Source organism: Ammodytes marinus (genome assembly GCF_949987685.1).
Source record: "Ammodytes marinus genome assembly, chromosome: 13".
Classification (NCBI taxonomy): Eukaryota; Metazoa; Chordata; class Actinopteri; order Uranoscopiformes; family Ammodytidae; genus Ammodytes; species Ammodytes marinus.
This window is the reverse complement of record NC_137217.1, coordinates 27,820,370-27,933,206: the sequence shown is the minus strand read 5'-3', so window position 1 is coordinate 27,933,206 and position 112,837 is coordinate 27,820,370. Positions and strand designations below refer to the sequence as shown.

Here is a 112,837-nt window from a genome sequence, read left to right as displayed (position 1 = left end):
TTTCAACACCAGTGCATAAAAGCCATTCATAACTCTGGCTGATAGCCCTGAGCGTTTAACAATTACTGCCTTTACTGCACTGTTAAAACGCAAACGTTGGGAGCATCTGCTAAAGTGAGCTGCCCGAAATAGATTTCAAGTCAGAGGCCTTGGCACCCGATGATAGCAGCGGGACATTTTTATTTAGTGGGAATGCAAGAACCCATTTAGCGTCAGACAGTTTTTTGGCAGGGGGGGGGGGGGGGGAGACAAGTGGTAACTGGGCTCTGAGAAGATGGATGAGGGGGGAAGAAACCATAGAACTGTGCACCGCGACAGTCGCCCTTAAACCACTTTCTGAGAAACATTCTCGCTATAAACCGGCGTTGATGAAGTCCCATCACCCTCACAGCCTCATTTATTTCCTTGACAGCATGAGGTAGACTAGAGAGAGAGAGATACCATCTCTTTTTCCTCTTGCCCTGATCCGTAAATAGGTCCAATCGAAAAAGTCTGCAAGGTGAATCATGACTCAGGCTCCTTAGTATTCCAGAATTTGCCATATAACTCAAAGCAGACGAAAACAGTGCAATCAACCTTGTTACCGGCCGCAACATGCAGCTGGTTTCAGTAAAAAAAAACTCTGATAACCACTCTACCAATCCAGCACCAAAAAACAGATGTTACAAAGTTAGCAACTAGCTTGTGGATATAGCAGAGCTTTTGGCAACTGAAGAAATAGTTACTTTGTCACGGACCAAAACAGAGTTCAAATGAGAGTGAATATTGGGCTTACATTTTAGAAGTGTTGATAGCCAATCGACTGCCAACGCATTATCTTTTTTTTAATTCTTAAGTCACAATATAATATACTATCTTAAATATTCAAGATCCAAAAGACACCAAATATTTCAGCTTTTTTTTTCCTTTTCTTTTTAACCCAGAATGTGTGGTAAATATGTATAAACTAATGCAGAAGACATGTAGAATATGATGGGGCCATAAAAATAACGTTTTGGTCAGTTTGAACATCACATAGCTTTCATGAAGAGTTGGAACAAGCCGGTTGTTGAATTGGTGATATAGAGGCATCTTGACAGTGATCTCATTGGCAAAGACTTATTCAGGATAATTCAGTTAATGACAGAGCTTCTGAGAGCAAAAAATGACATTCCGAAACAACATATGAAATGTTACTACAGCTCTCTGGGCTATGTTGTAGATTTAAGTACTTATATAAGTATTATTTCTACATTGGAATTTCACACTATTGTTCAGAGTTGCATCAAATTAGCGACCCTTCATTTTCCACCAGGATGAGTCATTCCTGTCTCTAAATATAACTTCATCTTTCATCACCCAGCAGATGCAATAACACCTTCACACGCGCCTGCAACTGCATTTTTTTTATCAACGATTAAATCTAGTCTAGGAATATTAATTATTTGTTCTCACACATTCCTGCAGCGCACATACTGTGTCTGTACTGTAGTTGTATGCTATTGTTTCCGTATTTTCTCCATTTCCATTCACAGATTTACACACTGAACTAAATCTTGATGCTCATTTCATGCCACAGATGCTGCAGGTCGGGGGTGTGACAGAGATGGACATGGGTGATGACATTCATTGTGAGTGTTTATGTCCATGTGTCTGTGTCTGTGTCTGTCTCTGTGTGTGTGTGTGTGTGTGTGTGTGTGTGTGCGTGCGTGCGTGTGAGCGTGCGTGTGAGCGTGCGTGCGTGTGTGTGTATGAGAGAGAGAGAGAGAGCTTGTAAGTTATAGGCTTGCATGATAAGGTCAGTTGTGAATCCTCAGAGCTGCAGATGGCAGGTAATGTCGTGCGGCGCTAAATTAATTTCTCTTGACATCTTTAAGTTTCTCGTCGTGAAGCACTCAGTGAATTCTCTCCTGTGATAGATAGTTCCCCAGGCTCGGCACAATCCCCATCAAGAGGACATGCTGATAGGAAAAAGCATGGATTCTGAATGAATTATGATTTGTTCAATCCTGAAATACTACTGTGCCTAATATCCATGATGTAGTCTAAAATACAAATCATCAGCTACAAAACCATAGTTACAGGCTTCGAATGACAAATTACATTCTTCTCAATCTGTGTTTTTTTTTATGGATTCGGTGGGTGTCTCTTTTTTCCAGACTCACGGTTGTGATGTCATTTTCAGAACTCAACCACTTCACTTAGTTTCTTAGCAACACAAAGCGCTGCAATCAATTTGGTGAGGGGATGAGGTCGTAGGGTTTGGGAAGTCAATAAAAGTGATTCACCAGTGCTTTGTCTTAGCCACAGAGCATCAGTGTGACTCATGTATCATAACCGTTTCAGAGCATGTACTGTCTCACAATGGGCTTTAATGCATCTATTTTGCTTTCTTGCTGGTTATTTGGGGGCATTATTCCTCAACAATTGTCACGGAAGAACAGTGCAATGTAAAAAAGTATTCAATACCCTTCACTTTTTTGACACTTTATTGTGTTGTAGTAATTTTGAATTGATCAAAATTGCCATTTTTGACCATCAATCTTAACTCAATAAGCCATAATGACCTTTCTGAAGCTGCTGTTTGTGTGTTCAAATCATTATTCATCACAGCCCCACTAAGATGCACACCACAACATTAAAACCTGAGTTTGTTCAATCAACTACATAACCACTTACTATATCTCAGTCTGGAAATCTTCTCTGCTCTCAAAAGTACATCAGGAGCGTTGCATTCTGGGTCAGGTCAGCTGCAGCCCACGCCCTTTGCTCTGTTTGAAGATTCCCCCCCTCAAGACTCAGTCAACAAACACCTACGCTGATAGGAGAGCACACTAACGGCTGCCATGATGCTTCTGAGACCACAGGAGGAGATTACATTCAGGCCGTATGTTCATTTCAAATCAGCTCGCCAAAGTGGGAAAGAGAGACCAGGCAGCTGCCTTTATAAATATATATATTTATAACATTAAACTGTGGGAGGGTGTACAGGTTGCTGAGTACTAGGAAACAAGCCGGTTAAAATGCTGACAGTGTAGTTGCGATAAACTATTCAACTTATGTGCAGTTCATGGAAGCTTTTGCATGCACCATTTCAAATGCCTTGCAAGTTTAGTCCATATTAAATACTGTCTGTCCAGCTTTCTATCTATCTATCTATCTATCTATCTATCTATCTATCTATCTATCTATCTATCTATCTATCTATCTATCTATCTATCTATCTATCTATCTATCTATCTATCTATCTATCCATCCATCCATCCATCCATCCATCCATCCATCCATCCATCCATCCATCTATCTATCTATCTATCTATCTATCTATCTATCTTCTTCCACCCAGCCATCTTTCAAGCCACTCATTAAAGTTTTGAAAAGAGATTTAATTCCCGAGAAGGTCATTTACACAAAAATGATTTGTATTGGCTCAAGCACCACAGGGGTCTGAGGAGGTTAAATCAATATCATGTACTAATCACAATATTATAAAGTCATTGAAAAGCCCTCTACATTTCCACGGAGGTGAAACATTTTGCAATATGTTAAATATGTTACAAACACACACACACACACACACACACACACACACACACACACACACACACACACACACACACACACACACACACACACACACACACTGGCTTTTACTCATTGTCCTAGTCCAGCCAAAGCCTTGTGGTGGTAGCTCTAAATTTCACTCATCCCCAGGCATTTTTTCATCCTTTCTTCATCCATCATGTTTATATCAGCTACTCTGGTCTGAGCTTGGAGGGGCAGTGGAGACTTGCTGAGGCTGCGTGAGGCGACCATCCATTATTCATGTCTTGTTTTGCTGGGCACAAGGACAGCGGTGCCCGAGTCGACTCGCCCCTCAGCAGTGATGTATTGGCGCGATAATAAAAAAAAACACACACCCTCCTCACTACTGCCTCGGTCCACTTCCTGATCATCTGCATCAACCACATTGTGACATCTACACAGAGTCTACACAGGGACTGACAGCTGTATGCAGCTGCACCATGTTACTGAATGGCTGCTGGCCCATCCAGGCTAACAAACACAACAGCAGCCTGAGAGAGTAAGGGCTGTGGTGATTGGTTGTTATAGGCTCACTGGGTCATAGCTCCTCCCCAGCCCCCAAAGGCCCTTTGGGAGAATCTGCAGCCCCACATTAGTCACGTCATTTGTTCCTCTGCACCGTCACCGTGGTGGCACCGAGGCGGCTAGCAACACCATGTCAAACACAGTGACGTCAGCTCTCTGCATCCATTTTGGCTCTGCTCACTGCAAAATGGACTGAAGAGGAGTCAGACCGAAGGGCAGCTGAGAGGTGCAGTTCAAACTCTGCTGCACGGTTCATAATGTGTGTGTGTGTGTGTGTGTGTGTGTGTGTGTGTGTGTGTGTAATTCAAGACGTGTGCACAAAATGAGGTTTTCACAGAAAGTACAAGCAGCTCAATTTCTAGGCATTTTCCAGTGTTCAGCTCATGTGTAATGTCTCCACAAGTTCATTTTGTTTTGACCTGCAGTGACATCAAAATGTCTTACACTGAAGATGTGTTTCTTAAAAAAAATGGCTGACAAGCTGACAACCGTCAAATTACAAATGTACAACATTTTACATCAATACATCCGGTGGATGATGTGATATTTAACTCCGGACCACAGTGGTGGAATTAATGACGAACACAATTGTGAAGAAAAAGGGCCAGAGATGATGAAATCAGGTCAGGCAGTAGGCCTAGATGCTCTGCTGCTGTGATACTGAACATGTGCTTCATGGCAACATCACTAATTCCAAGGAAAAAAATGAATTTTTCCTAGAAGACGCCAAAGAATATGTAGGCCAGACGCTCTATGCAGATTTTATGACCACCGCACTCTGCAGATCCTCCGCTGTGTCTTGTCTCTCTTGGTGAACAATGAGTGTAATATTTTTTTCATATTTTAATGGCTGAGTGGATCAAATTGTTAGCTCTTTCTTCCCTGTGCATCAAAGCCTTGTTGTGTTTCTGCTGGAGGGGTGGCGTATGTTACCTGGGTGGCGTATGTTACCTAAGTACTGTGTCCAGACCAGATTCACCAAATACTATAGTCTTTAAAGAAGTGGAGCAGACGAGAGGCGATGCTTTATTTAATCAAATCACATTTGCATAGAAGTTCCTTTCTAGGAAATCATTGTTACATTAAGAGGAATATGTGGGGCTTGTTAAGTAGATCTTCAACCCCTGATGATCACCTGACTACAGAAGCAGCCAATGAAGGAACAGATATAATAGCCAATCAATATTATTCATATACATTTCTTTATAAATGCAGAAGATAGAAGTTAGATGCCTCTTCTGGAATATACGATCAAGATGTCATGATGAGTTACGTTCTTGACACAAATTGCTTCTTCAAGCCAGCCATCTGGAGACAGCCATCGATTAGCTCTCAGTCTCACAGTAAATCTTTAACAAGAGAGAGAGAGAGGAACGTTTTCAGGGGGGCCGCAGCATCACTGGCCAAAAACAGATATGTGTCTAGAAAGATTACGCAACACAAATGTACCTCTGTTTCCTTAATGCTATGATCTAACTGTTCAAGGCACAGATATGCGAAAAGACACATTTCATATAGCCTTATGTTAATTGACCAATAAAGCAACTTAACTTATCTTAACAGCTGTGCTAATTGCTGATCCCGACAACATCCGGATGGGCAAGTTGAGGAGGAGAGCTGTGCTCCACTGCACTGGAACAACCTGTGTGTGTGTGTATGTGTGTGTGTGTGTGTGTGTGTGTGTGTGTGTGTGTGTGTGTGTGTGTGTGTGTGTGTTTTTCCCTTTAGATGTTATGCTAATCTAATGTATCGGGCACCATTGCTCCCAGCTGCAGGGCAAGGCGAGTTGTAACTTGTGACAGGGCTAGTCTCCCCGGACCGACGGGAGCATGGCCCAATCAGCAGAGGTAGCAGGCAGAAAATGAGAACTCCAAACAGAGCTGCTCCCTTAGCCCCTCATGGTTTTCATGTGGTGCTCCAGTGTGTTACGCTGTGTGTGTGAAATGGGGACGTCAGCCTCACCTGCTGCAACACAGAGCTGTCGAGTCACTCTGCTATTTGTTGTGATGTGGGACGTTGAGTGAGGCTTTGGGGCATAAATAGATTTCAATAGAATAATTCAATATGTTGTGAATTATTTTCTTTATCCATAAACTGCATTGACATCATTCATCTTAAGGTGTAATAGGCTGCAAGTAATGATTTATTAATATGCTGATTTATTTTCTCCAAATATATAAAATAGTGAAATATCATCATTGTGACTTCCCACAGCCCATACACTGTCACAAATAAGGGTAAAGTAAGAGTCCATTTGTGTCCTCCAAGGTACAATCTACAGTAATGTACCCCATAGGGGCAATTATCGGACCACACAGTATCTTTTTTATTGGCCCAAAAGGGGACATATACGTTTACCAAGCAGTGTTATATTTGAAGTGTTTTTTTAATTTCTTCCTTATTGAAGGTGCATTTCAACCTGTAGGTTATGGTTGAGTAGCCTTGAAATAAAATAAATACAGGTTTTGTGAGTAAATTTGTGGAAATGAAAGACAAGGGTACAAATGATAACCCTAATGTCAGGGGTAGAGACCCAGTGATGCGCCGCTGTACCCCTAAAGGTACAAGAATGGGCTTCATTTTGAGAGTATGCTTAAAAATTTTACCAACAGTCTAAACAACAGAATATTCAGTTGACTATCATATACATATGAGCTAGAAAAGCATCAAGGCTTGACATTTGAGAACTAGTACCGGCTTTGTGAGAAAATGACCTCTGAATAATTCATTTTCTGTCAATTGGCAAATCCTTGCAGCTGGGAAAGCAATGTTTCTCTGCTTTAATTCATGTATCAATTTCCAGAAGCTCAACTTTAAGATTCATATTGAAGACTTCTAAATAAATGATTTGCACCGTTAAAAGGGTCAGGGATTGGAATCCTACTGCTGGTTTGGGCCTTGTTCTATTAGAGTGTGTCCTTCTTTGGAGGAAGCACCAGAACCCTGCATGACCAAAGGCTCCAACGCTCTACTGTACAGGTGTAGAAAATATATTGAATGAGGGAGTGCATTTCAACATAACCAACAAAGATAAACCATAACACAAAACACGGAAGAGCAATCTCTAGGAAGGCTGGATGGGTGCTGGATTATTTATTTTTTTGGTGCCAAACGCATCAGGGTACACTTAATTGCTGTAAACTACAGGGAGCTGTCAAGTTAATGATGGAACCAATGCAGCCTTCCACTCAGTAGTCCTGCAGGTTTGCATACTGCTGCAAACCCACTCCTCACTTGCATCCCATCATGTTGGATGGATGCATATCTCACAAACTGCCAGAGCTGCAATCATGGCTGCCATGGGGAAAAGACATAAAACATGCAAAGTTCACCTCCGAACACAGAAAAGACTGTACATCTATATTCCATCTTCTATAATTTTACCAACATCATGATACCAAGGAGCCAAAGGACACTCGCAATATCCCACAACCCCCCATCTCATGGCAATGTCGTTACAGCACAGATACTGACATAAACCACCGCAAAGCAACACCACAGAGGAAAGCAAGAGCGAGCGAGAGGGGGAAAATTGCTCATCACTCTTTCTCAATCATATTCTCCCCGCTGGGTTTCTACAAGGTCATTTTGGCGCACGACGCACGACGGGGAACCCAAGCAGCTACACTGGCGCTGTTTACGCTTTCTGCGATATTATAGACCTACAATTTAAATGCAAAAAACACATTATATGAAGGATAACTCTTTCTTTTACTATCTGATAAAGGGGAAAAGGCAGAAAATTCAAATGTATGACTGTGTGTACTGTACATAAAAGGCGGAAGAGGCGAAGGAGAGGGACAAGGGCATCTGTGCCAAAATACGATCGCCAAACTCAAAATCGAAAATGTGGATCGATTGAGTAAGTGGGAAGCTTGACATCTGTGGTATTTATAACATTAAAACCTGACACTGTCAACCTCCTGCATGTTGTTCCCTTCCTCCATCCTCCTCAGAGTGAATTCTCAATATGCGCTCAGATGGATGATGATGGACGCTCTTAACGCACGAGACCTTAGCCTCCTCGCAAGAACAAGAACGAGGGGGCGCATTTCGCCAAAAATCCACAATGAGAAATCTTAAAATATTGGCTTAATGGAACATTTTCAACGAGTAGCCGACATTTTCTCATCTGTAGGTCGAAATATTTCATTCATTCTCTTCGGGTACCGGTTTAGGGGTCAACGCGTTGCGCACACCAGGCCTAAAAACTAGATTATACTTGTGAAAACAAATGTCGAGTTGTAGCCTATATCACTAAAACCTATAAAATATTCATGTAATTCTGCACCCGGATGCAAGAAAACGGCAGCTACTTAGGAAATGACACGAATGCAATAAAAAGAAGATTAAGATTAAATTGCGCTTTTCAGGAGGATTATTTATTGGTCTTACCTTGTGTTTGGGAGGGACAGCGCGTTTTTTAGGGTGGCAGGAATCCGGTATTTTTCGAGCCAGGGAGTCACCCCGAGTAAGGTACCTGAAGCGAAAAAGGTCCAGTGTGTCCCTGTGATGTACACTGACGTAGTAAGCGGAGAGCTGCACCCCTCCTCCGCCCCTTTTACTTACTACTCAGCATCCCTCTTGGATGGAGACACCGCCTCCTCGTCCTCCACTCTCATGTAGCACACACCATTCCTCTCTGAAATAATAGGGGGGGTCTGCTAATTTGCATGGAAACAGAAACAGCAAAAAGGTGATTTATTATTATTTTTCTGCTTAGTGATATAATAATTGTTGAGATTAAATATTACAATAAATTCACTCTCTGTATGGGATGCACAGACACAACCAAGCGGAAGAGCTGCTCTCTACATTCACGCTCACTGTATCACGGTTAGAGTGTCATATGTTCCATATGCACCAAATGGTTGGTGCAATCAACTGTGCAAGACGAGCCTCTCCCTGCACGTGCCTGGGCTCGTGCCTGTAATTGGCCATGTTAAAAAGAAAAAGGAAGAAAAAAAAATCGCAAGGATGCCCCTGGTGGAAAACAAATGAAATCCTGTCCTGTATATTTTTGTAAGGATGTGATACAAATATAATTGCAGTGCCCTGCAGCCTGTATAATACACCGTTGTTTTTAAATAACATAATATATATATAACATATTAGATAAGCCAACACACACCAAAAGAGACTATTTATATTCATTTCCTCCCGTCTTTATTTCAATCCAGAATTTCTTATTTTCTTAAATTTATTTGTAAAAATGTGATTCCTAAAACCAAACATTGATATGAATCTAATCTATACATGATGGCGTTTACTTTCATCATCCTGTACGTTTTACTACTAAGACTCAGTTGTTTATTTAAACCTCCATTAACAGATTTGTATAAAACACCACATATTAACACACTATTAAGTTGATAAGGTGAACATGGCAAACAAACAGTTGCAACACTTGCATTCATTTTGAGTTGTGTTTCTGGCCACCTGATGAATTTCAGTCTCATTTCACTTAATTTGGTTGACACAACCTAATAAAGGAAATATCTGTCTCTTGAGCTGTTGAATGGTCCATTACATTCACCTTTCAGTTGCTGATTTAGTCTGTCATTTGGTGCTGGGGAGCTGCAATACAGTGAGTTTATCAGACAGAGCCTTTTGGGGTTTTCAGAGTTGCAAGCATTCAACCAAATGTCATTCATGATAGTAATACTATTTCATCTCCTGTTCAAATATTTGTCCGACAGGAATACAGGAAATGTGCCTGTCGAGTGTTGTAAACTAAAGATAGAATAAAAAATTGCCACGAGACAAACCCAGTGGAAGTAAATAAGCTTATAACACAACAGCACCATAAAAACTCATTAACTGAGAACTCCTCATTCATGCCTCCTGAAAAGAAACATAAGTGCTTCTCCCTGTCCTCCTAGGAAATTAAAATGGCCGCCTCTGATTGGTCTAAACACCACATGACATCCATTCATGGTGAAACACCTCCACTGTGCCTTCAGCGCCTCAGTCTTTTCAGCCAGATTGGTCCAGTTGGTTGTCATCGGGAGCCTCCAGATCAGACAAGGCTTCACATCTGGCCTGAGGCTTTCTCTGCTGCTATTGTCTGTGTGGGTCATCTATTGATCAGCTGGACTAACAGGCTGCTATCTGCTAGCACCAGCGCCTCCCTCCTCTGTCCCACTCTGTCTGATTGTGAGGAGTGCTGAGTGACAAAGTGACATGTTATTGGTTGTAGACAATGAATGTGCTGTGATGTTTTATCATGTGTTTTTTCAATGGAGCACATAGTTGTCCAGCAGCTGCAGAAAGAAAACATAATGTAGATCTCTACACATCTCTCTGTGATGAAGAGGCCTATAGAAATAGTCTGCAGTGATATCAAAAAGCTTTAATATATTAGTTTTAAATTCAATACTAAAAGCTTGCTATGGATTACAGCACTTTAAAGGGTTAAATGGCAGCTATTCATTTGAATTTCCACTATCCACATCCAGATAGTTCCTGCAGTTACAACATGGCGTCATTTTGTAGCAAATTCAACATGAAATGATAACAATACATATTGATAGCCATGAGTATTCGACCCTGTAGCTGCTGGAAATGACTCAGCGTCCACAGCCATTCTAGCAGCTCTGTGAGGCTGTAGGCTATGTTAATGTGCCACACTGCTGCTTGGAGCTACGTAAATGCTTACATGCTCTCCATAACAATGCTGACATTATTCTTGTTAGCATCGTTCATCAATTTATATCATGTTTACCATGCTCACCATCTTGGTTTGATGTGCTAGCGCTTACATTTTGCCAGCAAAAGAAGAAAAAATAAAGAAAAACATTAACACATTATATATATTTTTTAAATGTGTTAAACAGAGAGAGATGGTTCCATGAGCAGAGGTTGCAAGGTCAGAGGCCTTGATAGTTGTCATGTCAGAACTGAGAAAACGTAACACGATTAATCTACAAGCAAGAGTTATCTCAAAGTGACTTAGGAATGTTTTCTTTGTTTATTTGACTTTTTTGATTGATTTGCACCTTCATTGAAAGGTTTGAGATTTGCTGCGGGAGATTGGACTCGGACCGTTCTTGATTGACTGGAGATAGCCTTTGACTTAGACTTCCACCCAAAAACTTAATATAAAAAGCTTTGAAGTTGTTACAGAAATGTGTTCATCCCTTTGCCCTGTGGACTGAATGTTCTTCGCTCATTGTCTTGCCCGCAGTGTGATCGAAACTCCAGTCTGAAGAAAAGCTGACCACACGACGGGCTACAGCTGTGATCTGACATCATTGATTTCTGCTCCATGCGGCTGGATAGTTGTTTCAATGTCCGTCCCCTCCACCAAGAAACATTCTGCTACGACCCGGTTCCTTTGCCTAACTCAGTCTCCTTGTCCTTTCTGAAATCAATAAAACAGTCATTATGTGATGTTTTATATTATGTGAAAGAGAGAGAAAGATGTGAAGAGAAGGGAAAATAATGAACACATCTCCATCTTGAAGAAACTGGCCCACACTACACAGCACACTAGAATATCATCTCAACAGTCCAAATGATACCTCCAGACGCACACTGCAGCTCCACAGTGTGTATGTATGTGTGTGTGTGTGTGTGTGTGTGTGTGTGTGGGGGGGGGGATAAAGTAGAATATCCTCTATTGTCATTGCACAAGTACAACAAGATTCAGTGTGCAATGCTAGTGAAAAACACACATACTATAGAAGATAGCACAATAAAAACAATAACAAGGGACTTCGAACAGTAAAGGCAATAAAAACACACTAAATACTGTACATGTAGTAAAAATTGTTCCGATTGAAATTGTATTGAGTCAGGTGGAGCAATAGACACTGTACGTACTGCAAGTGTGTAAGAGGCAGTTTGCCATGTTATTGTCAGTGCACCTTTATCGGGGACACTTAGCACCTTTATCGGGGACACTTAGCAGACTGATTTAGTGCAATTAAGGCTCTTGGGATGAAACTGTTCTGTGGCGTCTGCCAGATGGAAGGAGTTGAAACAGACTGCGTGTGTGTGTTTATCTGCAGCTGTTGACTCTAATTGTTCTTTTTAATTGCGTCTTTCTTTACCTGCCTCAGTGAAATGCAAGGTCGAGCCGTGCCTGGTTGACACACAATTTCATTTCCAGACACAATCAAATTTTCTGGACTCAGTAACACAGTCAGAGTCAATTTGATGATGTGCGTCTGCCTGGGCCTCGACTGCAGATATATGTGATGTAATCAAACATAACAGTAAACATAAGGCTTAACATTAAACCACACAGGTACATGTGTGGAACAGCAAAATAAATATTGGCTAAATGACTGGCCTTCTGTATATTTTTCATCTCTCAGCATGATTCAGTAACCTCCACTAGGGATTTAATGTGAGTACCTCTGACAAACTAAGATTCTTATTCCCGTGGAAGCTTACTGTAGAATACACTGTGATGGCTAGTGTTTATGATTATTTGTTTATTGCAGAAAAAAATTCTCTCTATCAATCATGATGAATAATCAAATGTTTGTGTTTTGGTGTTAGAGTCAATACATGGCGCCATCTGGTGGTTACTTCAGGTGACGCTCAGAGCCTGTCATTGTCATTGCCCAAATATTCAGTCGGCCAGAATAACTACTTCTTCTTCTCAGTACTAAAGAACAATGAGCTAATTTATTTGTTTTAATTAAAATACACCATATACCAAAATGGAAAATATGAATAACATCATAAAAAATGTTAATGATATACCTAGCCCAATAACAGACAAAAATCTAAATAAATTCACACGTTTAATATGTATTTTAATGGAAAAAGGCTACATTTCATAAGTAGCCAATGCAATGCAATGCATTGCAGAAGTCATAGGGTTGATTTTTAATTTGATAGAAAAAATTGCGTTTATTAAAATAAAGTAGTGACGCACCATGATAAACAAACCTCCAATGCAGGATGCTAATCCATTTTTCTTCATGAGATTATTATCAGGCAGGCTCATTTCTCGGTGGTTGTAAACATTTTTACATGCTAGACTAATTTAAGTCTGGCGAGACGTGAAGCCTTCATTTCTAAAACCCTCATGAGTATGTTTGAGGTGTTTCGAGGCCATTCCAGTCTCCTGCTCCACTTGGCGCTCATTGGCTGTCTCTCTCGCTCTGATTGATGCAAATGAATCACCTCAGCTGCGCCGCTGTGTGTGACGCGCTACTACCATTAGACCACTGGATCCCTACTGAGGAGGGAGAGGCACACGACGGGAGGAAACATCAGAGAAATACGATTCAAACAGGCGCACACAGAGACACACGGTGAAAGTAGCGCTTTGTTTACCTCCATTCACGTGCCTTCCATGTTGATGACGACGATGCTGATGGTGTCAGTGCATCCTTAACATTCGCATATTTAAAAACGTGCTGAGAGTGGAAGGCGGCGGCTGCTGCAGGATTTTAGGGGGGATTTTTCATTCTTTCTTTCTTTGGATGTGTCCTGATTTTAAAGACACCAGACGCGCTGGTGTCGTGTTTTGTAAAATATGACGCTCGCCACAAATGAGTTCGCTGAAGGAGCGTTGATTTTACTATGAGAGGAGACAGCAGCATGGACCTGCTGTGGAGGATCCTCGCAGCTCTCAGCTTCGACTGCTTCAAAGATTCATCGTCTTCAAGGTGCGTGCGTGCGTGTGTGTGTGTGTGTGTGTGTGTGTGTGTGTGTGTGTGTGTGTGTGTGTTTGCGTGTGCGTGTGGCGATCGATCAATACACCTTATATTTCAAATATTCTAGTTATCAGCAATGCATTGTCAGGCTTCCTTTACCTTTTGCCTTGTAAATGTACCTGCGTAGTTCTGTCATATTTGCTTTAAAAAGAGATCCACTCTGATTAATCCTTATTGTGTAACCCTCACTGCAAAGGGCTCAGCTCTTATTATATCAGATTGTTATAAGGGGAGATGTAATGTGTGTCAGTCCAGGCTGTGATACATCAGGCAAAAAAAAGATTGTTTATATCATTTAAATGGAAATAATGCCTTCACCTCACAGTCGTTATGACAACAGGTTTTTTTTTCTGAGTCATTGTTTGCTCTCATATCAAGCTCTGCCTCGTCTGAAATCCTATAAAGTCCCGAGTAAGATAATAGAATTAACGACTTTCCTGCACTCTTCTACTACAAATTCACATAATTAATTTTTTTAAATGTCTAATCTGGCTTCAGTATTACAGCCAGGTATCCACTGCACCCATTAATGAGGAAGCGCACAGTCCCCAGTCAGACACAGAACAGGTTTTTAACCAAAAGGACAGACACATGTCAACACACACCTCCATGGATTAAAGTATGGCCCTGATTGCCCAACTGAGAAACCCTTCAGGTCCTGTTTGACCAGTTTATTATTTTTCTTGGAACAAACAGCACAAAAGCCTGATTCGAGCCCCGTGGGTGTTTGGTTCACCTGTTGTATCAGGTTTTTAAGAAGCTTGGTTTAGGTTTTTTTCAGGAAAAATAACTGGCTTCCTTTTGTTTTTGCAAATTCATTCTTAAATTTAAATTAATTTCTCAATTTTTTTTCAAACAGATGTCAAAAAGGGGAAAGTTTAGTTGTTTTTCTGCTTCTTATCTTTTGAAACTGAATATGTTATGACTCTAGTTCAGACAAAACAAATGCATCTCAGCTTGGACTTTGATGGACATTTGTCACTATTTTCTGGCACATTAAGTATCAAACAATCATAATATCAAATCTCATGATGAGTAGTAGCAGCAATGGTTTGGCTTGTTTGCTGTGTGGATTTCAAGTACATTTGACCGTAAATTTGTGCTGTGACTTTAAAGTGAACATCAATACCACTTGTGTGCTATAGGCCTAATATGAAGCAGTCAGTGGGACACAGGAGGAATAAGCTACTTCTGCACCTCTACAGCTCAGACATTTTTTTTGTCCGTACTGTATGTGCGCTGACAATAGATCTGGTGTTAATACACACAGGCTCTGTAAACAGGCATGTTGCTAGCTATGCTGGGCCCCCTTGGTTTACATACCAGTTTACAGAGCCTAGGCAGATTTTTTTTTTGTGAAGAGATATTCACAAATTTTGACAGTCAATTTAGACATGCATTCTCCAGAATCCCTGGCTATACATTTTGAATAAAAAAATGCTATAATCAGAAAATGCTCACATTTGAGAAGCTGTCTTTTGCATTTTGTGCTTCATTTAATCACCTCAATTGTTCCAGCTCTGCAGTGTGTGTGTGTCTTTTCTCTGACTTCTTACCTTCCTCTCTCGTCCTCCTCAGGTCTCCCACCAAGCAGAGCTCCAGTCATGTGGGCAGCCTGGAGAGCAGCTCCCTGACCGGCTCTCTGTCTCTGGGGCTGGACGTGCCTCACTGCCAGTGCTGCATCACCTACGAGTCCCGGCTGAAGCGCCTCTCCTGCGGGCACCTCTACTGCGACCCCTGCCGCGACCAGATCGTCAACCTGGCCTTCGAAGACATCGAGGGCCTGTCCGACTTCCCCTGCCCCATGTGTAAGTCCATCCGTCAGCTGGGAGGCCTGGGCCCGGCCTCCTCCTCCGGGGATTTCTACGGGCCGTACGGCATCCTGCAGGACCAGGACAAGCAGCAGCTCACAGGCAAGGACAAGGAGGGAGGCAGTCGCTGGTGGTAAAGACAGGATGTATGGACACTTCTGATGGTGGACTTTTTAATTTTCCTCAGCTGTGACCTGGTTGATTTTTAACACACTGCCATGATAGCTATGTGGTGATGGACTATGATGATGATTGACGGCCATTGTACTTTCTTCTGTCCCTGAAACGTGAGAATGTAAGACAAAGGCATCCAGAGGTTTTCTGTGCCAAGATGCATAGTAGATGGTTGAATATGTCTCAAGTGTGGAAGAGACATCTTTTATTTTGGTCAATGTTTGTTCCCCAAAGTGTGACATTTTATGTTTTTATTAGCGTGCATGTTTTCTATTTATTTTCTATATAAAAACATTGATCAGTTAAGAAGCTGACTTTCATTCTGCCGAACATTATGTTTTAAAACTGGAGCGACCAAACCGGAGCTTTACAAAAGTTAACTGTGCAGTTAGATATTTTGTATATTTAACATTTCCTGTCAGGCGATTACATATGTACATTTTACTGTGAAAGTTTTGAGCGTTTTTTTGCACATGATTCTCAAATGATTTTATTCCGAATGAACATATTGTGTAGGACAGCTGGATTTTAATTATATTATACAGTGCCATGCTACTTTTTAAGTGTCTCCAGATCATATGTAAATATTTATTTTGATAAAAAAAAATAAAGTTTGTGAGCTGTGTATGAGAACTGGATTTTGTTTTTAGCTTTTGTAGCACAAGACAGTTTGTGAACTGATAACTTTTTATTTATCAGGATCAAAACATGCGGATACAAAAAAAATTATATTTACATCTGGCAAATTTAAGAGATGTTCGTACCATAAAAAACATTAAATTATACAACGATACCGGCCAACAGGTGAAGAGAAAGATCAAATGAGATTCTCCATTCAAAAGGGACAAAGATGATCTTCCTGTTAAAAGGCAAATGCATTGGCATCCCACCTGGAAAGCTCTGAAATTGTAGCTGATATCAATGTGCCTTGATAGTGATGAATATTTACAACAATTGAATAATTCATATAGTGCTATCAAGTGAGGTACCTTTTGACATGAGAGACGGTCGGCATCAGTCACATCTGACAACTGTTAAAAATTGAAAAAAAAACATTTTTTCCCAGATACATAACGCCGCAATTTCATTTGTCCGTTGGAATGACGCCAGTGCATCTACTTGACACCCACCTCATGCCAACAACAACCTGTTTGGAGCAGATACTTCCCTTTGTGCTTTAAATACAGTCAGCCACTTCCAAGTCCTTGACCTAAATGCTGGCTGCATACTAATACACCAGCAGGCAGGAGAGGGGAAAAAAAGGGACACATACAAGGAAGAAAAAAGCGTTCAACACTGGTACCTTCTCAAGGTACGGCAAGCAAAAAGGCAGAATAATGTATTTTTTTCCCATTCCACCAACACACATCCCAATCCCAAGATAATACTAAATTTGGTCAGAAATGATTCGGAAATCACACTTATGTACATGTATGACATCACTAAATGACCGGGCTGTAACGGTCGAATATACTTGAAATAAAGAAAAAAAGATAGATCTATATTACGAATGCCCTAAAATGATGTATGTCAAGCCAGAGCAGAATTATTATACTGCATTGCTATACAGCGACCTTATAGACAAACATACCACTCTGAACTAGAGTACAGGCCTCTAGCTGCTCTTATGCATGTGAAGAGATATGAAAGCAGTACCAAAATAGCTCTCATGCCCTAAATTCCACATAAAAGCCACCGGTCTTTTAAAAAAAAATGCCAGTTTTAAAAAAACAATCACTTTCAAAACAATATTCTACCTTTCCTATTTGAAGGCAAAATTCAAATACTATGAAAATGAGTGCGTCTTTTTTTGCACATTAACAGGACTACTTGTGGCCTTTCAAAGTGCCCTCAAGAACTATCTTATCAGACCCACTATCTATGTCCAGATAAGAAGCTTTTAATGGAAACTACAAGCTGTCTTTCTTTCCTGAAGGGTGACATGACTTTTACTTGATGTCTCTACTGCATTTCAAGATAGGTCCTAATGCAAGATATGCCTATGAAGCTGCTAGTATTTATTGTTAAGCATATTCAGCCCTTATTCTTTTTTTTATTGTCTAAGGTATATTCATCTGTGAAATACTGAACACTAAGATTTTTTTCTACAAGTATACAAAACAGTTGTCACATTTTATAAAATACAGTACAGACGATAAGTAGGAGAGTCTAGAGCTCTTGCACGGATTTTATTCAGTCTATTGCCGTTCACCGGGATCCACCCAAATGTTTCGATATCACCTTATATTCAATCAAATGTGTATTTGAATGAAAACGCATATCTGGCTCTGCTCAGTACATGATACTAGCGAGAGATTCAGGTGATTTGGTTATGGTACCGTCTGTATCGGAACAGTTCCAGATGTGAACCAGACCTCAGGAGGCTATGGAGGGCCCGTTGCTCTTAGGCAGCTTGGCGTTATTGGATGCTGGGTAATAGCGCTGGTCCGGGCGGGCCTCCGTTACTGAAGAATGCCCGAACAGGAAGGTGTGCTTGTTGCTGCTGCCTCCTCCACCATTGTCTTTGTGTGCGGGCTTGGATGGTGGAGCCTGGGCAGGTGGAGGGCCTCTGGAGCTGTGTTGATGGTGGTGGTGGTGTGTGGATGTAGGCTGTGGAGCCGCTCGGGGCATGCTGGTGCTCTGAGGCCTCTGAGCAGGGAAGAGGAAGGTGCCATTGTTGGTGTTTTGGTTCAGGTTGGTGTCGTGTCGTCGATGGGGCTCGGCTGTCTTGGTCTTGGTGGACGGCGGTGGGTGTTGATCCGTTCCAGTGGACACCTGGTCCAGCTTGTCTTTGAGCTGCTGCACCTCCCGGGCCAGACGCTCCACAGGGTGGGGGTGGTTAGCAGAGACCGGGTGGGAGAACGCCTGAGAGATGGAGGAGAGCATCATGGTCAATTTCATCTTTTACTGGGTGGTGAATAACACCTATACCAGAAGGGTCTTATGTATGATCAGAAGCATCATTATTAAAGGTGAGATACAGTACTGCAGGCAAATACATTGTTCAATACTTTCTCTGTTTACGTCAGTATATTACTCCTATGCAACCATCTTTAACCGTCAGAACTAACTGGACTGACACATTGTTCATGTTGGTCCTTTCATGGGATTCATTCAAAATGATCTTTTAACATTCAAACAATGCTACATCAACATACCCCATCCCATCCAACAACTAACTAGTGTAATGTTCCTACCTGAACATTACACTATTTAGTGTTTGTTGACATTGTTAGAGAGGAGTAAAGGACTTATTGATGCCGTAATAAGTGGTTTTTGTTGTACTAAAGTGCATTATACAAGAGTTCCATTTGTTGTATCTCTTATTTGCTACCTGATGTTTGTTTCACAGAGGTTGTTCAGTTGTTTCCGAATGAAGAGACATCTTGTGTAAATACAGCTTTGAAAATAGGGAAGAAAAGGGATTGTGTAAGCGGCCTGAAATGGCCTTTTATGGTGTGTGAAACTGTAGGGGGAAACACTTCAATTACACAAAAGCACAGAATCCAAATCTCACACACTGTTACCCACGAGTTGGTGTTTTAGCGGTTGAAACATCCTCTACAGCTCCTTGAAAAACAGATGACTGTGTCCACCCACACAACCCATTCTTAACATCACCACGGGGACAGACATCACAAAGGCTGTTCCACATCCATATTGGGAGTTGTCGATCAACAGCTCTGAGTCGTCTGCACTGTTAACAGACGGCGTCATGATGTGCATCACAGAAAACATTATGAGCCTGAGAACAGCACATATGTGGAACCTTCTGGAAATGATGAGGACCAAATTTAATAAAGCATTTGTTAAGGATGCCGCCGCCCACTTGACAAATCCGGTGACACACCCGCACTTAGACGCTACAATATTTAGACAAGACAGCCCATGGTTGCTGTGCTTCGGTAAACTGATGCATCATCCCTCAATAACCTTTCCCCCCCCTACCTCACCGACCTCCTCAAACGTCACTCCCCCACTCGCCAACTCAGATCATCTGACACCAACCTTCTGACCCCCATCACAAGATCAAAGCACCGCACCACAGGAGACAGAGCTTTTGCCATTGCTGCCCCAACCCTCTGGAACTCCCTCCCCATAAACATCCGAAATGCAGACTCAATCAATTCATTTAAAAGCCAACTCAAAACTCACCTCTTCAAGAAAGCATATGACCCCTGACCCACCCACACCACACCTGACTATTCCAAACCCCATCTTAAATTTGTATCTTGCTTTCCGTTGCTTTTGTTTCTTTTTTTTGTTTTATTTTTTGTTTCTTTTCTTATGTAGGCCTATTGTATACTCTATGTCATGTAAAGCGTCTTTGAGTGACCTCCAAAAAAGCGCTATATAAATTTTATCAATTATTATTATTATTATTATCATTGTGTATGTATGTATCAGGCCATGATTGTGCTTTCCCTTAGTGAACCACATACATTATTTTTTCATTATTTTAAATGTAAAATATTTACTTTCATTGGCTTTAAGGTACAAGTGGAAACTTTTCACAGTATCATCAGTACAAGTAGATACTTTAGACAATAATAGATTTCGGTGTAGCACCAAACGACCTGCCAATAGACTTAAACATTGGAATAGCTGACGATGTCTGGGAGGGAGCGCTAAAAAGCATAAAATCCTGCTCTATAAACTCGAGGCTTCAGTTAATTCAATTTAAGGTCACACTTAGATTGCACTATTCTAAGGTTAAACTGCATAACATTTTCCCAGATCTTTCGCCTTTATGTAACAGATGTAAGATTGCCGAGGGTACACTTGCTCACCACTTTTGGGAATGTCCAAATCTTTACAATTTTTGGTGTCTTGTATTTCAATGGTATTCTAATGTTTTAAATGCGTCTTTAACTCCTGATCCGGAAACCGCCCTGTTCGGACATTCCACAGCCCTGGGAAAATTGGACCACAATGCACGCATTATCATGGTGTATGGCATGGTTATTGCCAAAAGATGTATCCTGAGGCTGTGGAAGTCCGACTTGGCCCCCCAGTTTGATACCTGGCTGAGGGAAATGGTGGGCAGTGGAAAGGCTACGACATGAGCTGTCAGGTCACCCCCATAAATTCCCCGCTATATGGGGCCCAGTGCTGCGACACTTAGGGAACCAAAAGGTGTGAGGTTGGCCCAGTTTTGTTTTTGTTTTTGTTTTAGCTTTGTTTTGTTTCTTGTGTATTTATGCTTATTTTCTTAATCATTTTGTCTTATTTATTTCACTTTTTTTCTGTATTCCTTGTCTGTTTATGTGAGGGAGGGGGGAGGGGGAGGGGGAGGGAAGAGGGGGTTGGGTGTTGTGTATGAATTGTATGTGTTTACTTATTCTGTTTTTTTTTGTCCATATGTAAAAGAAACATAAAACCACTAAAATAAAAGTAAACAAAGTAATGACTAGTTTCAGCCACTCGTCACAGTGTGGACGTTAAAACTAATTAGTGCTTTTCCATTTGAAAATATTTAATTTAAAATGTTCCATCAGCAGGGAACCTCTCAAATGCATCTACAGACCCTTCAAGGAACCTCAGGTTGTGAGCAACTGCTTTCAGCTAAATAGGGCATCTTGATAAGTCCTTATGGACCACTAACAAAAACAATATATCAGTAAACAAACTGTAGTATTCATGTGATTCTGACTGACAGCCCAATCGTACTGGCAAAAAGATTTTTTTATTTTACAATTTTTATGTTGAGAACCTAAAACATGATAATGAACTACATTGCCTGCTTCTGATTATGATTATACCATTCTGTCTATGGGACACTTTGAACATACCTGGGCATGTAGCGCCCCCCGGAGGTAGCACTCCCTCCACAGGCCCATGCAGGGCCCCATGAGGAGGGGCAGGAGGGGCTCAAAGGGGTCGAGTGGTCCTTGAGGTCCGGAGGTGGAAGAGAGGCTGTGAGGAAACTCAGCCAGGGCCCAGGCTTTCAGCAGCCTCTCCAGGCCCGGCACGTTCTCAGAGGAGGCCGCCCTCCGGTGGCTCTTCTTGTAAACGCCTGAGCTGCTGCTGCGCCAGGGAAGCAGGTTAGCGGGGCAGGAGAAGGTTCCTCGAGAGAGCAGGAACACTGAGCCGGGGATGGTGTCAGTCAACTGCTGGGAGGAAAGAAAAAGATGCCGTCAGTCCAAGTTTAAGGTTGCAGACATTTGAATTGAAGTATACATTTCATGCACAATAAAAAATATAATGTATTATAGTGTGTGTCTTAACAATTAGACAGAAAGTGTTAAGAGTATGAACTGTAGGTATTTATTACAAAAATGATTTCCCAATTTCACTGAGATCCTGTATGATTTGAATCGCATGCATGTTTTATTGCTACCACAAGAGGGTGCAGTGGCCTGTTGCAAACACTCAGAAATGTCAGACTAGCCAAGAGCAAAGACAATTTTCCATTAACAAAATCTGTAAAAGTCCCTCTAATACTGTAGGTAGTAACTCATTACAATATGGTGATTGTAGTTGTTACGTAATTTATCAATGAAGGTCGTCTGCTGTGTTATAGTAAGCATCCAAACTGACACATGTCTGAGTACAATATGAATAGTATCTATCACTACTGACATTATTAAAGGTAAAGAGTGGCAAACAAACACCCACACATGAGATGATCTGTATGCCACTGTTTAACCTGTATGTCCCAACATGGCCACTAGAGGGAGAGTTGCATCATGAAAGAGTGGGCTGCCCTACCCATAGACTGTATATAAAAGAGACCCTACCCTGTGTGTGTCTGGGTTGGTGTTGAGGTTTCCGTTGAGCATGGGTTGGAGTGGAGCGACAGGGGGGACAGGTTGGGTGAAGCGGTCTCGTCTCTGCTTGCTGTACTGCAGGGCCCAGTCCCACACAGAGGGCAGAGGGGGGTCACACGCGTCTGAGGAAGAGTCTCTCCAGCCATTGACTGGTGTGTAGGACTGTCCCAGGTTCTGGATAGAGTAGGAGATTCATTTGTTTCAAAAGGTTTATGTTGTTATCAATTATCTAGCCAACGCAAATGTGTCCTTCTGTACAGCCAATGCTCTCATATTTTATAAATTTCAGCCTCAGTGATCATTTGGGGATAAGGTCAATTCTTTCCAATAGATACAGAAAACGGACTATCACAACTTTATCATTTACTCTACCAAAGTATCTATAGATCTAATAATATCCCAGTATAGGCCTAAAGCAATTATTTTGTGGTGACTTCACAATGTGATTAAATGTCACTGTCTAAGGCTCTATTATAAAAAATGACATGATGTGTGATAATTATTCGATCAGCCTGAAAATAACTTAAAACTTTCAAACTTAATCAGTCAGTGTATAGCAAAGCCCCTCTCAGGTGTCCAGTACCTGGGAGCGTTTGCATCTCTCTCTCTGGCAGTTGGCCAGGAAGCTGGAGAAGAGTGGCAGGTGGACGCTGTCGTGTAAGGCCAACAGGAAGTCAGCCGTCAGCTGGAAGCGAGAGGGAAACTGGGACAGGAGCTGCCAGACACAGTCTACGAACAGCAGGAAGACTGGAGCCTGCAGGGAAACAGGGAGGGGAGGGGAGGTTACAAGGTGCTTCAAAGGTGTATATATATAAAAAATAATTACAAAATACAACAATATTTTAAGGTAATGGGCCAAAACTGAGAAATATAACAAAATGTTAAAGATAAAAATACTAATAAACTGTCAAATTTTATTCACAATTTACACAACAAAAAAAAGACAAAGAAACCCACAGCCCATTCCCTCCCCCAAACCTCCTCCAACAGCTGGCACCTCAAATTCACGCTTTTTAAAAAGGTAAAATGTGTGAAGGGTGCACACCAACATCACTGTATGATTCTGTATGTTTTGCGACAGTCCATTGTTGGTGTGCAGCTGTCCCTCTCACCTCCTCCTTGTCGTTGTCACGGTGGTAGTTGATGCGGCTGTAGAAGCGGTGTCCGGCCATCACCCACTCCTTCTGCACCAGACTCTGGAAGCCCTCCTGAGTCCTACAGTGAGGGTCACACATCACCTGCACCAGGCTGGACACCACACAGCCCAGGTCCCGGTCGTCCGCTTCTGTATAGCCCAAAAAAGAAAAAGAAAAAAAAAATGTCACCAAACTCCTATTCTATAACCTGAACCTAAGACAATGTGTTGTTAATAATGTCCGCCTGCTCTGGCTTTTTAAGAACTCAGGCTTTTTTGGATGTTTCACTTCATTTACAATGTCTTGACAAAAGCAATATGACAGTATGTTACACATTTTTTGCTGATTTGAAGTCACATGTTGTGCACTATGATGAGTACATTTGTAATGTTTGACATGATCATGTGTTCCTCCTGCATTTCAGTATCTTTACGGTGTTGTAGGATAATGAGTAACTTTGATATCATGCAGAGACATTTGCTTCAACTGTGTAATAAGCTCAAACGTTTTTATTTTATTTTATTTTATTTTAGAGCACTTCTCGGGACTCACAACCCATTTGAGTTCTGCTATTTTCCTCATAAGGCCTTTTTTTGACAATACAGAGATGGAGAGCCAAACATAATATTGATTGGACAAACCTGCCTACACAAATGATTTTGAAAGACCCGGAGCAATGCACAACAAGCGAGGCACACTGAGAGACAAAGTTGTCTTGGGCTAGTGTAGTGAGTCATTACTGCAGTGGGATATTTATTGCTGATCCAGCCAAGGACTGCCGCAACAGAGAGACTTTGGAGCACCACTTATAAAATCAACCTCTCTGCTAAAACAGCAGTTTTACAGGCCGGCCTGATGTTAGTCACTTACAGCTGCAGAGTGGCAGGGAAAGTCAAACACAAGCAGCACAGTAGTAAACATCCTTAGCTGAAAGCAAACATTGTTTGAGTGATGCAGTGTTGGGTCTGTCTCTCTGGGTGTTTGAATGAATGTACCACAGATAGACAGACAAGATGATTAGACATCAACAACAGCCTACTGTTGTACAATGATTCATACAATGGAACATATGGAGTAAATCAAAATATTATCTTATCAAATCAACATTCTTTTGAATTTTAATTTCCCAATTTTTCTAAACTGTCAGATATATTGACAAGTGCAATATGAATGGTAAACACAATTCAATGTTGCTTTTTCTTGTTAGCCTTTTGCAACATCAGGAGTTAGCGACAACAATAACACAGCTAATCAGTTGGCAATGACTGGAGGAGGTGAATGCTGAAGAGTGTGCAGACAGGAGCCTCCCAGCCCGACAGAGGTCATTCCCTGGCTGAACGTTTGGGTTCATCTGCTCTGCTGCAGCATCCCCCCGCCACCTGATCCAACTCCCCGCCATGTGGTGACTAGTGACACCTCCACTCCGCATCTAAACAACAGTCAGCGTCTTCCCTTTTCTCGCGGCACAAAGTCACATAAAGGTGAGCCTTTTGTTTCTCAGGAGGGAAACTCGAACACAGTAACTCCACCCGTGTCTCCTCACACCTGCTTGGTTCCTCTCTTCCCTGGCAACTCCAGAAAAGTAAAAGGTCCAGGAATAAATGCTGTATGAAGTGATGAGCTAAGCTAAAGTATATTAGCACTGCTCTATCTTCAACAGTAGCTACATGCATCCTTCCCCACTAGAGAGGTGACCTCTCACGTCCAAAGAGTCAGTTTTTGAAGCAAATGGTAAGTTCAATAAGGACTCTGCATTCACCTTAGCTACACGTAGCCTTGAGGGTGATGGGTTCACACAGCACTAATGGACCTTCTGTAATACTAAAATTCAAACCAATTCAGAAACATTTACACTATCAATTGCATCACAACACTCCTGGACAGACAGCCACAAAGGTATAAATGTAACTATCTTGGTACCCTTTGACACTAAATTACATGTGTACATTGGATCAGATGGCTAAAACACATCTGAAATAATATAATTTCCATGAGGAATGTTACGGTGTCATATCTCTTATATGGAGTCTATCTCGCCTCTTAGATGCAAACACAACAGTCTCAGCCTGGTGTTACTGTGTCTTTAAAAGCACGCTGCATGGAGGTCTATTGACAGTGTGCATGTAGGCCCAGTGGAGTGTGCTTGTCGCTGATATATCGCTCCTTCAGGGCAAGCCCTAATGTTGGATTAATGAGAGGGAGGCGCCGTGAATAATGAATGGATCGAATAATATGAGCCGGGCTCTGGATCACATGACTCACCTTGCAGTGCCACAGTCAGGTGACCGCCGCGAAGCAGACAAGCTACCTCTGAAGCTTTCTTCAGACACGACCTGCAGACAAATCATAGTATTCTCATCATAGTGATCACATTACAAATATGTTGATTATTATGTCAATTGTATCTATAATGACTGCAATTACTTGGAAATGTAAAAAATATTGAACATCACAATGTTATAATTTTGATTTCTCTGTGGCTATTCTGTACTGTCGTAGGCTTCATGTTTCCTTGACATTTCTCAAAATACAATTTTTTTTCTGTTTTGCAACCATGGCCTGATGTTGAAAGTGCTCTATAAACCAAACTATTTTAAAATCCAGAAATGTATGTACTAATAGAAAGCAGTGGGTAGGGAAAACCTTGTTATATGGATTTTCAGACAATCCACATATAGGCCATTCAGAGCAGTTACCTGGTGTAGTCTAGCCAGCGGGTGCTTTCCAGCGTAGATAACCATTTGTCATCAGGCACTGACACAGATGTGGAGATATCTAGAAGCCCAAACAGGGAAAAAGACAGATCATGTTCAGACAACACTACACTAATGCCTTGGATAACTCTGCACATTAGCGAACTTTAAGATTAGAACCAGCAAAACAACAACAGACACAACTATGAGATGAGATACGGACTGATCAGAAGCACTAGGTTATACATACAGCTTTTAAAAAGGAGAGGGAACTAACATCAGGTCTTTAACACAAGTAGAAAGACTACTGTGAATAAATTGTCTCTTCTTTTTCCATTATCTACTGCACGTTACTAAAAGCTTTACCGCAAATTAAAAATGCATGTCTTATAGTTCAATTTCACGATCAAATTAAGTTATATAGGACATTTAAAAACAACCAAAGTGCTTAACCAGCTTAAAACAAAATGCACATGGCTTTTAAGAGTTCCTTTTGAAAAAGCTGTATGCTCATATAATGTCATCAAGTTGACAATTGAAGGTCTAAATTCCTCTTTTGCATATTTGCTATTGATTATCTGAGAAATCCATCTTGACAAATAGCTTACTAAATGATAAAAGACACTGATTGGGATCAACTCACATTCAAATGAGTCCCTTTAAATACTTAATACTGCAGTATAAACTGACAGAGTAGTATTCATTACTTACAATACCTACATTAGATTGGACAACAATTTCGCACACTCCAGCGCTCCCTCCACAAAATGAACCATCCACATTGTGAATGGGAGCTCAAGTGCAAAATCCACTTAATCTCACGGAGTTAGGCTTTTATACAAACACCCAAGTGTATTTTCATTCTTTATCTAGTTGTTGTGAAGAGCCCACTGCCAGTAAGCCGACCAAACACATTGGAGCGGTTGTTTGTACGTGACAAACCCCCGAGCTGTGAAGCGCTCACTCACAAAAGACAAAACACTGAGCTGACACATGTGGGAACCGTGATAATCTGTGACCTTCACACATTGTTTGCGTGTGAGAGAGAGTGAAAGACTGTGATACTGTGTGTGAGAGACTTTGTGTATGTGTGTGTGTGTGTGTGTGTGTGTGCGTGCGTGCGTGTGTGTGTGTGTGTGTGTGTGTGTGAGAGACTGTGTGTGAGACTGTGTGTGAGACTGTGTGTGAGACTGTATGTGAGACTGTGTGTGAGTGGGAGGACAGGCCAGCATTTCAGTTCCAGAGCCAGTAGTTTTAGACGACCATGAGTTTTGTCATCTCTGTGTTTACTCGTCCCTGGAATGTGCTGTGTTGGCCTAAATGACAAAAACGACAATAAAGACCACCTCACAAAGCCTGTTCAGGGCTGCCGCTGTATGAGGGGAAAGACCCAAAACAACTCTGCGAAACAGCATTGTAACTGTTTGTTTTGAAAGCAGAAGGAAAGAACAAAACAGGAATGTTGTAAAAAAAAAAAAAAAACAGTGGTTTTTATGACAAACAAACTCTTTAAGTGCCATAAAGGCGTAGTCAGCGACTCTGGAGAATGATTGTTTGTCAAAATCAGTGATGACCTCCTCATGATCTGTCTCTTTGCACTCAAAAAATCCAGTGTTGTTACATAGCCTAGGCTAGTGAATCGTGAGGAGATATTCACTTATTTTGACAAAAAGTGATTTTGACAACAAGTATTTTCCATAGTCGCTGACGACACCTTTAAGTACATACTGAAAATTGAGGATTTTTGTCACAAGGGCCCTTCAAACCAAACCTGATAGATATGCATCTAACCAGTGTAGTTATATTGTGTTGTGTGTACAGGTAAATACATATTTGCTCAGGTGTTGTGTGTGGATGTGTCTTGTCCCCACCTCCCAGACAGAGGGCGCGTAGGCGGCTGTGTGCCAGCTGGATATCTGCAGGTGAGGGCAGCTCCTCTCCCAGATCCACCACCACACACAGAGACGACTGGCAACCAAACAGGATCATCTCCAGGTGTCTGCACAACAACACATCCTGATGTTAACGCACTGACACAGCTGCAACTAGCACAGATTACTTTGAATTCATGTGGCCTTTAGGTAGCTCTTTAGTCTTAAAGTGAACGTTTTAAATAAATTGCCTTCAAAAAACAGTTAGTGTGGATTTCTCAGAACAAACTTTTTATATAAAGTAATTTGTTCAAATTGGTTGCTGCAGTTCGTATGGGAAAAACACAGCTGTAAATTGCTCATTGATAAGAACAAATTCTTTCTTCAGTTTCTCATTGAATGTGAAGTGAAAATTAGATCTTCTATTGTGCCTTCACGCTGTCTTAGGCTGATGTAAAAAATAAAAGTCTCAAGCTGCTGTTGCATCTTGCAGCTGCTGTTTTAGTGAAGGCTATTTTGGAAGCTACATTTCTTGTGTTCATATAACTATCATACTCATCACCGCATCTGCTCTAAAGACAGCTAAGTTTAGTGCCAAAGGTGGTAGAGTTGCAGAGAGTGGTGTATGTCTGTCTTTCTCACACAGTATCTGAGAATTCTTTAGAGGAAACAGACTTCATCAAATGGCTGCTGAGGTGAACAAGCTCAAATTGAATCTGCAATAAGACCGAAATCAAACATTGGTGATGACTCAACCATTGCTGTTTGACATTTTCCATGTAATTAGGAGGGATGGGATAATCGTTTTTGTAGCAGCCCTGTATTTTCATGTAGACAGAGCTGATGGCTATATTTTTCCCTTTAAAAGACGTTTCCTACAGCAGCGTAACATCAAACCTATTATTAGCTTACTGTAACCCATGCTTTGCCTTGTTATTGTTATATCATGCAGCCAAGACTACAGCTTACAGTACAGCTACATCTTCCCAAAACACACTGAAATCCATTTGGAAAGTATGAAACACACACACACACACACACACACACACACACACACACACACCTGATGTCGTCTTTCTCATGATAGATGTTGTTCTGAAAGCTGGCCATTCGCAGTAGATCACTGCCTCGGGGGTGTCTCCAACACCAGCGCTGCAACATAGAACACAATTTTACCCTCTTTAATCATACGTTCCTTGTTGTTTAATTTCCCTTGGGACACTCACTGCATCTGTGCTCATCTTGTAATTTGTGTCACAGGAATGTTAAGTATAAGGGAAAACATATCTTATGGATGAATCCACTTGAAATAGCATTCTTTTTTGAAGAATTACAATTTTTCGGTTCCAGCTTTAGTTTTGAAAGTCAGTACCTCTTTGTTAAAGCATGAGAATACACAATCAGACATGTATTGTTTTTTTGTGCAATTAAGGCTCCAGTACCTAAAGTGACTTATATTGGACCCTCAGGATATGTGTTTTAGCATCATACACAAATGCAGTTGGTTCTGGAACTGAAAAATGCTTTTGATCTCCAGTATTAATCCAAGTACTCCCTGAAGCAGATTCAACATGTTTGTGTTTGTGTCTGAGTTCTTTGGAGTCCTGGAGCTTTAGACTAATATACAATCTGCAGAAAATATATACAAATTTAGTCAATTGAATTAAAAAAGGCCCAGGAAGAAAATTGGATTGAGGCTGTAAGAGAATCACTGTTATTGTGTTATAACATGTTTTCAATACTGAGTGCACTCACAGGGATGCGTCCTTCATTGAAGTGGGCGAAGCTTTTCTTCAGCTCAGTGTCGAAAACCTTCTGCGGAACCACGATAAACCTGGGCAGGCTGACAGGAGCACAAGCAATACTGTTACTGACTGAATAGAAATGGTAGAGTGATTGAAGCATTGGAAGATGATGTTCTTTGTATTCAAAATGCTAACAACTTTAACCTTTTAGAACACATCAATCAAGGATACTGCTGGGCCTTCTTTGTGTCTTTTATAGGAGCATAGCCTTGGCTTTACCAGGCATATTTAGAATTTCCTTGATGTTTTGCAAAACATTCTCTTGCAAGCAGCCTTAAACAAATCTTTATGGGAGATATCATTTGGCTTAGGATTTCATATTTTCTACACTATTGAGTAGGTGTAAACATTGAAGGAGAGAACATTTCAGAAAAAGGATGTGCCATTGTATAGCATATAAAAAAAAAAGCCAAGAGATAAAAGAGGTGTGTTGGTTTACTATGGTTCCATCAGGTGTGTATTTACCTGGTGGACATCTCAAAGCGGTCGTTGACAGAGCTGACCCTCCAGCCCGTGGCCCCACACCTCTCCAGCTCCTGCTCCCAGTCTGAGGCAGACTCATACCAGCTCATGTTGGCATCCCGCCGACGGTTGCTTAGAAACTGCTTCATTTCTGGAGGAGGGAAAAGGATTTACAAACACTTCAAACTTTGGGTTGTTTTGTGTCTCAGAAAAAAATATTTTAAGACGCGTATGACAATTTTGTAATGATGACCAAATATGTTTGTATTTGATTATAGTTATTTTCTATTTTCTCAACACTACAAATACCCCATATACCAGTACTATACAGGATCGATCATTGAGAAACGAACTAAGCGCAATAGTTTTTGTATCAAAATATTAGATTTTTTTCGTATCATGGAAGAAGATGTCTTGAAACACAATGAAAAACAATTGATAGCAATTTAAAATGCTGAAAAATGCAAATTGACATTCTGAAAACTGTATAGAAACGTTATATATTGTATGATCAGAAAAATCTGAGGTGTTTGCTAGTCCATTTTTTTGGTAAAATCCTTTGGAAAGTCACTAGGCTTAAGCTATGACGTCGTACATTTGGAAAACAGACATCAAAGCACTGACCACCACACACCGGACACACACCGGACACACACCGGACACACTTGACCCAATGGGGCAGAGTTGAATTGTGGGTCATCAAGTGACTTGTGTCAGAGGGGGGGATTGCATGCATTATTTATCCAAAAGCTGACAGTCTGGTCAGCCACGCGTAGCTTTAACATAGCATAATGTATTGTACAGGCGGGCTCATGTTACTCTATATGGTGGAGGGTGAACAGACACTGGTTTGGTTACAGCTGGGTGTAAGAGTTTCTGTTCTGTTGGTTACATGCAAAAATCACATTATTACATAAGTTACGGCGGAATAATCGTTCATATATTTCGCTTTTCAAATCGCAGTCAAAACTCAACTCTTAAAGCTTTGGCCGGCTTCGTCTTGAGACGACTTAAGAGATTTCCTCACATCTGGCCGTGGTTTTTCAAAGAGAGGCCATTTTCACTGTGTCATCATAGAGGAGAATGTTTCAAATTCTGCCAAGTAAGAGCTTTGCATGCGATTATAATCTGCACAGAAAAGCGTTATATTTCCTGTTTAATATTTCTCTCGAGTCCTAAGAGTTGTAACATTGCGTGCTGACTGTACGGCAGAGAGAAGTAATAGACAGAAACAAAAATAGATGAAAGAGATTTTGAAGTCACGGGTAAACGACAAACAGTGATCACAGTTTTTTTGGAACATTCTCTCCCTGCAGCTAGCGCCGGGTGAGAACCAAAGTGAGAACAGACTTGGAGAAAGGCACACCAGGGGGGGAACATTTTTTAAAAAGGCTTCGGAAAGCAAAGCACAGCACATGACTAACACATTCATGCTGCTTTTTCTAAATCATGTGGGCATTTCGCTTCTCACTTTCACCGAGCTGTTATTCCTATGAATATTCAATCACACTTAAAGGAGAAACTGAATATAGACCTATTCTATCATCTTCATTTAATGATAAATGCCTTAGATCATCGACCCTCATCATTTCCATGTTAATAACATCCATACAGACACACACATGCAAGGCTAAAGTGCATCAAATACTGATTCCTTTTCCACAGTTATCTTGGGAAAATATCAAGATTATTCAGTTTACGTCATAATTATATGACTGTCTACACTTCATATATATTCACACACAAACTGGATTCAATAGAATATTATCATCATTGCAAGTCTAGTACATATCAAAGCAAAATCATTAAAAGGCATTCAAAGTATTGAAGTAATCCTCTATGCTCTTGGGGATACAATACAGCTGTAGAATGATTGACATACTGATAGTAGGTACTACAAAGGTTTTGTACCAGTGCCAGAGACGGGGTACAATGGCTGTATGCATGAGGGTGCATACATTTCTTTACTCACCTACACTCCCCAGGGCAGCGTTCTGGAAAGATAAAACTGATCCGGGTTTGGGAGGCTGGTAGGTCTTGGCGATGGTGTAGGTTATCTGAGGAGGGAAACCACAGTCAGCCCATCAACATGACAAAGGTCGTCAGCTTTCAACAGCAGAGCCAAGTGAAGAGTCACATCATTGGTCTCTATGGCACAGATGAGCTCCTCACAGGAGTTGTTAGCCTCTGAGATGACTGATGGTCAGAAAGACAGTAACCAGAGACTTGAATCTTAGCCAATACACACACAAGCGCACACACACGCGCGCACACACATACAAGGACCGGTAGCAGATTGTGAGGAGAAATTCCTGATTTTGACAAAAAGTGATTTGATAAAAAGCATTCTCCAGAATTGTTGACTCCTCCTTTAAGACAGCATCAAACCTAGTCATGCTAAAATTCCTTCAAATCATGTGATGGACACACACCTCTATGACTTGTGCATCGGGAGTGAGGCGGTCGAACAGGAAGCAGACGACTCTCAGGTCCCTACAGTAAAGCACCAGCTCCTCTGGAGTGAACTTCAGAGAGGAGTTAGGGGTCACCTGCTTGGTCCTGTTTGGGCCCACTGCAACACAGGGAGTAAAAAGGGGAAACATTAAAACATTAACCAGACAAATGGGCCGAGGGTGAAAAATATAGCAAAAAAAATCTGCTTGAAGAGTGTCTACTGTGGAGTAAAATCTCTCTTGCTGTTGCTACGGTAACTATGTGTGTGGCCAAATCTTCCAGTACTGACATCTTAAGGATTACAACTTTAAATCCTTTTTGGATCCAAAACAACTTAGGATAACATGAGTCATCAGTCCGGGGTTATACCAAAGCCATTTCTACAAACTGTGCAACCTGTTTCCTACTCTCTTCATTATAAGTATTATACTTAGATTTTAAGTAGGCCTACTTCTTATACAATGTAATAGTGGCGCAAATGCTAGCTGTAGCAGTAACAGTAGCACAGAAAAGGTATTGATATAAAGTATACTAGTCTGTGATTGGACCCAAACAGGCACTGAGGCAGTGTTGCATAACAGTTATACCAGCCAATAAATTCCAGTGATGACGCTGAATACAATTATGTTTAGTAAAAAAATATGTGGAATGTTTTACTTACCAACCACAACCTTCTCTATGGACGACAAAGCCACGTCGTGATCTCCTAACAGCACCGGGTCTGCATTGTCCTGCAACATGAATACAGTTTGAAGGAAATGTTCACATAAAACAACAAAAAAAAATAATTCAGCTCTCGTCATCACAGTGTTTGGCATTATCTCATTGCATGCTTTTAAACAGACAATAACAACCCATTGTTAAACCGTTTTAGATCATGACTAGGAGTATTTTTGATCAGTGCAGCTGTTGAGAGGAACTCACGTCAGGTTTGGGACTGTCCTGGGGCACGAAGGCCACTCTGAAGTGCGTACAGAAGAGGGTCCCAGACAGCCAACCTCTTCCTTCCCTGGCGGTTAACTTCTTCCTCACCATGACAGCTCTCTGCAGCACACACTCGCCTGATGGAAAACAAACAAACTGATTTAGTACAGACGTATGGGTCAAGTACGTAAGTCAAGTGGGTTTAAGCTTTGTATATGTCTGACAAAAAAATTGCATGAGTGAGTGTGTTTACAGGGGGGGCTTCTGGTGAGGGGATGCATAACAGGATGTGTACAGAAGGAGAAGCAGCAGCATGGAAGTTGACTTGAGAGTGGGCTCCCGGGAGAGGGCGGAACAAACGCCTTCAAACATGTTGTTGCTTATTGTTTCAAGTCCACAGGCCAACAGTGGATAGGACAGGAAGGAGCAGGAAGAACAGCAAAAACTCTCTTACTCCATTCGATCTGGATTACGTTGCACCAATGTGGGGTTGCTCGAGAAATTGTTGAAAATGTACATATGCATGAGTGAATCACTAAATAGTGGAAATTCACACTGTCTTTCTAGTGTAGGTTCAGGATGCTTAAGGTAAGATAAGATGATCCTTTTTTTAGTCCCACAGTGAGGGCATTTTCAGCGTTACAGTAAAACAAAATGCAAATTAAAACTTAAAAACAGGATATAGTAAAACAATATAGGCCTATATAATATGAGTACATAAGCAAATAAGTGAACAGATTGTTCAACAATGTGTGCGTGTCAACACTGTTGATTGTACAGTCTGACTGTTGCAGGTATAAAACAATCTTGTAGGTGGATTGGTTTTGCAGTAAGAGAGGTAGACAAGACAAGCATCCATTTTAACACACGTTTCCAAACAGCGCAGACAGCAAAGTCTTCAATGCTCCAATAATCAGGGCTTCAAAAGAGAGCAATTTTTTTTGTATAACCCTCAAAAAGAAAATAAGGTAAAAAAGCAGCCAAAAAGAAAATCAATTACATTTTGCCTTTCCATCATCTGTGCAATGTTGTAGCTACATCTTGTTGTTCATCTGAGTGATGGCTGCTGCTGGAACAAAGCTATTTTTACACCACTTTGTTTGTCGCCTTGGGACAAGAAACCTCCGTCCAGTGGGAAGAAGCTGGAATTCACTGAGCAGATGGAAGGAGCTGTCATTTAAACTGGAGCTGGTTATCCACTGTCACTGGCTGGTCTATAGGGTCACTGGATTTACATGGGACTCACCAACCAGCCCACTAGACCATTTCATCATTTGATTCAAGGACTTCCTGTTTCTTTAAAGATATGTTTCCAGACCATGGCAACCGAGAAAAGGATACAAATGATTCAATACACTTGTAATCAAATAAAGGATTAATTATGGGAATAGGACAGTATAATCAAATAAGAAATTAAAAGCTGATGTCTGTTTTTGCACAGGGCTTCGCAATTTTCTTTAAAGTTCAGTTTTGAGTTAATAATTGTCCAAAAGGTATTTGTAAAGATTGAACACATATGCGGATGTACAGATGGATATCAAAACTCCAAACTGCAGTAAGTCGTCGTTTCTAGAATTAATATTGATTGGTTTGGCATAAGAAAAAAAAAGACTTAACAAGAGCCCAGTAAATAATGTTAATTGTGTGACTCATAAAGGAGAGCATCGTCTACTGTATCAGCTCTAATCGTTTTAGAAATGTCTATGACTCCCAACACAGTGTGGAGGGCTAGGTTGAAGAAGCATCAGAAATTCCAGGACACATCTCCCCAAAACAAACCATTTCACCCAGACACAGCTATGGGCACATCTGTGTTTGTGTGTGAAAGGCTCTCAAAGTGGGGAGAGAGAGAGAGAAAGAGGAAAACACACAGCCGTGAGACAGCACATTTGAAACAGCCCCCCCTCCGCTGAAGCCTTTGCCAGCCAGACTGTGGGTTTCCATGGCAACAGAGTCCAGGATAGGCTAGAACTGGCAGAAAATGGGCTTTTGGTCTATGACAAGTGAAGGATTCTGACAGACACATAGAAAGGCAAATGTTTTATTCACTCGAAAGACAGCTCCTTTGAAATGAAGAAACAGAAAAACCTCTGCCGCACACGTGGAAGGAACTAGCAGTTCTTACACTTAGCTCAATGTTTTGGGGGACATCCCAGTACAACCGGAAACAGCCATTTCTTTTTTGCACATTAAACACATGCTTATACTGTGTGGAAAGAGGAAGAGGAGTCTGTGCTTCCAACACCATAATTTACCGATTGCACAAGTAGAGTTTAAATTCTTTGGGTGTGCTCTATAAATATGCTCATGCCTCCAAACCCCAAACTCAAGGTTTGGACTTATTAATTAAACCTGACCACACATGAGCTGGCTACTGAGATTCCAAACGCTTAGCACAGTGAACACAAGTGAACCCTTGTTGGGAGAGCTTGTCTTCCCAATAGGACAATGTGTGGCTTTGCATGCCTTGTTGTAATGTCTCCCCAGGGTGCACCGGAGCCCAGAAACATTCCTGACGCCTAAAGACTTGAGAGAGCTGTGGGCTAGAGGAAAAAGGAAGACTGGGTATACAGAAGCCTATGGGTAGATATTTACTCTTTAAGTGAGATTTAACAGGTTTGTGTAAGAAAGCAGGTGCATTAGCCCAGCATGAGTCAGCTTAACCAGTAAAGCTGTTTACGAGACAGTGGTCCTTGGCTTTAATTACATAAAACCCTTTTATGTGTGGCCCACAGTTAGCTGGATTATAGGTATTAAAATCATTAAAATAGTAATAGTAAGCAATAAGACAGCAAAGAAGGGTCCAACATGTTATACGGAAGACAAAACTCACTGAAGACCACATATGTTTGTCCTCTAAGCTCGACGTATAACTGCACTGCTCTCTATAATAGTGAAGGTATGGAATATGTTTTGCTTCGGTATTGCGCTTATTAGACGGTCCCTGCACTCTCGTTCTCTGTAAACATTCGATTGTAGCCCACCGTATGCCTTACAATAACAAAGATGCATCGTTTGTGTTTTAAGAACATTTTACATGAGTTATAAATCCTGGTAGTTCGAATCTGTCACCATCTTTCCAATGTTACCTCTTGAACAGTCGAGTTTATCATCAACATTGTATTTCAACTTTAATCTCGATATTTCTACGTTATTCTCTACATTTTATTCTCAAAGTGCATAATGAGATGTTTTTTCTCTCATGCTCTTCAGAATGTTTGATTTCGGATTCCCTGCTGATTCCTCTGTGTTTTCCACACATGCCAGTTACATCAACCTCAGCCAGCTTGAGAGGATCGACAGCTCGCCAAAATAAAATGTTGGTTTGGAAATCTGACCAACTGAAAGGCAGAAGGGTGTCACTAACAGGAGACTCAACGCCTCTAGGCAACTGCATTACATCGTTTTATTACACTGAAACCCAGCAGTTACTGGCATTCATCCTCTTTATTTGAATAGTAAGGTTTCTCACGCCAACATGGGACCTGGCAGTCCGACCGTACAAAGCCCCAATTCAAATAGTGCAAACACTTCATTAGTGGGAAACGGCTCAATTCAAACACTCCTATGCAGTGTCTGACTTGAAGTTTTCAGGAAGTTGTTTAAGAATGTATGTTCTTGTCAAAACCAAGTTTAGCCTTTGTATTCAATGCACACAATCTGAAGGCTATCGTCGGTGCATGTCTTGTATAGTGTTGGATAAAGTGTCAGCTGCTTGTGTTGATGTCGTGGTCACCGACTTGGATACGAGGAGAGCGCGACATGAAGGATCAGCCTGAGAAAATACAGAGAGAGATTCTGAACCACAGGGCTTTAATTTGTTTCCATCCACATTTTCCTGCTCCTGCTTTTCAGCTAGGACGCAGGTAAAGGAATAGATAACAACGTTGATTAGATCTAAGGATAGAGTTGTATTGACAAACTAGCAGCTGATAATGATTGTTTCTGTATAAATGACAATGATAAAAGTCCTGGATGCCTGTGTAGTCTTCTCTTTAACTTTATACAGCACAAGCTCTGCTGAAGTACAGATAACCCAAAACCTACAACCTTCATGTGCAACATTCACAAACTGTGACAGCAGTTTCAAAACGACAACCGCATTCAGTAAGCCAGTCCGGGTAAAGTTGCTATGTCGTGTGTAGTTCACACTGAAAATAGCGTAACATGCGTAAAATTAGCCAGACAAATTGACATATCAGAAAATAGCCAACATGTTTCGATCTCATATGTCCAGTCACGGACAATAAACTGCGAAACAACCTTTTAAAAGTCTTACAAACAAAGATAATAAAATATATCAAGTTCCAAACCCAAGTGTTCAAATATGGACGCCCTGGCCTCTTGTCCATCCATCAACGCGCTATAAAGGCCGATTGACGGCTTTTTAATCCCACGGTAACATTAGACTGTGGAGGAAAAAAGAGGGATTGTGCAGTTGCTCTGAAGGGGGTCCTGGCCGGTTGGCATTGTGTGTGAATGGACAGTATACCCCCTTCCCTCTCTCCCACTCACACAGCATTGAAAAAGGTACATGATCTCCCCTATGGCTGTCGGAGCTGTCCTGACCCGCTGGCCCTCCCGCGGCCCGGCTCTGTTTCTGCGCTCCTGTGTCCCGGTGTGTCACATGAGAACCATGGTGGACACTGAGCGCTGTCCGTTTACTACTGGGAGAACGGCAACACTTCTTCAAACATATTCCTGATTTTGTGATTTGTGAGTTTGTTCGAACTTGTGAGTGGATGTAGTGTTAAGGCCCCTGCCACGAAATCCGTCTTAACTTTTTAATATGGGGGGGGGGGGTTCTCTGCTAGAACATTCTGCAAATACAATGACAATGGAGACCCTTTGATATGGCCGCACCCACATACTCCTGTCAAGAGGTCAAGACAGTAAAAAAAGCTGTTTTTTTACTTAGTTTTATAATGTTTATTTACATTTATTTTCAAATCAGATTTTTGTAAACGCTTATTGATACACCGGACTTTGATATCATATATTGAGTTTTACTATTTAAAACCAGGTTTCCAGAGGCTTTCATGCAGCACACACACTTCCCTACAACTTGACTATGTTGTTATCAATATGAGAAGTGACAATTTAGTTTTTACGCAGGGTTGACAAATTACCCCTCCTCTTGCAGAGTGTGCGCACGTGATGTGTAAAAGAGAGAGAGAGAGAGAGAGAGAGAGAGAGAGAGAGAAAGGGAGAAAGGGAGAAAGGGAGAAAGGGAGAAAGAGCACGCTCACAGGTGCAATGTGAGCCCTTTCACTCGCTGCGGTAACACTGACTCACGTCTCCTTTGTGTCTGAAAGTGAACTTGTTCTCACAAATTGTCTCAACACTTACTCTGCAGACAGAGCGTGGACTGAGCCAAAGGATTGATTTACCTGCCCTGCTCCAAGAATCAGAATCTGCTTGAAAAACTCAAACGTTACATTTTACAGTAGAGTCTAATAGGAAGTCATTTAAGCTCATAGAGGAGCTAATGTAGGTCTGGGTGGAAAAAGATTCTGAAAGCATAAAAGTGCTGCCAATAAACATCTGTGTTCTTTTATTCTTAATATAAGGCAGGTTCTCGTGGACAGATGTGTTTCTCATTTGCCTGGAATGGAGGTAGGGGACGGAAGAAAGAAAAGAAAGAAAAAACGAGAGATTTAGATACAGTGTTGGAGAAGAAGATGCAGTCTAAAGCCAGCAGCAAGGAAACAAATGAGAAGCAAAGACAGTCCACATTTCACAGTGACATGTTACCAGCTAAGAATAGGATCTGTGTGTGTGTGTGTGTGTGTGTGTGTGTGTGTGTGTGTGTGTGTGTGTGTGTGTGTGTGTGTGTGTGTGTGTGTGTGTGTGTGTGTGTGTGTGTGTGTGTGTGTGTGTATTGTGAAGGACCATCAGAGTCTGGAGAGTATTTAATGAAAACTCACAGCTGGAAAACAAATTAGGCTGACTAAGTGAATAGAAATCAGGAAGGAAGTACGTGTGTCAAGCCCACGCGTGCATGCACATGAGTGTGTGTGTACTGTATGTTAGTGTATGATTAATGCACATGTTTGTGTGCGTGTGTCTGTGTGTGTGTGTGTGTGTGTGTGTGTGTGTGTGTGTGTGTGTGAGAGAGAGAAAGGTCAATGCAAGCCCACAAATGAAAACAAATGAGGCATAAAAAAAATTACTTAATAAATATGAATGTTCGAAATTAATTACAATGAGGTGGAGGCAAGCAGAGACTGAAAGGGGCCAAACAAGCATCTCGTGCTCTCATAAACACACACACACACACACACACACACACACACACACACACACAAATAAATAAAAATAAACACCTAATCTGCTGTGGTAAAGACTGCTGTGGGTAAGTGCTGATAAGCAGCGTTAAAGATTAGCCTGTCTTAGATTCAGGTGAAAAGCTTCTGCAGCAGGGTGCTGCTGACAAAATAATATGAGCTGGGCTGGGCTCGAGAAATAACTCTGACTTCAACAGCAGAGATTTTCTCTGGCCTCTGCATCGTCCAGCAGATTATCACCTGGGTTAGAGGGTTGACCTCTGGTAAACCTAGCTGGGTAAACTCTCTCTACAGCCAGGGATTTGAAGGGGGACCAGGGTCACAAAACAAGGGTGGAGTAGGTCGCGCAACTGAATGCATAGTATTGTGAAAGCAAATGGTTAAATACTGCAGTAACTATAAATCATTCCAAGCATCTACCAAAGTAAGCTCTTCAAATACCTCACCGCTAGTCTGAGAGATTCAGACATTTGCTGCTAATCTTAATACAATTATGTTATAATATAAGTACACTTCATTTTAAGAATGTTGGATCTTAGCTACACAACTGTTCATTGAAGGTCATTGTTTGGTTTATGTTTTTCAACGGAATTTTTTTCCCACCGTCATCTCAAAAGCCAAAGCACCTGCTGTGACATTCCTGGTCCAGGTGTGGCTACAAATGAAATATGGACCTTTCCAACCACAGAGAACAATGAATGTAGCGGCAGTGTTATTGAGCGTTGGCTGATCCTAGAGCAGCATCTTCAATGAGGTGTTCTATTATTTACTACCTAGACATATTTCTTGTGTCTGTCAAGCTGATAAGTTCAGCTGCAACCTGTCTATTGTTACAGTAGCGCATTTATTTAGTCAATGCAAGACGTGTGTATTTGTCAAAGACAGATGTTATGGAAGCACATTAGCAAGCGGTTGTTGAAGTAAAGTAGCTTCAGTTGGAGTTCAGTTCTGATGTATTGAACGTAATAATAACAATGCCCCCCCCCCCCCCCTGATATCCCTACATATTTGAAAACCTTTATACAGATCTCTAAACATTAGCTTATTACAGCACATTCTTACCTGGGAGGCAGCGTAGCCCAAACACATCTCGACTCCTTGCGCTCACCCCAGTCTGACTCAGCATCCTCTCCTGTAAGGGAAACAGATCATAACATGGTTTAATCCTTCAATCACATCAACACAGAAGAACACAGATTTCTTCAACATAAAGGAATAGTTCTACATCTTGGGAGCTCCTTTATCAACAATGAACATTATACCCCAAATGTTTATGAAAGCAATGCAGTGTTCATTTGAAAAGAATACTGCATGACTTAAAGGTAGAGTCAGCAATTCTGGAGAACACACAGCCTAGGCATTGTGAACGGACATGTCGCTAGCTACGGTGGGCCCATTGTTTGTCTAATCAGTGAACAGAGCCAAGGCCGTGTATTTATTTACACTGGATTTTCTTTCAGCACACAGACATTACAGACAGGTAGCGGATCGTGGGGAGATATTCACTGATTGACAAAAAGTCATTTTGTCAACAAACATTTTCCAGAAACGCTGACTCCACCGTTAATTATATAGACTTAGACCAAACAAAGCACAGTAAACACATGGACAGAGGCTTATGAAATCTTTTGTTCTTTTTCGATTATATATGCATTATGGTTCTGCCTCCTCCTCTCATGTGGCTGCTCTCAATGGGATCATGTTCAAAAGGCAAAGCAACAAACCCAAAACCACACAATGCTCCATCATGACTCTTAGTTTCCATTTTGCGGTTTTTGTTCCTGCTTTCTCTGTAACAGTAATGAAGTCTGAGAAACTGTTGTACAAGCAGCAGCACAATCTAACCCCACACAGAGCCACTGAAGCTTCTATTTAACCAGACTGCCGGCAGCTTACTAGCACATATGCTTCCACTTAACTTTGCTACTAACCCCCCTTTGTGAAGGCCATTTACCATTTATCGGCTTGAAATCCCATAATATACACCAAGACCCCTGCAATGTGAGAGGACAATCTGATTATACAGGTGGTGCACACGCTTTATATAGTAGCACAAAAATAGAGTTCAACATCTAAGAAAACTATACAAAGTAGAGCCTCAGTTGCTTTCTCAGCAGTTCTGGCTAAGTTTGGCCCACAATGAAACTATTAATCACGGTTTTATTTAAGGCCCCATCACAAAGCACCGGTATGTTTTAGTGTCAGCAAGGATGTGTGAAGCACAACAATGAATCGACTCAGACGCCGATGTTATGCTAACAATTTCTGCAGTGTGGTGAATTCTGTGTTAGCGGCCAGCTCATGAAAAACGAGACTCTTTAAGCTTGTAGCCGTAGCCCTCTATAAAAAAAGAGGGAAGAGTTTAACAAAGAGGACCTTTGCTCCTGGGAAAGGTAGTAAAATCACATACGACTGGTTGTGCTCTTTGTATGTGAGAGGGCCTGGCTGTTTCTTTAATACCAACCTATAGCTTATGCAGTTTGCTACTGACGGTAGGCCCTACCTCAAAGAAATTTAAAAAAATATATATATTAATAAATAAAATAAACATTACAAAACTTTGTAAACTGTTTAAAATTTTAAAAAGAAAACACTTCTCTAGTTGTCTAGAGAATGAAACTAGGTTTAAGTGAGCCTTGAACACGGTAATAAAAACCAAGAAATATGAGCACTAATTAATGTTTCATGGCCAAGTTTGCTCTGGTGTAATAACTTGCAATAAAAATGGCTCCAACTCCAGCATCTATAATTAAACCATAGGAATAAGCCAATTGCGTTGAGAGCTCTGTTGTTGACCAAAAACCTCTGGAGAAAAAGACAGTACACAAATATTTTACAAGACTTTGTTTCTTCTTGCCAGAGCATTGTTATAGATTTGTTTTCCATCTGGCTTTTAACTGCCTTATACTTTCATTTGTCTCTCCATCAACAACACCCACAATAAAAACCCACAGCTGAATTCCTTACCCCCTTTTAAAAGAACATCAGAGGGCCGGCGGCTATCCACATCTTGTTTTGCTATTCTATCCATAAGTATACTGTCTGAGATCTTTAGGCCTCAGGGTCTTGCAAGGCAAGTGGACTCACTAGATAACAACATAATTTACAAGGTGAAGTACTACCGGTATTCAACTGCAGACTGAGCTATGTACTGTGATATGTGATAAGTGGAGCTGCCCCGGTTACACTGGCAAATACATAATTTGTGGACGCAATAAATGTGTCAGTTAGAATGAGCTACAGCAAATGCACATATTAAAAAAAAAAAAAATCAGCGATTCAATGCTTGTTGTCAAAATCCCTTTTTGTCCAAATCAGTGAATATCTCCTCAAGATCCATCACTTGTATATGTGTGCTGAAAAAAGGACTAGTGTCAATACACAGCCTAGGCTCTGTAAATGGGCATGTTGCTAGCTATGGTGGCCACCATTCGTTTACATACCAGTTTACAGAGCCTCGGCTGTGCATTAACACCAGCTTTTTTTTAGCGCATGCACAGTCCTGCAGATCGTGAGTTACTGATTTTGACGAAAAAAAAGTGATTTGGACAACATCTGTTCTGCAGAATTGCTGACCCTACCTTTAAATCCAGGCATTTCTCCTTCACTTGCGAGTTAAGCCAGGCAGAAGAGATAAGGAAAATGGCAATAAGATGATAAACTTTAAAAAGATGCCATGGCCAAAGTAAGGCCGCCCTAATCTCGAGGTCACATATCGCACAAAAAACACATTTGCAGGGCTGTGTTTGAGATGACATTTCAGGTTTGCTTTCACTTTGTGGCTTCAGGGTCTCCACTCTATCATTTTATTTGCCTCTTTCTTTCTCTGCCCCATTCCTCTCCTCCCTCCCTCCCTCCCTCCCTCCATCCTCAGGGACGGTGGCCAAGGCTTACTGCAGTTTCCATTGCTCATGGCTTCCCCTTTCTACTGCGGCCAGACTTCTGCTGCTGCAGTAAGCGTGCTATAGCTTCTGGTTCTGGGACATATTTCTCTCTCTCTCTCTCCTTTAACCAAACCAGGCCAGACTCACACACAAAGAGAAGGAATGGGAATTTTTTGGAAGTATACTGGAGAGATGGCACGCTCTTGTTGCATCCTTATCTCTAAAATTGTTCCTCCTATCATTCTTAAAATCTCTTTCTACAACAGACTAAGTGACTGAGTTATGGATACTGTTTGCAATGACACACTGTGGACTTTCTGCATCCGTTGTTCAGGGGGAAACAATCCTGCGTGTCTATTAAAAGCTACTCCTATTTTACACATGCTGTGCTTGGGGCTTGTAAGATATTAGCTTTTAGCCACTGTACTGAAAAAGGTCACAGCCTGTTCATTTGCATTGTGCTTTGTATTTCCTCACAGGAATGGGGACAGCAGCCTTATGGCATTGTGAACTAGTTTGGAAGTAGAATGGGAACATGAGGTAGTTTTACCTAAATAGGGCTAGCTTTTTATCTTTTCCCCCATCATTCTTCATATTTTCTTCGGAAGCAGAGACCTATACTAATGGACTGCATTTGCTATTATGGATACCGAAGACAGTATAAATGCACTCAAAACAAAAACAACGCAAAAGTACAAAACGTGCCACAAATATAATCAGCAACTAGAAGTGAAAAAAGGTTCTCCGTGGATACATAATGTGTTACAAAAAATTGATTAAAAAAAAAAGGTACATGGCCTCAATATGACAAAACCTTATTCTTTTCTCGTTCGGAAATTTCTGAAAAGACCGCAATACATTCCGACATATAGGGCAAAATGTGTATAGTAAATCAATATTTCATGAAGTGGGAATACAGATGGTTAACATTTAATGCGACCGTTTCTACATCACAGTATAGTGAATATACCAGCAGCGTTTTAATCTTTGCAAAAGCCTGCAGTAATTAGCAGAGCCCTCCATGCTGTAACGTTTTAATCTGAAACCCTTCCATGAATGTCTGGACTCAAGGGAATATTTACAGCAGTCCTTCATTATAACCCTATCATCATTGTCGATTTCCAGAGGCACAACAAACACATCATTACTGGCTCTTTTGGTATCCCTGGTGAATGACTTGTAATCCATTGTCTCGTTATTGTGTTTCCTTATCCCTTTGTCTTATTGCTAAATCGGCCATTGCTGACACAAGAGTTAAACATATGTTTGTGCAGTTGGTCATGCATTGTATGGTCAGTAAAGGAAGTTTAAGGGTCATCTAAAGCTTAGAGCCATGCTAGTTGCTGAGTGAGACTGTACTTGAACAGTGGTGGGTAAAGCTAACATCAGCAGGCTAACAAACTCACAATAGCAAGAAAACAATGTTTAGCAGAAAAAATTATTAGCATTTTCACCATTATACCATTCAATTTCAGACTGACAGACAATCTATACAAAAGTAATTTCCCTCTTAAACTCAAGTGTCAACCTCATGGTGATGTTAGATTAAAAAAGTCAGGGAATACAAAAGTCAATAGGGTTTATCCTCTGGGGGACATTGATTGCAGTACCAAATGTTATTTGCAATCCATCAATAGTTGATGAGACGTTACTATACCATCCAGCTCAATCACACGCTATTGAATTTGACAGCACGTTTTCCTCTGTCACTATTCTGCCTGTCAGGTGCCACAACATATTAGTGTCAGGCATCCTTCTTTTAAAGGTCACATATTATGGTCATTCAAAATTGTCTAGGACTGTTTTCATGGTGTTGTGTACCTGTATATTTCTCACACTGCCATTCCTAAGTCTTGCCTCTTCAGCCTCTGTCTGAAACGCTCTGTTTTAGAGCCTGTCTCTTTAAGCCCCGCCTTCCAAAAAGCCCAATCTGCTCTGATTGGCCCTGAATCTAACTGCCAGCTTGACGCTAAAGTAGCATTTTGCATAATAGGTGCATGACCTTTAAAAAGGGAAAGGGCAGGGGCGTTGCCTAGTGGCTAGACTTAATGATCCCATGTCTGCCGTCCCACAACAGGCATTGCGTCAACAACAGCATTCCCCTCTATTGGTCTCTGGACCCCTCACACTCTCACCAACAGACAGTACTTCAATGCACATGAGTGTCAGCTTAATGCCCTAAGTGAAAATCTAACACCGAACATTGAACAGTCTCAGAGTCTCATAATGGCCCTCTTGTATGAAACGTTATTTTGAAAGTCCCCCTCTACTCTCTGACAAGCTCAGGTCCCACGGGTGAGATTATCGGAGCCATTCCATAAACTCTACACAGACAAACGACCTGCTAGCATCTGGAGATCCTGTCCTTTCACAAGTGAATCGTGACACTGGTTAATTATCACCCAGCGCCCGATCGATACGCCCTCTAACGCGACCATAAATCTGCTCTGGCGCTGCTACCAAATGCCCTTTGTTGTGCTCTGGCTGGCAGTGATTGGACGTCTAGGTCATATGGGAGCGGGTGTGGGTGACTATACTGCTTTGACCCGCTACAATCGGGCTAGCATCTCCAGCCTCTCTGAATGGGGCTTCAGAAGATCTATCCTCTGGCATTTTTTCTCTTGTGTGTGTGTGTGGAGCTTTGTGCTTGCGTGCCTTTCATGCTGGCTGCTTCAAAGCTGGCTGTGAGATGTGGATCTAGAGAGTCAACTCAGGGGGATAGGCCCAGCCAAAATAAGCCTGCCACCCTGTCAACATGCAGGCCACATAGCATCCTTGTGTAGCATGCTCAGATGTTGTTATCTTGATACTTCTATAGGGTTTGTCTTTATTCAAGCAAAATGTCCAAACATTACCATCTCAAAATGGATTGTAATTTGCTTTTTTTGCTTTTTTATTCCCATGTGATTTTCTGCAGAACAAATCATCTATTATGTCTCATCAGGATTTGGAAAACCCAGACCATGCAAGTATCTTTAGTATTGCCTTGTGTCTGAATTGTGCAATACAAATACACTTGCCTATTCTGGAGAACGCTTGCTGTCAAAATCACTTTTTGTCAAAATCAGGGAATATCTCCTCACGATCTGCAACCTTTTCGTACTGTGTGTGCGCTGAAAAACAATGTGTTGACATGAAGAGAGATTCACTGATTTTGAAAAAAAAAAGTAATTTGGACAACAAGCATTCTCCAGAATGGCTGACTCCACCTTTAATCAATTAAGTAATCCACAAATGAACTGATATTTAAAAAAAAATAATCATTATTAGTTGCAGCCTTGTAATAGTTATTATCAAAAATGGCTTGGGTATTTTTACACAGGGATTAAAAAGCGATTCAACAGAACGTAAACCGCAAAACCATCTAATCCAAATTCAGACTCCAGTATTTCTCCAGCATTTTTAACACACATGCTGGATGGAAGTGAAACCCACGAGAGTGTGTGTGGGTGGCCTGCTGTGCATATAATCTACACGCAGCCTACTACTCTACATTAGCATATCTTAGGCTCAGCCACATTCTCATATGTGGACAGACACATGGGATTCCAATGGAGGTGGAGTGTGGGGGGATGTGATGATTTCTACACGTCTCATTTCTGAAGGAACTCCTCTACCTCCCAACCAACCGCTGTCTCCATGGTGACAGTCCAGATGTTGTGCAGGAGTGGCAATCACCCCCCCCCCACACACACACACACACACACACACACAAGCCTCGCCCTGGGGGGAGAGAGAGCAAAGAGGCATCTGTTACCGTTTCCCCCTGCGGCTCCTCAAAATAACCAGGGAAGACAAAAAAAAAAAAAAACAGGCAACACACAAAGACGGTGCCAAGAGGCTGTTCCTATGAGGAAAACCCAGCTACGTACACATTTATACTACACATTTCTTTGTGCTGTCTATCAAACTAATGAGTCCCTTTCTAACCTCTATCCTCCCAGGTGCTCCTGCAAACTGGGACAGAACCGTAGTTGATCGAATGCAGTAGCACAAGGATTTCACCGTAAGCATTTTTATTTTAGCATCATGTGATTTTTTCTTCTAAAGCTCTAGCAATAAAAGCAGCTGCAAATCGGCTACAAAATGTTCAGTACAAAAGGTCTCTGGAGAGGACAATCGTCTGCACCATTCATCTTTCTATAGCCTGCAACTACTTAATCCACACACACACACACACACACACACACACACACACACACACACACACACACACACACACACACACACACACACACACACACACACACACACACACACACACACACACACACACACACACACACACACACACACACACACACACACACACACACACACACACACACACACACACACACACACACACACACACACACACACACACACACCTCCCTCTGCCCAAATGAGAAGTGATTAAGATTCAGCACCACTTGATTGGCCTTTAATAAGGCATGCAGGCAAAGACATGATGAGGTACTCTTAAAAGTAATTAAGCCTCTCCCTGTTGTCCAGACAGGAGCGAACAGAAGCCCTGTGTAGCATTGTCCCCTTTAGCTGCTATCCTGGGTTGTGAACCAAAATAACATTGAATAGAATGAACAGAGGGATATGTGAGGAGGCTGCAAACTACACCGGGCTGGATGTTTATTAAAAGCTCTGTGCATTGTTGAATTATGGCAAGTGTTATCATAACATTGCCTTTATGGTGTTTCAAATCACATGAGGAGTGTTGATGGGTTGAACTCTAAAGCACTGCTACAAATACAAATGCCTATAAACAAATAAACAAATAGCAGTCAAATGGGCTGCTGTGAGATAAGGATACTATCTCAAATCTGTTATCTGATTGACTTGCAAAACCAAATTCAAATGAGATTTGTGTAACATGGAAACTATCCGGAAAGAGGAGCTTTGATCTAGTGGCAATGTCCCAGAACAGAGAATGTGAAAAAAATGTAGGTAAAAATTAATGGGTAACACTTTACAATAAGGTACACAAAATTGTAGTACCTGCTACATAGATATGTTACCTACTACATAGTTTTTTTTGTGTTACCTACTACATAGGGGTTTTTTTTTGTGCTACCTAACATTGTGTTTGGTAGCACACAAAAAAAAAACCTTTGTAGTAGGTAACACAAAAAACCCTATGTGTTTGGTAGCACAAAAAAACAAAAACGTATGTAGTAGGTAACGCACCAAAAGAAAACGTAGGTAACACATATCTATGTAGTAGGTAGGCCTACTACAATGTTGTGTACCTTATTGTAAAGTGTTACCAATTAATGCATTTTCATAACAAAAAAAAGCTTCAAATTTAACTATTGAGAACAATAAACTAAAAGTAGGCCTATATATTAATTTATAACATTATAGGATACTCAAACTTGGGGGATAATACCTCCTAGCCTAAAGTAGCCTATAGCCCAGTCTTCAGTCAAACCGACAATTTAAAAAACCTGATTGAAAAAGTTAACGATAACATTAAGTTTTTAACATCAACAGAGCTAGTTAGCGTCAGGTAGGCTATAGTCTACCGAATAACGTTGTGACCTTACCTTGATATCTGGGAGCATTTGTCTCACTTTGAACGTGGTTTTAGATCCTGTCAACATCTTTGCGACGACTTGAATAGAAACAATAAGAGCGAAATAAAGAAAAAGAAAAAAAATATATTATGAGCTAACGGTGGTGGTTGTTGTCCTCTCTCCGTGGAAACCCCGTCAGAAAAGAGAAGAAATGTCCAGTAATGGTAAGACTGAATCACCGGCTGCTACTAATAATAAAAACTGAGGTGTTCAGGTTTTTTTTTGACAAACTATTTTCGCTCTTCACATTTCGCTATTCGCACAGAGAGCGTCAGTGTGGGCTACCCATAACACACACACGTTAACATTTATAACGCAAACCCCGCTGACACCGTCCAACTTGTCACTGGACTATTTTTAAAAACTGCTTTTCAGCCACTAACAGGACAGATGTGTTCACCGTTACTGCTGCTTTCCGACCCATCGCGCTCTGTTTGTTTATTCCTTCGCCATAGTGAAACACACACTGGTCGAAAAGAGAGAGAAAAAGCTAAGTGCAGCGGTAGAGCTTCTTAAAGGGCCAGTAGCCTACATCTGGACCATGGAGAATTGTATGACCAGAAATGATGACTCCAAAACTAGCCTACCTTTACTTATAGCAGGCCTACTTGACCATAATACTGTATATTCTTACCTCTTAGTCAGTGTATACTATCTGTTTATAAGCTGTCATAGAAGAGGGGTCAAAAAGTGGGAAACCACATTGAAAATATGTGTTAATGTTGATCAGAGCCGGCCCGAGGCAAAAGCGACCCTCCAAAAAAATAATAATAATGAAAAAATTAAAATAAATGTTAGTTTGTGTGTTTGATATTAACATAATATTATTCAAATGTAAGTTATACAAAAAAAGGAATAAAATGTTTTGGTCTAGATCATTAATATCCTAAAAATTGAATCAGTTCATCTGGGAGGTAATCCGAAATTATCTGATCATGTCACGTTCACATCCATGCACAGTGTGTATTGAGTTTATTTAAAAACAATTGGAAAAGATACAGTAGCTGGACAACAGAGTTCTTCTGCTTCGTTCCTCTCACTGCATTTAAATTCATTCATTATAGGGGAAGGTGGGGTGATTTGTGCAACTTTTTACTCAAAGTGATTTTAAAGTGAGGCCTTGACAGTTATGTCTCCAACTCAAATATGTACATATATTTCAGGATGTTGTGCATCCCTGGCAATAAAAACTTTGGATCTGGAATAAACTGTTTAAGAAATATAGCTTTCGGAAAAAAAGTTGTACACAAAAGTTGTACACAAATCACCCCACGTAGTGGGGTGATTTGTGCGTCATTGTGTCACAATGACAAAGTCACCATCATCATCTTTCTGGCCATCTGAACTCTCATCAGTGGTGTCGTTAAGTGGAATTGAGATGTCACTCTCTTCTGAGCTACTGTAGACAATCACTTTCTTTTGGTGACCAGCGTATACAGCCATGCCACTGGCACAACTCTCAGAAATGTACTTTGCACTAGTTGCTCCGTGCTTGTGGAACCAACTGCCACCTGACAAATGTGATTCCCCCTACATTTCTGCCTTTAAATCAAGGCTCAAAACCCATATGTACACCCTGGTGTTTCCTCCCCATTAACCTCTGCACTACTTACTTACCTCTGCACTACTATCTGTGTTTATGTGGATGTATGGGCTTTACGTCTTTTATTTTGGTTATTGTTATTTTACCTTCATTGTTTACCTACTGAATGCACTATGTACAGCACTTTGGACAGTGCAAACTGTCATAAATGTGCTTTTATAAATACATTTTACTTACTTACTTACTTATAACTCACCCAGGCCCTTGCGCACAAATCACCCCATCCCCAGAATTTTGGATAATAGGCATGATGCAGCAATTTAGGGTTGACATTGTGCTAATTATATAGACTCAAAGTGTAGCATACCAAAGCACTAAAACATGTGTCAAATGTTTTCAAACGTGTCTATAATTGTTCAGACACAATAATCAAAAAACCTTGATCATGGAAATTTTACTTTGAAAGGCAAAACACAGTTTTTTGAGCTTAAATGTGCTTATATCTTATTCCTTGTGTCTCCCTTCTTTACAGGATGAGTCAAATGGATGGCTCTTCTTAAATATGTGGTCACATTTCCAATTTCTTCCACGGTTTTCTAGAAACAATGGGTTTTGCAACTTCCAAAATGCACAAATCACCCCACCTTCCCCTATTACAGAGAAATATGTCCCGTATAAGAAAAAGAGCTCCAAGCCCAACCCAGAGGACCCTCCATAATATTTTATCTTATATTAATATTTTTATGGAAAATCCATGTGTCCTTCTTATAGCTTCTAATTCATCTGACCCAGTGTCTCCAAATTATTTGTTCACACAAAATGTCTCAGATTTAGCCTCTTAATTTTCCTCTCCAAGTGCACCAGATTCATGCATTTCACTTTAAAAAGGTTAAAAAAATCTACGGGGGGGGCACACCCCCGGACTCCCCTAGGAGGGTCTGAATCTCGGCTGTCTAATATTTTCGCACAGCTGCACAGTGGAGGCACTAGCGGAAAACACTGGGTGTGTGAATGATATTTAACAAAGATCTATAGTTTCAGCAGCGCTAACATTGGAGAGGGGCCCCCTAATCATATTTCACTTAGGGCCCCATGAAGGCTTGGGCCGGCTCTGATGTTGATGCAGTGCATGTGATTAGTGTTTTGCTGTTACTTATATTCGTATTTTAAATAAATACTTGTAGTTGTGATTTTTTTAAATATTATTTATGACTGTGTGACCCTGTGCTACAGCCCAACATGAATTGCCCCTCTGGAGATCAATAAAGTCTTATCTTATATTATTCGATTGTTAATAGTAATGCATTGGCATGTAATACGGGTTTTACTGTTGTAGCTGGTACAGATGGCAGGTCTTTTTTATCTGCTTCATACGAACTTGGGGTGGTTTAATTTATAACTATATGCAGGTATATAAAAGTTTATCATTAAACCTCAATGAAATGTACCCACCTTAATACTGTATTGTACTCAAGTACATGCTCTTACTTACTTTGCGCCTCTGCATTCAAAAACAACTCCTCAAAATCTTATCAATCTGTATAATTGGTTTCAAATGACTCATTCAACTCAGATTTGTGTCAGAACCGTTTTTTCTATCTCGTCCTTGTTTGACATCGATAATCATACATGTCTTTTCTTTGTCAATTTTTTTATATACATTTTATTTAAGTCTCCCACGGTAGTTGCATACACACAACTACACACTGTTTGGCCTTGAATGACATCCGTGGAAAACATTTTTCTTCTGCACACAGGTTATAAAATGAAAGAGTTGGGTTGAGTTATCTCGCTTTGTATTCAGGCAGTCTCCTTGTCGAGGGTTTAAATTGTAGCACTAGCTGAGCCAGTGAGCCAGCATCCATAAAACCATTCAACTTTTGAACTCATAAGGTTTCAAGCCTGCAAAAAAAATAAAAAATCCTAAAAAATTACCATTTAAAACGTAATTTTTTGTTCAGTAGTACCTTTGTCTGTTCCTTTAGCAGGTCTGTGTGGGGACCGATGCCTCTCCTCTCTCATCCAAACTCGTGGAAAGAAACCGTCAATGATTCTTTTAAAGGGAAAAAAACGGAAGGCAGATTCCAAAAAAATAGAATTCCTTTTCGACGAGAACAGGGAAAGTTTGAGTAATCCTGAGCGACAGCCTGAGCAGGTGTGGAGACCACGGTGTCCTTGTGAACTATAATAGAGAGAGGTCTGGATTTTTTACCACATGGGAAACTGTTCAATATTACATAAGGGTCTCCGATTTCTCGGATACATAAAACAGTCCCAGACACAGGACCTTGCATCATCCGAGCTGGAGTTATTCGACGATGTACTGTATAATGCAACAAGGTTAGGGTAATGCAGAATGAAACAGATGACAAATGCCTAATCAGAATACAATATATGGCTGAGCCTTTTTTTGTTCATCAATTTGTTTCTATTCCATTGGAGTTTATTTGTGTCTGCAGCTCCATTGTAATAATACTGATGATAACATGATACTTATTTAGTTGAGGGAATTCTCTTTTCTCTTGCCTTACACTCACAGTAAAAAGCTATTTACTTTGGATTGGGCAGGACTGATGCTTTCTGGTGACATCCGTCCAGTAGGAGAATGTCTCACACCAAAGATAATGCTACACTTTCCATTCCAATTAGGGCAAGTAGGACTAAAAAGATGTACAATTCTAGAGTAAAATAATCTGTCAATTGTTTGCATAAAATATTCAAATTGCTTGTTTTATCAGACAAATAGTCTAAAGAATACCCAATTTTCTCAGTTTACTGTAATTAAAAACAATGAAATGCCACAAACCTTAACAACTCAGTAGCTGAAACCAAGACATTGTTGTCATTTTTCAGATAATTTTTGATTCATTTCTGTCTCCTGACAAATGGTTTCAATTCGAATTCCAAATTATTCCAGCCTATTGCTGAGGCTTTATATGTGGATTGCATTTAAAATGTGTAAAACCATCTGTATGTTAATTCATGCATATGTACTGAAGGAACTTATCAGTGATCATGTGGTTGTCGTTTTTATGATCTATTAATCTGTTCAAAACCAAAGACTTTCAAATATAATACAGAGAAGAGAGGAAGCATAGAATTCTTGAAATACAATGAGAATTTATTCAAACGGTGCAAAAAGAAAAGAAAAAAAATAATAATAATAATAATAACCTAACATAAAATCTGATGTTCTTTCTATCCAGATTGCACTGTCACACAGCCTTAGGGCTCTCCTCACAAAAAAGCATAACATTAAAACGATAAAAAAAATTAAAAACAGATCAAAATACCAGGACAAGAGAAATCAAGTCAAAATAATGCACAAATTTGGTAAAATGGTTTTTTGCCATTTACATGCAACAGTTCCAGTCCCATGCAACTCGAAGTATTCCATGTTAATGTCACTGATGATGAATATGCTGTTCACACAGAAATTACAGTGTTGTACAATATATATAAAAATATATCGGGGTCAGTTGTGTCGCATAAACTAATTCTGAGCCGTTTCTCTTCCGTTGTGAAGGGAAACGAACTGGGACAACAAGAACATTATCGTCATGTTTTAGCATAGCACGGATTGGTGGTTGTAGAAAAAAGTAAACAAAATGTACAAATCAAAAACAAAAGCAACAAACAAATAAAATCCAGACTGCTAGACAATTAGCCTTGTGAGAAAGAACATCCTAAAAAAATGTCGCAACTAAACATTCCACAAGGAAACCTATTAAAAAAAAAAAAATCTCACTATAAATATATATTCTCAAATGGTGTCTTGTTAGGTCAGCATTGAGGAAATTAGTTTTGCAAAGGGACCCTCGAGTGTCAAGAGGCCCGTCTGTGAGTCGCCCTTCAGCAGCAAAAAAATGTCACTTTGCTGTACAACAATTCTACCCCAAAGCATGGCTCCCACAAGCTTATCATACATACCTGTTTCAATATCCAACAATATACATTCTTACCCTTTTAAAAACACTGTAAAACTTTGGGCTTACAAAAATAACTTGGAACATATTTATACAACCTCTTGTTATTTATTTTAAATACAAAAAACGTGTTTGTAGCCTGTAAAGTCTGATGTTTTACATGTTTAGAAGGGCGTCCATTTCTTCAGAAAGAATTGTTTCATACGATAATTATTACTTTGGAGGGCAGAAAAGAGTACACACCTTCCCCACAGTAAGGGAACACTTCATGGGTCTCATCTGAAATAAAATGCTAGTGCATGGACACATGTCAACACATATTAACACAGCAAATGCTAATGTTTTTTTGGGAAAAATAGCAAGATTTAGGTGTCTTGTCATTACAACTTTAGTGTTTATTTTAAATGCACGGCATATACGACTTCCATTTTTCCTTTTTTGCAACATAGAAAATAGTAATATAGTGTTATATATTGTTACATTAGCACTACTGAAAAAACGATTCGCCAATATTTTGGTTATTTTTGTTTATAGTTTGAGTGTAGGTCATGGGGGTAAGCTCCAAACACTGAGTCAAAAAAACTAACAAAACAAGAGTGCCCTCAACTGGGCAAGGCAGTGAATTGCATACTAAATTGTGCTTTTCTATACTTAATGCCAAAGAACGGATTCAATCAACAACAGTAGGGCAACTAGCGTCACACTCATCAAAATAAATTCCTCGCCATGGCTTTTCATAGGGGGGAAACAATGTAACACATTTAAGTAGTCTTTCTGACATTATTACAACTGAAAAAGCCTTACTTCTGAAACTAGAATGAGGAAGACTCAAACAGAACATCAATCTGTACCAACTAGTTCGATATGCCTAACCAGAAAAGAATCATGGCATTATCTCAATAGCTCAATAACACCATTTGAATAATAAGAATAAGAATTTGGTTATGTTTGGGGCAGTAGTAGTAGAAGTAGTAGTAGAAACTGCAAGCAATGAAGCAAGCAGTGGATACTCGGTGTTCATCTTGCACAATGCACAGACAGGATTGTGATGCCACGAGGACAAAATGCTGAAAAAGGCAACTAGGAAACTGAGATAGATGGTGACGCTGGCACCAAAATGCTGTAGCTTTACAGTAACTGAATCCTTTTTTTTTTAGAGAGAAAACCCCTTCTGACCTGTTCCCCTGATTTCCCACTAACAGAGGTGGCAGTGTCGGCAGAGATGAACAAAAGGACAACAGTCAGGCCACTTCAAAAAACAGTAAAAAGTTTTCGTTTCTACGGACATCAGGAAAGTGCTTGAATTTGTGCAAAAAGACAGAGAGAACGCAACTGGGTTTTGGCGGGACGAATGCCAGAAAAAAATCAAGAGACCGCCTTCAGTAGAACTTCAGAATTTGCAGTGTGCGACCAAACCACCAAGCGTTTAAGATGTCCAATGACTGAGGACACACAACAGATGTACGACTTGTAATACTCTCTGAGGGTTCATGAGATTGTTTGAAACATGTTTCGCAGTTCCTAACCATCAAAGGGTTTGTCATTTTAAAAACACACACTTTTGAGTATCGGGGTCATGACTTATTACTAGAGTCTTGTCAATACAATGTAAATGTAACTGGGTATCAACATCTAACAAAAGTGTGTGCGTCCCTTTGCATCATGCAAACAGATATTGGAGACAATTGTCACAACAACCTCATTTTTTTAGAACGTTCATATCACTTGTCTAATAACAAATCAGTTCATTTGCTTGACTCCTCAGAAAATTCCCCAAAATTGTGACAGGTGTCATCAACATCTGTTTTGCCGGATGAGACATTTCGACTTTGCAGTGTGTAGTATAGTATTGCAAGCCTGCAAGGCTGGCCACAATAATCAAATGCCTCATCGACAACCATTGATACAGAAAGAGGAAGGCCCGACAAACATATGAAGTATTCTGGTTCAGGCTCTGGGCACAGTATCTTTGTGCTATGTTGCTACTCTTTGTTCTTTTTTAATCTAATTTATTGATTTACGAGTTGGAAATAAACATGAAATCTTTAGGTGACTTATCACTAACAGTGCAGAACAGTTGTCTTAATGCATGGACATTTATGTGTTTGCATCCTGCAACATTAGCACCACAGCAGCCCACAGAACGATTAATCATTCGCATTGCATGGTGGCTTCAATTTGCATTATGCAAATGGTGACCGGCGTGCAAGCAATTCGACAAGGATTAATTCTGCTGTTTCCCGAGGTACATATGACGCAAGCATCTTGTAACAGTAGTGTATAATCTGTATAACATTGAAATCCCTCTAACCGGATGTGACTTTAAGATGCTCAGACATCTCTTAATGAATCAATCCAAACATTATCGCGGACCACACATGTGGTTATGACACTCTTTTCTGTTTGTGCTTGCATCACTGTATATGAAGTAGTGTGAGTCTGACTTGGTGTATTACCATAGATAGTAAATAATAGGTGTATTAGGCGTACATGTGCTTTATGGGTGTTGTTGATGAGTACTATGTAGGGTGCCTGCCATATACATTCTCTCCACTAGGAGGAGACAGTAGCAAGGCGTTAAACTCTTGATAAGGAGAAGAGGCTGCAGCTCACACACACAAACGCGTGCACACATACACACACACACACACACACACACACACACACTCATACGTAACGCCTGCATAAGAGCCACAGCAAAAATGTAACAGAAGTGCAGTTAGTTTATTCTATGGTCTAACATGTGACCCCAGCAGACAGAAACCACCCTGTTTACTTTGTAGTCGTGACGACTCTCTGAGGTTGTCTATTCCATCAGGAAAGTGACGCAGCTAAAAACGGAGGGAGCTTGTTAAGCCTTTCTCTTGTCCGTTCAGAGGCTGATCTGCCTTCAGCCATTATTTTTTGTAACTGAAAGGCCACTCATCTAATTCAAAACCAATCCCAGGTCCATTCAGAACCTGTGGATGGCCGGTTCTGGCTCCCTCTTTTTCAGCTCTTCCCGGTAACAGTAGGAGCAGTAGTTACCCGTCTCTGGGTGTCCGTAGTAGGTGCAGGTGGGTGTCCGACAGCGGCTGGTCTGCAGGCTGGCCAAGCCGCCGGCGCTGCCCAGTGAGTAGTGTCTGACCGGGGGCTGCCCGCTCCGAGAGTCTAGGTTGGAGCGCATGTCCCGGAAGCCGTTGGTGTAACTGCCACCGGCGGGCTCAGACCCGGGGTAGTCCGGAGGGTCAAACTCGGGGGGATACGAGGGCACCAGGCGAGAGGGACTGAGGGAGGAGGGGCCTTGGGAGTTATTGTACATGGGATGGGGCGGGCCCTGTGCTGTGGGGCAGTGACGGGGAAGGGTGGCGTACGAGGGGAGGCCGGGGTAGGACATTGCCGGGGAGCCACCGGCTAGCTGGCGCCGAGTATCCATGTAGCCGTGCATATGAAGGTGCTGTGTGAGAGGTGCTACGGCAGGAGGCTGGTCTATGAAGGAGGGTCGGGGGATGGGCACCACACCAGAGTACATAGAGGGGCTCAAAGGAGACGGCTTGAGTTGGTTAAAGGAAGGTGAGGAGTTCTCCGACAGCTCCTCTTTGGCCTCATATGGCCGGTAGGTCAGCTCCGTACCAACAACTGTCTCTTTCTTAGGGGGCTGGATCTGGATGCCATTGGTGACGCTCTTCCTCTCACTGTCACGTCTCTGTTGTTCCTGCTCGGCCCTGAAGCGTTCCTCTGCGTCACTGAGGTAGCGCTGGATCATCTCCTCCTGGAAGGGCTGCCTGTTGCTGGTGGTGAGGAGGCTAGAGAAGATCAGTTTCCTCTCCCCTTGCATGGCGGCCCTCAGGATGCCCATGCTCACCTTGACGTCGGCGCTGTACTTGTAGGTGTCACACTCTGTGCTGCTTCCTCCGCTGCTGCTCATGCTGCTGCCCGCTCCGTTGAGACGCTCGCTGCCCGAGGAGGGCGAGCCTTTCCCAGAATCCTCGGAGGCGTGGGCGGAAGGCGAGCCGTCCTTGCTGCCGTTCCTGCTCCTGAAGGAGCCCTTCTTCTTCTCCCCGCCGTCCTGCTTGCCGCTTCCGGCTCCGGTGTTCTTTCCGGTCATCAGGCCGCCCACGTTTTTCTTCAGCTTGCTGCCCAGGCTCTTGCCGAAGCTGCCCAGCTTGTTGGCCACCGAGTCTGCTCTCTTCTTGTCCTTCTCCTTGTCCTTGTCCTTCTTGGATTTGTCCTTCCCTGCCGTGCCTGCCGACCCGCTGCTGGTGGAGCTGGATGAGGAGGAGGAGCTGTTCTTGGCCAAGGTGCCTCCTCCGTTCACCACCGTCCCCGTGCTGGTGTCTCCGTTGCCATTGGAGCTGCTGCTGACCGACTCCTTGTCCGACTCTCCTGAGTCAGGAGGCGTGCGGGCGTCCTCCCCCGCCGACGCTGTGGGAGACTCAGGCTGGGCCAGAGGGGCTTGCTGCACAGAGCAGACACACAAGAGTTAGAAACATACTCATTGGATTAGATTAGATTAGATTAGATTAAATACACTTTATGTTCATTACACAGTAAACAATGCAACCAAATCCACTGATCAAAATACAAAAGATTTGTTAACACAATTATTTTATATTCAGAAGAAGTGGGATGTCACTCGTCACATTCTGGCTAGATTCTGAAAGTACATACGCATGTCACAAAAATACATCAGCGCAAGATATGGAGTGAGTCATAGAGGCTGTTTTCTGCAGACCAGTGCAGAAAAAAACAAATGCCATGACCTACATGACAATGCAGTATTCTGATCTCAGACCAGATCCAGCTACAGAATATGATCCAACACACAGCTATCCCTCAGGCGGCATTGCTTAACAGAACAATCCCCCATCATTTGAATGATGTTAACATTTTATTACACTGATTCCTGTACTGCCTCTACCACTCCCTGCAGCAAAACACCATGGAACTGTTATGTACTTCTCCTTCCGAGCTGGCCGATGTTAGCATGTGGCACACAAGAGGACCTTTGTCAAAGTGTTTGCGTGGTGTGAATTTATGACCTGAATAGCCCAGTGTAGTTTGTTTTCACATAATGCGTTGTACAGCAGTCAGGAGGCAGCCGGTCTGATGAAATAATGTTTTTGTTTATACTGGAAGTGAGAAATGAACAATAACAATAACAGCTGCAGTAATACTTTAGAGTCTACCAGCAACTAGCCACGATATGAGTTGTATTCCCAAACTTAAAAAGGTGGAGTAAGACATTCTGGAGAAAGCTTTTCAGAGATAGTTTTTGTCAAAATAAGTTCAAATATCTCCTCACCACCGGCTACATGTCCGTACTGTGTTCACTGGAAAAAAAATCCAGTGTGTGAATACACAGCCTAGGCACTGTAAACAGGCATTTTGTTAGCTACAATACGCCCCCTTGGTTTAGATACCCTTTCTTTACATACCAGTTAAAATAGCCTAGGCTGTGTATTAACACTGGATTTTCTTTAGCGCACACACACAAGTAGCTGATCATGAAGAAATAGTCCCTGATTACAACAAAAAAGTGTTTTTTAAAAACAAAGTATCTCCAAAATCACTGTCTCCACCTCTAACATGGATTTGGATTCCTGAATTGATTTTTTTTGTATCACATGTGTATCTCGTTACCAAAGCACCAGGGTGTCCAATAACACGTATGATGATGAATGCTGCTGTCTGAGCTTGGGCTCCATAAACCTCCCAGCTGAATAAAGGAGAAATAAAATGATTCAAAGATGGCTGAGTGGACTTTGATCTTTACCTCACAGGGCAGGGGCAGCCAGGTGACCGTCATGTAGCTGTGTAACATCTGGAGCTTGGCCTCCAAAGACAGAGCCACACTGAGAAGGAGAGAGGGAGAGAGGGAGAGAGGGAGAGAAGGAGAGAGGGAGAGAGGGAAAGGGGGGAGAGGGAGAGAGAAACGGGTCAAAAATAAAGTACCAAAGCTCCAGTGTCTTACTTATATACGTATAGAAATATACATTCTGTAGTTATTTAGCTAAGTGTTATTTCATTTCTAAATGTAAAAATGTTTTTGCTGTAAGTGTTGTGGAAACATACCCTGAATGATACAAGATAAAGATAAACTTTATTGTTCCACAGAATGGAAAAATGTGTCTTTGGGCTGACACCCATGCTGGAGCCAGAAACAAAATCCAAAACATTCCAGTACAAACATACACACAGAGATGTTAGTGAACAAACAACACAGCAAAGCACCACTGGACAAAACAGGGGAAACATACACAAAACAAAAACAAAACCTAAATAAATAAAATAAGTACATACATAAATAGTAGTAAAATCAAAAAGATCTTCTTGAATCCCTCTAGACCTAGACAGTAGCCTACTTTACCTGCTATTTAAAAGTTTTATTGATGCAGGTACAAATAACATTATAAATCTATTCCACTTACATCGAGGGACCTTCACGTGATATAATTCCCGAACTTATCTTTCATTTAAATAAGACATCCAGGGTGTCAGCGACTGACGTGAATTAGGCAGATGGCTATTTTTACAGAGCTGCTATTTCTGCAACTCCTTCCCCCTGGTCCATTCATAGCAGGTATTTAGAGCTAATCTTATTGTCACTGGCACCGAGTGTCTCTAATCTGGAGTCAGGGGTCAATCCCTACACACTAACACTGTGTTTCAAAGGGGGGCGGCTCTCTATGACACTGTACACACACGCACACCCACACACGCAAGGGAACATGTGCTACTCGCGTTTGTATCTGTGTCAGTTGTGACCCTTATAAGCACTTCCTTTCCGACAAACCTGTTTGTAAAAGGCATCCGGTGAAAACAATTTACCTGGCTGACACATTAAGAATGAATGTGAATGTGTGTGAGTTGTCTGTACCTTGCCAGCATCACGTTGTCTGTGTCATCCTTGCCCCACTCCCAGTCTTTCCCGGGGTCCACCGCAAAGTGCAGAGGCAACATTTTGTGCTCTGAGTCAGTGAGTGGGATCACAACTGCTGGTAGACATGGGGGGGGGGGGGGGGGAAAGTATTCTTAGAAAAAAAAGATACAACGCTTTGATCCAGCACTCTGGAATGTATGTAGACAGAAATACTTCTCAGAGTGCAATCAATTAGGTCACTTTCTATTTGAACATTTAGCCTGCTGCTTCTGACCAATATGGTGTCTGGATGGCAATTCAAAGTCCAATCAAATGTCGTGAATTTCAAGGATAAACTTGTAATGTGTGCTCAAACTTCGGTGTGTATAAAAGGTATTCGGCGTCTCTTCAAACCTCCACTCGTGTGAGGTGATCAATACATGAACATAGTCATTTGGAGTGCAATACATTATGAGAAAGAAGTATCATTTAAATCTATTTGACTAGTAGCACTCAATACAGGTCTAGATTAAATGTCAACCTTTAAAGCTTTATTAGTCAAACCTTCATCAATATATATTATTCAACATTAAAGGTGGAGTCAATAATTCTGGTAAATGCTTGTTGTCAAAAACATTTGTTGTCAAAATCAGTTATTATCTCCTCACGATCCGCTACCTTTCAGTACTGTGTATGCGTTAAAACTAGAGGTGGGCATAGATTAATTTTTTTAATCTAGATTAATCTAGATTAATTTTGAAATTAATCTAGATTAATCTAGATTAAAATGGCTCATTTGAATTCATTCATAATATGTGTGTGCTCCTAAATAATGACTCAAAGTAAGTCTTTGAGAACGTGTTTCTCAAGCCAGGTGGCGCATCAGACCAGGGGCTCATCTCCTGTTTCCAACATGCATCACACACTGCTTGAGGAAGCTGTTCTACTATGATAATTGGTGATGAAAATAGATAATGTTCAACAAGATGTACTTGTGTTTACAAACTGTTTATTCAGTTAAACATGAACTTTGAACTGTAGGCCATAAGAGGTAACGATGAATTGTTTAGGGCTGCAACTAACGATTATTTCAATAATCGATTAATTGGTCGATTATTTTTTCGATGAATCGGATAAAAAAAATAAACATTTGTAAATGCTGCATCTTTATTCAAAAACTGAACATTACTTCAAATTCACAGTGCACACTGAAGTGTCAAAACACCAGGTTATTGCTCCAACGTCCCGGAACTATTAAAAGTAATATTAAATGATAAAAAATTAATAATAAACTTAACTGGGATAACACAAAAAAAAACATACAATGTATGATATACATTTATACAGTATAAGGGATGTCCATGGTAAACCAGTCAACCGATAATATTTTTAACCGGTAAATACTAACGGTTAAAAAAATTAAATCATCTTAATTTCTCTCAGATGACAGGAGAGTTAATTTGTATTGATATTGATACCATTTTCAAGACTCCTTAACGATCCAAGTCTTTATTGATATCAAAATTGATAATTTTCTATTATTTTGTTGAAATAGAACTTGTATTATTGCTTTAATTGCTGATATGATCATAGCTCTAGATAGGACATTAAACAGGTCATAATTCCATTCCATCTTTACTATCTATTTTATCTTGCTGGGAAAACAAGTTTCGCCAAAATCTCAAATTTCTTTTTTTTTGTGTTGCATTTGAACACATCAATCATATTACTGAGCCGGCCTGAACACATCACAGTTGACATGTTTGCTACTTTTTTTAAGCTAACTAGCTTTATATCCTTCCGATTTTAACATGGATTTAAAATCTGGATCACTATTTTTAACTGACGGGACTTTCTACACCGTTCGGTTGTATGATTACTGCCGCTGCATTGAATGACTGTTGATGCGCCGATGCCGATTCTCCGAGCACGTCTGCACACCGTCTGCAGCAGCAGCTGACAGAGTTTTTTTGGACTAGACGGATACTGAGTTGATGGAGTTTTTTTTAACCCAAAGAAAGCAAAGGTACAACACTTTTATATAGGCCTGCAGTCCAGTGTTAGATATGACCAAAATACAAGCTGTGGCCGCTCACACTATAGCTTTCCCGCACGTGAAGCGAGCCTTCACGTGCGGAAGGGGGTTCACCCCGACGGCGAACAGCATCTCCCCTGAGCCGAACAGGAGGTGGAATTAAGAGATTAACGGCGATATTTTTTTTATCGCCCGATAAGAGTCTGGCGTTAACTCAGCCGTTAACGCCGTTATCGGCCCACCACTAGTTAAAACGAAAGCTGGTGTTAATACACAGCCTAGGCTCTATAAACTTGTATACAAACAAAGGTGGCCCACTGTAGCTAGAAACATTGCCGTTTACAGAGCCTAGATTGTGATTTAATACAGGATTTTTTTTCCTGCGCATACACAGTAGTAGGTAGTAGATCTTCACTGATTAGCATACTTCAGAATTGCGAACTCCACCTTTAACACTGAAAGGAGGTCATTTGCTGTGTTACAGAGCTACAGAGAACACTGGGTATACCCAAAAGCCCGATGGCCATTACTCACCGTTCTTAAATAAACCACTAAGGTCAGTATTAAGAAAAAAAAAATGACCCATCGAGCAAAAGCACCGAGCTGTGGAGAGAGAGAAAGTGGGTCCCGGTGCTCTGCACTGTTAGAACACTCCTTACTTTAATAGATTGTTCCTTTTCTTAGTTTGGCAAATCTTTATGGGGGAATTTATGCAAAGGTTTTACACTCATGATTAATGTACTATGCTTAATGGCTCTAAAATGTCAACCGATTACAAGCAGCGAAAAGAAAAAGAGAAATCAATATTCCGATGATAATGAAGATGAATGATAACTGGTGCTTTACCTTGCTCTTTGGAGCTGTCTTTCTGCTCCATGGAGACCAGGGCAGAGAAGTGGGCCTGATCGTACGCCAGGACCAGGGGCGAGCGGTGGCACTTGGCAGCTGGCACTTCCAGTGGTAGGTAGATGCCTCCGAACGGGATGGGGGCAAAGGCTAGGGGGGGGGAAGAGTAGCAAAGACTTTAAAGAACTGAAAAGCCCGACCTGCAGCACTGATTCAGGGCTACAAAAAAAAGCACACTAGCACACTGATTTGTAGCCAAACAATAAAAAATGCAATTGTACTTAAATAAATCAAACCTTCAAATGTTTTGCTGCGTTGCATTCATACTATAGCAACAATGCTGTCATCTCTGTTATCAGTACATCAGTAATTAAGGCTTCAGTTCCCTCACAGGATTGCTGTAGGTTGCTTTTTTTGCAAGGAAAAATGTATGTGTGTGCGATTGTGCATGCGTGCACATTTGTTTTACGCAGACAGAATTGGGTCACCCAATATTTGGCAGTAACTCGTATTGTTTGTTTTGACCTGCTTGACATACCAGATGGGTGGTGTTTACCTCATTAGGACAACTCAGCCACCTCATCAGTCTCTGACAACTTAGTCAAAGATATGTTCTTTCAAATGACAAAGTGAACGTCTCAATGTTCTGCAAAGTGCAGCGGAAATTCTGTGTATGACAAACCTAAACTATCTCGATAAATTATGTGATTAAAAAAGAAAAATTAAAAAATAGGATAAAATACAGTACATGATGCAGTATCTAAGGGAGCGTCCGGCTTGTATTTACCCTCTCCTCCAGAGTCCCTCAGCATGGTGTCAGCCACCACCACGATGGGCCTTCTGAGGACGTGAGCCAAGACAAAGACGTGAAACTCCTCTAAGCTCTCATACACTGGTTCATCTGAGGACTCCGCCCTAAAGACAAACAACAACAACTTTATGGCTGTTGGTCAAAAGAGACACAGCTGATTATAATGTTGCTAAACCAGAGATGATTAAAGTTTCTCGTTAAAAGGTGGAGTCAGCGATTCTGGGGAATGCTTGTTGTCAGAATCACTTTTTTGTATTTGTATTAACACGAGAGATTTATTTTCAGTGCACACATAGTACAGACAGAAGACGGATCGTGAGGAGATGTTCACTGATTTTGACCATAGGGCATTTTGACAACAAGCATTCTGCAGAATCACTGACTGAAAGACATGTGCATTGCAGACTTCTTGAGAGACACTATGCTTCAAGAAGTTTGCATTTGAGAGCTTGATCGGCTTATTTAACCCAGTGAACTTTTATGTTTGGTACAATTGATAGCAGATTGACTATAAAACGAGGACCAGCCACTCACTTGTGATCCTGTGCTCAGTTGTTTGCACATGAATAAAAACATGAGCGTGACTAAGTGTGTGTTGGGTTAACAGTCCCAGCATTGTCCAGGGCCCCAGACCTTACCCGTTGGTGCCGTTGGTGCTGTAGTGTATTCTGGGCTCACTGGAGGCTAGCTTCAGCAGTTCATTCCACTCTTTCTGCCACTCCTCCTCCGTGTAAACCAGACCAGACTGAGGAGGAAAGGAAGGACGCACACACACACACACACACACACACACACACACACACACACACACACACACACACACACACACACACACACACACACACACACACACACACACACACACACACACACACACACACACACACACACACACACACACACATTTGCCATTTAGAGAGGGAGTGTCAAATGTCACAAAGGCATGCACTGACGTTATGGCGTCTCACCACAAGGTTACATACTGACAATTGAGAAAAGAAATGTAACTAGGGTCTTTAGTTAACACATTGGCAACAGAACCCTCATTAATACCAGACCTTAAACCTCCAAATATGGACTGAAGGAAACAGCTAATTAATATGTTTTTTCCTCAGAATCAACAACCCCTATTCACGTACAGCACATTCAAACCACAAAGCTTCCCAGTGCAAGCCACATTCCTCTATTTCAAGCCACTGCGCGACTCCCCACTAGAGCAATTTTCATTCAAGTGCCTTGCTTAAGGACACCGCTGTGGTAGCAGTTGAAGAATGGGTTAACACTAGGCAGTCACTCCAGTGGCATCTCCTCCGTGGGCGTTAGCACGCTGTGTGCAACCACTTTGGAGAACATAGGAAGTGTGCTGCTGTTATGCTTGCTTAAAAAAACTCACACACATAAAAAGGGCTCTGCTGAAGATCCTCTTTTTTGCCTTTGTAGAATTGGAAGAAAAGTGCAGTGCATAACACCACTGCAACAGTCTCTTTCTGTGCTTTGGATAAAGTATCAAAAGTAGGCGGAAGGACCAGCAATTAAAGATTGTATTGATAAACACAACTAGGGTAATGCTAACAAAATGATCTTAAAACAAATGTTTGCATTTGATACGGTCATCAGCATGTTGTCAACGCTGCGCAAATTGACAAGGAGTGACTACTAAATGTCACAAGACAATCAAATACCAAATGAAAAGAAGAAGAGAAACATAATTATAATTGTTGTTACAGCAGTTGAACCAATATGGCCAACACACAATCTAATGCTATTTTACAATGACTAAATAGTTTATTTGACAATGCTAGTGGTTGGTGGTGTACTGGACTGCATTATACTGATGTGTGTGAAGCTTACAGCAACCCAGTGTTGTCCTGTGTGTCTGTTGTGTCGTTTGCCACTGTTCTTTTAAAGAGCTGGAATTGCACTCAACACAGTAACCTCATCAACAATAGAGAGCTTTGTGCATTTGACATTTCAAATTTTTAACAGCACAGGAAGCATGAAAATGACCTTACCGGTCAACTGAGTATCAAATCTGTGTATAATGTGTTTTGCCCGACACGTTCACAAGCTTCACAATGCTTTAAAACCCACCGCTTTCCTCATAGAATGTCATGTGTAACAGACCTCTTTGTTTTGCTGGGTCTGCTGCCACCTCCACCTTCGCTTCAGTGCCTCTCTCTCCAACCCGTGATCCATCAGCGCATACAGGGACTTCCGTAGCATCAGGTCGCGGTCATGAAAACCCCACATACCTGCATTTAAAAATAAAATTTTATTTTTTTAAACGGCACACTCAACACATCAATAAAATCTGTACAATTGCACTTTAAAATGATACAGTAGTGAAAAGCAGAAAGAGTTTCAGGAGCCTTTTTTTAAGTTTTTAATTGAGTGTTGACATGTTTAAAATACACATGAACTGTAACACAATCAATGAAGCACTAAATTGTATTTATTTCCCCTCTTAAAAAGCACAGATTCAGCGCATAAATACTCCTTTCGCATCCACTATCCAATAGATGCGCTAATGGGTATTTTGAACGATGCCTGCCCATTACTCAGAACATTATTAATTTTCTGCGCTAGGGCTCCTACGTGGGCCACAAAGGCTAAGTGAATGTGCTCTGCAACACTGTAGAATGAAATTAGTGCTTAAGCTAACAATGAAGCTCTCTTAATGAACGCTAATGGAGTGTGAACCTGCGCTGTATTGGGGTCTTGTTTGAAAGGTGTGTGTGATACTCACCGAGCGAGGCTGCGTGTAACAGGCAATTTCCGTCTCCGCTTGTTGCCAAGGGAAGCAGATTCTGACAGTTTGAAACCACTTTGGTCCACCAGTTCAGACGCCCTGCAGGCAAACAGGGAAAGAAAAAGGTTACTCACCTGTATGTGTTAAATAATGCATGGTATTACACCAAAACAAATGCTGTTGTTCTTCCCGAATGGAAAGAATAAAGAGGTTTGGAAGATAGACACCAAAACTCACTTTCCATGTTGGAAAACAGGATGACATGAATCAGTATCATTATGGAATATAGAATATAGTTTTATTTTATTATCAGCAGTCGGGTTGTATGTTTTTTCAAATAAACAAACCTTTTCCCTAAAAAAGAAAATCCTTTTATTTTATTGTAACAATGTAATTACAATATGAATGGGCAAAAATCTCCATACGTTATAGAGCCGCAGACTTAACAATGGGTTCTGGACAAAAGGCCTTTATCACAGCAGACATTTTCACTTATCTGAGTGGGAAAAAGGACAGATGTTGCTAATAACAATAACAATGGCTTTGTTCTACGGTATTGCCATGACAATGTAAAAACAATGAGTCACACTTTGAAATTCTCAATTTTATGTGTACAAATAGGATTACCTGTTACGTGCGAAGCTTGCAGCTTTCCATTCGTGTCATGCAAGGCACTACGTTTTTTCTTTATTAATGTCAAGAAGTTTATGGTTGTAAATTGGTGTCTCCAGTTTCTGTATTGTGGTGATTAGCTGAGTTTGTGCTTTTCTATGGTGGAGACAGCTGTACTATGTACCGAATCAGCGGTAAATCCACAGTAAATTATTGAGTGTAATAGCTCGGTGTCTACATAGAGAAACACAGAGAAAATACTTCTGATGTCATGCAACAAAGAACTGCTTTTTTTTTAAACAGCAGCCCTTATGCACAAATTTTATAATCTTCTATGTTTTTTTTTTTTTTTTTTTTTTTAACCTTTATTTATACAGGTAAATCCCATTGAGACCGGAGACTCTTTTGCAAGGGTTCAGTTCTCCTCACCTGCGTGCTCCAAGGCCACCATCATGGACTGCTCAATCAGGTCTCTCTCGATGAAGCCCCGGAAGTCGTCGCGGTACACGGTGAGGTCTGGTAGTTGGAAAGTGCACAGGGGCGTGTCCAGAAGGGGCTCGCTGCTGGCGCCTCCGGTGCTGGAGACGTGAGAGCGGGCCAGGGACACGATGGTTGAGCTGGCGTGGGAGATGCCCCGTGACAGACGCTTCTCTGTAGCCGCTGAGAGACAAAGACAGGATGGATGTGTAGAACAGGTGTTACATAGGAAAGTCTTTGTATTCCAATCGAGGACACATTACAGAAATTTTAAGAAATTCTGTCACCACTGTTAAAGCATCTTCAAACACAGGCATTGGTGCTGCTGCTGGTCACGGACACACACTCTTAAGGCATTTTTTTAGAAACAAGCGCACATAACACAGCACATTTTTTTATTAAGAGGAATAACTTTGCTGTTTTTAAATACCCCGGGATTCGGTACCCTAGTGTGTGTCCTCATCCAATATCCTTCACTGAGCCCAGCATTTTAAAACTGCTGCCTCGGCCAGTAAAGCGATGTTATGCAACATAAAAACACCTCTCACTTGTTGATGGCCTCACCTTGCACCACCTCGTCTTGGCGGTGGAGAATGGGCCGCCCTACCCGGGCCATCTCCTTTTCCTGAGGCAGATACGTCCTCTCCTCTGCGAACGAGTATGTCAGGTTCCCGGCGTGCACCTGTCGCAGCTGCTCAAAGTCACTGAGGGCAGCAGTGATATCCCAGTTCTTGCCTACAGAGAGATAGGGATAGGAAGGAGCATCTGTTTCAGCCACCGGGGTCCAGCATAACTGCGTATTGTTATTGTGTTAAAATATTTACCGCGAGTAAATGCAACCATAGGCCGTCTTATCTTATGTAAAGGCCATTGGCACATTCCTGCGCTATGGGTAAATATCAGAATTTAAAGCACGTCTCGGCTCGCTGCTCTTCCCTGCATAGCATTACATTTTCAACTCATATTCTTATCTGCAACTTGTGCTGCTGCTAGGCAACAGGAGCCCTGGTGATTCCAGCTCTATACCTTCATCTGTTAGCGTATGATCGCCTAATTAACAGTAACAAGCCAGAAGCAATGACTGAGACAGCGGTCAATTTGGCAGCTGTTCATAACATCACCAGATGTCAACTTCACACAACCACACCTCCCCACCCACATTCTTCTTAGCTGTTGCTTTATTGTAATGGGGAATGACACATACATGAATAAAAGGATAAAAATAAGAGGAATCTAGGTGTAACTGAGGGGCACTTTACACGACAACACGAAACGGTGCAAACGCGGAAATATTCTCGCGGTTGCACTATATCATTTACAGGAAAACAGCAAACGCAGGCATGAAACCGCAGGTTTTTGAGATCTACTCCCAGAGAGGATTTTTTGGAAAACACAAATGTTTTGGTTTCTTGTAAACACCGAAACCATTTTCCCTGGTAGCGCTGACGCCACGGCTCCACTTCACACATGCGTAGTCTATAACATTTGCTGTCAAAATACCCACATGCGAGTTATAAAGTTAGAAGACAACATAACATGAAAGATGTCTCCGCGGCACCATCACTGTGATCAGCGGAGAGTGTCGTGCAGGGCACAAATATAACGCTCGCCAATTTAGTCTAAGCGATTAGTAAATTATTGAGACCACCCGACACTTTTTCTGGGGAAAGATTTGTGCTCTGCCGGTTTTTCTTGCAAAATAAACGTGTGTAGCTTCTATATGCCAGGGACACGGCTCTCATCTACATTATTAACAAAAGGAGCATTAAGGCTACGGCTTCACAGTAAAAGCATTTCACTGGCTAAACATTAACAGCATTTCACTGGACAAACGTGAGTCGACTTTTATTTTGAAGTACGCCTAACAGGAAAGTAGCCGCTCACAAAGCCCCTTCACTATAAGCATGTCTTCTGTTTTCACAAGTTCAATGCGGTGAAATAAGAGGACAGGAAGCTTGTAATTTACAATACTTGTAACCCCAAGCTTACACCAACCGCTTTATGAACGTTAATGGCATTACTTTTTGGTTACAGTAAGGTTGTATGCATCAAATTGTACCGGAAGAGCTATCTACTAGGCTAAGTGTCACCGCTGACTATTGGCTTGGCATGGCTGCTACACTGCTACTACAGCGATTTCGTCCCGTTTCCTCTGAAAACATGTGTACGAGTGAAGATGTCGGATAAATTATGTCTGAACGGGTTGTTTTTTTTAAACCAAAAACGGGAAAACTGTCACGTTTTCACCATGTAAAGTGCCCCTGAATTGCACCTTAACTTGATTTGATTAAGACTGATTGGATGCAAAACAAGCTTGATCACAAGCCAATCATCACTACTTAATGTATGATTACAAGTTTGAATTGCTGTGAGTATTTATATAGCATAGACTTGACAATTACATCAATGAATGCTGACTGACTTAGTACCCACTGTATCATTCCGCAAGGATAGCAACAAAAAACTATTCGGATGTTTTGTGATGACCAGTGGTATGATGGAATACTCACCCTCTAGCAGATCTCTGGCCAATCCTGGTTCAGCTCCAGTGGAACGGACAAAGTCGGATAGGACTGCGTCCATATCCACGGTCATGTGATCATGAATTCACAAGTTTGCGGGTTGTATCCAGGCAGAAAAAAAAATCCCAAAAAGAAAAACAAACAGGGGTTCTGCTCTTCCTGATAGGACAGCAGAAGAATGGGGTGAGGGGTGGAGGGGGCAGTCCTCTACCGTGGTGGGCTACTCTGCCAGCCACACCTGAAACAAGAACACAGATAACATAAGATTAAAATCTGCAGTGATTAAATCATGAGGGCTAGGGTGAAACATTGTGTGGTTAGATTTGCAACAGTTTACAGGAGATGAAAGGAGTGTTTGAGTATGAATGTGTATGACAAATAAGAGACACGCTGGTATAATGCCCCGACTGAAGACTTTTTCTGTTGTGGCCAGGATGCTTTTGAACTTGACACCTTTGCGGTCATATGTCCCACCCAAGACGACAGATGGGGAGCACAAAGGGAACGGGTTTGACAAACGGTTCGCTAAGTTTTGCCTTTAAACCCCCCAAAAAGTTGAATGAGAACTAAAGTTAAGCATGATCGTTTAAGGCTTTCAGGATCCTTTAGTTAAAGGGGCACTGTGTAATATGACATCATCAAGAAAGTTCTAGAATGCAACGCTCCCGGGGTAACCCCACCCCTTTTGAATAATAACAGAAGCTACAGTGGCCTTCAAGGACAAGAACAATTCTAAATTTTAAACAATGCACCTGATGACATTCCAAAAACATGGATTCCTCCATAAGACTTGCCTGCTCAATGTACAAAATGTAATATTAATATTTGTTATTCTCCGCTCAGGAGGATAATTCAGATTATTGGCAGAGGTGATTTTACACCAATGAGGACATATTTATGAATGAGGATATTGATTTTAGCTAATAAATTACTTAAAATGTTACACAGTGTCCCTTTAAGTCATGGCAGTTGAAAATATGGACCAATGTGCTTTCATTTTGCCTTCAGATATGACCTGTTGAATATGTAAAAAGACAATTTGCCAGAGAAACAGATCATGAGGGTTCTGAGCAGGAACCATACAACCCATGTTCACAAAAGCAAGTATTTTCCGTTTAAACAGCCAAGTGACAAACTGATATTTTATGCCATTATTTACATTACTTATTGAAAAATTTGATTTTTTAAAAATATTAAAATGAACAATGATATCAATTATAGTTTAAGGATAGTTAAGTAAATGGACCTCAAATGGTCATATTCAGTGGAATTTGTCTGAGCAGTGCTATATGAGGAAACAAGTCTTCCTTTGAAGAGGCCCTTTTTTGGAAATCAATTTGACTGTTTCTAAATGTCAATGGAAAATCCAAAAGGGCCTGCATTAGTTAGGGCACTGAAATCAATGCAGAAACATTACCAAGACTGCAAGAAAAAAAAGAAGTGTCAGCATCAATGGGCCATTGATACAAAAGGATGTAAAGGGACAATCAATGCACAGCCAGACAAAAGGCATACTGTATCAAAACAGCTCCGGCTAAAAAAGATGTACTTTAGGGCCGAGCGAGAGCTTAAAGTCTTCATTTCAACAGGAGACGCATATGCCTTTTCAGCAGTGCTTTGAAACACATTCACACAGTTAGAAGCCTCACTCGGTGGGAACATGTTAGACACATTCCACAGCAACCTTTGTTAGGTTAGGATAATGTGTAAATAAGTTTCCAACATCTCAAACGTCTGGTCAATGATAAACCTTGCCGATCATTGCTAGCAAAAAAGCTAATGGAATCTTTACTGTTGTAGGTTCAACAATAAAAATCTAAACACTAAAAAATTATTTTTACTTGACATTCTTAAGCATTATTATCAATCACTGCTAGTGTTAGTTTTTGTAGATCTGAAGAGTATTTCGTCCTGCCTTTTCACATACCAACATAGTGATACAGCATGACACAATGATCCAATTGACAAAATAGCTGTGTAGCACAATTCTAAAAGTATTCAGTCATTGTGCTGCCTTGAAGTTCAGAAACTGCCTAATCCAGTTTTGACGGACTTTTCTATTCATCTACCTACAGTCATCTATTCCCATCCGTCCCATGGCTCACCCACCACCATCTCTGACTCAGTGAACCCTTTTCCACTGCGCCTGATGAGTCACCAGTTTACTCTGCTTACACCTCTCTATCGGTCTCTCCCTACCTCCCTCGGTTCCTCGATCATTACTACAGAGAAAAGCCAAACTGGGGCTCTGGGGGGGAACAGACTTTAGCAGAAAAGGCCTTTCTCAGCCAGAAGAGTATCTCTTGCCTTTTCTTTGCAAAGTCAGGCATCCAGCAGGCTCTGCGGCAGGGTCTTCTAACATTCTTGCAGTGTGTCACAATGCCGCAATATTACAGTAAGGTCTACTGATCATATATAAATATCGAGAGAGACTGAGGCCTGTTAATCACTTAAAACCACAGGGAATCAAAACAGACGTGAACCCCATTCAGACTATTAGAGAGGCGTGGGTTAGACCCTGATGTGACTGATAATAGCACTGCATCAAAAACCACCAGGAGCTGGGTTGCAGTAAGCGTGTTGAGGTACCAGTGAGAAGATGTAATACGAACCAGTCCAGGAAGTCCACTTTGCTATCAGACTCTAAAAACATGTTTATAGTGTTGTGCCGATTGGCAATGGAACAGTCTATCTGTGATTGAAGGGACGATGGGAAATAGTTGATGCTATGGGAGGTTTTTTCCATAGGTAGTGTAATGTGAAGTCAGACATAGAGAGAGAGTACTTTTTGTCTAGACTACATCGGACATCAGTGATCCCACACTGTGGTGATAGGATGATGTTGTCCATAGCCACATCAAAATGTGTTGCTCTGTTTCAGTAAACAGTGTTCTGGCATGCTGCTATAAGGGGCAGACTAGTGACTTAGCTTGGCTATCGCTCAATCTTATGGACATGAACGTGTCTGGAATCAGCGTTGCCAATGCAGACCACTCATTTTCACAATAAATCATATTTCACACTTAAAATCTGAACAGATTTTATTTGGTAGCCAAAATTCTCAATTTGGCATTCCGGCTAAAAAATAAATTAAAAAATCTATAGTAGAAAGACCCCGTGTGGATTACTGGCTAACATTAACAGTGCTGCTGCCAGCATGGGGCAGTCAGTGATTTGTGTCTGTGATGGCTGAGCTTTTGTCTGGCAGGAGGGCTTACGTAACAGGAGCTGCCGACAACACGTGGGTGCTGAGCTGAGGGCTGGGAGAATGGCCTGGATCACTGAGGGAGACGGAGAGGTCACCACAGCACACTGCGTCAGGCCTCAGTGGGCTGGGAGGGTCAATTTACTGCTGTTGCTGGCTAGGCTACACAAGCTTGTTTTGCTAGCCTTAATTTATGAAGGAACCGTACATTTAGACATACCCTAAGTTGACAAGCTACCTATATTCTCACAGTCTAGTATCTTCTACTGTTGGGCAATGGGCAGCTGGACTGATGGAGTTCAATGGCATCATTCTCTTCATGGGGATTCGACTAGCCGAGCATGACGCCTGGGAACTAAAAATGGCAATGTGTGAATATGTAGGAAAGAAGAGGAAAGCAGTGGTTGGTGGTAAACAGAGATGTAAAGCGTCTGGCCGAATGGAGAAACAGCTTTGCAACAGGCATTTTAGATATTTAAAACTAGCCTGGTTCCAGACATCTGCATCACTGCAGTGCCCACATGTCTAATTTGCCCAGAGCCGCAAGAAATAAAGCACAAAAGCAATTTACTCTCCTGCCATTACCACTCTTTTAGGGAGATGAAGAGGAGTGGTAACCTGCATTAACTAACATGAACCGATAAATTGGATTTTTATCTCAAAGTTTTTAAAAGATCCACAACTTTTTTGGCCATAACAGCTAACAGGATGTCTGATTTGCCTGCAAAAACATCGGAAACAAGTTGGAAACACAACATTGGCATTCCATCACTTATTGGGTTGATAAGGGGAAACTTTTAAACAAACAATGGCTTTGTATATGATCCAGCAGTAAAGGAGCCAAATGATCATTTATTTGTAGTTATGTTCCTGGCCAACTGACAAATGCAAGTCTGGTATTATCTCTCTCTAATTCTGTTTTTGGTCTCTAACAACACCTGAGAGAAGGGAACTATGTCGCTCTTTGGCTGCTATGCTCTCCTATGTCCTCATGTTTCTAAGTTGCGGACTGTTAGAAAGATGATCAATCCGATCCAGGATCAGTATCGGGTGCCGATTTTGCTGTTATTTGCATATTGGACTGACATCACTGATCGATATTCCATCGGGCAGGCTTATCAGGTTAATCCAAGTCCTTAAGACCACATTCTGTTGGACTTCAATGATGCTGTTGAATGTATACTGTATAGTTTACTGTTGTTGCTGCAGCTTTATAATATTGCCCGACTTGATCTGTTCTGATAAGATTTAATCAGTCAGTCAGAATCAGTGTCGACAGATGTACACATACATGAATCAGAATCAGATTGGAACTCTTTCCGTCTTCCTGTACAACTTAAAAATATTTTTGGTGACTAATCCTGAACTGCAACTGACTGTTTGCTTGTGTGGGTAGCTAGCAGAGCAGTATCATAGAAGGCGGTGTAGGTTTGGAATTTAGCTGGACAAAACTTGTTTACATTTCCAAAGGATGCAGGTCAGGACAGGTCTAATTTATTCACTTTTAGGGAGGTGTCGGTGGAGAACAACGGTACTGCATTTCCCAGCTGGGTGACCTTTTTTTAGTTTGAGATATAGGACATTACTGACAATGCAGATTTCAATGAAACAACATCTTCAGTGCATCATAATATCTGTCAATCCATTGAGTAGTCATAGCAGGTTCCAAACTTGTTGTTGCATTTCAAAATAAGCTAGCTGCATGCAATTGGTCTGCATGAACCAAAGAATCAGGGTCATGGACTGTAAAGTGTCTACAAGGGAAGGTTCACCACTTCATGTCTGTCTCGCGAAGGTCACTTTCATCGTGGGAAACATGATCTTTTTGCCTTACAGTTAAGAGGGAAAGCAGCAAGGGTCGAAGAACAATATGAATACACTGCCTGCACCCAATGACCTGAGCGGCTCAGCCTGAGAATGATTTCATTTTCAGTGCCGTTTGTCGTGTGACTTTACCAAAAGAGGACGCCTGAGTTGTTCCTGTTGTTCCTTTAATGGTCAAGACAGACATGATGAATGACCACCGCGTCTATAAATGTGTCTGTTCTATTTTAGCTCAATCGCATCAACCTTTCCTGTGATCTCAGCAAATGCAACACACCCTCCCAGCCTCGCAAAACCATGAGTAATGAGATAAAGGGCATAAAGTAAGCAAACAGGGCAGGGCAATGTGGCTGGTGGGAGTTGTAGCAGGAGTGATAAGTGTGGATCCAGGGCTGCATTCAAAGTGATGCCGGGATAGAAAGAAAAACCTTTGGACCGAACAACGAGTCCTGAAATGTAGAGCTTAAACAATTTATCAAAAGATATTGGCTTATTGCAGATAGAATATATGGTGTATGTCAGCCAATAAGTTTCTAGAAAGTACAGTACATATATTTATTTGACATCATGTGCTTTTGAGAAAATAGTACTATCAGATATTTAGTTTGCAGATTTATCAGCCTCAGGAATTCGATATAAGACAGGCAGTCAATTTGGCTTTACCAACACAGATAATAAGGGGAATTTGGAGAAACTTACATCTCCATGCATGGTGCACCAAAGTCTCGATCAGTGTTATGTTGTGTTATGTCTGATTAATTGCTCTAAATATAATGTGCATATGATGCATGGCTTATCATCTTCACCACCACAGACACATGCATGACTATGCATAGGAGTGAATGGATCAAACGCTTCCTTGTTAATTTGCTTTTCTCAGTGTGCCAAATGCCTGTCTTTTAAATGCTCCAGAAATAGTGCTGGGTGTGCTCCGAACAACCAATCACAATACACACCTTACTACTTAAGAAAACCAGAAGAGGAAGGAAAACAGAGGTGTGGTGAGATGACTGTCCTTCAGCTGACTATCTGTGGACTCAGTGCTGTAATCTGGTTACAGACTGAGCCCAGTCAGCCTACACTGACTTATTACATAACACATGGGGAGTTACAGCTGAGAAGGAGGGAGGCTGCCATGGCTAAAGAATGGAGGAAAACCAAGCCCTTTACCCGGTTCTTCAAAAAGTTTCCCTCGGCTCAACGGAGCAGTACAATGGCTCTGCAGTACATGTACTATAAGCAGAATGAACCACTCCTATGGGATGTACTGCTTCAGTGCATTTTATAAAATGAATAAAGGCTATAGGGCTTAACAGTAGTAGACCCTAGAAATTGCATAACTGAGCATAGCAAGGCAAAAATCATTGTTCTATATAGTGTAATGTCATCCTACAGAGCTGGGCAATGCTTTCCTTACTGGCAATATTGTAGTTGTATTGACATACACAAATAAACCCATTTTGGCTTAGAAAATTGCTTGGGCAGTGAGGAATGAGCAGAAGATATCTCAGCCAATTTTGTAATTTTCTGCAACATCAGTTGTCTTCAAGGGCGACTGGATACATTATACAAACAGGGTATCGTAGCACACTATTATTTTCCAAAGGTTTGCATAATGCTAAAGCATACCATTAGCATGGCATAGTAAACACCCGCAGGTTTATACAAGGCCCACTCCAGTAAGAAGTCTGTGGTGCAAAATGAGTCCATGCTCTTTCCACTTTCTCAAAGTAAAAACAAATAATAATAATAATAATAATAATAATAATAATAATAATAATAATAATAATAATAATAATAATAATGATAATAATAAATGCATCAAACACTTTCTTTGAATAGCAATATCTATTAATAGTACAAATAATTATATTGTAAAATAACAAACAACAAAGAAGCAAATTAGTTCTCATCCAATCCTAGAAATATCAAAAGTGCAACAGCAACAACAATAATAGTTTAATTCACAAAAAAATAGAATAAATTCAAGTTTCGAAGTTTTGAATATTGTTTTATTAATGTCCTACTTGTATTATGTATACATCCGTTGTTGTTCATAGAGGAGAACACTAAAGCCTTTCACCTTTAGGTAATAAACAAAAGGAAACCACATAACATTTAAGATTCTGTTAGCGTGGCCTTGCTAGCCATTACTTCCTGTCCGGTTTGTAAACGCACCGCCTCACAAATAACCTTACTCAGCTGAACAGAAGTGCTTGACCAGTACTGAGCTTTTCAGTTCCGATTGGTTTACATCTAAAAAAAAATCAATAAAGTAAATTAGAGGGGGTGACCATTTCCCCTGGATCAAAGCAAAGCTGGTCATCGGAGGAAAATCAATAAAACTCAATGAGCTGCAGCAACAGAACATCCCGAGAACGATTGTTGACGTGTGAATTATAGGAACTAGTCGAGCGCTTCGAGTCCATTAGCTAAAAAAATGCTTCTCCAAGGGAATCCAAGAAAGCTTTTTGTCTGCAGTGGAGCAGAGAACCGTGATGCAACTCCAACAATGACTAGTTATCTTCTGCCCAAATAAGGACATTCATTATCTTCCACCGCTTGCCTCTGCCTGCCTACACTGTTAGAAGTGTCACACAGTACAAATGGGACTTGAAAATTCTGTTTTTTAATTTTTTATTAGCCTCCCTAGTCCCTACAAGGCCACATGTTTCACAAAAATTCCATAAGCAAGTGTATAATTATTATCAGTATAATTGATAACGTTTTGCAGTGTGAAGCAAGTAGCATGAAGGCTTGAACACCAGCTGTGGGCGTGTGTGTGTACAGTATGTGTAATGGGTAAGACAACACCATGTCTGAAAGCGCACACAGCTGATGTCAGACATTCCAAACCATGCATGCCCTCTCTCTCTCAGAGGCAATGCCGATAGAGAGCTGGTGGTCAGGTCCGAAAGCTGTCCAGTCATCACACAAAAATTTGCCAAGTCTAAACTTCCCCCGTCGCGGCCTCCCTATCACGCTTGCTGGCTCAGAAAAACATCCAAACCTGATCCATGTGAACTCAGTAAACCACCAGTCCCTTTTTTCTCCATGCGAGCTCAGGGCAAAATAAGGGATGGGAAGAAAAAAAACACAAGATCTACTTACAGACCATGAATTTGAGCTGTGTTTAATTGTTTTAAGTGTATAGAGACACGAGATGTATTAACCCTGTGAGCAAAGTTCATCTGAAAATAGTTCACAGAATCCGTGCAACACGAGGAATAAGACAAAAACACATTCATGGTGGATTACGTTAATTATTAGTATTGTTCACAAGGACACACTCCCAATAATGCACAGTACACACTAGACTGCTTGCCTTGAGTGATCTATCCAGGCTTCTAAAACTACATAAATAACAACCGTGTAAGCACAACGGCAGTACCAATGCATACAGAGAATCACCACCTAATTTCCAAGTAGCTAGAATTAGAGCAAACCTCCTGTTTCGGAGGGTCTAAAAATAATCCGTTCATAATCACAGTTTAAACATGGAAACACCGCAGTGTGCAGAAACATCTGACGAACAAAAATGTTAAACATTGGGAACCAAGAAGCTCTGGTAAATGCCTCAAGCCTTAATTAAAAACGATCATATATTGGTGATGTAATTTGCCCTCTCAGATACTCAAGTACCCGCCCCAAGAAAGGCCTCATTTCCATGAAGAAAAAAAAGACAATAACTTCCCTGAGGCCACACTGTTTTCAACACAACACCACAACAAGTATAGTTAGGGCAGACACTCATTTAGAGACAGGATGGGTTCAAGTGAGGTTCAAAAAAACAATCTTCCAGTGTGCTCACAATTCAGGTTGAAAAGGCGTAAAATGTTGTTTCGGAAAAGGGGGAAGGCTTCAGACAAAACATTCCTTTAGTCCATGGAAGACATTACAGTGTTTGGCTGTGGTACAAACAGCTGAGTGCAGCCAGCTGAAATGGGCAGTAGCTTTCGTTCTGAACACGAGTGTTTATCAAAGCGTCTGAGAGCTGATGTCATGGTGTAGCAGTGCGTGCGTACGTGCATGTAGCGGCGATCTCTGAATTCACTTTAGTTCCGTTTAATACTGCGGAGCATTCCAATGCCTGGAATGACAAACAAGCTTGCTCAGAATTGAATTGGACAAACAAGTTATTCAAATCACCAGAGGTCTAATTCTCCATAGATATACAGTGGCATTGCAACAACATTTATGTGTGCTGCCTGCCTGGTACCCACACATTTTCCTCTTAAACAGGATGTGTCTCATTTAGAGATAGTGGGGATTTATGGTTCATAAAGTCTCTATGATTTATTTATGAGCCAAGTGTCAATGAAACAGGTCTTACTTTAAAATATGCTAGGACTTTTCAGGTGTTTACAAGCACGAAACATGAACGTAAGTATGCTCGCGTTCACAGCGTTCCGAGTCGCTCCTTGAGAAAGAACACACTGTGCATTGCTCTAATAGGTCCCATAACCAGGAAGAATCCTAGTTATTTTTTTCAAAACATCAAAAGTTAAAAGGTGCAGTGTGTAATATGACATCAAGTAAGTTCTAGAAAGTTCTAGAATGCAACGCTCCCTGGGTAACCCCACCCCTTTCGAATAATAACAGAAGCTACAGTGGCCTTCAAGGACAAGAACAATTCTAAATTTTAAACAATGCACCATGACATTCCAACTGTGACACTTCCAAAATGGCGGTGACAAGGCCTTGGTCCAAAGTATGGCGAAATATGGACATATATGAGAGGTTTAAACCTGCAGTGTGTAGAATTTTGGGTTTTATTTCCTAGCAGACTTTGTAGAAAATAATTATAATATCCATAAATACGTTTAATTCAGTGCATAATAGCTGAAATTTTTTTTTAGATACATTTTTTTTTTCTTAGAAAGGTTCTCATATATGTCCATACCTTGGACCAAGGCCTTGGCGCCGCCATGTTGGAAGTGTCATAGTTGGAATGTCATCAGGTGCATTGTTTAGAATTTAGAATCGTTCTCGTCCTTGAAGGCCACTGTAGCTTCTGTTATTATTCAAAAGGGGTGGGGTTACCCAGGGAGCGTTGCATTCTAGAACTTTCTAGAATTTTATAGAACTTTCTTCATGATGTCATATTACACACTGCACCTTTAAGAGTTTAACATGTTGCCCTGTAATTTAGAGTATCAACATCTTAATATGAAAACCCTGTGGTAATCATGGTGTTTATACTTTGATCTCTGCCCTCCAACCCTTGCAGCATGCCTTTAGCCTTTCCGTCTGTTGTTGTTGTGGTATATTAAGCAGTCTATTAAAGTTGGCCTGGGAGCTTCCAAGTCTGAGCCCGCGGCATGTCAGTCACTGCTGCAGTCAGGTCCAGTAATCACCAGTCAAGGAGCGCTACTAATTAGCAGCCACATGAAGCATGAGGCTGTGGAGAGAGAGGGCTATACGGTCGGGGGCATAAGTGGCATTCCCACATTCCACACAGACTGACACAGACAACCACAATACGTTGAGTACGCTGTGTCACTGCGGTGGACACCTGAAACAGCAGGAAATGTAATAAGGGTATTTGATCCCACAAAATCGAGTGAGGGAAGTGGAAGCTAATCTGCCAACAATGCATTACTGTGTTTTCGAGATGTGACTGCACAAAATGAAAAGCCAAAACAAGACATTTCAGAGAGTGACTGCTGCGTAGCATCCAGTGCCGTGTGTTGTTCATCCGCTGAAGGACAGTAGCTCAGAGGGAGAGACGGATAAGTACGCTTGACTTGGTAAACATTATGTGTTGGCTTCAGTATGCCAGAAAGCTGTCAACTTAAACTGCGGACTGACTCTGCGTGAGAGGTCCTCGTTCAGCCCTGGCAGCCTCTGTATCGATTTTAAGCCTTTGTGAGGAAATACAAGCCTCTGCCTCCATCTGAACACTGCCCACTTATTTAGTAGCAATGAGTGGTGGATTTTGAACAACGAATTCATGTCTGAATGTGTGACATGATGAATCTACAGTAATAACTATGATTACAATAATCAAAATGTGTTGTTAAAATAGATAGACCACAGTGCTAATACTACAAGATGTGTGACATATTCAGATAAAATGAAAATTAAAGGATTTTTTTTTTAAATGTTCTGGGCCATATTTATAGATTCAACTATGAGGTTGTAACAAAAACATGTCGCTGGTTTAGCGATGATGCCACAACATCACTTTTGCTGCACTGTAAACAATGTGCTTATTCTTACATAATTCACATTTAAAAAAGGCAAGCGAGGTGACTACTGCTTTAATATGCATAACATTAAGCCTTGGAGGAGTGAAAGACATTTTCTTAGACACTAAATTCAACCTTAGGCTGTGCTGTGTAAACTTCAAGCGTTCCACTCACAGAACAAGAATGTGGGAAGAGAGAAAGTAGCTTGAAAAAAAAAATGAATATCAAAATAAATGCAGTTAAGACTCGCAGTTCTATGTTGCAAGACAGGACTAAATCAAATGTTCAAGATCTACCCGTGCTTAATCAGCCAGAATGTGTGAAGCCAACCAAGGCCAGCTCGATCTAAAGCCAGTGGCTCAACAAGCACCCGCCCCTCTAATGCTCATGTGAAGGCCCACGTGCTGCGGGCCCTGTTCTGTACACAGCAGGGCGACTTCACGTCACTCCCTGTGTGATGTCATGGTGGGTGACAGGCTCCTCATCAGGGCAGTGTGTGTGTGTGTGTGTGTGTGTGTGTGTGTGTGTGTGTGTGTGTGTGTGTGTGTGTGTGTGTGTGTGTGTGTGTGTGTGTGTGTGTGTGTGTGTGTGTGTGTGTGTGTGTGTGTGTGTGTGTGTGTGTGTGTGTGTGTGTGTGTGTGTGTGTGTGTGTGTGTGTGTGTGTGTGTGTGTGTGTGTGTGTGTGTGTGTGTGTGTGTGTGTGTGTGTGTGTGTGTGTGTGTGTGTGTGTGTGTGTGTGTGTGTGTGTGTGTGTGTGTGTGTGTGTGTGTGTGTGTGTGTGTGTGTGTGTGTGTGTGTGTGTGTGTGTGTGTGTGTGTGTGTGTGTGTGTGTGTGTGTGTGTGTGTGTGTGTGTGTGTGTGTGTGTGTGTGTGTGTGTGTGTGTGTGTGTGTGTGTGTGTGTGTGTGTGTGTGTGTGTGTGTGTGTGTGTGTGTGTGTGTGTGTGTGTGTGTGTGTGTGTGTGTGTGTGTGTGTGTGTGTGTGTGTGTGTGTGTGTGTGTGTGTGTGTGTGTGTGTGTGTGTGTGTGTGTGTGTGTGTGTGTAGGGGAGGGATTACTCCTGCTGTCACCGGATCAACAGGGCGCGGTGCCCATGTCGTCTAGTCTGCACAGGAAACTAAAGGCTGCTCCATTATGGCAAAAGTCATGATCGGCAAAAGTCATGATCGCAATTATATTGATATTTTGAGATCATGATTATTGAACTACAGTAATTACATTGACTTTGGAAACAACATGGATGTAGTAACTTCTTTAGATATGTATTGGAGAAGCTGTCTTTTTACAATGGATTACATAAAAACCTGACCTGACATAAAAAAAACATTATCTTGTAAAAAATAATTTTATCATAATGATTAGAACTCCAAATAGTTATTGCAATTAAAAATCAATTACTTGCCCAGCCCTACAGGAGACCACACTTCTGTCCACAGGGTAAAGTGGCATCTAAAGCTCGTTATTCACCTGCCAGGAGGTTTTCAAACCACTAAACAAATGTTGGCAGAGTTCAGAGGGTGAATATATCAGTTCTACCAGCGCCACTTTGACAGGCACAAATACAAGCCAATGTAACCCTCCTCTAGAGCCTCTGTTAGGTTCCATATCCATCAACTACCAGGTGTTGTGAAAAAATGACTTAGAATTTGAAGTAACTATATTACTTGGGTCATACTAGGTTGGAATCAATTCATTCGTCAGCTTTACAAGCACCACATTGATGTATGAATGTATATAAAGCAACAAAGCAATTTATATAAAGCAACATTTTCACAGTGGCATATAGTTAATGTCTGATAATATCTTGGTATCCTTTGTGTGATAAAAATGTTGTCATATCATGATATCACTAATACTGCAATTTAGTTTATGAGTATGGTTACAGCAGCAACAAGCATTGCTGATATCAAAAGTAACATTGCTACCGAAAAATATACGGAATAAAGTGTGTAAAGGGGTTTGGATATTCAAAGTTAGGTCTACAACAAAACAATAGTAGCTTTGTTCTTAAAAATGTAAGAAGATGATGGCACACTTAGCCAATAAAACAAACCTTATTCACCACATTTCACAATTATATTGGGATGTTTTAAAAGGCAAATCACCCAGCCATACAGCAGGTGCATTGATTCAAAAAGTATCTTTAAATAATTGCACATCTGACCAACAGTAAAAAACAACAGAAGTCACACGCAGGGACACAATAGACAATGACAAATACTACATCCTAAAATGTAAGACCTTTTCAGGTGTGTGTGTGTGTGTGTGTGTGTGTGTGTGTGTGTGTGTTATTCACCTAAAAATGTAAGAATAAGTACATCCCTTTTTGATGAAGTAAACATGTTATTTAGATTTGTATAAAGAAAATGTACAAGAACATTTGCACAGGACAGGACAGATAAAAGTATTATAGCAAGAATATTACATGATCAATTCCCTACCCTGTACTGTAGAGGAGGCAAAGATGGTGTGCATAAAGTAATTGATACAGTGAGCTCTCATTACCATAGCTTCTCCGGTGGGAGTGGTGTCTGATGCTGTCTGGGACGATGGCTGCTCAGTCATTTGGTATATAAGACTATATATTTATTTCCTCATATAACCGCCCCACCCTACTTTATAGGCTTATTCTATTGTCGTCAACCGTGTCAGTCACCCTAATAGAATCCCAAAGCATTCAGTGTATGTTGACTGTCCACACACAGCATGCTGTTCCAGGTGGATGCCTCAGTTCTAGGTCTCTCCACCCTGACACAAACAGCCCCGGGCGCTGGCTGGCTGGCTGCTGTGTCACAAGACTGGCAGGCAACCAGCCGTGGTGCTGGGTAGGAGGGTAGGTGGGAGGGAGGGTGGGGCTCCAAAGAGTTTTATGAGTAGCTGTCTGGACACAGAGGCTTCTTGGAGACAAGCCACCTATTGATCCCTGCCTCAGTGTGGCAGTGGAGGGGGGTCGGGGGGGGGGGCGAGGTAGTTTTCTCTTTCTGTTCCTGTCTCTGTCAAGCGATGCCACTTAGGAATAGGAACAGGGACAAGAACACTATGTTTTGGCCTGTATAGTAACAAGATTTATGATATGTCATGTATTTATCTTGACTTGAAGTTAAGTAAACTCTGCAAAGTATCCTTTAAGATGCAGGTGCTATAGGCTGAGGGTGCTTTCAAACCTGCCGCGTTTGGTTTGATGAAATTAACTCAAGTTTGTTTCCACCTTTGGTTCGTTGGCGCAGGTGAGAACACAGCAAATCGTACTCAGATGCGCATTGCGCACCAAAAGCGGACCTAACAAGCGTACCGAGACCTTGTTGAAGAGCTGGTCACGGTACGCTTCCAAACAAACTCTGGTGCAGTACGTTTGTGGTGAGAACGTGAGCGGACTGAATGGACCCAACAGCAGGAAGCACTGACTATTGTTTGCAATAATTGAGCTCCCGTATTCAGTTACACTACGCTTTATGGGATGAGGTAGATGATCTATTTTCTCTAAAGCAGTTCAGGAACTATGTTATTGCTCCTGGCCCCAGACACATCTGACCAATGACTGAAATGAATGTTCTCACGTAGCTTATGTCACTGAAATTTGGATCACTTCACCAACTGATTCGGACCAGAGGAAACGATAGGTGTGAAAGAGAACCGAACCTGTTGAAAAACTAAACAACGTATCATACTCACATCTGGTGCGAACCAAGGAAGTGAACTAGAAGTGAACTATCAGATGTGAAACAGCCTGTTGGCTCCATCTTTATTGCCCCGGTCCAGGCTGAGTGTACACACTGCAAATAACGTGGAACATGTTTGCTTGACACAAGAGTAATGGGTTTGTCCTACTAACCTGAAGAGGCCCTCATCCGCTTACTTATTAATCTGTCCGTGTTTGAGAGACCCTATGGGGAATGCCTCCACGGCCAAATGGGCCTGGCCCTGTAACTGACACTGGATCCCTAATGCACACACACACACACACACACACTTAGCGAGCAGCTGTTTTGGGGGAGCCCGGCGAAGAGACAAATTTAAATTTTCATACCCTGTGCATTGCTGAAGCAGCATGGTAGCCCTGTGAAACACTATATCCACCTAGGCAGTCATAACAGCCACAGCCGCCCAGCAAAAAAAAAAAAAAAAAAAACTGTCGGTAAGATCCATGGTAAAGACATTAAGGATATGAAAGATAGTAACACAAAACCTTTGAGCGAAGTAATACCCCAGAACACGTTTACAAGTAGAAAGCTGTATGAAACCCTAAACGGCACAGTTTTAAGTTCATTGCTGCTCTAACCTCCTCCACTGTGAAATGAAATGACTTTGCGATGTGTCACAGCAAAACAGTGTGCCAATAGTCCCATTGCCACCAGGTCCTGCTAATTAGCATCTTCGAAAAAGATAGCTATAACAAAAACCATTTTTCCCACAGGCATTACAAGTGCCTACACACATCACTGATCATTTCAAATAAACAGTGAAAACATTTAGCCATTCTCTTTTATCACCCGGTGCCATCTCGCCTGTATCACTTTCAGAACGAGGACCGTACCGTAAAGTGCTTACTGCAGCCTATTTGAATGCTGTCGGAGATCTCTATAGGATAAGCTGCAAACTGCAAGCCACACATTTTCATTGGGGATGAATGCAAATCAAATGGTTCAAAACGAAAAATCAAACCGCAAAAGCTCAAAAAGGGAAACAAGAGGCTTTAAAAAAAACATTCTGTGTGTCACTGAAGGCAGGTTTGTTGCGAGTGGATTTAACCGCAGGTTGTTTTGTGCATTGACCGACAGAGCCATTCAAGCATTCACAAACAGTAAGACCCACGGGTAAGCTCTTGCCAAAGGTGCTCAATTGTGTTTTTGTGTTGTGTCGAATCTTGAATGTTAAAAATAAATATAATATACTTATTATTTTTGATGTATTCCTTTTACACCCTTCCCTTTTGGAATCTGCATATGCATAGGGAAGGATGCTACACACTACACTTAAAATACTCTCCCCAGGAGCTCACTCTCTCTGTGTGTGTGTGCGGCTGCCGGCTGAATGCATCAATATGTTCCTTGAAGTGTTGACGACTTGCATAACGACGCCTGACAAGTGCAGCCTCACACACACCCTGCCTGAGACTGTGCATCGGAGTATGAACAGCTTTTTCATCTTTCGAGTCGCCGTGCATGCATGGAAACTTGAATACATTGATCATCCAGAGAGAGAGAGGGAGGGGTACAATGGGGACTGGTGGAACAGACATTCCTACCAGCAGTCATGTGTAGTAGAAGCCGTAATAACTGCCAGTAACGGGATAATTGTTTCCATTTATAATAAAACAAAAGCCGATAATGTAGTAACTGGCCTATAATGTAATAACATTTCTGAACCGATAACACAGAACCAATAACATAATCACTTTTTGCCTAAACATTATTGGCTAACTGGTTGTCACATTATTGGTCTTGTTCTAAGAAATCCTTTGAAAATGTAATAACTGGAGGTGATAATGTAATATGCTTTAAAGGGACACTGTGTAACATTTTAAGCAATTTATTAGCTAAAATCAATATCCTCATTCATAAATATGTCCTCATTGGTGTAAAATCACCTCTGCCAATAATCTGAATTATCCTCCTGAGCATAGAATTACAAATAGTAATACTACATTTTGTACATTGAGCAGGCAGGTCTTATGGAGGAATCCATGTTGGTTGGAATGTCATCAGGTGCATTGTTTAAAATTTAGAATTGTTCTTGTCCTTGAAGGCCACTATAGCTTCTGTTATTATTCAAAAGGGATGGGGATACCCAGGGAGCGTTGCATTCTAGAACTTTGTAGAACTTTCTTGATGATGTCATATTACACACTGCACCTTTAATCACTGCATTTAATTTTAATCTATTGGCTATATAGTACCACACTTCCATGACACTTACCCTTACTATGGTAACCTGCCAATAATAATAACGTATTACATCATGGGGCAAAAAGTGATTACGTGATGGGTTCAGAAATTGTGTTCCGTTATTGGCAAGTTACATAGTCAGCTTTGTTTACATTTAAACCTGAAAAACGATGACATTACTGGCAGCTACAATGTTTAGTAGCCATAAGCTGGCAGTTCCTTCCAACTTTCCACACAGTGACTGATCAACAGTGTTCTTTGCAGCCGTCAGACAGTCGTTTGTGTGTCTTCGCATTTCAAATATCATCCTACACACACACGCGCACACACAGCTACTGGAAGGAATGAGTGTAGGTGGGAGGGCTGGATGCATTTCATTTTTTCTTTTTTTTAAGCATAGGCTATGTCTTTTTAACTCAAATAAACAGTCCCCATGGTGGGCCAAGTGCAGCAAACAACTTGTACCTCTTGTCAGACTTTTTTCATGCCGACTGTCTGGTGCTGGTGTCCTCCCCACAAACAAAAGAGCCAACACACACACACACACACACACACACACACACACACACACACACACACACACACACACACACACACACACACACACACACACACACACACACACACACACACACACACGAGCCTGAATTATTCAGGGCAAAGTGTAACGCAACCCCTCTCTCATCGGGGTGACGTAGGAAACAAATGAAAATAAAAAAGTCCTAGTTTCAAAATGAGCATGGAAAAACTGAACTCAATGACCAGCCAGCGAGTCCCAGCTATCTGGCACAGAGTTTTTTTTAGGAAGAAATGCCTTCGCCACCACTCAACGTTAGCCTTATGAAACCTTTCGTTTTTTGGTTAAAAGGGACTGGAAAATACAAGTGAACAGTTTAACCTAAGCTGGCGCTTTAAGTAAATGTTACATCACACATGCACCTTAAATAAAGAAAACCGGGCTCAGAATAATCTGGATCGTGACTGGCAGCTCTTGGAAAACTAAAAGCCATCTCTCATACAATGTAAGATCATGTTCAAGAAGCAAAAACATAGGCTAACCGACAAAATGCAAATGTAGAAATGACCTCCCTTTCAGCAAAACTTTAAAATGCTATTTTTATTTAAACAAAAGAAGCACCGCTAATAGTTGACAGCTCATCAATTCAATGCTATGTTCAGCGACCAATTATGTTCAACTAACCTGCTCGCCAATATAAATAGACGCATATTATTGCAATAGCCTACTGATGATGGCTTGCCCTAAGTCTTTACTCCGAACCCGCTATTATGGCTACGACTATTCTTCGAAACAAAAATATCAACGAACAATACACATGCTTACATAAACGCATTTGAGGCGTTCAAACGCATGGGGTTCATGCACGGTTTACACTCAGCGCAATAACTTTATATCTGACGTTATAATGCGAAATAATAAGACATTTGAAGGGGGAACTGCCGTATGTGTGCACCGACTCTCATCTCAGAATATTTGTTTATTTTTCAGTAAGTGTAGCGAACCGTAACGTTTGGCTAGCAAGTGGCTACTTCAAGCCTGGCTAATCAGCAGCTAACGTTAGCTTAGTATCCCTTTACTGCTTACCTTGAGCACCCTCGCAGATGTTTTTCTCATCGTCCCATTTAGTTTCCCAGCAAGTACCAACTTGTGAATATCATGTAGCTTTCGGAGAGCAACAAATCCTAACTTTTTAGCATCTTCATTGGTGGAACTAGGCGTAAAATCCCAAACCGGACCACCACCGACAAAGTAATTTCTCCACCACTTACAACAACAACGTCAACCGAAGAATAGAATACGCCCCCTCGGGAAGAAACAACCAATGAGCGAGGAGAGTTCGTTTGATTGACAGGTAAAAGCACCAATGGTCATTCTTGTCGACCATGACTGATGCTCTCCACCAGAGTAAACACCAAATGAGAACCACAGCGTACAAAGCATTTGCTTGCCAATTGGCTGTAGGAACATAAAGGGGCAAGGGGGTTCAGTCCAAGTAGCCTATGAGTGTGGCACTTTGTCCAGAGTGACAGGTGCTTTCGAGTTGACAGAATGGCAGGGGCGCATTATTGCCCCTGGGTGAGGTCATCTGGGATGATGTAAAGCCTACGTCATTAGCAGTGCTAAATAAAACGTCAAGTCACACACACAGAACAGGGCACACAATTTACAATTTAAAAAGTTTAATTTTACCCAAGTTATATAAAACAAAAGACACTCCAATACAATAAAATGCACGTAACATTGAGCAAACTGAAACAACATTTTCAGGGAATCATGAAACATCTGCATGTACTACAGCTAACAAGTTGAGTGTTGAAAGGAAAAACATTTTCACTGATGGAGCTCAATGGATATCCTTCTGTTGCATTGTAAAGCAGCTTAAGCAATTTGCAAAAAAAAATGCTGCTATCAGGCCAATTAATTTATTCAGTTATTTATCTCTTAAATGAGAGCAATTCCACACATCAATATGTGAAATGTGCACATTAAGTTGTGCAATATTTGAAATTACACAACGTAACGCGATAACAACTGTCACCCAAAAGATATTGTACAAAAACTCAGAAATTAGCCTTAATGAGAGGACTATGAATTGACTATCAAAGTGACGGACAACTCCTGGTGCCGAAGACAACGACCAAACTTAACGCCTCCTCCTGTCTGGACTTCTGCTGCGTCTACGTCCGCCGGTCCTGTTAAAGAAAAAAAAAATAGTTAAATTAAAACATATTAGAAAAGCTACATTATCAACATCAAAATTGGCATATAACACAGACTGACAAAGTGCAACATGCAAAATGTGGACACCACTCTTTTTACCGTACATTACTGACACCATGTCCAAACACAACACCTAAACATTAACCATCCTCACCTCCTCTTGTTCTTGGGTGGCCCTCTGACGAATCCCCAGTCAACACTGATGGGCTGTCCCATCATGTCCTGAGCGTTGAGCCCTTCCATGGCAGCCTGGGCCTCTTTGTACGTCTCATACTCCACCAGAGCATATCCCTACAGACAGTTAACAGGACAGCATGTGAGCTATTGCTTAAAATTAACAACACAGTGCTAGAAACAGAGCTACTAATCACTCAATCCAATAATATACTTGACATTTGTAATGGCCTGGCACAAAACCACATTGTTGAATCACTGGGCAAACACATTTTACACTTGGCACAAAAGCTTAGCCAAGACTGTACATTTTATGTATCCGAAGCATTGAGAAGATTAGCAATAAATGTATAGGATTGTTACTACATCATGTGAATCTTCAAACAGCCTGTAATAGAAATTGACAGTCTCCGTGCTTGACTGAAAAGACTGGAGGCAGAGTTTCAAGCCAAAGATTCTTTGTTCTTACTTTATAGTCTATTCAATGCTGCCACCTTGTGGCCTGGAGAGAAAAATGTATTTTAGTTTTAAATGATCAGTGTCACTTGCAATACCAATGGGGAAATGGTTGTGTTATTGAACTATCTTCTCAAAGATGCAACTTATCAGAACCTGGTGGCAATGGGAGTATTGGAACAGTAAATGAGTACTGTGTGTACCATACTGCAGAGGGGGAAAACAGACTCATTATAGACCCTGCAAATATTTGTAAAACGTCTGACAACTTGTTCGGTCTATCGAGGCACTTTCCCCGCCATAAAGCGTACTAAAAACGAGACTATGGATTTGGATGACAAATGTGATGTATTTACAAACAACCATTAGTGAGTAGCAGCGACAAAATGGTTTACTTGTAGAGCTAAAGCAAAGACTGGCTTCAAACAGAAGGGTTCTGGTTTGGTACATAACACATGACTCCATATATCAGTCAGGAAGGACAAAAATTAAGCATTTGTTGTTTTAATGTGACGTTCCTCAAAAGTGACATTGTTTAGTGTTAGTGTATGCAGCTTTACCATCTCTCCAATTACTAGCACTTAAGCAACAACTAGAGGGATTTAAAGAAGCTACGGCAGATGTTCAATTTTCTGGTTGAGTCAACATGCTGATGGAGCTCCTATCAGGGGACTGTCAGCAAACGCATACAAACAATGATTAAAAAACAGACATTTGGTTCGTTGGATGGCATTCTGTTGTACATTGAATGGCCAAACAAGTCAGTTGCGCAAATTTGCGTTGTGCAAACACTTGAAGGGCACAGTTGCAGACAGTACTCGCTGGAAGGTGAAATTAATATTGTGCACAAAAACAACCACCAAAACATTATTAAACCAGTATATATATATATAGCGAATTAGCCACAAGAAAGGTCTTCAATAGAAAACCATTTTGATCATGTCAACAAGTGTACTGTATCTTGGTAGGCCTAATTAGACTTTATTAAACTGCATATTTTTGCAGGGGAACTAGGACATTGAACATGTGAGTACTTGCAATGTTGAGGCTGAAATATTTGGCTCAGCTTACGGGAACATTGGTTATTTTCTATTAGAGTAATTGCATATCCCGAAGGCTTTATAACCTGCCCTTTAATCTGCAGGAGAACAACACGTACAGTTCAACATTAAAATAGAAAAATCCTTGGATTGTTTGAAAAAAAAAGCTGTACTTTAAAAACCTGGTTATATTTGACAGATCGCATTAGAAACCTATTAGAGAGAGCAAGTGGCCTAGATGCTGCAGCAATGAAAAAACCCAAATGAACCGTAACAAGTGTGCATCTTGAAGGACACATAGAAACTCACAAACATGCTAATGCATTTCTATATCCGTCTCACCTTGAGGTAGCCTGTTCTGCGGTCCAGGTTGAGATGCAGGTTCTTGATTTCGCCAAACTCTGAGAACTTGTCGTGGATGTCTTCCTCTGTGGCCTCCTCATGCACACCGGTCACAAACAGGATCCAGCCCTCCACAGCTGGGACAAGGCAAAGACAAGAAGGGGCATTTGGTTAAAAAATAATAATAATAATAATCCAAGTAGCAATTTTAACTACATTAAATAATAAACCAAGTCTTGGATCACCAAAGCTCCTATGTATAAGCTATAAACACTGGTCAAACAATATAAATCCCAGTGAGCTGCAGTTTGTGCCTCCCTCAATATTAACATTATATTTGTGTCACACAGCATCGCGCTGCCACGTTCTCCAAAGCCACTTCCAGAATGATCAAAATGCAAATAAAAACATGATGTCCACTGCGCACACACACAAAATACATAAGACGTTGTAAAGCCGCTCTCATTCTATACACTACTTTACTTAGTGTATGTCCATGTGTGTTCATGTATAAAGTAAGAAACAAAGAAGATGTAAATTCTGACTGCAATCATGGGGAACAACATTGGAGACAGGTTAAAAATATGTTGTTAATGTAAAGGCGGCAGAATTTACTTGATCTTTTTGAGCTAACAAAATGTAATGTCCTGCTGAAAAATGACATTGGCAAGAGCGAGGCCAAAAACTGTTGAAAATAAGACGGATTCATAACTTTTTGTGAATTTGTATGACCCGACTTTATTTGCAAACGACAGAGAAAGTAGGGACTTGGTAAATCACAGCGTCCCTTTTAGGGTCACAATGCCCAGCACAGACTTTATTCAATTACTTTACATTTAAACCTAATCATATTTTTAATGCAACACTTACATCTCTGGGGGCCAGGCTCGTCACCGTCCTGTTCCACAGTATCATAGTCCTCTTTGATTCTGGACCTGGCTCCTTCCTCTGAAAACAGCAACAAAGAAACATCAGCTGGGTGGCAAGATAAGTAGTGAACTAATGTGCAGTTTAACTAGTGTCCAGAATGATGCTTTTTCTATGGTTGTGTTTTTTTTATATTTTCCGTTGGGTTAGAGTCAATTGTTATGTGTCAAGTGTGGTTGTTGAAGTTTGTATGCTCTCTTTATGCAAAACAAATTGCCCTAAGGACAAGGTTTCTAACCTATCCAACACTACTATCGTTTGTAACTAAGCAAACTGCATTAAAACAAGCTTCAGTAGGAGAATACATGAACCCATATCACGAGAGTGGTTAGACTCACCTGATCCAAAGCCTCGTCCTTTCCTCCTCTTGGCCTTCTCCTTTAACTTGTGGATGCTCTCTGTTGAAGGAAAATTTAACAAGTTGAAAAAGACGCATGCTGCTACAACTTCTGCTGCGCTACCATAGTTTGCAAGTAAGAAAATAGCTACTTGGATGCAATAACAACTCTGGATAGATTTATAGATGTTCGCAAACTATAGCCATACTTAAACACAGTACATGGATTAGACAACACGTATGAGTTGTTAGTGTTGACCAGTCTAGTCAGTGTATCCTACTTTTAGCCAATAGCTATAGAGGGACAACTGCTAGCGGTGGTTAACAACATTTGAAGTTTCAAAACGTGTAAAGCACAATATAAAGATATGCTACACATCTACCGAAACCTTTTTGTCCTTAACATTTTTAAATAACAACGACCTAATTCGCTTACAAAGACAGTTTGAATTGAATGAACAACTGCGTTGTTAGCTTCTAAATTAGCCTGTTAGCATTTCTCAGGCCTACTACCACGCAGTAAGCGTTTGTTGCCATTTCAAAACATACACCTCCCTGTTTACGGATCGTTTGAACGCGGGGATAATGGATCGTCTGCTACCCATTGTTATGAATCTTTATAATATTGTTACCATCACCATCCTCATCCATAGGAAAGTCCTCGCCTCCCGCTTCATGAAGGTCCAACACGTCCGCCATGATGTCTGTCTGTGTGTGAGTGCGCGCTGCGGACCGACGTAAAGCGGGTACGTATACAGTCTATGGTGGCGCATGTTGCCAGGTTGCGAAAAATTAAGCAAACATAAAATCCTATGGAAGTGTATGGGAGCCCATTTCCGCCAGTAAGAAAAAGATACCAATACAAATAGCATAAAAGCATTGCCTTGATAGTAAAAATCACAAGTCATAATTATGAAATAAAAAGTTGCAAAACACACACACACACACACACACACACACACACACACACACACACACACACACACACACACACACACACACACACACATATACAATGCAAAATACAATATTCTATTCTACTGTACAGTAGGCCTATTTTATTCTACTTTTTTACTTTATGATATTGTATTTTATTTATAGTTGATAGGCTACTGCCCTAAATCAATGACTACATCAAGTTGATTGAGGAGGACTGAGTATTTTTATTTTACTTCTTGACCAGTCACACACACTCTCCTGGTTGGCAAATATAGGCTATGTACCACTTTTTGTTAAATGAATTCACATGAACAGCACACCGCTCTCATGCATCCAGGCTCTTAGTCCATGTATTCAGGCCTGAACATTTTCTTTCTGGACACTGAGCTAGAGAGAGAAGGACATTATTTGACTACCATCTGGTGGTGAGTTGGATCAAATGCATACAGTAGAAGCCTGACCTAAGTTTACATTTCCCCTCCCAGAATGCTGCTTTTTGAAACAGCAAGAAAAGTGCAGTGCATCTTCAGATGGATCACACTTCCCCTTCTTCCTGAAAACTTGTATAGTCTAAGTATCTGTGAGGGAACAAATGCCTTGTATTATTTAGTTACAATAAAGGTTATTTCCTGAACACAATATATATTCCTTCCTCTTTCACATAACCAATGATAGAAAGAAGTTGCCTCATCCTGTCTACACAAGGACAGTAACTATACGTATATGTGCCAAAATGATACTTGGCAGGGATACCAAATCGATACTTTGTTCCATTTTTCAGATTGGGGATACTTGATTATTAATACTTGTTTGGACTGGAACATGGAATGTTAAAAGGATCCTTTGTATTCAATTGTCTTGACAGGAAAGCTTGGTTTTGTAGAGTGTGTTTGGTGGCGTTAAAGTGGACACTTGGTTGTTTTTAAGTAAAAATTAAAAAAATAGCCTATGGACCAATAGCAGGCCTGTGGAGGCGATCATTTTTTGGGCATATTGACAATGAGTGAGTGTGAAATCATTTGTGAGAACTGACCAGGTGTTGTAGATTCAACACAGACGTAATAAATAGCAGGTTGTGTTTGTGATGAATTGCTTTTGATCCACATCGGTGGTCACTGGCCACAAGATTGAAGTCCGAAACCATTGCTTCAAGCCTTAGGTGTAAAATCTGGTCTAAACACAAGATGGCAGTGCTTAGCAGTTTCAGAAAACTGCTGTTGTAGCCAATGCCAGAGGCCGGTGGAGCATCTAGAGGGAAATGACTCTGCTTTGCCACAATCCAAAGCCACAGTATAGACAAAAACATCACTTGATAGATGAATAGAATAAAAGTTCATCAGTGTTCACAGACCATGTTATGTTGATGCAGGAGCTGACTTGAGGATGTATGACTCTGTTGCTAATTAGACTTGTGTAAAATACGGTGTGTGTGATGGATTCACTCAAGTTCAAGTGAGTGAACTCTGTAAGGGGTTTCTAGTTAAGAATGATCTAGCACCAAAGATATCAATTGCCATTCTTATAATTCTGAAATGTGATCCAATAGCCTACGTCAAGTATCTCATACAGTATAATATCTTTGGATATGAATACATGTGTTTCAAATTTCAAAATTCTAAAGCACGAAACCACAAAGGTGAAGGAAGGAAAGATCAGAGCTGAGCAGAATTTTAATCCCATATGTTGATCACCTCTGCATCAGTCAGCAAACTGTCACATATACTGTACATCAAACAGTGGAAACAGGCTCCTGTCAAACTAAGCACCTTCTATTTAGATATGTTTCACTTATTGACAATGATTTGAAATGAAAAATCCTAGATGGAACACACACAAAGCGACAACAGTGAAAGCACAGCAAACCTGTAAGCAGCACACAACGTTTAGACCACAAAACACTTCAGGTCGTTACACTTAAGGTATGATAATTTCTTTGTGTTCACTTTATTATACTCTTTGTTCCCGGACAAATACAGATACTGTAGGTAAGTAAGAGTAGCAACAGTTGCCATAGTGACATTGCAGATACATATATCGTCCAACCTTACCGTCAGTTTTAACAATTTTTTTTTTAAAGAAACACAACTAATATACTATTATTATTATATTTTTTAACAATAATAAGTATAGAAAAAATACAAATGTATATTAAAAATGTAAACCATATGATGATTTGTAGAAACATCTTAGAAATATTAAGTTACAGACACAGGGCCCTGCTGTAATAACATGAAACAACAGTATCTTCTCCTGTATCTTCTGTGATGAGGTTATCGGGCGCTCCCCTCCGCCTGCTATAGATTGCACACATCATCACCATACAGTATCAACTGCTGATAGCACTAAGTAGGTTCCTGTCCAAAGTCAGCAAAACCATGAATCAACCCCTGCCACAACCAAAAATAAAGGTCTCCTAAATTACACTATGATGAATATAATTCAATTTTATAAAAAAAAAAATTCACACACATTTCTTGGCCCATGATATTGAAAAACAGATAAGAAAGATAAGGAAATCTGGAGTTAGTTTTGACTTCTCTTTGAGGGTTATTTGGCACTGTAGTACGACAAACTTTTGTGCTTTTCTGTCATTAGGCTTGTACTTATTTGAGTCAACATCTAAACAGGTTTTATATCTGAGTGCTAGTGGTAGTATTCAGTTATTTTTCTTGATTCAAAGAGGCGAAATCTCGAGTAAAAAGTACTTTAAAGGTGCACTACGCAGTTTCAGGGGAGGGGGATTTGTCGACATTTTCAGAGCCTGTTAGCAAAACAAATTTTCTCTACATGCAATTCTTAGTATTGAATAATTCTATCATCGTAAATCAGAACAAATTATTGTGAGGCACCTGGAACCATAAGAGAACATGTTTGTAGAAAAAACTGGGCCCTGCTGCTGTAAACAATAACAGTGGAACAGTAACTTTTAAGGTAGCTATATATCTTCAAACAGTGTTCCAGGAATACATATTTCCTGTGAGGAAAGTTTGTTTATTCAGTTATTAGAATATGCTGTGCAAAATGTTCACTTCTCTGACACATCCAGAGTTACATAGTGCCCCTTTAACTGTTAAACTACATTGTACTACTTCATATACTGTTGCGTAGTTTATGTTGTAACGATTCATCATATCTTAAAAGGACATCCTCTGTTTTGGTTGGAAAACCTTGATCTTCAAAGTCCTTTCAGTCAGAAGACTAGTGGAGTAAACAGTACAACATATCCCTATGTAATTAAGCTGATCTCTAAAGTAGCATAAAATGTAAATACTTTAGTAACGTACAATTATCTGAAAAAATATACTTATGTAAAGCTGTCAATTTAATGCGCCCAAAAATAAAGCTAAATGCTGATTCATCCCTCCAACTCACAGTCATACTCACACAGAGTGGACTTTGTGTCTTGTCCTGTGATAGCTACAGTATACAGTGCAGGACATAAAGGTTAAGCCAACACAATGGTTGTACTGCTCTTGTCAGCTGAGGTTTTTTACATTGGAGGTGATTAGGGTTGCAAAGGGGTGGAAAGTTTCCGGTAAATTACCGGAAAGTTTCCGTAAAGTTTCCACGGGAACTTTCGCTTGGGAATTTTGGGAATATTCAAAATGATAAATTATAGGAATTAACAAATGGCGGTAATTTAAATGATTTTTTTTCCATATCCAAACATAAATCTAAACATTTAAACACTATGTTTGGTCATGCAAAATAATACAATTAAAAAACATTACATTTGAACAGATTTATTTGTAAGAAGAACTTAATCAAGTTTTGATTATTTTATGAAAAATCCATAATTTCACTGAACAACAGAAAGATGAATGTTGAGTAAAATATTACGCATCTGTCTGACCCCACCCATTCAATAAATAAAGTAAAATGCCCCCCATGTGATGGGGAATGCACATAGCATGTAGGGGGCGTGGCCTCAGTACCCCTGCAGTAGGATGTGTGCTATGTGCAATTTGCCAAGTGTACTTGCATAAAATCTGGTTGTTTTAGTCAAGATTATGCTAAAATATATTTTCCCCAACTATATTTAAAATCACAGTTTAAGCCTATCTATGTAAACCTGGTCTAGTAAAAATCAATATATGATATCAAGTTGGGTGTCTCAATAAACTTTCAAAAAAATCTGATTTGAAATTAAATGTTCATAAATATATTAAAACTTAGTTGAAAAAACTGCTTTTTACTGTCTAGAACGTTTGCCTGGACTGAAATAACATAGTTAGGAGAATTTAGTGCATTTGGGTTGCTTTAAATTTAGTAAATTCACGTTTATTCCCATTAATTCCCAAAATTCCCGTTAATTCCCATACATTCCCGTTAATTCCCATGGAAAGTTTCCAACTTTGAAAATTCCCGGAATTTTGCAACCCTAGAGGTGATTGAATCCTGATTAGCAGTGATTAACTCAACCCCTGGAGCTATAAAAGCCTCAGCCTGCCTGACAGAAGGCACCATTTGGTCATTGAAACCCCAGGAGTTAAAGGTATGTATCTGGCTGCTTCAATTGAATGCTTCTGATTCTTTTCAATGGCTTAAGACAAAAATTTATAGTTTTTACTGTTTACTATTACTTCCGTGTCTTACCTTACTAGAAATGTCTGTGCTTACAACAGTTTGCCAGCTGTTTTGATTGTATTCACTGCAACTTTGTCTGACTGAACCTTTAACTTTCTCCAAGTTGGTCTTGCTCATCTTCACATCTGCAGCCATGAAATTCTCCCTTGTCGCCGCTCTTTTCGTCGTCCTGGCTGTTGCCTCTGGTAAGACATATTTTCCGTGATTTGAAAAAAAAAACACTATTTGATGTTTAAATAGTAAAGCATTTTATAGATCAGAAACAACCTCTAAAATGTCTAAACTTTTCTTATGAGCATCTGCATAATTCTCTGCACATCAGAACTTTTTCTGTTTGACATCAACTGCCTTGATTGTAACTTAATTTACTTGAACTTAATATTTACAATATAGGCTATAATATATACTGTATGCGATAAGCAAGTCAGATTCAGTCTCATATGTTTAAAAAAAACAGATTAGAACTTCTTGAACCCACAGGGGATCAAAGTTTTTGATTTGATTCAAAACCTGGAAATCAACCACATTCCAACACAACTGTGAAAACTGGTGCCTTTCAAATAGACAATCATATTGTTTGTGTGTTTGCCGGCCTATACCTTTGTATCTGATCATTTGAAGGCATTGTATGTCTGTTCACAGGCACAGAGTCCAGTTCACTGGTGAAGCGTGATGTCCAGGCTGAGGTGGACAGGTTCACTCAGATCCTCCATGACATGACCACCAGCATCACCACAGCAACCACAGACATGGTGGAGAAGGTGAAGGCTTTGGAGATGACCAAAACTGCCGAGTAAGTAACGCTCAACAGAAAAATATCTACCTTTACGTTTGTGTTCTTTCTTCATTATCTATTGCTTTAACTCAAAGTTAAACTAACTGCGCCACATACAGTCTATCATGATGGTTTTGGTGACATGAAAAAAAATCTTGTTCACTTTCATTTAAAGTCACTGTTTTACTCAAAATTAAGCGGCAGGGTGGGCATTCAGAGGGAGAATAAAATGAAAAAAATATGGCATATGGAGGTTAAAAAGGACCTGTCCTACTATGTATTTATTTGTTGCTTAATTGTACTAGCTATACACCAATACATAGTGTTTAATTTTTTTGAGAAAATGAAATTTAATTAAAAAAATACCCTGTTGAGAATAACTGGCTTTAGAAACATCCAATGCGTTCAGTCATCCATCGGGGTTGGAAAAGTCATATCTATGATGGCAAATTACATGTAAAACACAAGGCTAAAGGCCATTTGTCTGGATAGTAAATGGGTTGTTTTTGAGATAAAACTCACATTATCATGACCTATAACCTGGAGTGAATACATAAGAACACACAGTCCGCCCTAGATAACCCTGGAGTAGCAGTTTCTGTACACAATAATCATCTTGAACAAAAGAGTCATAATAATAACATCATGTTCAGGCAGTTTTAGTTAATTTCTCTTTATTAAAATATCAGCAGCCGAGATAAGAAAAAGAATATGATTTTAAACTTCCTCTGCCTCTCACAGGACTTACATGGAGGACGGCAAGACCAAGTTCCAGCCTCTGGTTGAGAAGGTCCAGGCTGAAGCCACCAAGCTGCAGGAGCAGGTCCAGCCCCACATCGACAACTTTGAGGAGCAGGTCAAACCCCTCACCGACATGATGGAGAAGTTCTTCAAGGATGTTATGGACCAGACCAAGGCCCTCATCCCCCCACAGTAAAGCTTTTGCTGTTGGTCAGTTTCAGCTGCAGTGACAAACACACCGGACTAGTACTTTACAATTCTGCCCAAAATGTTTCACTGGTGTGTGTCTGTCATGCTCCTCCTGTCTTTAAGTCATCTGAGACATGATTCTTGAATGTCATCAATAAAGGGGTCTAAAAAAACTTATATTCTGAGCTAAGTTGTTCTTTATCTGGGCGTATATACAGTATGGGGAGGGTAGGATATATATCGGATTTGCATTCTGAGTGCAGAAAATGAATTCACGCAAAGCCAAAGGGCAAAGTGATAAAGTCGAAATGAAATAAATTGTAGCACATTCGGATGGGAGTTAGCTACTCAGTGAAGTGGAAGTCAATATCAACATTACCTCTAACCTTTGGGTCATTGGCATTTTCCATCATTTATGGTTCAATATTCTGAAGTAGGCTGTCAAGGGGGTCAGAGTCCCGCTTACTGCGTGGATAACGTCGGGTTGATGAGATCAAACCAAAGGCATGAATGTATTGACTTTAGCCAATAATTAATCTAATACACAATTTAGATGATAACAGAATTCCATTACTTTTTATATTTCATCACAGCAACCATTACGCTTCAGGGGGGAGGCAAAGAAAATGAAATCACCTCCACAAGTGTCTAAATAAACAGACACATTTGAGTGGTTATTTTAATATTTGGACACAGCTTAAGCCAAATCAATCAATATCTCAGGAACACCTGAAAATACAGTTTTATCTGTTTTCTGCTAACAGAACTCTGCATAAGCAATTAACATTGAACTGTTGGGAATGATAAAGGGTTAGGTTAGGTCATTCATTTTTTTCTTAATTTAACAAATGTGTGTTTCTTACCAGTGGAATTCCAACTCTTTCTGCATACTCTCATACTCTGTCTCTCATCTCGCCCGCACAGACAGACAGACAGACAGACAGACAGACAGACAGACAGACAGACAGGACAGGGGGAGAAAAAAAACTCACTAAGCACAAAACTCTGCAGAACTGAGCCAGTTTATTTGAAAATGAAAGGATGGATTGACGAATAAGTAAAAAAAAAACATCTGCAATCATTTTAAATACACATCTCAAACTAGCCAGTTCTTACTATCAATAACTCAATCTAGCAATCATACATTTAACGTCTTTGCATGCTATTAAGGAATTCATTTTTCGATTTGATCGGAGCTGAGGTTTTCACTGTAATGGTTTTATATATTTTTTTTTTAAAGAACTATGCCACTCTTTTATATTGTGCAACTATTCCCAAATGAACATATGAGCTCAGTATCACTTGTAAGGGAAATGCACCAGACTGGAGTTTGAGTTCAAGCTTGTGTCTCAAGGCAGTGAGGGAGACAATGACTTGTTGTCAGTTTGACCAAAAAACAACAAAATCACTAGTCTTCCACACCGCTTTGGACTCACTCACCCAGGCAGCCAAGGTCGTCAGTCAAATAACTGAGCAACATTTTTTACGAAATATATTCTTTGAATCTGTGGAACAAAATCTTGTAATGCAATGAATGAAAACTAATTAAATCACTGCTCGGAGTTAGAATCAAGCTTAGATACATAAAGTACATTAGCCCTCTCAGTGAAATGCACAGTAATTAACTACAGTATTCTTCTTCTACTCCTGTTGCCAGGTAACCAGTCAAACTCAAGGTGGCCTCCTTGAGCTAATGTATGATCCAAATCATCTTGTGGAGACGAGGGAGGGCTGAGGGAGAGTTTGATAAAAAAATAAAAAATAAAAAAAGCTCCCCAAACTTTTTTCTGCACTCAGAGCTGGTTGAAGGCCGGAGCCTGTTTTTCACTGGCTGTCCTCCTTTGTGGCCTTCTCCTTGTTCTTGTTCTTGTTGAGATTACATGAACCGGTTGGCAGCCTGTCTGGAAACCACCTGTAAAAGTGCTAGAACTCGTGCTCGAAAGAAAACACACTTAAAAGACTAGTTCGCCATGCACGGCGGGTTATTATTTCAATAACTGCAATCATCTCTGTGCTATATACATTTATAGACAGGAAGTATGCGTGTCTACTCGTCCACATGCAGCTTCTCCAACCTTGAAAACAGGGAAGCAACAGTTGTGTGTGAAACCCGTTTGTGGGTATCAGAGTTTGAGATCAAGATGTTCTGGAGGAAGGACGAGGCCAAAGGGATGGATGATGCAGGTAGAGAGACTTGAATCAGGGCCAGGGAGGGGGGGGGGGGGGTTGGCTTGAGGGTTATCTGCCAGGACAAACTGTTTGATCCAAGGCAAGGCACAGCCAGTGACAACCCTGCACCCTGGAGCAGAGATAAAACACCCGCCAACAATCTGTGGTGTATCATTTTATTTGAATGTACTGACGTCAGTGTCAATCAGCTCAGTGTCAGCTTGAAGCAGCTGTCTGTCAGCTGCAAAAAAAAAGTTGGTGAATGTTAAAAAAGAGAGGATACTATGAGCACATTACTCTCCTTTTCACTTTATAATTTGAAGGTTTTTAAAAAGCTCTGCTGAAACAATATGAATCCATTCAATTTTGAGAAGTCAGCCATTTGTCTCTGTAATAAACTAACAGCCGAGGCATTTATTAGGTTTGACAGCAGAACAATGTGAAACGCTGCTGTTAAGAGCAGGGGCTCCAATCATTAGTTGATGGAAAGAAAATTAATCTGCTGCTACTGTTTAATTAATCTGCTACTGACACTGGATTCATTGTTTCAGTACATTTTCATACAAAAACACTTAACGTCTGATGGTTGTAAGTTCTCAAATCCAAGTGTATGCTGACTTTCTTGGTCTTACTGTATAGTGAATTGAATATTAGGGGGCTTTGGATGATTGGTTTGACAAAATAAGACATTTGAAGATATCACCTATATATATCGCTATTTATTTAAACTAGGGCATCAAATTACGAGTACTTCCAATATTGATTAATCTGCGGATTATTTTCTTAATGAATAATTTCGCCTAAACAGTAAGAGAAATAGTAAGAAATGCCTATTACAATATGGTAGTGCACAATATAAAAGACTGCATGGATAAATTACTGAATGTTCTATTCAATTACTTACTGCAATACAAATATGACTTGTGAATACATAAGAATGTATTGCAAGTATTTTCTTCTCATGAATGCCATGGATCAGCTCTCCCCCCCCCACACCCAGCTGAAAGCTACTGCATTAATATAACATATTTACTACATGTATGTGCTGTAAAAAAAATGTCTTACATGTTCCAGGTAGCATCTTTACGTCGTCAATACTGATCAATAATTTAACATGAAAAATAGCGTTCTGGACATCTGAAGTCAGCTTCTGAAGGAAGACAGTCAGTTACTCACTGGCACTTTGCCATTTTGTTAATGCTTTAGCTGGACACTCATTACAGTGATGGACACATGTATTTCAGTGAACAAATTCTACTGACACATTAGATTTGTGCCAGAAAAGGCACTTGGTGTTAAACTAACTAACACATCACCCAATTTACTTGAATGATCACATACTTATGTCATAAAATCATGTGTGACATTATGAGTAGGACATGGCTTTTGGCAGAAGGATTGTCTGATCGCCTTCAGACATGAGTGTTACTTGCAGATCAGCTTGTTCTTCAGCTCCAACAGATACAAAATAAAACATTTTCTTCTTGTAACAGAATCTGTTGAACAAAATCTACTCTTCGGTCTTTTCTGCTGCTGTCAAAAGAAAAATGTGACCAATTATTCCTACATTTGCAGCTCTGCACTTATGATTTTTCATAACATTAACATTTTGTGATACTGATACCTATTGTAAATCCTTAAACTTAATAGCATTTCGGCCAACAGTGCTGCTATGTTGCCCGACCCTCTGCACAAGACAGCCCTGTGTGTTTGTATGTGTGTGTGTTGACTGCACGAACGCAATGAAACCTGATACGCATGTGTGTGTGCTTTCGCTTGTATTGTGTGTGCATGCATCTTCAGTTTGTCAGTGTGGTCTGTGTGCATGTTGGTACAGTAGCTAGCCCATTTGTTTGTGTGTGTGTGTTTTTTTTTTATCAAAATGTGTGCATTTTATGCTTTTCATGAGAATGATTAAGAACAACCAGATTTCTGCAGGTGTCACACCTATGTGCAGTTTAACGTTTAATGCAGGTATGCAGAAAACAAAATGGAAAATGAATAACAGAAGGTGTGTGACACTGCCGTGCAATGGAAGAAAAGCATATTATTAATATTTAAAAAAAAACAGTCATTCTGAAACAGGCGGAACAGATATTCTTGGTATGCACCAGTCAAATCAATACTAAGGTAAACGTACAATATAATGAGCGACACAAGGATTTATCTGATGTTAACAATTTTTGCACTTACCATTCCTGAATGAGGCACCTGGGGTCATCCACAAGGACGTTGATTGGAGGCGCACAAAAAAAGAGCAATTTTGACTGCACAAAGAGAAAGCGGAGTCTTTGTTAAAAAAAAAATTCACTCATTTGAGTCTTAAAAAAAAGGAAGAATTTGCAACAAAAACTGTGCGTAAGTTTACAGAAAAGATGCTAAATTGCTGTGGGGTAGAAGGGGCCAATCTCAACCACCAAGCGCTAAAGACAACAGAGTCAATGTTGGCCCCTGAGGGAAAAGAAGAACACAGTCTGTCTTCAGTGGCCAGTGGAGAACACTGATAGATATATTTTTTGCTGGCATGGGTTATGTTTTTACTCAGAACTGACAGACAGACAGCCCCCGTGCACACAGGTGCTATTCAAGAAAAACTGTGTTAAAGTGACGTCACTGAGAAAAATCTAGCCCACAAACCTTTTCATCACTCAAGTCCCGCCCCACATGTTGCTCTTTTCATATTTTTTTTCCCATTTTCTCCCTTTTTCTCTCTCTCTCTCTGTACTTCCACTTCTCTCTCCCCTTCCCCCTCTCTCTCTCTCTCTCCACTCTTTGTCCGCCTGTCTTTGTGGACTTGTATCTCTCTCCATCAGTCCCTCAGTCTATAAAGTACATTTCAACTAACGATAAACTATGAAGAAGCCATAAACACACATCTGTTGTGAACTCACAAAAACCCTTATGGGCATCTCTCCAGCTCTCTATCTCCATTTCAGTTCCTGTCTTTATCACCCTCTCTGCCTTCATCTCCATCTCTCTCTCTCTCAAACACACACACACAAACATGCCCACACACATGCACGTACACATTATATAGGTCGAATACGCCACACTATATAAATCGTTCAGTGTTTGTTTTCATTTTCCTTTCGCAACCTGAACACAAAATATGCTCTGAATGCTTGTGTGGCTTTTGCAAATGTGTACTGATTCTGATGTGAAACTAACAAATGAAGCTTACCCCAATTTTCATAGCCCTCTAATTTTAGCACGTGTCTCTCTCTCTCTCTCTCTCTCTCTCTCTCTCTCTCTCTCTCTCTCTCTCTCTCTCTCTCTCTAATGCTGAAACACCACTTTGTGAAATTACAGTACAATTTTGAAAAGTAGAAACAGGCAGCAGGCAATTCAGGTGCTCAGCCTCCGCAACAATGGAGTGCTGGCCTTGGTGATGGTTGCTAGGCGATGGAGGAAATACAATGGCCTCCTCTGAAACCAAAGGCCCTTAAGTGGACTGACAGGAGTGAAGGCACACACACACACACACACACACACGCACACACGCACACACGCGCACACACACACACACACACACGCACACACACACACACACACACACACAAAATAGAGCGATGCAAAGAAAAAGGAGAGTGTAAGTGAAGCTGTAGACAGTCGACCGAAATATTGCAGTTGCTTTTTGGAACATGAGGAGGGCTTGGACTGAATAGGAGTATATCAGGGTTTTCTTTTGGAGGGTGTGGGGGGGGGGGGGGGGCACACAAGATTCTATCGAAAAATTGGCAGGCTACTCATATATGTGAACAGTAATGTATTGACTATATAAGCTGCTGCTACACGTCTGTGTTGGATAAATAAGTTGTGGGGGAGGGGGGCTTTTTTTTATTTTGTAGACGGCTTCGGACAACCTGATATTGGTAGATAATGTTTCAGAGCGAGCAATGTATTGACCTATCGCATGGTCAATAGAACAACAATCAGTGGCCGCCTGTCTGCCTCTCCATCTGTCTGTTCATTTCTTCATCCATCTTTACATATAACCACGTCTCCACAACCATCCACCCATCCTCCTATCAATCCATACATTCAACCAGATACTGAAAAGAAAGTGTGTTTGGATGGTAAACAGTTAACATATTAAAAATAAATAGGATTTATCATATTTGTATAAGGAATTTCATGCAGTTTCTGACTCTGCAATCAATCAAAGGCGGAGTTCTTTATACACATAGATATGAATGAATTCGTTTTGGCCTCGATTGAACACTGGACGTGTGATTCACGGATAAGATGTGCATGATTTTCATTCAGCAAAATGTGTATGAAAAACAGCAGCTGAATCAAACCAAATGATTTGAACACTGCATTAGTCCTCTATTCTTTTTCTAGCAGACCAATCCGACATGTGCACTTCGCCAGGAGGTGTTTGACCGACTGAAAATAATAATAGAACAGATAAAGAATACATGATGGTACATTTTCTCCTCTCATTTGATATCCCTCTCGACAATCTGAAGCATTATTGTGTAGGACAAACTTGAGCTCATCAATGAAAATAACCTCATTAAATGTCTATTGTCCGGGGATATAACATAACGTATTTCAGTGGAATTAGCCGTATTACAGCAACAACATCGCAACAAGACCAATGAAAAGGTCTTTATTTTTTTTTTAACAATAGCCATCACAATCGGGAGGTTGGATAAAACTGCCTGGCTGTTTGGGCCCCATGACCGCGGCATAAACCCTGTGCAATAAACTGAGTCACTAGGCGCATGGCTGACCTTTTGAAACATTTTCTAACAACCCCGAAAAAATACTAAGAAGGCCTGTAGCTCTCTGAAGTACTCCCCTTCCCCTTCAATCTCACCCCTCCCCCCCCCCCCCCAATCCCCCTGCATATCTCCCTCATCTGCTGGAGAGAAAACTGAAGCACCACTTCAAGCTGGCCTTATTATTTGCTCCTTTCGTGGGCCCGGCCCCTGAAGTACTGCACTCAGTTAGGACCTGTAATGTAGATTCCATTTCAGCTGCTATTAGGTCTCATCCGTTCCAGGGGAGCAGCCTGTTCGTTATTCCTCCGCTGCTCTCTCCATCCTCTGTGCTTTCACCTCCAAACGTGACCACCCCCCCCCCCCCCCCCTAAATATATTTTAGACTGAACTGCTGACCGTACTACGAACCCCTCTAGACCTCTCCGATCACCAGGGACCTTTCTGCTAAATGTTCCTACGATTTGGACTAAACAGGTTGAAGTTGCTTTTACTTACTATGTCACATACAGTATATACCTGCACAAACTGTCAGAAGATCTTAGATGTGTCCCAACTCTATAGCTACGTATATATAAATAGGCTAAAGAGGGGGTGCTCCTGGTGTAGTCGTAAGTGTCTTGTCTTTTAATGTTATGTTCCTTTAAATTACCTTTTGCACTTTGAATTGCCTTAGTGTATGAAATGTGCCATATAAATAAATATGCTTGCTTGCTTGCTGCCCCCACATTTCTGTTTTCGCCCCTCCACTCATGTTCTTATTCCTCCTGGTTCCTCCACCCATCTGTCCCCCCTGTCCCACCCATACAGTCTATGGTCCCATCCTGCTATCTCCCCACTCCGGCACTCATCTGACCAACCCCCCCACCACCCACCCCCTCCCTCCATCCACTCCACTCCACTCCCATCCCCAGCCTTGCCCCCAGGGGAGCCCTGCAAACTGCTTATTCAACAATCGGCCGCCATAAAGATATGTAATGACATTTTGGAAGGCAAAGAGGCCTGTGTGGTTTTTAATTCATATTTAATGGCTGTCAGGCTAAATAGCCCACTATCCTAAATGGGAGACAGGCTGCTGCTCTCCCACTTAAGACTGAGAGCCGTCTGCGTGAGGATATGTGGCTGTCCAGAAGCTGCCACCACTATACTGCTGCTGCTTCTCTCAGTTTGTTCCACTTTTTGAATAATCACCCTAAATACAAGACAAAAGCTGCAGAGTGAATCTTGAGCATAAAATATCCTAAAGCAAGAACACAAAATAAAAGGTTTTATTGAATTAATATCCTATAATCACGTGAAGAAGTTCGAAAGTTTCGAATACATTATTTTTTCCGTGCGGTCATCCTTAATCCATTAGCGCTATAGCCTATACTGTACATCATGAGCAGTGATTGAAGACGTATTCAGATCTTTTACTTATGTGAAGGTATCAATGCCCAAATGTAAAAACATTTCATTACAAGTAAAAGTCCTGCATTGTAAATCTCCTCAGGTAAAAGTACAGGATCACCAAAGTAAAAGTACCCAATATACCCAGTATACAGCACAACGGCTCCTGTAAGTCTGGTATTATTATTTTTTTGGATAATTAATACCTTGCAGTAATGTCCGAGCAGCATCTCTAATAGGTGGCCAGTGCTGGTGAAGCTAGTTTTGCATATGCCTACGCCTTCTTTATGCACTGTTGGGCATTTTCATATATAACAATTCAATACAGTAACACAAATTTGCCAAGGTACAATTCTTGAGATGCACATGTACTACCACTGATTTTATGTATTTGGCTGTTTCACCCAAATTCTCTCAGGGGATAAAAAAAAACTACTTTAAAACCACTCTGACCATTTGCTAAACCTTTCCCAAAATTGACTGCAATTACCATGTGGCATAAAACAAATTCATAATAATAAAGTCATTATGTTGTCTGTAGAAGCCGCTTTTATTGACAAAAAGTAGAAAAGGCATTTGGAATAAGAATTCAGCAGGATGTCTGTCTGCCTGTTCAATCTGGACTTCTGCTTTTATTTATTTCCTGCTCTGCTCCACACTTAAACAATTTCGGTAACAGTTAAACTAATTTCTATAGAAACTGAATTACTATATTTACATAATTTCGAAATTATCAAATTTATACAGTCTACTTCTAGGGGTGTCAACATTGGTCCGTCGTTAGTTTGGTCCACCACTTTGTTTTGGACTGAATTATCTCAACAAATGTTGAGTGGATTGCCATTCAATTTTGCAAAGATATTCTCGGTTCCCAGAAGATAACCTTTAGCGCCACCACCAGGTTAACATGTGTGGTTTTGAGTGAAACATGCCATGTACCCATGATTCATGAAGCCATGATATCTTAGACATTGATGTGTAATATTTGGTGATACTGTGACTTTTCTGTAAATACATCATTCGGTCAAAATGAAAACATTTCCATGACATTTTCCAAAAAAAGTTGTCGAAAGCCTGCTTGTAATTTCCTTTAATAGGCCTATTAGCCTTTTCTCCGACTGTGAGCTTTACCACTCACCTTTGCCCGGGCAGGAGCCAAGAGGTTTATACGGGTTGGACTGTAAGTTTCTCTTTACCGTCTGGAAAATTTGAGAGAGTGAGAATTGATCACTGTGCTCTTCAGCAAGGCAGCAACAGAGACTATTATGGCTAAAATCCTCCAAATGACACTAGAAAATGTGTCATGATTAATAAATATATAAATAAATAAATAAATAAATAAATAAATAAATAAATAAATAAATAAATAAATAAATAGTAAAGTAAGTTAACAGAATACAGAGATGCATTATGAGGAATGAAAGAACATTTGGCAATCACTGGCCGATTTTTTTTTTTAGTAATTACATAGTAGGCAGAAATTAAAACCTTGAGTGCAATTTAACATTTTTAGATTAGCACATTCGGTCTAATATTTGGCACAGCGGGCGGGCGTCCTACACAAATACCTATCTTTAATCCTTTCAAACTGAAGTGACAGCCCGGCCATTTGCAGTGACTTGAGAGTAATCATGGTGGCCGAGCAACTGAGAAGTGCTGCATTCTGCTCAATCAGACGCGATAATGCAATCATGTTCATGAAATAGCCATTGATTAAGTGTTAGTTAAAGTTAATTACAGACAAAACGACTCTCAGACTCCTGGGGAAATTTGCTCAGCCATCATTAAAAAATAAATCTCTAGAGGCATTATTATTTTTTAGGAATCCAAATTGTAGTCTGTCTGTATGGCTAGAATGGTCAGTAAACCACTTGTGTGTCCATCCCAGCCAATGACTGACCAGCTCAACGTAAACAGCATCACCAGAATGGCATTGTGTCATCGTTATGAAACAAAAGAGCTGGGGGGGGGGGGGTGTGTGTGTGTGTGGGGGGGGGGGGGGGGGGGGGCAAGGGAGGATAATCATCACTACTACCAAATATTGACGGCACGGCTGCCCTCGTATCATTTTTTTTCTGAGTGGGGTCCAGGCTCTGAAATGTAAATAAATCTATCAGGGCAAGGGAGCACTGGGAGCTCCAGTTACCACTCCTCACAATCAAGAGGCTTTTCATGCTGCCCTGGAGGGCCATTCCTGTAACGCTAGCACACTGGAGACAGCCACAAATCATCA

General features: G+C 40.9%; 4 protein-coding genes across 6 annotated transcripts; 1 reads left to right on the top strand and 3 right to left on the bottom strand.

Annotated features, from left to right (window-relative positions):
* Nucleotides 1-16,458: 16,458 nt before the first annotated feature.
* Nucleotides 16,459-53,143, bottom strand: mtmr11 (myotubularin related protein 11). 2 transcript variants are annotated; one of them, XM_080038989.1, is made up of 17 exons: nt 53,118-53,143; nt 41,216-41,285; nt 33,867-34,003; nt 33,604-33,673; nt 32,921-33,060; nt 32,461-32,545; nt 30,492-30,639; nt 29,977-30,064; nt 29,285-29,373; nt 28,222-28,349; nt 26,354-26,432; nt 25,920-25,990; nt 23,634-23,806; nt 23,105-23,275; nt 22,492-22,695; nt 21,544-21,861; nt 16,459-18,616 (listed from the first exon to the last, which is right to left on the bottom strand). In XM_080038989.1, exons 2-17 carry the CDS (start codon nt 41,277-41,279, stop codon nt 18,128-18,130), a joined length of 2,454 nt encoding a protein of 817 aa, XP_079895115.1. In that variant the 5' UTR covers nt 41,280-41,285; nt 53,118-53,143; the 3' UTR covers nt 16,459-18,127. The 2 variants fall into 2 exon arrangements, with proteins under 2 accessions (XP_079895115.1, XP_079895114.1); XM_080038988.1 differs by lacking the exon at nt 53,118-53,143 and adding an exon at nt 49,578-50,037.
* A 1,128-nt stretch (nt 53,144-54,271) lies between these two features.
* Nucleotides 54,272-90,780, bottom strand: otud7b (OTU deubiquitinase 7B). The gene is made up of 12 exons (XM_080039861.1): nt 90,676-90,780; nt 71,958-72,207; nt 70,012-70,182; nt 69,400-69,630; nt 68,356-68,457; nt 67,734-67,861; nt 66,248-66,354; nt 65,586-65,713; nt 64,799-64,948; nt 61,936-62,050; nt 60,832-60,910; nt 54,272-59,514 (listed from the first exon to the last, which is right to left on the bottom strand). The coding sequence occupies exons 2-12, from the start codon at nt 72,040-72,042 to the stop codon at nt 58,030-58,032; spliced, it is 2,781 nt and encodes a 926-aa protein (XP_079895987.1). The 5' UTR covers nt 72,043-72,207; nt 90,676-90,780; the 3' UTR covers nt 54,272-58,029.
* Nucleotides 90,781-91,254: 474 nt separating this feature from the next.
* On the bottom strand, nt 91,255-95,844 carry rbm8a (RNA binding motif protein 8A). 2 transcript variants are annotated; one of them, XM_080040039.1, is made up of 6 exons: nt 95,721-95,844; nt 95,090-95,149; nt 94,695-94,772; nt 93,825-93,961; nt 91,967-92,103; nt 91,255-91,784 (listed from the first exon to the last, which is right to left on the bottom strand). In XM_080040039.1, the coding sequence occupies exons 1-6, from the start codon at nt 95,785-95,787 to the stop codon at nt 91,736-91,738; spliced, it is 528 nt and encodes a 175-aa protein (XP_079896165.1). In that variant the 5' UTR covers nt 95,788-95,844; the 3' UTR covers nt 91,255-91,735. The 2 variants fall into 2 exon arrangements, with proteins under 2 accessions (XP_079896165.1, XP_079896166.1); XM_080040040.1 differs by having other exon boundaries at nt 95,727-95,823.
* Nucleotides 95,845-100,747: 4,903 nt separating this feature from the next.
* Nucleotides 100,748-102,326, top strand: LOC307260185 (uncharacterized protein; the record flags this gene model as incomplete). The annotated part of the gene is made up of 3 exons (XM_080040344.1): nt 100,748-100,799; nt 101,257-101,407; nt 102,131-102,326. The coding sequence occupies 3 exons, from the start codon at nt 100,748-100,750 to the stop codon at nt 102,324-102,326; spliced, it is 399 nt and encodes a 132-aa protein (XP_079896470.1).
* Between the last annotated feature and the right edge of the window lie 10,511 nt (nt 102,327-112,837).

Excerpts from the sequence above, each read along its gene's own strand:
- mtmr11 (XM_080038988.1), bottom strand. The coding sequence starts at position 49,634 with ATGTTGACAGGATCTAAAACCACGTTCAAAGTGAGACAAATGCTCCCA. Across the intron at positions 41,286-49,577 it reads AAATGCTCCCAGATATCAAG|GAGAGGATGCTGAGTCAGAC; the intron begins GTAAGGTCACAA and ends TTTCCCTTACAG. Across the intron at positions 33,674-33,866 it reads AGGACAGTCCCAAACCTGAC|GACAATGCAGACCCGGTGCT; the intron begins GTGAGTTCCTCT and ends TTCATGTTGCAG.
- otud7b (XM_080039861.1), bottom strand. The coding sequence starts at position 72,042 with ATGACCGTGGATATGGACGCAGTCCTATCCGACTTTGTCCGTTCCACT. Across the intron at positions 66,355-67,733 it reads AGACCCAGCAAAACAAAGAG|TCTGGTCTGGTTTACACGGA; the intron begins GTCTGTTACACA and ends TTTCCTCCTCAG. Across the intron at positions 65,714-66,247 it reads AGCACCAACGGCACCAACGG|GGCGGAGTCCTCAGATGAAC; the intron begins GTAAGGTCTGGG and ends GTTTGTCTTTAG.
- rbm8a (XM_080040039.1), bottom strand. The coding sequence starts at position 95,787 with ATGGCGGACGTGTTGGACCTTCATGAAGCGGGAGGCGAGGACTTTCCT. Across the intron at positions 94,773-95,089 it reads AGGACGAGGCTTTGGATCAG|AGGAAGGAGCCAGGTCCAGA; the intron begins GTGAGTCTAACC and ends TGCTGTTTTCAG. Across the intron at positions 92,104-93,824 it reads GCAGAACAGGCTACCTCAAG|GGATATGCTCTGGTGGAGTA; the intron begins GTGAGACGGATA and ends AACTGTCTGTAG.